At 53.9% G+C, this 119,475-nt stretch overlaps 6 protein-coding genes across 15 annotated transcripts; 1 reads left to right on the plus strand and 5 right to left on the minus strand.

Moving 5' to 3' along the window:
- On the minus strand, nucleotides 1,092-20,631 carry ARF3 (ADP-ribosylation factor 3). 2 transcript variants are annotated; one of them, XM_021090975.1, is made up of 5 exons: nucleotides 20,380-20,631; nucleotides 5,821-6,061; nucleotides 4,881-4,991; nucleotides 4,525-4,649; nucleotides 1,092-3,968 (listed from the first exon to the last, which is right to left on the minus strand). In XM_021090975.1, the coding sequence occupies exons 2-5, from the start codon at nucleotides 5,966-5,968 to the stop codon at nucleotides 3,807-3,809; spliced, it is 546 nt and encodes a 181-aa protein (XP_020946634.1). In that variant the 5' UTR covers nucleotides 5,969-6,061; nucleotides 20,380-20,631; the 3' UTR covers nucleotides 1,092-3,806.
- On the minus strand, nucleotides 24,992-41,543 carry WNT10B (Wnt family member 10B). 5 transcript variants are annotated; one of them, XM_021090859.1, is made up of 7 exons: nucleotides 39,306-41,543; nucleotides 31,740-31,839; nucleotides 30,879-31,478; nucleotides 29,845-29,965; nucleotides 29,457-29,719; nucleotides 27,361-27,734; nucleotides 24,992-26,192 (listed from the first exon to the last, which is right to left on the minus strand). In XM_021090859.1, exons 4-7 carry the CDS (start codon nucleotides 29,916-29,918, stop codon nucleotides 25,734-25,736), a joined length of 1,170 nt encoding a protein of 389 aa, XP_020946518.1. In that variant the 5' UTR covers nucleotides 29,919-29,965; nucleotides 30,879-31,478; nucleotides 31,740-31,839; nucleotides 39,306-41,543; the 3' UTR covers nucleotides 24,992-25,733.
- On the plus strand, nucleotides 38,222-42,622 carry WNT1 (Wnt family member 1). The gene is made up of 4 exons (XM_003126100.5): nucleotides 38,222-38,703; nucleotides 39,434-39,687; nucleotides 40,374-40,639; nucleotides 41,146-42,622. The coding sequence occupies exons 1-4, from the start codon at nucleotides 38,600-38,602 to the stop codon at nucleotides 41,632-41,634; spliced, it is 1,113 nt and encodes a 370-aa protein (XP_003126148.1). The 5' UTR covers nucleotides 38,222-38,599; the 3' UTR covers nucleotides 41,635-42,622.
- DDN (dendrin) lies at nucleotides 53,123-59,950 on the minus strand. 2 transcript variants are annotated; one of them, XM_021091592.1, is made up of 3 exons: nucleotides 58,918-59,950; nucleotides 57,018-57,089; nucleotides 53,123-56,610 (listed from the first exon to the last, which is right to left on the minus strand). In XM_021091592.1, exons 1-3 carry the CDS (start codon nucleotides 59,286-59,288, stop codon nucleotides 54,696-54,698), a joined length of 2,358 nt encoding a protein of 785 aa, XP_020947251.1. In that variant the 5' UTR covers nucleotides 59,289-59,950; the 3' UTR covers nucleotides 53,123-54,695. The 2 variants fall into 2 exon arrangements, with proteins under 2 accessions (XP_020947251.1, XP_003126149.1); XM_003126101.3 differs by lacking the exon at nucleotides 58,918-59,950 and having other exon boundaries at nucleotides 57,018-57,250.
- Nucleotides 60,666-77,291, minus strand: PRKAG1 (protein kinase AMP-activated non-catalytic subunit gamma 1). 4 transcript variants are annotated; one of them, XM_021091201.1, is made up of 13 exons: nucleotides 77,186-77,291; nucleotides 72,703-72,751; nucleotides 65,609-65,790; nucleotides 63,611-63,720; nucleotides 63,325-63,406; nucleotides 63,170-63,228; nucleotides 62,984-63,029; nucleotides 62,823-62,877; nucleotides 62,423-62,549; nucleotides 62,149-62,314; nucleotides 61,955-61,992; nucleotides 61,541-61,687; nucleotides 60,666-61,406 (listed from the first exon to the last, which is right to left on the minus strand). In XM_021091201.1, the coding sequence occupies exons 4-13, from the start codon at nucleotides 63,680-63,682 to the stop codon at nucleotides 61,302-61,304; spliced, it is 897 nt and encodes a 298-aa protein (XP_020946860.1). In that variant the 5' UTR covers nucleotides 63,683-63,720; nucleotides 65,609-65,790; nucleotides 72,703-72,751; nucleotides 77,186-77,291; the 3' UTR covers nucleotides 60,666-61,301.
- On the minus strand, nucleotides 77,442-119,237 carry KMT2D (lysine methyltransferase 2D). Its single transcript, XM_021091593.1, is given in 56 exon segments — nucleotides 77,442-80,362; nucleotides 80,500-80,608; nucleotides 80,722-80,795; nucleotides 81,024-81,309; nucleotides 83,283-83,413; nucleotides 83,517-83,653; nucleotides 85,071-86,066; nucleotides 86,069-86,210; nucleotides 86,356-86,483; nucleotides 86,563-86,695; nucleotides 87,663-87,793; nucleotides 87,893-88,068; nucleotides 88,241-88,316; nucleotides 88,923-89,082; nucleotides 89,240-89,407; nucleotides 89,532-89,672; nucleotides 89,807-92,692; nucleotides 92,793-93,025; nucleotides 93,139-93,205; nucleotides 93,311-93,395; nucleotides 93,542-93,665; nucleotides 95,320-97,214; nucleotides 97,440-97,576; nucleotides 97,657-97,836; nucleotides 97,943-99,754; nucleotides 99,893-99,943; nucleotides 100,158-100,231; nucleotides 100,329-100,570; nucleotides 100,801-100,885; nucleotides 101,000-101,137; nucleotides 101,323-101,433; nucleotides 101,623-101,688; nucleotides 101,888-102,035; nucleotides 102,119-102,249; nucleotides 102,478-102,582; nucleotides 102,672-102,791; nucleotides 103,003-103,224; nucleotides 103,875-103,922; nucleotides 104,019-104,128; nucleotides 104,225-104,389; nucleotides 104,543-104,724; nucleotides 105,887-105,991; nucleotides 106,504-106,614; nucleotides 106,959-107,072; nucleotides 107,540-108,648; nucleotides 108,736-110,490; nucleotides 110,629-110,778; nucleotides 110,983-111,136; nucleotides 111,279-111,393; nucleotides 111,493-111,658; nucleotides 111,987-112,149; nucleotides 112,325-112,434; nucleotides 112,560-112,783; nucleotides 112,960-113,086; nucleotides 113,346-113,431; nucleotides 117,647-119,237. Coding segments are annotated over 55 exon segments (16,950 nt in total). The 5' UTR covers nucleotides 113,395-113,431; nucleotides 117,647-119,237; the 3' UTR covers nucleotides 77,442-80,269.

A 119,475-nucleotide genomic window follows, 5' to 3' on the forward strand; every position in this document is an offset into this window, starting at 1 on the left:
ACCCCTTCCCCATAACATCAGGTTGGGAAGACCTCTGTTCTCAAAGCTTAAGAAAGTGGTAAGAGCAGGGAAGGCCTGTCTGGCTTACCCAGACCTCGTCCACCAAAGAAAGGGCAGCACCACCCTCTTCTCTGCCTGAGTAATAGCAAGAAAGGAACAGAGTAGTGGTGGGGGTGGGATGGGAGGACAGAGGCTGGTCTTTTTCCTCAAGACATCCGTGGAATATCTGGATGGGACTTGGCCTCCTGACAACAGGGAACCGCACACCTAAAGCAAAGGTGATGCAGGGCCGTGAGCTGTAAGGAGGATCAAGGTCCTTATACTTCTCAGGCCTTTCCCCTTCAGGCTTCCTCACTGTTAGAACTAGATGGGTGAGCAGACTCCAGTGGATAAGGGGACCCTGTTCCAACTAGGGGCACCTGATGGACAGGGCTGGGGAGATCTGAGTGGAGGCAGTGTGAGCACACCAAGTTCATAGCCTATAGCCACTGAAATCCCTAATGTCTACCAAAAGGTGATACACATGGCTAAGTGCGGGGTTAAACCCTTTAGAACTAGAAGGGCAAAGTCACTAAACCCTCACACTCTGACGCCCAACTCATTCAGGCTCCCTCTTGGGATCTGATGGGAAGAAGTAAGCAGTGTGGGGATGAGCCTAAGTTCCTCCCTAACCTCACTTTCCCCAATCAAGGGTACCCTTTAGGAGTTCCTGTCATGGCTCAGTGGTTAATGAATCCGCCTAGGATCCATGAGGTTGCGGGTTCGATCCCTGGCCTTGCTCAGTGGGTTAAGGATCCAGCGTTGCCGTGAGCTGTGGTGTAGGTCACAGACACGGCTCGGATCCTGCGTTGCTGTGGCTCTGGTGTAGGCTGGCAGCTACAGCTCCGATTAGACCCCTAGCCTGGGAACCTCCATATGCCGCGGGTACAGCCCCAGAAAATTAAAAAAAAAAAAAAAAAAAAAAAAAAGGGCACCCTTTACCCTTTTGCTGAGAGAAGGAGCAGTCTGCAGAGAGGGACCAGAAGCAACACTACCCTCACCATTAAACACTGTCCATTGGCTGCTGCACATCAAGGAGGAAGGTCTGCTCCAAAGCTGCATAAAACAAGTTTAATTTCCAACGAGGGTCACAGTCATCGCGTATCCCACATTTTGAGCAAGGAGAGAGAAGGTGAGTTATTAAACATATACAGTCTACATTCCAGAGGAGGAAAAAAGAAGAGAAAAACCAGTTCAGAACTGCAGTTACCACTACAACACCACAAACTTTTCGGGGGGGAATAGGGAAAATCCCCAGGGAGAAGAGAGGCTGGAACAAAGGAAAACATAAAATTAAACCGACCCGAGGAGAGGAGGGGAGGGAGTGGGCAGAAATGGAATGAGACACCCAATCCCAAAAGACCTTTCAGGGGAATGGGAATGTAGAAAGGACAGCCCTGCCCAAGGCCTAGCAGCCAGGGTCCTACCACGATCACTTACTGCCCCCTGCTGGACAGAGCCTCAAGCAGCACCAAGGCAACCTCCAAGGCTGCTTCCTAACATCCTCGGCCGGCTAGTCCCTGAAGCCCCCACACCAAGGTGGTGGTGGGCCTAAAATGAGAAAAGACCTATTTGGGACTGGCATCTAACTAAGGAGGGTCAGAGAGGGCGTGAGGCAGGAGAGGCCAAGTCCTCACCAACCACAAAGATACAGAGTGAGGGCTCCTTTGCAGGAAAGAATGAAGGAAAGGGGAAACAAACAGGCAACAGCAGCGAGAAAGTTGAGAAGGCAAAGGAGAGTTCCGGGAGGCAAGAGGCCACAGGGGCAGGAACAAAAAAAAAAAAACCTGATGAAATGAAGGCAAAGAAAAAGTGTGGAGGGAAGCATCTGTGGGGTCAGGGGAATGAATACGTGTTAAAAGGAAAGAGAAGCTCCAGCAGCCGCCCCCTCACCCCCACCCCACACCACACCCACACACACCCACACCCACACACACACACAGGCCTAGAGAGCAAGAGACCTGCATACACCCACTGCATCCTGGGTAAACACTACTAAGGAGCTGGCACTGAGGAGGACACCCCTGGAACCTTTCTTTCACGGTTCAGGCTGGAGTGAGGGAGGGGGTACTGATGGCCTGTGGTAGACAAAGGTGGCAGGAAGCCTGGCCCCATGGGGTGGGGCTTGGGACAGCCCTTCAGGGAAGGTCCCTCAGCCATGCTATGGGGGTTCTGGGCCCTGACCGTAGCAGAAAGGTTATGGGCGGCTGTCTTGGAGCTCAGGGCGCAGCCAGCACACACAGGAGCCCACAGAAAAGCCACGGCTTCACAGAAACCGCAGAAGTCAGGACCCAGGCCAGGACCTCAGGGACAAGCGCCTCCTGTAGCCAGAGACACAGTAGCAGCAGCTTCTGAACAACTACATCATGATGGAGGGAAGACTCTGAGCCTGCTGCATCCCACAGCACCAGCGACCACTTCAGAGCTCCATTTCCTCCATCCCAATGCCCAGATCCATTTACAGGAAGTGGGTGAAGAGGGCCGGGGAAACGGTTGGGACGGAAAAGGTAGGAACAGTAGGATGGTCTGAGGGTCTGGAAACAGAACAGACAATTTGCATCCTTCAACACATTCTGGAGTAGAAAGAACTGGAGAACAGGGGGATTGATATTGAGGTCTGCTATGTCACCCCCACTCCTCGCTCGCCAAGAAACCACCCAGCCAGCTTTGGCCAGGCTGGCAGAACTACTGGGGTGAGGAAACTTCTGACAGGACAGAAGAACCACCCGGCCCCAGGATCAGAAGACTGGGGGAGGGGACAGGAAGGCAGAAGCAGGACTGATCTGCACCTCACCTTCTCCTAATAACAAAAGGATGAAGATGGAAAACCTGAGGCCCTCTTCCCTGTGCTCTGGACCCCAAACACCCCACAGTCTTGCTGTCCCCACCTCCCACCTGAAGCTCCTGAGGAACAAATCTAAGGATGAGGGGGAGGATCAGCTGAACACTGTGAGCTGGTAAGACTGAGTGGGTTCCTCTCTCCTTCCCACTAACAAGGCAGGGCAGGATGGCATCTCCTTGGGAACACTCATCTAGAGAGAAATGCCACACACCCGCCCGTCCTAAGTGGGGTGGAGAGGGGGTAAAGGAAGATGGCAGCAGAAATTCATCATCCATCCTATCCTCCAGGAAAGCTGACCTGCAGACAGGAGAGGAACCAGTGCAGCCTGGGGCAGCCTTCCCTCCAGCGTGGCAGGGGCAGATGACAGCCAGAGTGGGCAGTGTCCTGGCTCTAAGCTCTGAGAGGCACTCCACCTCCTCCACCCCCTCCTCGGCCCCCATATATATCTCTCTATACAGGTATATACACGCGCACACATGCACGCACACAAAGAGAGGCCCGTGCAATTTCCATGTAGAACAGGGAGAGAGCGGCAAAAGGAAGGAAGACAGGGAGTGGGAGAGGGGCTCGTGGGGAGAAGGAAGGGACTCAGATGCCAAGAGCACGGCAACCGGAGCCAAAGGAAGCAAACGGAGAGAATACCCCACCCCACCTCCCGAACCCCAGAGCTTGAGGGGGGCCACCCCATGAAACCATAACAACCTTGTTTTTGTTTTAAATCCGGTAAATTGGAATGATTCATCATCAGGACAGCAACTGGGACTGGTCACGGATGGGGGGAGGGGAGGGCAGGGGAGGCAAGGCTCTCGTTGGGCATGCGGACATGATACCCAGGGCCTGGCCACGCTGGCAACAGGAAGGAAAGGGTAGGGCTGGGGCAGGGACAGTGGGGGGAGGGTGGTGGTCGGACAGGGCTGCCTGGCTCTCACTTCTTGTTTTTGAGCTGATTGGCCAGCCAGTCCAGGCCTTCGTACAGCCCGTCCCCACTGGTGGCACAGGTGGCCTGAATGTACCAGTTGCGGTGACGCAGGGAATGCAGGCCCAACTTGTCTGTGATCTCAGCAGCGTTCATAGCATTAGGCAAATCCTGGAGCACGAGGAAAACACAGAAAAAGGAGCCTCAGGATCTTTCAAAGGCTCTAAAAGAGCCACCCATCGACCAAAGGGATGTGTACCAGCACCCTCTCATCCTCCTTCGGTTAGGAACCCAGAGCAAGAGCCTCAAGGGCTACCTTGGATTTAATCACCCTACAACTCCAGATCCAATGCACTAAAGGTCATGCCACCGAGGAGCTGGAAACCAAATCCGGGGCTGGCAGGGAAGTGGAGAGGTGATTCAGACCGGGCAAACAAGCGGGTCTGTCCGACCACAGGAGCGAGGGCTGGGCCACTAAGGTGGACAATAGGGAAGATAAAACAGGGATTGGAGGTGAAGTACCTACCACACCAATCCCTCCCGATGGACATGTTGCTCATTAAAGCTGGGACAGGGACAGAAAAGGGGCCTACAGGAGCCAACTCATCTTGTTTCCTGCACTTTCAAAACTGAGAGCACAGTCACAGGGCTTTCCACACAGTAAGACCCTATGCTTTCCCCGGCCAGGCTGCCCTCTCTCAAACCCAGGGGTAGGGAGATGTCTCACCTGTTTGTTCGCAAAGACAAGGAGCACAGCATCCCGCAGCTCATCCTCTGCCAGCATCCTCATCAGCTCCTCCCGGGCCTCATTTACTCGCTCCCGATCATTGCTGTCGACCACAAATATCAACCCTGGGGAGGCAGAGCATGGGCTGCACAGAGACGAAAGATCAACTCCCCTCCCCCACCAGCAAAAGACAACACCCTCCTCACAGCCTCCAAATATTTGCTCCCTTTTCTCCCACGCTTAGGAGCTGCAGCAGGGTAAGAGTCAGCTGCTGATAACCAAAAACAAACAACAGCCACAATCTTCGCTCACACCCAACAGCCCATGCCAGTCCACGGGAAATTCACATGCCCTACCTTGAGTGTTCTGGAAGTAATGTCTCCAGAGAGGCCGAATCTTGTCCTGGCCACCCACATCCCAAACTGTGAAGCTAATGTTCTTGTACTCCACCGTCTCCACGTTGAACCCTTTGGAAAAAGCAGACAATGGTCACTTAGCCTGAAACCGCAGGCCTGCAAACAACGCCCTGGGGGGTTTGTTCCTGTTTCCCCAGCCACGGCCGGGGCCCTGCAAGGGAGAGAAAGCTAAGGCTGCCTCAGGCCTGGTGTGCCTTGGCTTAGGCATGTAAAGGTCCAAAAGAAAACCTGAGAGAAGTGGAAGATGACAAAGAGGGTCAGGCCAGGAAGGAAGTTCTCATCACCTGGGCAACGTGAGACAACCTTCCCGCCTCGTTCTCTCAGTCTCTGACTCTCCCTCCTGCAAAGAAATGACTCAGCCCCACTCCTGTACCTTGGCCACCAGAATCTGCCTCAGCTGAGACGTGGGGCCTGGGAGACAGAGTGAAGAACAGGAAGTGAGCCACAGTCCTAGAGCCCCCAACGCAGAACCAGCTGATGATGATGATCTGGAGCCCCCTCCACAGGGCAAATATTCTCCCTCCCACAGGCAGGTCTTAACTGGGATCAGGGCCACCAGGGATCTAAACTGAAACAATTCCAGGCCTCTGGCAGGAACATCAAAGCCCTTCACCTGCTTTTCAAAAAACAGAGAACAAACCAGCTCAGAGCCTGAGGGCCACTGTTGGGTGCCAGGCTGCGGAAGTTCCTGCATCAGGGAGGGCCAGGGTAGGTGGGCAAACGGCAGCCCCAGCACCTGCTGGTGAGCTAAATAACCACCCTCCCCGAACCCCACAAATTGCAGGGCCCTGCCTGGTGGCCAGGTGGGGGGATCTAGGAATAGGCCCCCGCTCTGGCTCAGCTGTTGGCCTGAAAGCCTACATCCGAGCCATGCCCTTACCAATGGTGGGGATGGTGGTGACGATCTCGCCCAGTTTCAGCTTGTACAGGATGGTGGTCTTCCCCGCGGCATCCAGACCCACCATCAGGATGCGCATCTCCTTCTTCCCAATCAGGCTCTTGAGGAGGTTTCCAAAGATATTACCCATGATCACAGCAGCTGCTTTCTGAGGACAGGCGGGTGCAAGGAGGGGCAGCGGCGGTCTGGTTTTGGTCTGGTCCCTGGTATGGAGGGCTTGATTCTAGGCAAAAAAAATGTCAACTCATTAGCACCATCTGCTTGTCAGGCTTTTGTATGAATGAGAGTTGCCAAAGTCATGGCTGGAGTTCACCCATGACAAACTGAGAGCCTGACGGTACTAAGGGTACTGTGAAGAGCAAGGCCCACTCAGACACATCCTGAGCCTTTGGGAGCAGAGACAAAGCAGTGCACGCTAAGGACCTCTGCTTCTGCCAGTGACTTTGAGGAGCTACTTCGCCTGTCCTTATCTGCACCTGTAAGCGGAGGGGGTGGAACAAGACGATTTCTAAAGTCCCTTCGGTCTCGACATCCACACTATACCCCAAGGCGTCGAGAGATCATTACTGCCGCTCCCTCCCCCCACCTTACCCTGAGACTTCTGGAAAGGGTGGGAGAGGAGGGAGTGGAATGAGGAGTGGCTCTTTGTGACTCCCAACAAGGTCCAGGCTTGCCAGGTTCCCAAGGTTTACGCTCTCTGCTCTAATCAAGAGACTGCTTCTTCCCTTCCTATACTTCCACACTTTCCTTCTACACATCAAAATTCATGAGGAGAAACTAAGAAAGCAACGCTCTTAAAAGAGGCTGAGGCTTTCCACTCTTTGAAATGCCAGCCTCTAAAATCATGCCCTGTTCATACAACACCGCACTGAGAGCTGGGAGGCGGCAGGGGGTGAGGCTACCCCTCATTCCTCACCCAGGTAGGTCCGAGGCTCGCCGTGGCCCATCCCAGGACAGCAGCTCCACAGGGTCACTTGTGCTGAGGCAGTCCTCTCACTCCCTGCTTCTCCTCTAACCCCTTCAGTCTAGTCTCCGCAGAGCAGCCAGACTAATGTGAAAGCCCAAATCAGGTCATGTGGCTCCTCTGTTCAAAACCCTCTTTTGGCTTCCTATCTCCCTTAGTAAAATCCAAAGTCCTACCATGGCCTACAAAGTCCTGCATGATTGGCATTCCTATTTCTGTCATCAGAAATATCCTACCACTCTCCCCTCGGCTTTCTCCACTCCAATTCCTCAATGCTTTGCTGCCTCAAAGCTTCTGTCTTTGCTATTCCCTCTGCCTGAAATGCTCCTCTCCCAAACAACCTTGCTCAAGCACCCCCTCACTTCCTTCAGGAGTCTGTTCAACTGTCATTGTATCAAAGAGGCCTTCCATAACCACCTATAACACACACACACACCACTCTCTACCCCATTTATCCCATTTCACTTTTCTGCACAGCATTTATCACCATTGCACACGTTGCAGATTTGTTCCTTGCTGTACTGTTTTTCTCCTCCCACTAGAATGTCAGCCCCTTATCTATTTTGTTCCTTGCTGTATTCCTGGTACTTGACTGGTGCCTGGCACATAGTAGCAGAATAACTGAACTAACTCTCAAGGTCTCTACTAACCTCACTGGCAGCTCACTCGGGTTAGACATTTCTGCCTGGTACATGATGAGCAAAATGAAGGGAGCAGCTAGAACACCACAAAAGTCCAAAATGCCTATCTGCCCACCCCACCCACCACCCCCAAAACAGAGAATCACCGAGTCATTCATTCCCTGTCTTCTTCCCTCCCTTCTCTATGGCTCAGGACAGCCACAGAAATGAATCTTTGAAATAACAATGAAACAGGGGATCAGAATCACTCATGCCAGCCAGTTCTCTGTGCCTGCGGGAGACATGCGTCAGTGGGCAGCTTATTCAGCAATCACCATATGCCAGCTGCTGGCACTCTCTATACAGTCTGAGAACCAGAGATGCACACACACACCCCAAACCCAGCAGGCGAAGGAACAGGTCAAGACAGAGTGCACCCAAACCCAAGAATGTGAAAGGTGGATAGGAGGAATCCTATTTACAAGGGGCCTGGTGGGAGTTTAGCTGTTTTTTCAAAAACTATTTCAGGCTGGTTTTTTTCCTACTCTCCTCAGTTTGCAGCAAATTCCAGACTAGTACAAAGGAGCCAGATCAACAGCCCCTGGAGACCAAAGTACTAGTTTGTCCAAAAAACAGAAACAACGAGTGCTTATGGAGTGTTTCATCTTCAAAGGCCGCCCCAGACATCCACTAATGAGCCAGGCGTGGTGCTCTGGGTAGTTCTGCAGATGAGCCCTGCCCCTGACCTAGAGGGCTCACACCCCAGGGGGAAGGCTGGGCTCAACTTCAGCCAAATCGCCCACTAGCCACTCTTCTTGCCCATCCTGCCTCAACCACCCAGGCAGACAGATTCCCGAGGATTCCTGAGGCAGGAGGGGACACCTGCCCAGCCGACAAGATGAGATCCCACTAAACTTGGTGATCTGTGGTAGTCAGACTTTTGGTTCTGCTGCCATCACTTCCAGAAATTTAAACTTTCCCCAGTCCTTCCTAGTTTTTAATCTTGGCTCTTGCTCAGGTGTCCTTTCCTTCAGCTCCAGATGATACTTTGCTTTAAAGCTTAGGTAACAGGCTTTGGCTCAGATTCTGAATTGAATTTATACTGCACGTTTATCTTGCTGTCCTTCATGACTGGAACTATCCCTGATCGGCAACTGTGAGTAGAGCAGTGGCTGAAGATGCCCTTGCCCCAGAACATGCATACACTGTCCTCTTAGTTTGCTTCTTTGCTAAGCTAAAGTCTTGGTTCAAAAGCTGATCCCAGTGTTACACTCATTTCTATTTCCTGGCATGCTACATAAAGGCCCCCGAATTACCCGAACCACTCAAGTGGCACTGACTTAAATTGTGGAGCTGCTTCTTCTAAGCCTGCGCATTTACGGCCTCCTCAATTTAGCTGTGTACTCACCATGGGCAAGGACTACGCCTTTTATTTATTTTGGATCTGTCCTCATTCCCACTGCCAAGCCCACTACAGGAGTTCAACCAAGCACATTGACAGACTTAAGCCTCATCTGAGGATGGCCTTATATCATTTCTTCTGACCTAGCAGTACTTGGTAGCTCTGTGTAATGCACAGATGGTTGCTTGAGTATCCTGTCAATTCTTGGCCATTTTCCACACATACTGACCCCAAGACTGGTTTGAGAAAGCCATGAAAGGGCTAGAAGACTAAAATTGGTGGAATTTCCTCTTGCCCCTTAATACACAATGGAGCTAATAGATAACTAATGAAATATCCAAGTACTCACCATGTGTCCCCACTGGCATCCCAGGGCCTTGAAATTAATGGACATTACAGCTCCTCTTTAATATAACCTAACCCTAATCCTAACTCAGAATAGCATTCCAAAGGGGATGTGGACAAGAAGTCTTGGCTTGTTCTGTCCTTGTCTGTTTCTACTCAGCACGCTGCCCTTATCACCGGGATGGTGAGAACTTTCTCCTTTGTGCCGCAAACACAAATCTTTGGCTATATAGCCAATTCTCAGTTTCACCATAATGCATTCCTAGAAAGAGCTCTGGGAAGCAGAATGGCAAACAAACAAACAAACAAACCCTGGATTGTTTCTCTATACCTACCATACAGCCTATAGTTATTCTTCTTTGCCACAAATGGCACTCTTGTGTCAACAGGGCAAAATGCCAGGAATCCATGGGCTGGTAGAAACAGGAAGTGGTTAAAACTGAAGGTGAGTGGCTCCAGATGAAAAATGAAATACAGTAAGAGTTCCCACTGTGGCACAGTGGGAACTGTGGCGTCTTGGGAGCACTGAGACGCAGGTTCGATCCTTGGCCCGGCACAGTGGGTTAAGGATCCGGTGTTACCGCAGCTGTGACCTAGGTCGCAACTGCGGCTTGGATCTGATCCCTGGCCTGGAAACTCTATGCCACGGGGCAGCCGAAAAAGGAAAAGAAAAAAAAAAAAGAATATATCTCAATATTCCATTTTACAGTTACAAACTTTGTTATCAGTGGTAAAAATAAGAATAGGAGCTCTAAAAGTGTGTTCTAGTACAATCTATGTGGGACATTGCAGGAATTCCATCCGGCACACTGATCAGCCTCACCTGAGGATGTCCACTGGCGACCATTTACCTCCTTCAACCCCTCCCCCCACCCCACCTCCCCACCCCCCGGGAGAGGCAGGTGGCTGCTGTCACTGATCGGTCAGGCATCATGACTTGAGGCATGCCTGCCTCACCCTCCAGGTGATTCTGAGACTCACCGCCTAGTCGGCCACACTAGCAAAAGCTAGATCATGAAGGGCCTTAAAGATCACTCCTCCTTCCTGCCTCAGGCCTGTGTCCTGAGAGATCTCTGAGGGGACTCCATGTCCAGAACATCCTCTGCAGACTGCACGGGTACAGGGAAAGGACGACCAGAGTCCCCCAAACCCTCTGCTGCCAGGCAGGGTGCATTAAAAGCAGCTTTATTCCCCGATAATTTTCAAATTGAGCTATCACTAATAGAGATGCTATTTTTAGCACAGCCAATGGAGCAGACCAAAAAATTTAAGGAAACCCAAGCAGGATCTGCCTGTATTTAGTTTCTTTAGCACAGCTGGCTTGTGACCTCTGTAAACTTTCCAAGTTTTTGTCTCAAGAGCACTGTAATCGGCACACAAGAACTCTGAGATCAGTATCTCAATGACTTCTATGGGACACAAAATTTCCCAAAGCCAAGAAACAGCTTCTGACGTCACTTTCCATCCATTCATTAGACACGTATTGAGTATACTGAACCAGGGATACAAAGGAAGAGAGTTTCTGCTTTCATGAAACTCAGTCAATGGGAGAAAAAGACGAGGAGACAGAGAATTACAAACAGTGAGAGGATAAGAGTGGATTAGCACACAATATTATGGGGACAGAAAGCTGGAGCAGCCAAGACTGGAGGGTAAAGGACAATTCTCAGACATTATTCTCAGGTCATACCTAAGCTGACTCTTAAAGGAAGAACAGGAAGCAATCAGAAAATACAGAACAGGGAAGGTGGGAGAGGGAACAGTGTGTGCGCAGGCACAAACACTTGAGTTAGAAAGAGCATTTATTAGCCAAAGCCAGGTGTAAATAGGAGGTCGTTTATGTGGATGCAGCATGATGAGTTAAAGGAAGGGATGAGGCTGAAGAAAGATGCAGAAGCTAGACTGAAGGGCTTAAAGATCATACTGAGTAACATGATCAGATAAGTGCTTTAGAAAGACTATTCTGATGGTAGTTTAGGGAATAAATTAAAAGGGAGAAAGACTCGAGGCAGAGAGACCACTTGGGAGGTACAGTAAGTAACGAAGACAAGAAATCACAAGTTCTGGAGTTCCCGTCGTGGCTCAGCAGAAACAAATCTGACTAGTATCCATGAAAACGCAGGTTTGATCCCTGGTCTTGCTCAGTGGGTTAAGGATCCAGCGTTGCCGTGATCTGTGGTATAGGTCACAGACACGTGACTCGGATCCCGCATTGCTGTGGCTGTGCTACAGACTGGCAGCTGTAGCTCCAATTTGACCCCTAGCCTGGGAACCTCCATATGCCACAAGGGCGGCCTTAAAAAGCAAAAAAAAAGAAAGAAAGAAAGAAAGAAATACAAGTACTGAAAGAGAGGTGGCAATAGAAAGGACAGGACAGATTTGAAACATCAAAATAGCAGAATGTACAGGATTTAATGACTGATTAAACAAAGGAAGAGGAGAAGAGTCAAAGATGATTCCCAGGTTTCTGGCCTGCATGATTCAGTGGCACTTCTTGAGACACAAAACACAAGAGGAACAGATCTAAGTTCCTTTTTTTCTTTCGGTCTTTTTAAGGCTGCACTTGCAGCATATGGAAGCTCCTAGGCTAGGGGGTCAAAATGGAGCTATAGCCGCTAGCCTATGCCACAGCCACAGATATAGCAACGCAGGATGAGAGGTACACCTGTGACCTACACCCTAGCTCACGGCAAAGCCAAATCCTTTTAATCCACAGAGCAAGGCTGGGGATCAAACCCAAGTCCTCATGGATACTAGCAGGGTTCATTACTGCTAAGCCACAAGGGGAACTCCTTTTTATTTTTTTAGTTTTTAAAATTTTTGGCCATGCCTGCAGTATACAGAAGTTCCCTGGCCATCGATCAAACTCACACCACAGCAGCAACCCAAACCACTGCAGTGACAACACTGGATCCTTAACCTGGTGCACCACCAAGAGAACTCCCAAGATGTTTGTTTTTAGATTAACACTGATTTTGAGGTGCTAAGGTATGAAGCTCAGGAGAAAAGCCTGATCTGAGTATTTGGAATTATCTGCAGAGATAGTAAGTGAAGCCACCAGAGGAACCAAGAGAATCCAGGATGGCAGCAGTTACTGGCTGCCTACCCCAACAGCCATCTTCCTTGTCTTTCTTCTAACGGAACCCTGAATTTGTTCTGATGTTGGCGTGGAGGGGGTATGAGCTACCCCTCCCCAGCCCTAGGGTATGAAAACTGATCAGCTGAAGGGATGTGGGCATTCCATTTTTCTTGCCAGTGACTGAGTCGCAAATGGTCAGGCATTAATTCCAGGCAACAAGATGTAAGGAAAGTCTGCTGGGAGTGTCTGGGAAAGTTTTCCTCAATCTTAAAAGAGAACATATGTCAACATTCTCTTGCCCAGCCTTTGGATGTTAATGTAGAAGGGTGAGATGCTATATGAAGAGACAGCTGTAAGAACACTAGGATGTCAGAGCAGAAAAATGGAGAAAATCTGGATCCTTAATAACACTGTTAAGCTGACAGATTAAAAAGATAATAATAAAAAGTATTCTTGGGAGTTCCCCTCGTGGTGCAGTGGTTAACGAATCCGATTAGGAACAATGAGGTTGCGGGTTCGGTCCCTGGCCTTGCTCAGTGGGTTAAGGATCTGGCGTTGCCCTGAGCTGTGGTGTAGGTTGCAGACGCAGCCCGGATCCCGAGTTGCTGTGGCTGTGGCGTAAGCCAGCGCTCTGATTCGACCCCCAGCCCGGGAACCTCCATATGCCGCAGGAGTGGCCCAAGAAATAGCAAAGACAAAAAAAAAAAAGTATTCTACCCTTGGACCTGCTTCTATCTGTGACAGAATATACATAACATAAAATTTACCATTTTAATTATTTATAAGTGTTCAGGTCATTGTCATTAAGTACCTTCATAGTGTTATGCAACCATCACCAGCATCCATCTCCAGAACTTTTTCATCTTCCCAAACTGAAACTCTGTACTCATTAAACAATAATCCCCTTACCCCCAGCTCCTAGAAACTACCATTCTACTTTTGTCTCTGAATTTCTAGATTTCTCATAAATGTGGAATCATACAATATTTGTCCTTTTGTGTCTGGCTTATTTCACCTAGACTTCTTGCTGTATGTTTAATGAATCCTTGTACTGTTTGAGCCACAGATGTGTTTTCTATCTTTTGCAACCGGTGCATCCTAATTGATACAGCTAGAGAGAGTGTGTAGAATGAGACAGGAGAAAAGGGCCAAAGGCAGAAACCTGGAGCACATCAACATTTAAAGCCATGGGCAAAAAAAAAAGAGGCCAGGAAAAAGAGCAGGAAGCAACCAAAAGGGCAGAAAGGAAATCGAGAGAGTGAGACATCACAGGCAATGAGGAAAGAACATTTTTTAAAAAAGGAAAGGAGGAGTTCCCGTCGTGGCGCAGTGGTTAACGAACCCGACTAGGAACCATGAGGTTGCGGGTTCGGTCCCTGCCCTTGCTCAGTGGGTTAATGATCCCGCATCCTGCGTTGCTGTGGCTCTGGTGTAGGCCAGTGGCTACAGCTCCGATTCAACCCCTAGCCTGGGAACCTCCATATGCCGCGGGAGCGGCCCAAGAAATGGCAAAAAGACAAAAAATAAATAAATAAAATTTAAAAAATAAATGAATAAATAACCACTAGAAATTATAAAAAAAAAAAAAAAAAGGAAAGGAGTTCTCCTGTGGCAGGTTAAAAATCAGTGTGGTCACTGCTGTGGCATGAGGTGGATCCCTGGCCCAGAGAACTTCCACACACTGCAGGTGCGACCAAAAAAAAAAGAAAAAGGAGGGTCAAAGGCTGGGCTGTAGAAACGCCATATTAAGATAAGGCCTGAAAGATACCTGTTGAACTTAGCTACTAGGCAATCAGTGATGACCTTCTGTTATAAATTTAACTAAAACTAGGCTCCACTTAATTAGCAGTGTTTAGGCCCAAGTCACAATCCTTATGCCAGTTTCCCTTCTAGTCCGAGAAGACGACTCCAGTACAAGATAACTTAGTGGAGGCCACAACATCAAGCGAAGAAGGCTTCTAAATAGCCTAGCAGAGATCCAAACACCTGGGAAGGGTATGGCTTTTCCCATGGACATCCCTCATCAAATGAGTCAGAACAGAGCATCTGGTCAGTTTCAGAATATATGACCTACCTAGACAAAACAGTGATGAGATTAAAAACGTAGTGTCATTTGTTTTCTTGGAACATTCTGTAGCACTGTCTTCTAACCAAAGCTTTCAGCTTGCCCTATGCTCAGAATCTGACCAGTTTACAACTGCTTCATCTCCTGATATTTGATGGCTGCTCCAATGCCCACATCTACAGCCTGAAATATCCAGAACACTGAACTTGCCTAATCACAAAATCACTGATTCCGTGAGTAATCAGCCCAAAGCCCTAGTAAACCTTTGCCCCAATCTGGTCCCACTGTGCAGGTCAAGATGGAGCTGCCAGTGAACAGATGAAACAGGAGGCCATGATTTGGACACGGCCACTCTTCACAGAGCAGCCTAAGGATACAGAGGACAGACAACTGCCTGCCCTGGGGGACAAGCACCATCTGTTATCCCCCAGCATCTCAAACACACTTCTACTCTAGCACTTACCATAGAAGGTTTTCTTCACCTTCGTGTGTTTTGCTTTCCAGAACTGGAACTTCCCAAAGAATGTGCCTTTAATGCAATACAGGTCAGCTACAGATACTGATCCCATCAATACTGGACGGCGAGGCAGGGCTTAGGGTGGCTGGAGTCCCTGGGACAGTCATCTCAGGTTGAAAGCAGCTATGCCTGTCTCACTATTACCATTTTCTCTGTATACTGTAGCGGGAAAAAGCTTGAGAAGTACTTCAACAGACTATCAGCCCCTTGCCAGGAGGGACCACGCCTCATTCATATTTCATGTTCCCAGCATCCAGCACCGTGACTGATCTGTAGCTCGTGACTGATATGCAGCTAGTAATTGATATGCCTGTTGTTGAGCATGAGTCGACGGATGATGGCAAACACTTGGAGTAGAGGAGGACAGGACTCTGTGGGTGATCTCCAATCCTTTTCCTGTATCTGACAAACTGGGAAGTGGCTCCCATGCTCTCAGAGCCCTAGAGTTCCTGGGATAGGACACAGAGGCTGCCTAGGGGAAAAGGAGAACTCCAGGAAAGACTCTAATTAGGCTCCACTACTCTCCACCACTACCAGAGCACATTCACTTTTATCCATTTTATGTATTAGACTTCAAAAAAGATTTTATGTAAAGTTTGACTGTTTTTTTAAGAAAAGTGGGGGAGGGGGACAAAACCCCTGCAACAGAGAGAAAACATTCTTCTGTATCCTAAACTATGGTGAAATTTAAACATTCAGGCTTGACACTATTGTGTTTAAGTTCATAAAGGACAGCTAATGGCAGACTCTCACCAGTTAATGGTGGAGCTAAAAGGTACCACGAGACCTGCCACACCTAGTCATCTCACCTTTCTTCAGGAATGTGGTGGTAAAAGTGGATCTCTGAAATCTCGAGCCCCTTCTTTTCTGGTCCATATGGTGTAGTAGATCCTTTGCAGAAATTCATGACAAATCTCTAAGAGCTTCATAAAATCTCTACCTCAGTCAGTTCTTTCTCAGATGACAATACAAAGCTTTTAAACATTTCTGGAACTTTTTCCAAATGCTCCCCATGTCCTTTCAATATCAAGAAGCTTGGGAGTTCCCATTGTGGCTCAGTGGTTAACAAATCTGACTTGGAACCATGAGGTTGTGGGTTCGATCCCTGGCCTCCCCGTTTAGTGGGTTAAAGGATCCAGTGTTGCCGTGAGCTGTAGTGTAGGTCGAAGATGCGGCTCGGATCCTACGTTGCTGTGGCTCTGGCGTAGGCTGTCGGCTACAGCTCTGAATAGACCCCTAGCCTGGGAGCCTCCAGATGCCACAGGTGCGGCCCTAGAAAAGACAAAAAAAAAAAAAAAAAAAAAAATCAAGAGGCTTCATTAACACTCTACCTATATTTGCAACAGATGTCATAAAAAGGATAGTAGACAGAAGTACAGATACCAGAACTCTGGACTTGAACACAGTATGTTCTCAAACAGAGGCAGACATTTAAAGGAGATATGACTAAGTGAAAAGACTGGCCCAGGAAATGGAGGATGCTGAAATACTGACTGAAATCTAAAATAAGGGGACCCAGGAATCAATTTTCTTTTTTTGTCTTTTTCTGGGCCCGTACCCTCGGCATATGAAGGCTCCCAGGCTAGGGGTCTAATCGGAGCGGTAGCCACAGACCGGCCGACACCAGAGCCACAGCAACACCAGATCCGAGCCACATCTGTGACCTAATACCACAGCTCAGGGCAACGCTGAATCCTTAACCCACTGAGCAAGGCCAGGGATCGAACCCGCAACCTCATGGCTCCTAGTTGGGTTTGTTAACCACTGAGCCACAATGGGAACTCGCTCTTTCTTTCTTTTTTTCTGGCCACGACTATAGCATATGGAAGTTCCCGGGCCAGGGATCAAACCTGTGCCACAGCAGCGACCCAAGCGGCTGCAGTGACAACACCAGATCCTTAACCTGCTGTGCCACAAGAGAACTCTGGGACCCACAAATCTAAATGCCCAACCTAGGTCGATCAGGGTGCTCTTTTTTAGAAGAGTCAACCGTTACTTCAGAGTCATTCTGATTTTTCTAACATGAATGCTATTCTTGAGCCCCCACAGCCTCACCCTACATCCAAGTTGCTGGTTCAGGGACCCTGCCTTGCTCCAGCTTTACCTCCCACTCAGGCAACAGGAGCTGCCTCTGTGAGGCTGATGCTGAAAAAAGATTTCATTGCTCATGAGCCTACGACTAACACAGAGAGTCACGGTAACAATCATCCTTCTACACAAGCACTTCAGGCGGCAAGTTGTTCTTTTGTAGACCTCCTCTTCTTCAAGGCAGCCCTGAGTGCTCATGTTATTATTGCTATTATGATGATTATTATTAATAGCAGTTGACATTTACTTGGGGCTTACTATGTACTTTGTATAATACTAAGTGTTTTACATGTATTGCCTCAGTTTTTTTTCTTTTTACCGCTGCACCTGCGGCATATGGAAGTTCCCAGGCTAGGAGGCCAATCGGAGCTGAAGCTGTAGGTCTACACCACAGCCACAGCAACACCTGATCCAAGTCACACCTGAGACCTACACCGAAGCTTGTGGCAACGCCGGATCCTTAACCCACTGAACGAGGCCAGGGATCAAACCTGCATCCTCATGGATGCTAGTCGGGTTCTTAACCCACTGAGCCACAACAGGAACTCCTGTATTATCTCATTTAATCTCAGGCCAACATTATCTCGCTCTTTACAGACAAAGAAAATGACGCAGAGAGGATAGATAATTTCGCTAAAATCATACAACTAGAAATTAGCAGAGGCAGGATTTGAACCTAATTTTGTCTGGTTCCAAGGTCCACACTTAATCAATTACCACACCATTTGAACCTAATTTTGTCTGGTTCCAAGGTCCACACTTAATCAATTACCACACCATTTTGCGTCTTAATTCACCTGCAACGAAATTGGTGAAGGGATTTATGCTGTACGCCTGAAACAAACACAATATTGTAAATCAATTATACCTCGAGTTGTTAAAGAACGGTGAGGCGAGCCAAACACAGTGATATGTTTCAAGTCTCAGGCCTCTTGGTCTCTGTTTCTAAAGGTATATGGGGAAGCAGATTCCACAATGTCCCTCAGTTACTGACTCAGCTTTAACAGTCCTAGTTTTAAAGGACTTCCTCCACGAACCAGCAACTCCCACCCACTGTCCTGAGTCCATTTCCTCTATTGTGACTCCAATGGAAAAGAGTAGCAGAGATGAACACACACAGTAAGACCTTTTGTGCACTTAAGACTTCACTTCCACTCCTGCCAACCTGCTGTCTGCCCTCCTTAACACTTGAATTCAGTTTAATAATAATGGCTACCATTCACTGGCACCTTGGACATACGCTGGCTCCTTTCTCCCTAATCACCAGGATCCCAATTTGTAGATGACACTCTGAAGGACTTAGATCTGATAGAGAGACTCCCTTGCCCACAATGGGGAAGCAGGATATCTGAGATTTCAGATAAATAATAACTCTGTGTTCTAATATTTTTTTTTTTTTGTCTTTTTGCCTTTTTCTAGGGCCGCACCTACAGCATATGGAGGTTCCCAGGCTAGGGGTCCAATTGGAACTGCAGCCACTGGCCTACACCACAGCCACAGCAACGTGGGACCCGAGCTGCGTCTGCGACCTACACCACAGCTCACGACAATGCAGAATCCTTAACCCACTGAGCAAGGCCAGGGATCGAACCCGCAACCTCATGGTTCCTAGTTGGATTCGTTAACCACTGTGCCACGACAGGAATTCCTAATATTTTTCTTTTTGCGTCTTCGCTTCATTATCCATGGTTGTTCTGGGCTTCTTAGGAAGATGGACAGACCAAGGACTCTAAATTACAAAAGCTAAGGACCTTTATGCCCTCATTCAGCTATCTTCGGGCACTCTCCCTGATGGCCAGGCCACCTCTTTCTCTTTCATTAAACTGTGGTCAGAAAACCTGAGTTTTACTCATTTACATCCTGAGTGCCTACTGTGCACAAGTAGTATGGGAAGTACAAAATGGCATCCAACTCCTACACTCAAAAAGCTTCTTCTCTTTGGAAAAGCAAGACATACTCAAAAGAATTTTGACTAAACAAGCTAATAACTCTATGCTAGGAGACCAGAGGCATGTGAATACGTGATACATAAGAACCCTTTCCAGCTGAATCAAAGGTCAATGATTCATTCTCTGAAAAGGTGAACTCAACGGATCAGCTTCTTTCTCAGAATGAGCTTTTAAAGACATGTTATTCAAACTCACGTCTAATGTACAATGACCAATTCACTGACCCATTCCAGTCATAGTAAGTGGAGACGCCTGCTCCAACAACAAGCTCCAGACAAAATGGCAGCAAAGATTGTCACCACCTGATAAGGGACAGGGAAGGAAATAGGCAGAGACTAGATTCTGTTCTGCTGCACTGACCCAAGCAATCAGACTCCTGCAGCAGATCTCCTATCAAATAAAACTTTCATGCCAAAGACCAGGGATGACCCAATCAACGGCGGCAGAGACAGGTTTTAAGTTACACTTCTCCCTCACCCGATGACCTCACTATTTCTTCTCACTCCTGACCACATACCACACTCCCCCTGGCCTGGCCAGAGGGAGACTGGCAGTAATACAACCCAGAAAGAAGGGAACTCCCCCAGACGAGGAGCTACCACTTTGCTCATCAAGTGGTTCGTTTTAACAGGGAATTCCACTCCCCCCCTTCCTCCCTCAAGCACTGGTGTAAGCAATGGCTCCATTTTCTGTTCCGGGAATCCTGGTACTTCCTAAAGAAAGAAAGCGGATTGGAAGACACAAACTCAGAGCCAGCGACAAGATGCTCCCTCCTCCTGTGAGACCGCCCCCGCTTCGCCTGGGGGAGGAAGGCACCACCTCTCTTCTCCAACCAAGATCAGATCCCCCTCCCCCTTCCCTGCCGCCTCCCCTCCTGCTCCTCACCTGCTGCCCTCTTCCCAACCTGCGGTTCCCAAGACCCGAAAGCACAATCTCTACCAGAACAGTGCCCCTGCGGTGCCCACGAGCCTGCGTTCCCGGCTAATCCCTAAACCCCCTATGCACCCCTGCCCCATGATGTGGGGGGAGGAGGTGTCACCATGGCAAGCTTCTCTCTGATCCATTACTAAGGTGGAGGAGGAGCGGGGGCAGGAAAAAAGCGACATTCTCTAGCCCTTTAATAGGAAAAGGATATAAAACAACCATCACCGCCCCCACGTCACCTCTCCCTGGACTGCTCTCCTCCCCCTCAGCCCCAACCCCTCAAAAGCCCACCTCCTGCAGGCGAGGGGAACCTAACTGCAGCCCAGGTCGCCCCCTTGTGCGAGACGGAGGACAAATCCGTGTGCGCCCCCCACCCCCACCCCAGCTCCGCGTCCTTCAAATGCGGGGGCAGGCGTGAGGATGGCCCAGCGGCCCCTCTCCGAGCTCTCGGGTGGGAAGGACCCCACCGTCCGATGCCAGGCACGGCCGTGCGAGCTTGGGGACGGGAGGGGGGGTTGCTCTATCCTCTCAGCCACCACCCCGAGCCTCTCCTCTACCCGGACCCGCCTTCTCTCCTCAGCCCCTCACCTGTTCCTGCTCGCAGCTCTGCCGCTGCGGCCGCCGCCTCCGCCCCCGCGGGTTCCGCTCGGCTCTCGCTCCACTCTCTCCGGCTCCCTCAGCCGATTTCAGCGCTGCTGCTCCCCTGGCCCCGCTCCCAGCTCCCTCCTTCCTTCCCACCACCTAGCACCGGAAGCCGCGACGGCGACAGGAGCTGTGCGCCGCACCCCCACCCCCAGGCCGGGATACTTCCCACCTCCCCGATCGCGCGAGAGTTGCGCGGCGGTGAGCGGCAGTTCTCGCGAGATCCATCACCATGGCAGCGGCTGCAGCAGTGGCAGCCGGGTGTTGGAGCTGGAGTCCGGGAGGGGGCCGAAATGGGGGCTGGAATCTGCGGGTGGAGGAGGCGGGAGCTACGGAATGGGGGTGAGGCAGTGGGGACAGAGGTGAGAATCCCAAGCCCCAGGGCGGTGCTTGGAATTTAAAGACGGGCCGGATAGTGGGTACACTGGAGACTGGGGCTCCTTGGAAGTCCGGAAGGAGCAGAGTATGATTGAACAGCCCTTGCTTTGGCCCTTACCCCTTCAGATTTCTGTATTTCTTAACCAGAGGTAGGTGCACGCCCTGAGAGCCCTCGCTGCACCAGTGTTGCTACTCACTACTAGCACTAGGTTACCCCGGGGTCAGAATCAAGAGATTTTTTACATTGGGAAGGAGGAGAGTGATGAATTTAAGAGATTGAAGGAAACAACTGGACGCTGGGCCAGTTGGGAAGCTGGAACTTGAATGACAGTTGAGGCGTCATATTCAGAGATGTGGTTTGAGGAAGTATTTCAGATGAATATGAGTTTTAACATTATAAGGATAGTGAGGGATCCTGCACCCACGTTTCTCTATTCCTGCCCACCCCCACTTTCCTCACACCATTTCTGCACCTGGTCTAGACATGCAAAGCTACCTTGGAACAGCTACAGCTGTGATACAAGAAGGGTACTAGTAATACTAAAGAACAGAAGAAGGTTCTTTTTTTTGGCGGGTATGGGGTACAGCACGTCCATGGCATGCAGAGGTTCCTGGCCCAAGAATTGAACCCAGGCCACGGCAGTAATCTGAGCCACAGCAGTGACCACACCGGGTCCTTAACCCCTGGAGCCACCAGGGAACTCCCAGAAGAAGGTTCTTGATGTGCCCTCTGTCCTCATTTACGGCAGTTCAGACCTTTCTCAGCTTACAACGGGGTTGCATCCCAATAAAACCCATCATAGATTGAAAATATCTTTAAGCTGAAAACGAATTTATGCCTAATCTACCAAACATCATAGCAGCCTAGCCTGCCTTAAACATGTTCAGAACACTTACGCTAGCCTATAGTTTGGAAGAACAATCTAACACAAAGCCTGTTTTGTAATAAAGTGTTGAATATCTTATGTAATCTGTTGAATACTAAAAGTGAAAAGCAGAATGGTTGTATGGGCACAGAATGGTTGTAAGTGTGTCAGTTCTTTACGCTTGTGACAGCATGGCCGACTGGGAGCTACAGCTCACTGCCACTGCCCAGCATCTCAAGAGAATATCCTACCGCATTTTGCTAGCCTGGGAAAAGATCAAAATGCAAGATTTAAATTATGGTTTCTACTCAATGCGTATCACTTTTGCATGATTGTAAAGTAAAAAAATTATAAGTTGAGCCATTGTAAGTTGGGACCATCTGTATATGGGAACACATGGCTCTTCCCTAAAGCTTGAGCCAAAATTGTTGCTTTTCTGGATTTTTTTTTTTTTTTTTTGCCTTGTTTCTTGTCTCCTTCCAAGAAGAACTAGACTGGTCGATAGCTAAACTATGTCTACCCCTTGTCCCCATGAATCCCTTGTGTATGCATTCGCCAGTCCCTTCCTCATATCCCACTTTCTTTTCTCTTGTATTTTAACCCGGAGAAGAACACAACCCTAGAATGCGACGCCAAGAAGACCTGAATTTAAAATACTGAAGGATGAGGCGGACAACAAAGAGCATGTTTGTGACAAAGAGAGCTGTATCTGTCCTGGGCTGTCGCCATTAAGGGCCTTTTCCCTCCTAAGCTCTGTGTTTTAAATGGCAGAAGACTCCTCCAGGGTGATTAGAGACTCCTAGAGTGGGCCCTTTGATACCTCCACATGCTTACTCTTTCCATCCCTTTCTCTAGAATCTTCTAGGCACACCCCACCAGATTATGCCCACACACTGATCACCAAAATGAAGGCTTTGCAACGGCCCTTGCTAGTGTCTCAGCAGTACCAGCATTGCCTTGTGGAACTCCAACAGGACGTGACACCTGTCAGTGTTCCTTCTGAAGACCTCAGATCTTCTCAAGGTTGGGTCCCAAGTGTGACGGAAGGATGGAATGGTAACGGTCGAATATGGTTAGCCGTCAGTACCATGGTATTTGAGTCAGAACTGATGAATGGAACCTGGAGAATCTCGAGGCCCTTCTGTCCCTGATTCTTTTGGAGTCTGGAGAGGAAAGTGTCTGTTGCAGCATTACTGGGTGCTTCCCACGGAGCAAACAGGAGCACAGACAGGAGGGGTGCTTCCCAACTGGCAATGAGCCAGCCACCCTCCAGCTTCCCTGCTACTTGAAAGGCTAAGGGGAGAAGAGCTGGGCCAGAGCTGAAGGAAGCCAAGAAGCCTGACTTACAGTTCCTCAGTCTTTCTCCCTCCCTCTGGCTGCCACTGGAGCTCAGTAAAAGCTGAAATTTTAGCCACCCGCTCTGTGGGTTGCACACTCCCACTCCCGTCACTGACCCCAGGCCTGGGCCTGAGCCCAGCGCGTGTGCCGGGAGCAGGGGTGGGGAGGGGGTGTTGGCCTTGCTGACAAAATCCATTTGGAATTTCTCAAGGTTGTGGTTTGGGGCTTAAGTTTGCCACAGAGTGTGTCTGACGAAAGAAGAGAGAAAGCTAGAAAGAGAGAGGGAGCCAGAGAGAGCAGAGAGGAAGGAAATGAGGGGAAAAACTGAGATATTCCTGCTGTGATTTCATTGGGGATTCTCCTACCTCCTCCTGAGTGTGAGAAATTCCCATTCTAGATATTCCTTTTCATTATTCTCTCTCATATCCCTTGTCTCCTCTAGCTGTATCCCTCTCTCTCCCACTAGCTTCTACACACACTGGGCTCAGTCAGAACCTAAGGTCCTGCCTCCATCAAATTGCCAAACCAAGAATTCTCAGTGCACAAGTGAGAATTCAGGACATAAAGTTTTGCCATGAAGTACTGCCCTAATCCAATACTCTTTCCTGTCCTTGCTCTCCTGATGCTACCATTATTTCACCTGATTTTGAGGGTAATTGGGGTAGCAGATATAGCTACTGCCTAGAAGAGTGAGAAGGAGTATTTCTACACCCACACCCACACCAAGGAGATGACCTGATAGGGTCAGCATTTTGCAACTCCATACATATTCTGTTGTTTACAAAGTTCTAAATTTGTGATGCATATGCCTTTTCTGAATTGAAAAATAATTATTTCTTTTCCAAGATCCTAGGCTAGGAATAGAAAGAAATTGGAGTTGAATAGAGGAAACTCTGTTTTCCCTAGTTATGGTTATCTCCTAAAAGATAAATTATTTCACTAAGAGTAAATGCAGGAGAACTCTGAATAAGGACAAAATACATTTGCAAATAATTCAATGGGAGATCATGCTGGTTTTGCTTGTTTTCAGAGCAAAAAGCTCCAGTTTTAGGCACAGGAATTCTTTTTTTTTTTTTTGTCTTTTCTAGGGCCGCACCCACGGCGTATGGAGGTTCCCAGGCTAGGGGTCTAATTGGAGCTATAGCTGCCAGCCTACACCACAGCCACAGCAATGCAGGATCCAAGCCACATCTGCAACCTACACCACAGCTCATGGCAACGCCAGATCTTTAACCCACTGAGCAAGGCCGGGAATCGAACCCGCAACCTCATGGTTCCTAATCGGATTCGTTAACCACTGCACCACGGCGGGAACTCCAGGAATTCTTTATATGTGTTTCCCATTATCTTCTATCTATCCCCAACTTCTCTGATTTGAGCCAGAGAGAAAAGCACTTGCTCTTTTGGGTCCAGGTTCAATGTTGAGACCTCTTCAGGACCTGAAAACCACAGACTAGAGATGACCTCATGATGTAGGGCAGGGGTCAAAACAGTCTGGTCTTGCAGTCCATTTTTGTGAATTAAGTTTTATTGGAGACATAGCCATGCCTATTTGTTTATGTATGGTCTACAGCTGCTTTTGATCTGCAGCAGCAGAGTTGAGTAATTATGGCAGAGCTGATTAGTTTCGACAAATCCTGAAAGTCTAATGTATCTGCTGGCAAGTCCTTTACAGGAAAAACAAACAAAAAAAAAAGTGAACCTCTGTTTTAGGCAAACACTGGAAGTGAGGCTCAGAGAGAGTAAGTAGGGCCTTTGCTTACATCTCTAGCTCCTCAACTTAAAGTCCCCTCGCCCCACTCCGATTTTTCACACTCAAAGTTGCCAACTAAGTCAACTGAAGACCATTTCAAATCCTTTGTAGAACCAGGTACGATGTTCACAAATAAAGTCATTGACTGTGGGAGGCTAGAAGTCACCTGGAAAAGAAGCCAGGATCAGGATTCCAAGTGCAGGCAGGAATATCACCATCTGCATTCACAGGTCCAGTAACTTAATTTATTTTTGTTACAAAACAAGAACTAAGAACAAGTCTCAGTACAATAAATTATCCATCCCCACCCCTCCTGCCGAAGAAAGAAAAAGAGGCTCAGAGACTCTTAGGTACAGCTCTTCCTTTGGAGGGTCCCCTTTAACATCTGAATGGGGGGGTACAGCTTCCCTAAGGGCCTGTACAGGAAACTTTCTGGGTTTTGGAGTGCCCTGCACTCTGCCCCTTCCCTAAGAAAAACCTCTCTGTCTCCCATTGCTCCCACTACTCTGCAGCCCAGGCTGCAGGAGAGGAGTTTGAAGATAGCAAATCGGAGTGAGTAGTCTCTGTCTGGATACAGGTCTTATGGCTCCACATGAAGCCTGGGGGCTATTTTCCTCAAAGGAAAAGAGTGGTCAAACTCTAGGGACCCCCCCCCAGCCAAAAGGAATATGAAGCAGAGTTAAAGGGACTCCAGGGTTGGGTAGAGAGGGGCCTTACGGTTCAGTTCAGCTTAGTCCATTCAGGTGTGTTAAGGAGCAGAAGAGAGTGACAGCTCCCCTCCAGGTCCTCCTTATTGTCGGGGAGAGGACACAGACTCCCCCTGACCCCCACCATCTCCAAAGCTGTTTCCAGGTCAGGTCAACACTTTGAGCTTCCAGAGGCCAAGATTGACCCGTGGACAGAAGTCAGAGCGAAAGGCTGCAAAGGTGCCCCTCCCTTTCCCCAGCCCTACCGCGGGGCTGACCTCACTTACACACATTGACCCACTCTGTGACCTTGCACTCATCACACAGCACGTAGCAGCACCAGTGGAAGCGGCAATGACAGCGCTCAACTCGTGTCTGCCGCAGCACGTTGTGCCCACGGCCACAGCACAGGCTGCCACAACCATCCAGCAGGCGGCTGGTCTTGTTGCAGGCCCGGCCCCGCGTGCCCGGGGAGCCCACGCTGGGGTCTCGCTCACAGAAGTCGGGAGACTTCTCAAAGTAGACCAGCTCTCCTGAAAGGCGCCGGGGACGAAGGCGGGGTTGGAAGGCTCCGGAGTTACGGTTGTGGGTATCAATGAAGATGGCCCGGCCCAGCCGCTCCCTCAAGGCTGTCCCCACGGCCCGGAACTCCGGGGCTGCCCTCCAGCACGTCTTGAACTGGCAGCTGCCTGACGTGCCATGGCACTTGCATTTCCGCTTCAGATTTTCAGTTACCACCTGGCGCATCAGAGGTGACGGGGAAGGCAGCAAGTGGACCAAGCACGGAGGCACAGGAGACAGGAGGGAACAGAGAGCACAGAGGGACAAACAGAAGCAAGAATGACAATGGAATATCAGAAGAAAAATGGTACTTCAAGACTGGCTAATAGCCTAACTCCCTCATTTTATGGCTGTAGAACTGAAACCAGAGCAGAGCGTAATTTGCCCATCTTCAACCACTAGCTGGTGACAGAGACAGCTGGTAACTAGCAGGCCACAGGACTCAGTTCTAGTTGTCCTGACTCCCAGTCCAGTGCTCTTTCCAGAAGGAGCACTGCTAAACTGAGAAGCCTAGCCCGGAGCACCCCTAAGTTCTATAGGGAAGGCAGCTACTATAATAGCTACTACCATGGAGTTCCCTGGTGGCTTAGTGGGTTAAGGATCTGGCATTGTCGCTTCCATGACGCAGGGCCGATAGGGAACTTCCGCATGCCTCAGTTGCAGCCAAAAAAGAAAAAAAAAAGAAAAGCTGCCATGTAGGAGTTCCCTTCCTGGCTCAGCAGTTAACGAACTCAGCAGTTAACGAACCCAACTAGGATCCATGAGGATGTGAGTTCAATCCTTGGCCTCCCTCAGTGGGTTAAAGATTGGGTGTTGCCATGAGCTGTGGTGTAGGTCACAGATGTGGCTCGGATCCCGAGTCGCTATGGCTGTGGCATAGGCCAGCGGCTACAGCTCCAATTCCACCCCTAGCCTGGGAACCTCCACATGCCGCAGGTACACCCCTAAAAAATAAAAAAATAAATTAAACGGAAAAAAAAAAGCTGCCACGTAATGAAAACCTGCCAAGGACTAGGCACTATGCCGGGTGCTCTATTTGCTGGCACACCCATTTTATTTATGTATTATTTACTTATTTATTTATGATAAGTAGATTTACTGAGAGATTGACAAAGTGTGGGCCGTCTCAGAAGACCTAGCTCATTCTTAACGACATTGTAAAGTAGGTATCATTAAACTTTTCACAGATGCAAAACTGAGGTTAAGTGACTTGCTCTGCTCCAGGCCACCGAGCTGGTGAGTGACAATCACCCACCCCATCTCATCCTTTTACTCTGCTGTGCCTCCCCAAATCTGGCCAGGCCTCAAAAGCTAGGGGGACCCAGGACAAGTCACACACACATACCTGACGCCCCACCCTGTTGTTGTGGATTCGCATTCGTGCCTGGATGTCCCGGGGAGCTTCCCTGGAATCCAAGAAATCCCGAGAGAACTTCTCTCCAAAGTCCATGTCATGGTTACAGCCACCCCATTCCCACGTGTCCTGGGGGCCGGGGCTGGGGCTTGAGCCAGGGCCTGGGCTGGGCAGGGAGTGGGGAAAACTCTTGCCTCGGGACAGTGCCTGCAGCTGTAGCAGTTTGGCCCTCAGCCGATCCTGCTCACCACTGCCCTTCCAGCCGCAGCCGCAGCTCACCAGCTTGCCCAGGCTGCAGGCGGTGGCTACCGCGTGCATGACCCCAGCAGCCAGCATGGAGAAGGAAAAAGCGCTCTCTCGGAAACCTGGGGATGAAAAGGAGGTGATGGTAGGGGAACGCCCTGGAGCCTGGACAGTAAGGAGGTCAAAAGTATTATACAGCCACCCTCCAATTCCAGAAAAGCCTGACTCCCGACCCTGCTGAGTACTTCGGGAGCAAGTTAAAGGAGAAGAAAGGGAACCAAATGCACAGAGCCTCAGTTTCCTCATCTAGGAAGGGAGCGATGGGCTGAGATGATCCCTCTTTAAGTCTGGGATTTCCAGATGTAGATAAAAGAGCTAGTCTAGAGGAAAAGACCCCTGGGGTTGGGAGATGACTAAGAGAGAGAGTCCCTGAGGTCTTTGAAGATGTGTTCACTGAGTTCTACATCTGAAAGCTTTAGAAATCCCCCAGCTCTGCAGGTGGGGTGGAAGCAGAGGCCTTTGGTTTTGCGTTTTGTCTTGTTTTGTTTTGTTGTAATTCAAGATTATTTTAATCAGTCTTTTAACCCACCTACCCAACATCCCAAAAGCGCTGGAGCTGTGCTTCCTCTTTCCAGTTTCTGGTTTTATATTTGCCCGTTACGACTGCCCTTCATGTTTATCCTAACCTGCTATTACTCTATAAAACGCTGGGAGGGAGAGAGAGGTGCGGGTGATTCTCCCTAAGGCCCTCTTAAAATGTTGGCTTCTTTGTTTTGCTTTGGGGGTCACAGAGGCTCAGGATGACAAGTCTTTCCCAGGCTTAGATAGTCATGCTTCTCATTTGGGCATCAAAGCCTTCCCCTACACCAGGCCCTCTGGAGAAGGGGGGCGGTGTCGCTCACTTCCTTTTAGGCAGGGGCTTTCTGGAGCCCTGAGAGGACGAGAGACAGCACCTCCTGAGGGGCCAGGCCTCTCCCATCCCAGGATGCAGGGCTCCTGGCCCAGCCTCCTGATCCCCCAACCCCAGCCCTCCAGGGGTGAAGCTGTTTGCACAAGTCTTGGGAATTCCCCCGCAGATGGCAGCTGCCTATTAACCCCGTAGTCCCCAAAGTATTGCCCCCACCTTTGAGCTGAGCCTGAGATGGGTGTTTATGCCTCTTGGGAGTAAACACAGGCATGGCCTACCAAGAGACAGGGACGCCTCCTAGACCCGGCCCCCAGACAAGCCTCCCCTCCCGGATCCGCAGTGACCTGTTCTCCACCCTTCCAGCCCTTCCTCACCTGCTCAGGTGAGAGCCACCTGGGGCCCCCACAGCACAGAGGAGGGGGATGCTCCCCGGCTTCAAAGCCATCAGGGTCTTTGTTCCCAGCTTCTGCTCCTGGGAACCCCAGTAATTAGGCGAGTAGGTTTAACCCTTAAACGGTTGGGGGCGTCACCCCACCCCCGCTGAGGCTCTGGGGACACCAGCCTGGGCTTGTTCCTTGGAGAGGGAGGGGCAGAAAATTGGGGGAGGGAAGGGGGGCATCTGAAGCTTCCAGGGCTGGGGGCATCTCTTGCTCACAGGTGTAGCCCAGATCGAGCCGAGCCGGGCTGAGGCAGGAAAGGGGGGCCCTGGGGTAGGGGAGCGGGGACTCGGCTGCCTTGCCGGCAGCGCGCAGGTGGAAGGCAGAAGCGCTGGGGCCCCAGACGGGCGGCCAGACCCAGCTCCGCGCGGCTGCGGGGGGAATTCCCGGAGATGCCCCTCCCGGAGTCGCGAGCTCGTCCCTTCCCGCCTCCGCTCGCCTCGGCCTGCCCCCCGCCCCCCAGCCCCGGCGGCGGCGCGGACCCGCCCGCTCAGGCTCACCGCGCTTGAGGATGGCGCTGTGGTGCGGCAGGCGGCCGCCGCCCTCGAGCGCGGAGCAGTTCCAGCGCTGGTCGCGCAGCTGGTGCTGACACTCGTGGACGGCGATGTGCAGGCCCTGAAGCGCAGACGCCGTCACGTCGGGGCTGCGCAGGCACAGGCCTAACTGCCGCTTGCTCAGGCCCGACAGCGTCAAGCAGACGGTGTTGGCGGTCAGCGGCGGCTCGCCGGGCAGCTTCAGGCCCAGAATCTCATTGCTTAGGGCCCTGGGGACGGACGGAGAAGTCATTTCAGGGTCTGGGGTCCAGGCCTCGCGCCCTCTCTGACTCCTCCCGCCCCGACTCTAGCTCTGGGCTTCCTCTCGTGGGCCGGGACACGTGGAACTGCTCACCGACTGCACAACGCCAGGAACAGGAGACCCGCGAGGCCCGAGGGCGGAGGCCGCGGCCCGGGCTCCTTCCGCATGTCGAATCCCGGGCCCGAAGGCCCCGGTTGGGCAGATCGATCAGGGCCTGCGGAACAGGGAGACAAGGAGGGCTCCGGAATAGGGTGGCTTGCATGGGCAACTGAAGGATGCCCAACTTCGGGCTCCTCACTCACCAGGGCCACCCCACCGACCCTTCTCATCCCCACCCCAAGCAAAACAATAAGGATCACCTCTTGATTCCAGAGCACCTGGGCCCTGGAGGAAGAGTCCCGGCCCAGAAGCTGGGACTTATGCCAGTGCCCTGGAGCCTGACCCAGCCAGACACAATGCCAGGCACAGACGCACACTCACCTGCAAAGAGATGCATAGACTCATCAACAGCTCTCCATTACCTTGCCCACCATTCCCTTTCCAAGGGTCCTAAGACTGGCCTCCCCCGGCCCAACACAGCTTCACGAGATCACAGGGCTAAGGGGCAGCATTGGGAGGGGGTCCAGCACCCATAGCCGGTAGGGTGGGGGAGGGTTGCCTCCAGCTGCCCTCCAGGGCCAGCGGCTTCTCTGAAAAGGGAGGAGGTATGGGCTCCCCACCCTGCTCTGCCCTCTTCCATCCCAGCAGGAAGTGAGGGGAAGCTCCAGGTGTGACAAAGGCAGGAAGGGGAGCTAGCTCCCTCCTGAAAGGGACTGTGGCACAAGATGAGTCCCTTTCTTGTCCGCTACCTTTCCTAACTACATGTCTCCCTCCTCCTAGCATAGCCCATCTGGTCCCGACCAGGTTCCCAGTCTCAGTGCCCAGTCCTTTGCTCTCAGTTCAGGGCCCTCCAAATCTGGGGCCACTCCTTTATTTGCTGTGTCCTTCTCTCTGGCAATATCCCTGGTTCTCTCTGCATCTCTGTGCCCCTGTGGGCGGATGCGTGTCTATCTGTCTGACTACCAGTGTGCCTGTCTCGTCCCCGTGCAGCGCCTCCCTGCCTTCCTTGCTCTCCCGGTTCCGATTACCTCCAGCTGCTCTGGCGCGGACTCCGCCACCGGCGCGGTTGGGTCGCCTGGGATCAGGCTGTTCAAACAGTGGGGAGACTGCGTCGGGTTCTGCCCCCTCGGCAGAGCCGCATTCTTCCAGGGCAGGGCCACTCCTCTTCGCCGCTTCCCCAGCGCCGCCGCGGCCGCCGGGAGGAAGGGAGGGAGGAAGGGACGGAGTGATCGAGAAAGCTAGCGAGCGGGCAGGCAAAGAACCGGGGGCTCCGGCTCTACCCGTGCCGAGCTCACCGGCGGCTCTGCCGCGGCTGACAGAGCTGCGGCCCCTCCCCGAGCCCGGGGCATCCCCACCCCCTCGCCTCGCACTTCCCCCCTCCTTGACCCGGGGAGCCCAGCCGCTCCCCCTCCCAGCGTACACACACACCCTCTCCCCCGACGCCTGGGTTCAGGCTTGGCCCCACTCAAGGGGGAGGTGGCCGGCGTTCCACTCACCTGCTCTGGGGTCCCCAAGGCTGCAAGGAGGAGGGTGCAGTGACCCAGACTGGGGAGCCAGGACCCTGGTCCCAAGTGGTCATTTCTCCTGGCTGCAGTTTCCCCACTGATAGCTGGATGGCTGGAAGGTGCCTTCGACAAGATGAAGATGGAGCTGAGAACGGACTTCCGATGCTGGACAGTCAGGCGTAGAGAGCCCTCCGGGAGAGCGCACTGCAGGGCAATGGGAGCCGGCAGGAGTAGCGCCCTTCTGGGTGGTTTGGCTTCCGCCCACTTCCGAACTCTATGCCTGCCCCTTGGGAGGGGTCAGCTCTGGTCTCAGAGTTTGGCCCTGGCAGAAGCTCGGGTAGCCCCAGGGATTTTCAGCCTGCCCTTACGCTTCCCTTGGCTTACAGGCATCCTTGCCAGCAGAGGTCTCCTGCCCTTCTGAGGATCCTGGGTCTGCACTCTGGGTGGCCCATATTGCGGCTCCTGACTCGAAGACTTGCTTCACCTGGAATGAGGAGGGCCTTGGGCACCCGAACTGAGCCCAGCTGCAGGACAGCCCGGGAAAGAGGCTGATCTTGAGTTGTGCAGACAGAGGCAAACCACCTTAGGGAGCTCCAGTGGCAGCGAAGGGGTTAGGCGCCACTGCACTCCTGCCTGACTCACCCTCCCAGCTCTAACCACTGTGGGCTATTTTTGCCAGAGAGGGGCCCCAGGCTTCCCAGCCGCCCCCCCCCCGCCCCTGCCAGACCGCAACCCAAGGCACGACTGGCCCCGCGCGCCCAAGGCTGGCACGTTGACTCAGAGACAGGCCCCCCAGGGAAGCAGAGCCACGGCGCTGAAACCCACAGCCACAGTCATCTCTTCCTTGGTAATGGCCATGCAGCTCTGCTGGGCAGCCGGCCTCCCGCGTGTGTGGCTGCAGGTCCTGCCCCGTGCTGCAGGGGGCACTGCAGTCTAGAGGGCAAAGCCATCTGAGAGAGATTAGTAACTTTCATCTGTTTATTTGAAAGGGATATTTATCCATCGCCTTAATGTGCCAGCCTCAAGCAGGCTGGGGAGGTGATAGGGCCATGGCTCCTGACACTGGACAGCTTCCCCACATCTAGGGGAGAGAGGAGTGGAAGAAGGAATCCTAAAGCTCCTGTCCTTCCTTCCTGTTTTGGGACCCAGAAGCAGACCAAGTGTGGCTTTTGAGGCCACCAGGATCTGCACCCAATCTCAGTAGCTTTTGTCCTGACACCTGGATTCAGAGATTCTCACCAGTGTCCTTGTCCTTCTCCCTGCATATCAGCCTGGGACTTTTCATAGGTCCCTGGAGGAGGGGGAAGAGGTTTCCTAGGCCCCTCTTCTCCCACGGGGCCCTCTTGGACATGTGTACTTCCTCATGTGTCTTCGAGGTCTCCCTCAGGTCTCAGATTGTTCCTTCTGATTCTACCCTTGTCAGGCTGCAATATAGTCAGGTGTCAAGGAAGGGCCAGGGTCAGAACTACTATCACCACAGATTCCAACTTCCTAGTGACCCCAGAGCTCTCCAAGCTGGCCCGACCCAAACCCAAGGGCCCCATACCCCTGTTCCCTCTCCCTGAAGAAGCCCGACTCTGAGACAGGAGGCCACAGGCAGGCAGACTGGGTGGCCTGAGCTGGCCCCCAGTGCCCTCAGCCCGACCGGCTGGACTTGAGCGCTGACCCACAGGCGGCTGGAGGGTGGTGGGGCAGGCGGGGCCTGGAGAGGGCTGCGGGTACACACCCATTGCCTAATACCCCAAGCACGCGGCCAGCTCCAGGAAAGGGGAGGGGCGGGAACCAGAGAGACCTTGACAAGGGTTGGGGCCGTGACAGCAGGGGGAAAGTGAGGGGCTGTCATTACTTCAGGGAGGGGATGGGAGCAAGCTGGTCCCCCTTCCCCCTCAACGGGAAGAGTAGGGGCTACCTTCCCATGATGAGGATGCAGGGTGTAGGGAGAGCAATCTGAGAGGAACACTGGGGCCCCATAGGGTGGGGGTCAAAGAAAAGAGTGGGGGCCCCTGGAGATTGGGGGATCAAGCAACTGAGGCGGAGGCTAAAGCTGAGTGCAGCCTCGAGAACCTCCTCCCCCTCCTCCCCCTGTGTTTGCCTTGGCCCGGGGTCCCGGGTGACTCATCTATTGCTGAGCCGCTGATAGGGGCGGCCAGGCCCGGGGAACCCAAATTATAGGCCCTGGAGGGATGGATGCGCCCGCGGCGGCGGTGAGCTCAGCTGCCGCTGCCCACCCTCCGCCTCTCACGCCTTCTGCTGCAGCACCACAGGCCACCACCCGGAGGCACCAAAGAGCTCGCGGCCCGACTCCGATGCTCTCAGGAACCCCCCCACATTCAGCAGTTGGCCCCAACAAATCTGTGGGATTATCCACAGCAGAACTTTGCTCCTTTCTCTACCAGAGGCTGACGCCGTCCAGCCTAAGGAGGTAGTGCCACCTGCTGGTGCTTCAAAGGAAGGTAGGCTACTCGGCCCACAAACTCTCAGCCCCGGTTCCCCTGACTCCTCCGCAGACCCCATCAAGGTAAAGCCTCTTTCCCCTCTGACAGCTCTCTCTCCTATTCCTATTTCAAGGGGGGTGGTTTGCTACTGATTTTCTACTTTAATCCTTTAAAGTTATCCATGGTCAAAAGTGATAGAAAAATCAAGCAGGGTAAAGAGAGCTAGGTGGTGAACTTCCATTTTCCATAGGGGGAGGAAAAGGGATGCGAAGGAGCAAACCCATGGCGATAGCCAAGGAAGGGCATTCCAGAAGATGGAAAAGCAGGTGCAAAGATCCTGAGACGTACACTCGGTACATTCAAGGAGTTAGCAAGGAGGCCAGTGTGGCTGGAGCGAGAGACCCAAGGAGGAGAGAGTGGCAGGCAACAGAGGTCACAGGGGGAGCAGGGTCAGATTATATAGGGCCTTGTAGGCAACATCTTCATTTTGCATGAGACAGGGAATCACTGGAAAATTCTGAGAATAAAATAAAATGATCTGACTTTGTTTTAGAAAGATGGCCTCTGTGTGGAAAACAGACTACAGGAGGGCAAGGATGCAGGCAGGGAGAGCCATTAGGAGGCTACTGCAGTAGTAGGGGAGAGAGGTGATGGTGACTCTGACCAGGGTTGTACAAGTGGAATGGTAAGAAGGGATCAGATTCTACGTATATTTTGAAAACATAGGGCAGGATTTTCAAAACTGACATAGCATAGGAGTTCCCATTGTGGGAACCCGACTAGTGTCCATGAGCATGTAGCTTCGATCCATGGCCTTGCTCAGTGGGTTAAGGATCCAGCATTGCCATGAGCTGTGGTGTACATCACAGATGCAGCTTGGATCTGATGTGGCTGTGGCTGTGGTGGAGGCCGGCAGCTGCAGCTCCGATTTGACCCCTTGCCTGGGAGCTTCCATATGCCACAGGCGAGGGCCTAAAAAAGAAAAAAAAAACTGACATGGAGTAAAAGAAAACAGATGAGTCAAGGATGGCTCTAAGATTCTTGTCCTAAGCAAATGAAAGGATGGAATTGCCATTTACCGAGATGGAGATGACTGGAAAAAAAGATCAAGTGCAAGGGAAGAATGAGGAGCTCGGTTTTGGACATGGTACATTTTGAGATGTTTATTCAAGTATTAGATGTGCAAGTCCAGGGTTCAGGGCCAGAGAAAGGGTTAGGGAGCATGAGACCAGATAGTTCACCAAAGGAATGAATGTAGACTGTGAAGAAGCCCCGGAATGAACTGGGGTGCATGCCAATGAGTCATGTCGAAATTGTGTACAAAGGTGGAGCCAGATAAAAACACTGAGGAGGTGAGCAGCCAGGGAGGTAGGAATGGCGTTCCAGAAATCCAGTAAGAACACTCCAAGGAGGGCATGTTCAACTTCGTCTGCTGTTTCTAAAACGTTTGTTAGAATGAGAACTGAGGAGTTCCCATCGGTTTGTTAGAATGAGAACTGAGGAGTTCCCATCGTGGCGCAGTGGTCAACGAATCCGACTAGGAACCATGAGGTTGCGGGTTCGGTCCCTGCCCTTGCTCAGTGGGTTAACGATCCAGCGTTGCCGTGAGCTGTGGTGTAGGTTGCAGACGCGGCTCGGATCCCGCATTGCTGTGGCTCTGGCGTAGGCCAGTGGCTACAGCTCCGATTCGACCCCTAGCCTGGGAACCTCCATATGCCGCGGGAGCGGCCCAAAGAAATAGCAAAAAGACAAAAAAAAAAAAAAAAAAAGAATGAGAACTGAGATTTGACTGCAGAGTGAAAGATAGGTCATGGATGACTGTGATAAGGAGATGTAGTAGCTTTAAAGTTGTGATGAGGGCGGTGTAAAGAGAATAAAAAAACAAAACTGGCACTGGTGATTAATCCAACCCTCTTGAATTTGCAGTAAAAGACAGAAGAGAAATGGGGCAATCTTGCCTGATAATATGAATTCAAAGAGAGTTTTTGGGGGGGTTTCCGATGGGAGACATTCCAGCAGATTTGCATGCAGAGGGGAATAGTCCAGTAGAGGAGTAAACTGATGATGCAGGAAAGAAAGAGAGAACAACTGACTGATACAGTGACGATTTGATCCGGATAGACATTTGGGCCAAGTCATACAGACTGCGACCAGTCCTAGAGCCCTCCCACTCCTCCACACTATTCCTGGTGGGTGGAATGGTGGAACAAAGGAAACTGAATCCTTCTTTCCTCTCTTCCTACCTCTGCTTGTCACCAGTGGCCACAGGCGGTACTGCCCTGACTTACTGCCCAACTCGCTCTGCCATGGGATTTTATCAACCCATCAAACCAAAAGATGTGACCAAGGGCCACAGTGGGAAGAAACTCCTAAGGGACAAAGGACAAACTGTCCATGGCATACTGTCTGTTTGCTTGAGTCATCCATACTGGGTGGCCTCTGCAGAGACTGCTGGCTTTTGGCCACGTGGAGGATGCTGGGCCAGTATACCTTGTCCCTCAGGGTCAACTCCCTGGAGGAGGGGCCAGGTACACTGGATGGGGCAAAGGCTCTGGGAAAGATATTCCCTCAAAAATAACCTCCATCAGGCTTCATTTGGGTTAATATGCATCTCATTTAAAATTCAAGTGCCTCAGGAAGATTAATGAAAGTTATCAGGCATTTATTCCTCAGAGAGATTTCCTTGCATTGGAGGGGAGGCCTGGTCACTTCTGGGACTGGAACTCTTTAGGATCTGGCCTGGGTACATTACTCAGTCAAAAAGCATCCTAGGGAGTTCCCTGGTGATCTAGCGGTTGGAACTCGGTGCTTTCACCGCCATGGCCCAGGTTCGACCCCTGGTCTGGGAACTGAGATTCCCACATCAAGGCCACAGCCAAAAAAAACCCCCAAAAAGCAAAACAAACAAACCAAAGCAAAACAAAACCACATCCTAAAGGCAGGAGAGAGGATTGAAAAAGAAGGCAGGGAGATCCTAAAGACCATTATCAATTTCAGGCGGCGCCCTCAGCCTCCTACTGCTGCACACTTACAAGCAGCAAGTAAGACAGAAAGAGCATGGGCTTTGAGTCAGAACAGTCTGGGTTTTAACCTGACTCCACCATTTATTCACTTATTAGCTGTGTGGCCCTTGGACAACCATCTAATCCAGTTTTTCCTCTGTAACATGGAGAAGGGGGTGAGACGTAAAGGAGAGCATCCTCCTTCTAGGGTCCACCTGCTTATGATGGTGGGGCAGGATAACCGGGCTGGCAGTGCCCCCTATGCCCCACAAAGGGAACAGCAGCCACTTTTTCAAAAGGAGGCCAAGGTGGCCTTGAAGCTGGGAACAGAAAGGTGTACAGAGGGCGAGATGCTCACAGGTGATCTAGGTATCTCAGCCTGGTGGCAGTGAAGAGAGACAGAGTCTGGGGGGAGAAGACAGAAACTTGGCAGGAAAATTGAAAAAGCAGCAGTCACTTGGAGGTACAAGGTCTCCATTCTGGGTTCAGTTTAGCCTGCAGCCCTGCTCTTCCCAGCCCGTCCATATGCACACCTGACTTCTCCTCCACTGTCCTTCATCTCTGAGCCCAGTCCTCAGAGACTCCCCCACTCCAGGCCTCATCCATCTAGGGACCGCCTTGGCTACAGGCTTAGCCCCCATCCAGCAGTGACACACAGGTTGACACACACCACAGGATGACACACCATAGGATGACGCAAGATACACAGGGTGACAGTGACACACATATACATATTTAATCTCCGACTTACCCACCCATCCACTCATCTCCACACACAATTCCAGACCTTCTGACCTGAGCTAAAGTCCAAGATTCTTGGGAAAGGTTCCTAACACCCTTCCTCAGAATGGGGAGTTTTTGTATATGAAGACACACACGAGTGTGTGCCCTCAGAACACACTCACGCACATACTTACACGCACACACACACAGACAGCCCCTTGTGCACTCCTTCTGGCCCATAAGCAGAAACTGCAGCTGCCTCAGGTCTCTCTCCAAGGTCGGGCTCTGTTTGGTCGGTTTCCCCCCACCCCACCCCCCACCCCCGCAACCCACCCCTGGGGTTTCCCTGACCGCAGCCCCACCCCCACCCCCAGTCTCCCCCTTTTCCTTCCCTGCCCAGCCGTCGAGGTTCCTGGGCGGGGAGGCTCCTGTGCCCCAGAACCACAGCTTTCCTTCTTCCACTCACAATGGGGGAGAGAAGGGACGCCGGCGGGGCCCGGGGTGACGTCGAGGACACAGCCCCGCGGCCGGGCAGCGAAGCGGGTGGTAGTTTGTACCCGCAGCACATTGTCGCCGCGCCCCCTGGTGGACGCTGGTCCCCGACGGGCTCCAGACGCGGAGAGGAGTGAGGCAGGCGCGCGCGTGGGAGGGCGTCCCAAGGGGAGGGGTCGGCGGCCAGTGCAGGCCCGGAGGCGGGAGCCACTGGGCAGGGGGCGGGGGTGAGCCCCGACGGCCAGCCCTTCAGCTCTCGGCTCAGACGGGCGGGAGCCACGGCCCCGCTCGCTGCCCATTGTCTGCGCCCCTGACCGGTGCGCCCTGGTGCCACAGTGCGGCCCGGCGGGGCAGCCTCCTATCGTCACTCCAGCCAGAGCCGCAACTATAAGAGGCGGTGCCGCTCGCCGTGGCTGCCTCAGCCCACCAGCTGGGACCGCGAGCCATGCAGCCCGTCGCCCGCCCCCAGGGCTGTTAGAGCCAGACTGCGAACTCTCGCCACTGCCGCCACCGCCGCGTCCTGTCCCACCGCCACGGGCAGCAGCCAAAGCCGCCCCAACTGCAGCACAGAGCGGGCAAGGCCGGGCAGGCCATGGGGCACTGGGCGCTGCTGCCTGGCTGGGTTTCTGCTACGCTGTTGCTGGCGCTGGCCGCTCTGCCTGCAGCCCTGGCCGCCAACAGCAGTGGCCGATGGTGGTAAGTGAGCTGGTGCGGGGTCGCCACTTGTCTCGGGGCACAGAGCCAGGGGCCAGCCCCATTCAGCTCCCACGCTCTGGGATCCGTCCGCAGACAGGCTCCCTCCAGCGCTCTGACTTCCCTTGAAGACACCGAGGGGCGCTCTGGAGCGCAGCTGCTCCAGAGAACCCAGCTCTGCCTAAATGGGGTGAATGGTTCGCCCGGTAGCACACGGTATTCCAGGCAGGGAGCCCACCCCCATCTAGCACCGCCCTTCTTCCATGAGCCCAAAACCAAGCCTCACGGCGGTGGTCACACCACAGGTTTCCCAGCCTTGGGAAGAGAAGGGGCAGGCATGAGCTCAGAAATGAGCCAAGAGGGTGGAACTCCCAGGCATTTCACGCCTTGGGTGGGCATGGACAGCAGGCCAGGATTTCCTCTGCCAGGCTGCCCAGAAGCAGGCTCTGAGAGCCAAGGTGAACATCTAGTCTCCCGGTTCCCCTGTTCCTCCGCTGTCCAGCCCCCAGGGAGCAGGGCGCCAAGCAGCCCTAAGACTCCTGGCAGCACCAGTCTGGGCGCCCAGTCCCTTCAAACTAGTGAGCCGGGGAGTGCAGAGTCATTACCTTAGTATTGATCTTCCACCGCTCTCGTCGGCAAATAGCCCCAGGAAGAGGACAGAGTAGGCGTGACCTTTCTGGTTAGGGTGCAGGTCCCCTTCCAGAGCTTGCGCTCCTATCATGCGTCTCACCAGGGGCATCGTGAACGTAGCCTCCTCAACGAACCTACTAACCGATTCCAAGAGTCTGCAACTGGTACTCGAGCCCAGCCTGCAGCTGCTGAGCCGCAAACAGCGGCGGCTGATCCGCCAGAACCCGGGGATCCTGCACAGTGTGAGCGGTGGGCTGCAGAGCGCTGTGCGAGAGTGCAAGTGGCAGTTCCGGAACCGCCGCTGGAATTGTCCCACGGCTTCAGGGCCCCACCTCTTCGGCAAGATCGTCAACCGAGGTGGGTACCCAGGAAGGCAACGCTTCCGGAACCAGAGGAACGCGGGGTCACCCCCAGGGCATGGGCGGGCAAGTGCAGGGAAGATGTCCGGGGAGCCTGCAGGGTCATAAGATCAGCCCTCCAAGAGCTTCATGACAACGCTAGCTCTGGGCCAAGGCTCCTTCTACCGGGCGCTTCCAAGCCGTGCACCGCGGGCACGAAGCTTACTTTTCTAAGCCACTGCCCCAGAAAAACGGAGTTCTGAGTCGTGGACTCCGCTAGCCACCGCTTTCCCCCAGCCCCTCTCAAAGGCGCCTGGGAAGCTGCTCTCTGCGGACGTGGGTCTTGCCTCCAGCCTAGCTTGCATCGCTGACGTGGGCCGAAAGTTTGGGTTGCGGAGAAGTCTTGGCGGTGCAGAACTCTTTCGCTCCCCTCTTTTTGCTTTTTCCTCTGGACCTGCCCCATTTCCACCTAGGAGCCAAAATGCGCCCTGAGTCTCAGTAACGCGGGAATTACCAGCGTGGACGTGGTTGCGTGCTCACGCACGTGCTTTCTCTGTGAGACCAGTTTACCCCACAGCTCAGGCGTCGGGCTCTCAGGACCCTAAGGAGTCCAGGGCGTGGGACTCAAGGGTCCCAAGCCTTCCAGTCAAGGTGCGGACTCTACCCTGCGTGTCCCCTTGCTGATCCCGCTCCCTTCCCCAACAGGCTGTCGGGAAACAGCATTTATCTTCGCCATCACCTCGGCCGGGGTCACCCATTCGGTGGCGCGCTCCTGCTCCGAGGGCTCCATCGAGTCCTGCACATGCGACTATAGGCGGCGCGGCCCTGGGGGCCCCGACTGGCACTGGGGGGGCTGCAGTGACAACATCGACTTCGGCCGCCTCTTTGGCCGGGAGTTTGTGGATTCCGGGGAGAAGGGGCGGGACCTGCGCTTCCTCATGAACCTTCACAACAACGAGGCAGGCCGCACGGTGAGCGGGATTCAGGGTCTGTCTCCGCATCCGCAGCGGAGAGGCAGGGATCTTGGAGTCCCTGCACAGAGGCTAACCTCGAACTTGGGAAGTTACGGTGGGTGATACGGCCAGGACTTAGGGTAAGGAAGCAGACGAGGGCACGGTGGGGGCGGAGCGGGGAGTAGAAGCAGAGGCTTGGAAGGACGCCAGAGAATGGAAGCGACAGTGACTGAGAGCGAAGAGGTTGGGAGTCACGCAACCCTTTGACTGTACTGCTTACAGCTCCTCCATTGTACAGGCTCCTCCACCGTACAGGAGGCAGAGCAGATTCTCCGGGTGGAGCAGAATTGGGCCTGATGTCCAAATCTCTGTGGGACGTTTCCCCGCTTCCCTTGCTCTGAGCTCGGCTAGGCCTGGGCCTTTGCTGAGGTCCCGACGATGTCCGGGAGGGGGCGGTATCCGGGAAGGTGGCTCTGGCTCTGACGGTGCCCCAAGACACCCTTTCTTCCCGTTTTTTCCTCCAGACCGTGTTCTCCGAGATGCGCCAGGAGTGCAAGTGCCACGGTATGTCCGGTTCGTGCACTGTGCGCACGTGCTGGATGCGGCTGCCCACGCTGCGCGCCGTCGGCGACGTGCTGCGCGACCGCTTCGACGGTGCCTCGCGCGTCCTCTACGGCAACCGCGGCAGCAACCGCGCCTCGCGAGCGGAACTGCTGCGCCTTGAGCCCGAGGACCCAGCGCACAAGCCTCCCTCCCCCCACGACCTTGTCTACTTCGAGAAATCGCCCAACTTCTGCACATACAGCGGGCGCCTGGGTACAGCGGGCACGGCGGGGCGCGCCTGCAACAGCTCGTCGCCCGCGCTGGACGGCTGCGAGCTGCTCTGCTGTGGCCGGGGCCACCGCACGCGCACGCAGCGCGTCACCGAGCGCTGCAACTGCACCTTCCACTGGTGCTGCCACGTCAGCTGCCGCAACTGCACGCACACGCGCGTACTGCACGAGTGCCTGTGAGGCGCTGCGCGGACTCGCCTTAGGAGCATTCTCCTCAAGCCCACCCCCAAACAGGTTCGCTGGCACATAAGACCTGGATCCGCACCCACCCAGTCGCTCCAGCCACACTCCGCGATTCCTATGTATCCGATCATTTCTCTCCCACCTCCTCCTACCTGGGGACTCCTGAAACCACTTGCCTGGGGCGGCATGAACCCTCTAGCCATCCTGATTGACCTGCCCCCGGACCTACCTCCCTCCCTCTCCGCGGGAGACCCCTTGTTGCACTGCCCCCCCCTACTTGGCCAGGAGGTGAGAGAAGGATTCGTCCCCTCCCCCATCAGAGTCAGCTCCTGACGTGTGGCTCTGCCTCCTCCAACGCGCCTCCTCCCTGCCTCTCCTCTCCTTTACCGCCTGTTTTCTCCTGGTCCCCACATGCCCGTCCATTCTCCTGCCAAGGGTGCAGACCCTAAACACACACCTGGGCATCAGGGCCTTTCTCCTCCCCACCTACAGCTGAATGGGGAGGTGCCAGGGCGAAAGAGCAGCTGTGGTGATGTGGAAAATGAGGTTGGGGGACCCAGCAGAAACATCCCCATTCTCCCAGCCTCTGTCGTGGAGCCACTGAACAGCTGCGAGCCTTGCCTCCCTCAGCCACCTCCTACCCCTTCCTGTCCTGCCTCCTCATCAGTGTGTAAATAATTTGCACTGAAACGTGGATACAAAGCCACGAGTTTGGTTGTTGTAAATAAAACTATTTATTGTGCTGGGTTCCAGCCTGGTTTGCAGAGACCACTCCCGCCCCAACCCAGTCCCTCTCCATTCTTCTCTCCTTTCGCCTCCAGCCTTTTCTGACCCCTCCCAATTTCTCCCCAATTTCTCCAAGATGCCTTTGCCTACCGGAATCAGTATTTCCTTCCACTGTAGCTATTAGTGGCTTCTCGCCCCCACCAATATAGTATCTTCCTCTGCAGAATAAAATCTCTATTTTTATCAGTGACTTGGTGGCTTTTCCTTGAATCCAGAACACACTATTGCTTACCTACTTTAAACAAATAGGATACAGAGTCCCTGGAAGAGGACTCCGAGAGTCTGTCCCATGGATGAGCCTAATGATGCCACTGGGGATCCAGGTCTCCAGAAGAACTCGGTCAGGAGCCAAAAGACCCCTCGAGGTTCTCCTTCCTATTTGAACACCCACTGGTTGTGTGAGATCGGGCAGGTCCATAACTGCCTCGGTTTCTTCCCTTGCTAAGTGGGAATTAATAAATAAGCAAACTTGGAACCTGCCTTTCCTATGTAGAAGAGTTGTTGTGAAAATTGCTACAACTGAGTGATAGCTATGATGGCGGTCTGAAAAGAAACCAAAGAAGAAAGAGAAACCCAAACAGAAAGGATGCTGCTGTTCCTGGGGTGGAGCTTTCGGTCCCTAAAGCCTCTCTGGGCCAGCCGTGGTCAGGGTGCTGGGCAATGGGGAAGCCACTCCCTTCCCCAAGACAAGGCTATGCCTTATTAGGACCCCAGCTTCCAAACCTTGGGCTCAGTGGGATCCAGGTAACAGTTAGTGGGCTCTATTCCTGGACCCAAAAGCTTAGAAACAATGATGGGGGAGAAGGAGCAGAAGCATTTGAATCCAAATAGAGGCTGGACTTAAACCCATGTAACCAAAAGGAAACCCAGGTGTGGTCCATAACCAAGTCTTTAAGCTAGCCATTCCCACACAGAGCCAGAGCGAGGATTCTGTTATACTCACAACACCGATACGATGATACCTCTGTGTTCACAGGGGAGAACTAATCCTGCCGACAGCCCTAAACCTACCTCTAACTCTAATCCTCTCCCTCGGTCTAGGTCTAACCTTAGCTTTCACCTAACTTCAGACAAACCCTAACCCCTTGCTAAGCTCTCATGCCTGTCCCTAATCCTAACACTCTCCCCCGGGGGGGGGGGGGGGGAGGACCCGAAGAGCAGGAGGAGCTAGGAAGCACCTCCCCACCCTTGCCCCAGGGTAGCAACTGACCCCAGCCTACAGGAGAATCTCCCCCCTCCCCAAGACCATTTTGCTGTTGTTGCGGCCTCCTACCTCTCCCCGGATGCGTGAACTCTGACCCCCGTTGGCCTTTGGGAAATGTGTGGGGGTAGGGGAGTGGAGCCAGGAGCAGCTGAACTCTGCAGCAACATCCCTTTCCCTGTCTCTCCATCCAACAAGCTAGCACCAGCTCAGCTCTGATGGGCAGCTGAGGGGGAGGAAGAGAAATCTTATTGATCTTGGGTAGAAGGCCCTGGGTTTCTGGCAAAGAACGCCCTTGCAAAGAAGGTCCAGTCTATAAACTAACGAGTTATTAGATTCCCCCAGCTCCCACTGCAAGAAGTTAATGGGCCACCAGAGGCAGGAGACAGAGTTTGGGCCTCTGCTGTAAAATACCCAGTTTCTGGGAGAAGCAGGAGGGTGGGGAGTCGAAGGGTTGGAAGCTATACCCAACCATTCTCACCTAAATGTCCCCAACCACTCTTGCCTAACTGTCCCCGACCACTCTCGCCTAACTCCTAACCCTAAGAACTAGAATCAATATCTGCTCTCTGGCCTGCAAGCTGGAGGGCTCAGGGCTGAGCTGACACAGGAGCCGGGAGAAGAGGAGCCATGAATCCTGTTCTGATTCAAAAAATCTGGTGCTGTCTCAGCCTCAGTTGCTTTGTGATTGGTCCTTCATTTTCTTCTGGAAGGTGATGAGGTTCAGATGAGATCCTGCACATTAAACCCCGGGTCGTCTGAACACTTGCTGACACCTCTTCTGTGCCAGGGATGTGCCAGATGCTGGGGATACAGTGATACGGGAGCCCCGGAGCCTGCTTGGGGAAGTTGACAGTCTGGCCAGGGAATCAAGCATATCAACAGACATTGTCAGGATAATGGGGGCCGTGCAGCAAAGGCTCAGTGAAGTGTAAAGCCCTCGGCACCTGCAGGAGGTTTAAGGCCAGAAGCCTATACTCAAGTCCTCAGCATGGAGGCCCTTTTCTTCCAAGCACTGGGACTTCAGGGGAGGGGGTAGGAAGGGCAAAATGGGGCTGGGCCCTCAAGGGGGCACGCAGTAAGAAAAAAATGGGGATTTACAAAGCGCTAAGTAAGTGTTAACTTTTATTGTCTTTGTGTGTGTGTGTGTGTGTGTGTTTAGGGCCTGCACCCGCAGCTTATGGAATTTCCCAGGCTAGGGGTCAAATCGAACCTGCAGCCACCAGCCTACACCACAGCCACAGCCACAGCAGCGTGGGATCTGAGCTGCATCTGTGACCTAACTACACTGCTTGTAGCAACGCTGGATCCTTTACCTGCTGAGCAGGGCCAGGGATGGAACCCACACCCTCATGGATGCTAGTCAGGTTTCGTTATCATTGTGCCACCACGGAAACTCGGGTGCTAATTATTTATTATGATCATCTGTGCCATCCTCACACTGGGCAAGTAAATCCTGGGCAGAAAAGCAGCCGGGGCTGGAGAGAGGCCTCACAAAGGTCCCAGGGCCCAGAGTGAACTTGGGGGGGTGGCCATAGGCTGGTGCTATCAGGAATGGACCTGATGCCCCAGCGCTGCCCTATCCACCCTGTCCATCTTCCTGCCCACCTTGATCTTCAGGTGGGACCTGAGACTATCAGGGACCCCAGACACACGGTTGGCTTCAATGAGGGAGGGAGACACTAGTCCCGAAATATCCTGGGGGGGAACGGAAAATCTGAGAGGACTGAACCTGCACTGTCCCCGGGGGGCCAGCAAGCCGGCACCACACACACCCTGCCACACGCACCCTGGAAAAACCCTGTCAGTGGGGCTGCAAATACCCCAGGGTCTAGCACCCCCACCCCCCACCCCCCCACCTCAGGCTGGCTCAGTCCTCCTCTCCAGGCCAGAGGGAGAAAAATAACAAAATGAGGAGAAAATAAGCTGTTTGGCTGTGGTGTGAGCAGGAATATCCATGCAGAGCTGCCCACCACTCAGCCTTACTCACTCTTTCCACACCCGGCCGGGGCGCCCAGCATGAGACAGACCACCCTCCTGCCCCCTCCCCCGTCTGGGCTAAAAGCAGACGCTGGTGAGCGAGCAGCAGGTTATAAATATGCCCAGGGAAACTGCCGCCAACTCGCTCCCTTGTCATCCCCTGGGAGGGGATAGGGTGGGGTGGCTCCTAGGGAGGAGCCAGGGCTGCCCTGTTCCCTGGGGCCCGGGAGGAAGTGGGGCTTCCAAGAGACTACTGCTTTTTTTTTTTTTTTTTTTTTTTTTGTCGTTTGCCCTTTGCAAAGGGCAGGAGCCACCGGCACTTGATTGTTCCTGGACCTTTGCTCATCTGCTCAGAGGCGGGGTTCCCATCCTCCCTGGGCCATGGCTAGAAGCTCAGAATGAAAGGGCCCAGGTCCACTTGCTCTGTGTCATGGTGCAGCCCAGCGCCACTTCTCCTCCTCCAGACACTCATTCACTCAACAGATTATTAACTGAGGGCCTGCGTGAATGCCAGGCCCTGTGCACAAGCTTCTCTGCCTGTACCGGACTATGCACGCGTGCGTGTGTTTGTGTGTCCGTGCACAGCAGCCCCTACCCCCATCACTCCCACCAGCTCCAGCTCCACCAATGGACTTCTTGGCGTTAATCTGGCAGCCTCATCAGGAAGGGCAAAGCTTCAGGCCCCTGGTTCTGCCTCAGAGTAGGTAGGGGTGGGGTGGGGAGGGGGCACACTGAGAACGGGCCCTAACATTCCTGTGCCCACCACCTCCCTGATAAGTGAGCGAATGAGGGGGTCCTTTCTCTCCCTGCTGCCCAAGCATCCTACCAATGCAGGTGCCATGCACGGAAGAAAGAGCTACTCTGTGGGATGCTGGGGGCACCTACTCAGGCTGCCAGAGCCTCCTGCCTGCCAGCCACTTGCCAGGTAGGCACGAAGCTGGGCAAGAGGGGGCAGTGCCACCCTGGGAAGCGCCCAGCTCTCCTCCCCCAGAGCTGAACCCCTCCCTTCCCTCTCCTCCCTATTAATCCTCGGAAGTGAAGGGGCCGTCCCTGGCGGCCCCTCAGCCCTATTGTGGCCCCTCGCCCTCCTCGGCTGGCGTCTAATTAACTCCTCCTGCCCCGGGTTTTGTGCGCCCCCCTTACCCCACCTTGTCGGCCCCGCCCCTCCGCTCGGCCCGCTCCCCCCCACGGACATTCCAGCCCGGCCGGGCTGGTGTGCCAGGGCAACCAGGGCCGGACCGGGGCCTAATCCCCCCGCCGCCCGGCCCGGCTAGGGGAGCCCCACTCACCTCCCCGCTCTCTGGGGGCTGCCCGGCTCTGCTGTGGCGGAGACACACAATCGGGACAAAGGCGCAGCCCCCAGGAGGCTAACTCAGCCTTCACGCCCAGGTTGTGCGGCATTTGGGGAGTTTAATGAATTGTCCATCACGCCTTTCAGGGCCCGCCCGTCAGCCTGGATTAATCTTCGGAGCCCTGGTGGGGTAGGAGACACTAAGCCTGTATTTATTACTCTCCCATTGTCACTAATTGAGGTAATTATCTGTGACTCTGGCCTGGCCAACAATGCGGCATTCACTCTCCCGGGACCTCGATGGGCCTGGCTCCCACTCTCAGCACCAACCCTCCCTCCTCTCCTCTCCCAAACCCGCCAAGGGCTAAGTTGAGCACTAGAGCATGATGGGAAAGAGGACAATGTCCCATAATGCTCCACCTCCCAACCAGTAAGGAGTTGCCTGCGGCTAGAAGATGGCCTGGTCCCTCCAAAGCAGGCGAGAAAAGAAGGCAGATTTGGCTGGCAGAGCCCTCCAGCCACAGACGGGCATGTTTCTGAGGTCTTTGGTTTTCTGGACTCTCCAACTCCTCATCTCTGGATTGGTGGAACCAGAGTCTCACAGGGCCCTTCTGTCCTTCTGACCTTCATGTCCCTGTAGCCTCCAGAGCTCTAGGGTATTGGGATGTTAACTCACCAGCTGTACTTTAGGGAGGTCCCTAATGCTACCAGGGCTGGCAGCGTAGTGGGGGATGATGGGGAGGTTGGGAGAAAGACTAGGTAAGGGCTCGTGAGAGAACTCAGTGGAAGCGCAAGAGGAGCCATCCCAGGAGGGAGCATGCAGGGCTCACACTAATGCGGCCACGCAATAAGCCTAGGGACAAACCCAGATTTTAAAGGGTGAGCAGTGCCCAAGAGTGGATTTCTCTTTTTTTTCTTTTTGGCTTTTTAGGGCAGCATCCACAGCATATGGAGTTTCCCAGGCTAGGGGTCTAATCAGAGCTACAGCTGCCAGCCTATATCACAGCCTCAGCAACACCAGATCCGAGCTGCATCTGCGACCTACACCACAGCTGACGGCAATGCCAGATCCTCAACCCGCTCGCTGAGTGAGGCCAGGGATTGAACCTGAAACCTTCATGGTTCATAGTCCGATTTGTTTCCACTGAGCCACGATGAGAACTCCCCAAGAGTGGATTTCACATGGAGATGCTTTCCCAGATCAAGGGGATTGCCCCTGGGGAACAGATGTGTGTGTGTGTGTGTGTGTGTGTGTGTGTGTGTGTAAAAGAAAGACAGTAAAGAAAGATTTGGACAGGATGGTGAGCTCCTTGAGGACAAGGACTGTATCTTGGTCTGGTCCAGCGGTTTTTCCAAGAGCCTAACATTGTACCTGGTACCTAGGAGATCCTGTCAAATGAAAGGATAGGTGAGGCACTATCATTGGGGTTGGGGTATGTCGATCCTTCTGTTTCATAGCTGCACGCAGACTCTTCATTCTGTCTCAGGAATTGCTGAAAGGAAGACCATCCTGGGACCGTTCTTGAATGGGCACTTCACCAGCTGCCAGCCTTAAGGATCTTAGCACAACTCAGTGCTGCAGTTGGAACGGCGCCACCTTGTGGTGTCTCTTGGGAGAGTTCCTGGAGAGACAACCCAGCAAAAAGAGGCAGGATCATCTCTCCCCAGAGGGGGTGGGGGTGGAGTGGGGTGGGGTGGGGGGATGGTCACACCAGGCAGCAGCCAACACTCCTCCTGCATATTGACCCTGAATTGCCATGCCAGCGTTCCAGTTTTATCACATGCTGAAAGCCTGCTTCGGGCCAAGTTTGCAGGTGACACAGAGCTAAATCACAGGTGCTACCCTTGAGCAGGTTACCAAGAAAGGCCAACAAAGGTCATGATCAAGCAGCAAAGAAACTAAGGCTATAGTCGTTGGGGAGGCAACTGCAGCTCAACAATTCTGCACCCCTCACCTCCCCTTCAACTTCACTAAAGCTCAAACCCTTCATCCTTGCTTCCAGAGACATTTCATAATTTGGCTCCCATACATCATTCCAGGATCCCATCCTTCTGCAACCTCTGCCTTCCCCAGGGCCTTTGTTCCTGATGAAAGCTGCATACCTTCCCACCTCTCTCCCATTGCCCACACCCTGGAATGCACTTCTTCCCCATCTCCCTCCGCCGAAATCCATCTCAAAGCTCTTCTAAGTTCCCCTGGCACAGTGGTCTTGCCTCCTGAAGAACCTTCTTGGCAGGGTTTTCATTAATAGCACATACTGGCTGTTCCATGGGTAGTTATCTGTATATTATTCATCTCCCTATTGGCTTCTAGCTATCTGAGGTCAAGGACTCTGTGTTTTGTTCATTTGGGCATCTCTTGCAGCACTGAACCAGGCACATCATATGCTCTTGTTAAGATAGAAGATGAACAGAGTTGCCCTGGTGACACAGCAAGTTAAGGATTTGGCATTGTCTCTGCAATGGCTCTGGCCATTGCTGTGCAGTGGGTTTGAATCCCTGCTGGGAAACTTCCACATGCCGTGAGTGTGGCCAAAAAGTAAAAAAAAAAAAAGTAGTAGATGGATGGATGGATGAATGAATGGATAGATGGATAAATGGATGGAAAGATGACAGCTGGGTTGGTGGATGAATGGATAAATGGGTGCGTGGGATGTATAGATGGATGGATGTGCACATGAATGAACAAAAGGATGGATGGATGCATGGGTGGATAAAGAAACTCTTCCATACCAGGACTTACAATAGGCTATGTTGTACCACCAGCTGCGGGGTGGGAGGCACCTGCCCCCTGCCGGAGCACAGGGAAGAGAGGACCCTGTCTAGGCTGAGCCTTCCTTCACTAACACATGCACTGTCAGCGACTTTTCTCCCAGAGGCCTGGGCGTATTGTGACTCCCCAAAGTCACAGTTTGGGAGCTGCTCCTTCCTTCATGCTCCCCTAGTCTCTCTGGAATGCCTTCAGCAACATGTGTTATATTGTACGGCCTGCACTGTGAGGACTCCGGGGGTTTCCTCTTCCACATCCCTTCCCCTAACTCACACACCCCTCAGATGGCGAGTTCCCTGAAGATAGGTAACATGACTCAGTCTCTTCCCTCAGGTCCCTAGGGCCTGGCATCAGGTCTAATGAGTGAGCCAACAAATGAATAACTGACTGAATGCCAACGTTTTCCCCGTGGATACATTTGGCACACTCCCTATGGACTCATGTTCAGCCTGGTCCTCTCCTCCTCATGCACACACACACACACACACACACACACACACACACACACACACACACTCTCCCGACTCTGAATCCCCTAAAGTCCCAGAGTCGTGGCCTGGTTCTTTGTTTCATTTACCCATTTGTGGCTAATGGAGGGATGCCCCAGGGCTCTCCTGAGAGTCTGAAGGAGGAGGGGGCTCTTAGTGCCCCTAAAGCCATGTTAACTGGGACCCACTCAGAAAGGGGCTTCCCGGAGCTCCTGTTGTGGCTCAGCGGTAATGAATCCGACTAGTACCCATGAAGACAGGGGTTCCATCCCTGGCCTCGTTCAGTGGGTTAGGGATCCAACATTGCCATGAGCTGTGGTGTAGGTTGCAGACATGGCTTGGATCCCGCGTTGCTGTGGCCTAGGCCAGCAGCTATAGTTCAGATTCAACCTGTAGCCTGGAATCTTCCACATGCTTCCATAAAAAGACCCAAAAGAAAGAACGGAGGGAGGGAGGGAGGAAGGAAAGAAGAAAGAAAGAAAGAAAGAAAGAAAGAAAGAAAGAAAGAAAGAAAGAAAGAAAGAAAGAAAGAAAAAGAAAGAAAGAAAGAGAGGAGGGAAGGAAGAAAGAGAGGAGGGAAGGAAGGAAGGAAGGAAGAGAAAGAAAGAAGGAAGGAAGAAAAGGGCTTCCCTGGGAAGAACCTAGCTATGGGGAAGGTAGGATTGCTCTGTGCTAACCTGAGGGCTGCTGTCCCAACCTGACCACACCCTCCAGCACTGCCAGCCCTACTCCTGACCTGTGAGGCTGTCCCAGGGTGGGGGGATGGTTGTGGCCTCTGGCTTGAGGCTGGCCGGCAGGCAGACACAGCCAGATTTAGAAGTCATTTTCACAGCAGGGAGCCTCCAGCCTCCCACCCACAGGGCCCTACAGGGCCAGTGAGAGATATGGCTCACCAAGGGCTGGCCCCCAGACCTGCAGGAGCTCCTCCTCCTCTTCTCTCTCCTTTTCTCCCGGATCTTTAGCAGCTGGTGTTGATTCCACCGTTAGGCAAGGATGGACGTTCTGGGGGAGGGGAGTGTTGCACTGACACCCTAACCACCTAGTGCTCCCAGTACACCATTCGTCCATTCAAGGGGCTCCTTCCACCCCAAGGATCCCCTCTCCTCTCAACCGGGCCTCTGATGCCTCTTCCTCCCCTTCCCCTATTTCTACTTCTCTCTTCCCCATCTCCTAACGGATCCCAACACTAATGAAATAGCCTTAGAGAGAAATAATAATCAGAGCTGAACACTTCTATATCCCTTACTATATGCCAGGCTTTGTTCAAAGCGCTTTATATACTGAATCATTTAATCCTCCTAACAAGCCTATGAAAAAAAGCACTATTAAGAACCCCACTTTATAACTGAAGATTCTAGGGCACAGAAGAGTTGAGTAACTTGCCCAAGGTCACACAGCTAGCATGAGGTAGAGGGAAGATTTAAACCCAGGCTGCCAGGTCCTGGAGTCCATCTTCTGAACACAACACTACCCTAGTTCTCTAACAATGACAGCAGTGTAGGGGAGCCCTTAGAAACTGGCCTCTGTGTGTTCAGCCTTAAAGAGGCCCAGACAGCTTAGTGGAGCCCACCCCCACGGGGCCAGCCCCTCCACCTTCCCATGCAGCTCATCTGTGCTGCCAGTTCCAGGGCCCTCTGGGCTGGGCTGCAGCAAAATCCAGGAAGATGGTCTCAGAGCTGTCCTGCTCTTTCTCAGCTTTCCTCCCAGCCTGAAGTCCACCCTCTTCCAGGCCCAGAGGTCCAAGGCACACGTCCCATCTGGACCAGGCTCACACCAGCCTGGCCTGTTTTCCCTCCTGCTTTCATCTTCAACAACTCCCCTGAATGTATCCTCAACTCCAGGTAAACCAGACCATTTGATAATTTCCTAAACATATCCTGTTTTCCCACATCTGTGCCTCTGTTTTTGCTGTTCCCTCTTCTTGGAGCTCCTTTCCCCAAATTCTATCACAGATACCACCTCCTCCATGAAGCCTTTCCTGATCTCATAAAATCCATACAATACGCCTTATTTGACTCCTAGTACTTATTTAAGGAGTGACTGCTCAATCTATAAACATTTGCCTGTTTTTATCTTCACCCCATTGTCAGGCAGGCCTTATCTCTTTCCAGGAGCCCAGCTCATTGCCCGGTTCCCCTCAGGTGCTCAGTAAAGGCTCCGGAGTTAGAATCGGTAGAAGAATTGTAGGTGGAAGGAAGACAGGATTCAGGAACCTTTGATCTCTGCCCAAGATGAACCTCACTTATTCTGCTTCCTCCAGCAAGAGTGAACTTGAAACCTGGTGGTATGGGTTCCAGACAGGTGTTGGAATGGACGGACCTTCCTCGGTGATTCTGCTGATTCTGACCAGTTCTCCATTTAGGTTCAAAACCCAGCGAGGACCCCCCCCCCCCACTCCGCCGAATCGAGGTCAGACAGCCGGCTTAGGGGCCAGTCCAGCGGTCGCCCCGCCCCGCCCCCTCCCGTCCTGCCCAGTCCCTCCGGGTGCGGGTGCGGGTGCAGAGTGACACTGAGATAATTGGAGACCAAAACCATAAGTGGTTTGAGAGCGGGGCTGGGGATCTGAACGCTGAGCCTGAGGTGTAGTTGGAGGGACTCAGTGGAGGTGGGAGGCAGAGGCGGGGCCGAGGGCGGGGCCAGGACTCGGCGACTGAGTCTGAGCGAAGCCCCCGCGCCCGCCGAGTCGGCGGCTAAATTTACCCAGGCTGACTCAGCCCTTGCCCGGAATGGGGGGTGGGGGGGAGTGCACCGGGGCAATGGGAAGAGCCAGCGGGGGTGGGGTGGGGTGGGGTGGGGTGGGGTGGGGGGCAAGGAAGGGAGAGTGTGGACTAGGGGAGACAGGGGTGGGCTGGGAGTTTCCATCAAAGAAATGAGTCTCCGCCACGGCCCACCGAGAGGGAAGGAGTGGAGGAGCCCTGGGGGAGGGACACTGTGGGGAGTGGGTCGGTAAAAGGAAGGAGATGCCAAGGTTGGACAAAGGGAAGCTTAGATTTATTGAGCGCCTACTGTGTACCAGGCACTGTGCAAGGCGCTTTACATACATTATCGCATTAAATCCTCACAACAACCCTGCGAGGTAGGTGTTTATCAACCCCCATTTGACAGATGAGGAAACTGAGGCTCAGGGAGGTGAAGCGATTTGGCCAAGTTCACATGGCTAGTAAATAGAGACAGAGGAGGTGTCCGAGATCGGAGAGAAAAAAAATACTTCAATGTCTGGGTCCCAAGCTGTTTAGCGAGGATGAGTACAAAGAGGGGCTCGGCGCGCTCCAGAGGTCTGCAAGGCCAGAAGCCTGCTCCCGATCTCGCCCGGCTGGAGTCGGCAAGGCGGGGGACCTGCGCGCAGTAACTAGGGATCCATTGATTAACTAACCGGCAGTGTCGGGGATGGAGGGACTCGCGGACTAGCTACCAGGGAAATCCGCGACCTGCGCGCGCCCCGTAGTGGCTACAGCGAGTATCACACCCCACACCTACAGGTTTTTTTGAGACCAGCCTCCCTCTTCCTTCCTGGGCTGGTTTCTGGAAGAGGCAGACATGCAAGAAATTCTCAGGGTTCTTTCAGACGGGTGATACCACCTGGGTGGGAACTCATGGTAACTATTCAGAGCATCACCAAGGAACATTGGGGAGGAGGAAAAGGGGAAGGCCTAAAGAGGTCCCAAGCTGATTCATTGGGTGCCTTCCCTCCCCAGCTCAGACCACCACAAGCCAGGGACAAGTGAGAAGGCCACCATCCTGCCCTGCCATAGGGATCCTTCACCTAAGCCTGAGATACTGGAATAGGAGCCCTTGTCCACTTACTCAGCTCTTTTGCAAACCCTGCATAGTCTCCTGAAGTGAGAATGAGTACAAGGTGACAATGAAGACACTCAGGGACCCTCAGACTCTTCACTTATTTCCAACTGTCCTTCCTGGTTTGTGACGGGGAGGATGAGATAGAAGCCTCCCCAAGACTCCAAAACATCAAGGATAGACCTTACAAGTCGCTCCATTTTACACATTACAGGGCCTAGAGAGGGGAAGTGATTTGCCTAAGGTCACCCAGCAAATCAGTGTCAGAGTTGGGATTGGAACCCAAGATTTGTGACACCGAAGTGAGCCCTCTTCCTGCTTTGCTAGTGGCTTCTGCCAAGAACACTTGCTCTTCTGCTAAGGGCCTCTCTGTCCCCTGGTCACCTCAGTCCAAAGCCTCTCCATCACTTTCTCCCTCCTGCCCAGAGGCCCTGCCCTGAAGTTGCCTGCCCTCCCATGACTATCCCATCCCTGCCCTCCTGCCTGATCCTGGCTAGGCCTCTCTGCTCAGCTCCACGCCTACAGCATCTGCCCCTGCTAAAGACCTTATCCGAGTGCCCTGAATGGAGCAGGCATTAAAGTCTACTGCTCACCCTCACCTCTTCTGAAAAAAAAATTATGCATTGCCATATGCTCCCTTTTCTTTTATCTGTGTGCCTTCTATTTCGAGTATGGGAACGGGTATAGGTAAGAGGTACAAGGAAGACTGAGAGGAAGAAAGGGGACACAAATACAATAAAGGGCCTCTCACTGTCGCTCTCTATTTCCCTGTGGGGTCCCCTTGTTATCCCCAGCCCCGAAGAGGACCTCCTCGGTTCGGCTGATGACATCTAGAATCCCTCTGACATTGTCACTCAGCTCTGCTGTCTTCCCGCCTTCCCGGGGCCCGGTCCGCTCACTCCGCCAGGAGGCGCCCGAGGCTTCTGTGTCGCTTCCATCAGAAGAGCCGCTATGGACGCTAAGCTCCGCAGCTTCGTCCGAGTCGGAGTCCGGGGCGGTGTGGCGGCGGATGCGGGACACGGCTTCCCGCAGGGCCCCGGCGTAGGGCCCCGGGGTCCGCGCCCAGCCCCGGCCAGCCCGCTGCGGGACGGCAGCCACTTCCTCCGAGCGCTCGGCACCGCCCGCGCCTCCCGAAGGTGCTGGGCCTAAGGCTGAGTGCTCTGGGCTACCTGGCTGCGTCGGGGGGTCCTGCAGGTTTACTTCGCCGACCGGGAGCCCTAAGATACGGGAGGCGCGCTCCTCCAATGAGGAGTCCGCGGGCTTCCCGCCCTCAGCTTCGAGCCCACGTCCCCCACCCGGCTGGTGTGAAGGGCGACTGCTTAAGGGCAGCTTCTGGCTAGGGGAGGGAAAGACCGTGGCCCCCTCGCCCTCCTCCTTATTGGACTTCGGTGGGCTGGGGGCGTCCTCCACAGCGCGCGGCACCCCTGCGGGCAAAAGCTGCACATGCTGGGTTCGAGGGGTGGGAACATACTGCGACCGTATCACTACGCAAGTGGCGTCAATGACAAAGACGCCTTCCCCACGAGCCCGGCCCCGGGAACTTCGGGGCAGGGTGTGGGGACGGCGGGTCGCCTTCCAGCCCTCCAAGGTCTCGGGTCCTGCCTCCTCTCTGTGGCCCAGGGACTCTCTCCATCCCGTGCCTCCTGGTGCCCAGGGTCTGGGGAGGGTCTGGCTGTGTCGGGGCAGCTGTTTTTTCACGGAGGGAATCCAGCATTTGGGGAGCCAGCTCTGTTCTCTACCTTCTCTCCCTTCCCCGGAGCCCGTGGGATGGGGCCTGGACCTGGGAGCCGGACGCGGGGGGCTGGGAGTCACAGTTGCAGACCCTGCAGGAAGTGTCTCCGCGCCTGGGCTCCCGGCAGCTTTGGCTTGGGGATGGCGGTCGCTACCACTCTTCAGGCCAGCAGCAGCCGGCCTCAGGCTTTTCTCCGCGGCCCCCTTACCGGACTCCAGCCTTGGCCTGCCTGTTCCACAGCCTGGGGATCCCCCCAGAAGACCCCGTCCCTGACGGAGACCCCAGGCTCCGAGGACGTCCCTGTAGATCCGAGGATCTAGCCTCTTCTTTGTGCACACTCCCTCGGTCCTGGCCGGAGCAGGGGCTGAAGAGGCGGGCGCCTGCGAGGGCTCGGCGCCTCGCTTAGTCCCCAGGGTCCTGTGGGGGCCTTCGTAAGAAGGTGGAGCCACGTAGGGTGGCGGCCGGTCCCAGCGGCGTCGCGGGGCCATCCCGGCAGCGCCTCTCAGCAGCAGGTGAGCCTCGTAGCTGGGGGGCCCTGGCCGCCTACCTCCCCAGGGCCCCGCCCACGCCGCCCCAGGGTTGCTCTGCGGTTGCGCAGACGGAGCGAATGGACGGGACGGGCGCCCCACTGACCCCAGGCGCTCGGGCCGTGAGGAAGCTGGGAGCCCCGCAAGTTGGGCCACCCGAGGGGCGTTCCGAGGCTCCGGGCGGGGCCGACCAGGGGGACTCCTTCGGGCCCCACCAGCCTTGCGCCTTTTTCGCTCGGTCTCCTTGGCCTCCCGCTCCTGCGACGCCGCTTTCCTTTTCTCTTGCTCCCGGGCTCGGGCCTCGGCCGGGGGCCCCGCCCGCCAGTTGGTCGCCTCCTGCAGCACCCTGGAGGCCCAGGGCCGGCGGGGCGGTGGCTCAGGGGATCCCGGGCGCGGCCCACACCTGGGACAATGAGCAGGAACCCAGGTGAGCAGTTTGTGGGGGAAGGGAGCCGAAGTCCGGGGAGCTGGGAGCACTGGAGACCACTTGGGGCCGCCCTGTGGAGGGGTGTGTGTGAGTGTGTGCGCGTGTGCACGTGCGAATATGTTAGGGCTGAAGTCGAGGCGGGACTCCTCGCCATCTCTCCGTGCACACTTTAGCAGCGTCTGCCCCATCTCACCTGCCCTCTCTCACGCCCGCTCCTGTCCCCCCAGATAAGCGGAATGAGTCAGGCCCCAGCCCTCGGGAGGGGGTGCGGGGAGGCGTGGGAAAGAGAAGGGGGAACAGCAGCGCTGGCTGGTGCCCGCGGGAAGGTCCGGACCCCAATCCCCGCCCCACCACTCTCTTCCCCTCACCCCTCCTTCACTCACGTGCGACTCTGGGGCCAGCGGGCCCAGTGGCTGGCTTGGAAGTCCATGAGCTGTCGAGGAGGGGCGCGGCGACTATAATGACAGGAAATAGTCTTCACTTCGATAACCAGCAGCTTAGATTTCTGCACCCAGAGGCAGCTGCTAGACTCCTCATCCTGAAGCTCCCGGGGGCTATCAGGCCCCTCGGAGAAGAGCTGACCATCCAGCATCCTGCCCCACCCCACCCCGGCCCCCCACCCTCCCACCCGCCCCAAAAGCCCCCTCCCAGCCCAGGGAGCCGGCGCCCACTGCAGAGCGGCGGGCCCAGCGACTGGGGACTATATATACCCAGGCACACGTGTGTGCCTGTCTGTGTGTGTGCGCGCGCGCATGTGACACAGCGCGCGGACGGCTCAGAGCTGCTACCTCCCCCACGTGCACGGCCGCCCCCTGGGGCCCGGGATTGGGCGCCCCTTCCCACTGCTCTAGTCCCCCAAACCTGATGGGACCTGCACAAGTGGGCAGGGGATTTCTTATTCTTGCCAAGCTGACAGTGCCCCCACCCCCGCCATTTCTTCAACCTTCCCGCCTCTTTAACCCTTCACTCTCCTGCTCGACAGGGTGCCTGACCAGCAGCGTTCTGCCCCTGACTTCCTGCCTCGGACTTTGCTTTCCCCACAGGGAGGTGAAGGGAATGGAACTCAAGGTCTCCGCCTGTCACTCTGCTGGTTTCCATGGGGTTGGGGTGCAGAAGGGGCTGGCCCATGGCTGGGGGGGGGCTATTTTTAGCGGCAGTGGCGTTCGGGTGCAGAGATGAGTAACCAGCTTCCTTGCGGTGGAGGGGAGGAGGCGGTGGCTTTCACGCAGCCTTTGTGCGACTCTGGGGGAGAGCTGCCTCCCCCAAGCTCAAAAAGGGTCACCCCCACACCCTTAACTCCTTACCCTCTCCGTGTTGTGCCCAGAGGTGCTGGTACAGCAGGACACAGGAGTGTGTCTTGGCCATCGAAGCTGCCTACACTCATTCTAAGATGTTTGTCCTTGGGAACCCATGGAGCCCTCTTTCTGAAGCAGGTTCTCTCCCCCAGTCTAGAAGCCAGGACTTGGTGGGGGGCGTACTATTCCTCACGGTGGACCAGGGCGCTTGTGCACTTGCGCCCTTTTAGAGGGGATGGAGGAGGAATGGCGAGCTCCCCTGGCAGAATTAATCCCCTAGCAACTGAAATGATAAAAGTGGCCCCTATCTCCCTGTGTAGAGCTCTCTGTCACCACTACCACAGTGCCAGGCTCACTCAACCCCCACCTGAAGTGATGCTCAAGATGATCACCTTTTAGGCTCATTCTGTCCGGGGGGTGGGGGGTTGTTGCTTACATCCACATGATCCCTCCCCCCAGGCCTCTACCAGGTGTCCCCTGATTCACCATGGTAATGTTAGTGGCAGCACAGCCCACGCCAACCCTTCCATGCAGAGACTTAGCAACCATGCCTGGCAACCATGGCAGCAGCTCCAGTGGAGAGGAGGGGTGCAGGGAGGTGGGAGAAAAGAGTGTGCATGGCAATGGTTCTCGAGGAAGAAGGGATAACTCGCCTCTCCCAAGACAAACAGGTAAGAATAGAAGGCTATGAGGCTCCCAAATTTTGTCCCTGGTCTTTCTTCCTGCTCCATCGTCAGACTCTAAGACCCGACTGGTTGCGTTTCAGGAGGGAGAAGCTGTTGGTCCCAATTTGTTTTCCACTGAAGTAACATGCAGCCCTTCAGCACAGACCCTTTTTTTTACAGTGATGAGCCAGGAGGGTAGATGTAGGCAGGACTGACTGAGACCCAAAGAAACAAAACCCAGACCTCCTGCTCCCTAACAAGGACACTCAGAGAGAACTCAAATATCCCCTATCCCATCCACTTGACCCCCCCTTTATACTTACCGGCTGCACCAGAGGCTCTTTGCTTGAAGATGCTTCCTTCCACCCAGGTCCCACCAGAGCCCTAAAGCTTTAAAAGTCCTTGCCTCCTCCCTAGACATGATGGAATGTGACATAAGGAGACATCTGTCCTTTCCATCGTGCACCCCTGCCCACACACACAAACATACCCTAATTCTAATAACTTGGAAGCCTCCCTCCCTCAAGTCTGGGAATGTGCTGAGAGCTGGGAAGGGCTGAATGCAGAAGCAGGGGCTTCTCCAAAGCCACAATGCAGCACTGAAAGCTGAGCTCTGATGAGCACCCTGATCTTTTCCCTGTGCTCTACCAGGAAGCTTGGTTTGGAGGAACCAGTATGGTGCGGCTGGGTTCATCAGAGTTCTTAGGCACAGTGTGGTTAGTGGCAAGGAGTTTCTTCAGATCTTGGCTAGGAAATGGTCTCATGCCCAGGAGACAGTGGTGAGAGAGTATCCAGAATTGGCTCATAACCAACAATGCAGCGGTCCTTTTGGTGCTTAGTGCTGACAACTCTTTTCCCCACACGGTTTCAGCACAGCGAAAGGGTCTGAGGGGGTGACCACGACCCACTCTCCAGCTCGTATCTCACCTTAGAAGAACGGAATTTGCGAGTTCAAAGCTCATCAAAATCCAAAGAGTCCGACGTTCCTTGACTAAGAAAAGCTGATGGTGGTGGCTGTCACTACCTAAAGGAGACCCTCAGTCTGTCTACTCTCTGGAGACCTAGCACTGTTACGGGATTTTCCTTGGGTCCCAGCTACCCCAGGCAGCGGGGGAACTGAGGTGATAAGGAGACTGCAGGGAATGGGGTGGGGAAGAGTTATGAGCAGGCATATGCATAGTTATGAGAACTAGAAAGGCGGTAAATCAAGTGTAAAAGGGCATGAGCTCTAAAGCAAGACTTTCAGCTCAAGTCCTAGTTTACTTTTTTCTTTTTTTTTTTATTTTCACAGATGTACCTGCGGCATGTGAAAGTTCCCAGGCTAGGTGTCAAATTGGAACTGCAGCTATAGTCCTACGCCACAGCCAAGGTGACACCGGATCTGAGCCACATCTGTAAGCTACGCTGCAGCTCATGGCAACTCTGGATCCTTAACCCACTGAACAAAGCCAGGGATTGAGCCACATGCTCACAGACACTATGTCGCTCTCTTAACCCACTGACCACAACAGGATGTCCTTTCAGCTCTATTTTTCACTACCTATGTGGCCTTGGGCTAGTTACTTAGCCTCTCTGTGCCTCAGTTAAAAAAAGGATCTGGGAATTCCCATCGTGGCTCAGTGGAAACAAATCTTACTAGTATCTATGAGGACACAGGTTTGATCCCTGGCCTTGCTCAGTGAATTAAGGATCCGGTGTTGCCATGAGCTGTGGTGTAGGTTGCAGACGTGGCTTAGATCTGGCATTGCTGCGGCTGTAGTGTAGGCTGGCAGTTGCAGCTCTGATTCAACCCCTAGGCTGAGAACTTCCATATGCCCTGGGTGTGGCCCTAAAAAGACAAAAAGAAAAGAAAAAAAAATCTGTAAAACTGAAATGGTATCTATTATTGTTCTGAGGATTAACTGAAATCATATATGTAAAGCACTGAGAATGGTGCCTGACGTAGTTTTATATGTGTACGTGCTTATGTGTATGCTATTATTATTGTTGACATTGATGAGCTGAAGAAGCCATATGAAGTAGGAAGGCTGGAGATGTAGTGTCTATAAACTGCAAAAATCAAACACTGCAATACCATGAAGAGACTCCTGTCATTTTAATTAGGTTTGCCACGAAAAGCAATAACCTCAGCTAACCACTGTGCCCTCCCCTCCACCTAACTCTCATCTCCCTTTATCTGCATACAGCACGGGAACCCAAAGGCCCTCTTCCCCATCAGCCTCCCAACTCCCATTATGGGAAGACAGCCCACTACATGGACTCAGCCTCCTCCATACAGCATGAAACAGGTTGAATAAAAATATCTTCATGAAGACGTTTGTTGTGCCTGTGACCTTAGGGTGGAGTCAGGGGCAGAGACAGAGGCAAAGGCTGGGTGAGGTCTGGGGATCTCTTAGAGATCAGAATTTGCCTGAGGAGCACAGAGCCCATAGTTCACCCAGAAAGGGGGCTACGTCTAAGAGGACAGGGGCTAGGATGGGCTAGGCTGAAAGTTTTCCTCAAGTGCGAGGATAAGGACAGCTAAAAATCCATTCTCCTTCCTTCCCCCACACCTCCCCTCGCTTCCACGTGGAAGGGTAGGGGGCTCGGGGCAGGGAACAGAGTCACAATTCTCTAAAGGTGTCATCTGTGGTTCCCAGCGCTTTGGGCAGGCAGTGAGCAGGCCTGTCCCCTGGTGCTGTCTGACACTGCCCCCCCCGCCCCCAGCTCAGGGCTTCTCTCCTCCTGTGAGCACCAGGGCCTGCAGGATGTCAGACAGCGATACAATTCCCTTGACCACGTCATTCTCATCCACCACTACAAGTCGGTGAACCTGCATGGAGCATTAAGGGAGAAAGGGCTGGTGAGTGCCCGCTTCAGTTAAGGTGAGCCCTTCAGCCCCTACCCTGAGTGCCAACCCAAAGCTGCTCCCCCAGCTCCTTCTGGGTTGCTGGCCCCCGTACACACCTCTGCTTCTACCAGCCTGTTGATGATGGTTTCCAGGGTCTCATGCAGGTAGCACTTGAGGACACCTTCAAAGTAATGTGATCGATGTTGCAGGGCTTTGGTCACAGATACATCTAGGTTGTTGTAGGTCTTTTCTGCTGCCAGGTTCTGTGAAGAGAGAGGAAGATTCATGCAGGGAAGCAAGGGAGCCAGCCGCCGAACCCTGAGCCCAACCAACCTCACCAGAGTGAGTTAGGGTAGTTGTCAGCCATGCCCACAAGCCACATCCAGCTCACTCAATTCCTTTTCAGATAGAATCTGAAAGCTTGGAAGCTTCTAAAACCCTTAGGTCCCAGAAGAGACTCTCTTCTTCTCCCTCTCCACATTCAACACCCCGCCCCCTTCCCTACCTCCCAGCCCCCCACAATCACTCACGATAACATCAAACTTGGAGTAGATGTCCACCACACGCCCTAGGGGGACAGAGGCAGCTCAGCAAGGAGGATTTGGCATCCAAGGCTCCCCCTGCCCGTAGAATCCCCCTCCGGGCTGAGCTGAGGGGCAGCAGATTTTCCCAGAGCCTCCCTGGCTCCCCTGGAGCTCTCCCTCTCCTCTGCCTAGTCTCTCACCTTTTTCATCCACCACTGGCAGGGCTGAGACTCGGTGCTGTACAAAGATGCCCAGAGCCACATAGACAGGGGTGGTAGTGCGGACCATAGCAATGTTGGCATAGGTGCCAATCTGTAGCTCTTCCAGAGACTTAGACATGAACTCGGGCTTGGGGAACTCAGTGATCTGAGGAAAGAACCATCACCTTGATTTTTTCCACGGCCCCCCACACCACCACTGGGTACTCCTCCAACCAGGATATGAGAAGGAAAAACTGGCCCGAGGAGCACTTACAAACAGCTTGAGGAACTTGAGGATGCGCTTGTGGGTGAGGATGTACAAGGTGTTCCCGGACTCTGGGTCAATAACTGGCAGCCTGTGGATCTTGTTTCGAATTAATGAAGAGACAGCATCAAACAAGCTGTGGGAAGGAAGGTGGGGGATAATGGTAAGTTCCACGGTGCTGGGCCTGAGGGTGGTTAAATAGCTCCTTAGAGGGTGTTGTTTATAAACAGAAAAAAATAGGTGGTTGGGGGGGAGGAGCAAGGTTCAGACCAGACCTAAAGAGTGTGTGAGTGTTTGGGAGGAGTGTCTTTTCTCTCATCTGCCCCTGGATCTTTGGGTGCCTAGGGCCTTAGCTATGCCGAGAGCAAGGTTCTTTCCCCTTCTGGACAAATGGGTAGCTGGAACTCACCTGGCATTAGGAGAAATGCAGACAAGCGGTTTAAAGGAGTCCTGTAGGTACACCTCTGAAGGGAAAGAGGAGGTTCACAAAATACCAGCTGAAAAACTGTTTCCCAGGAAACTCTTCATCCCTTCCCTTCACCCTTTCACAAGCCCCAGCTCTCTACATACCTCTCCAAGTTTCTATCTTGTGTTCTTCCAGCTCATAGATCTGTACCTGAAAGCAGAAGGAACAGAACTTGAGACTTGATCTCCCTGCTTCATCAACCCCTTGTAGTTTGCTTGGAAGAAAGGAAATGAGAATGAGCGACTCTGGGCAGGGAAAGTGCTTCTGGTCATTGGGTGAAGGTTCCTTACCAAGGCTGATTTATAGTAGCGGTGCAGGATATTGATGAAATCAGTGATGGTCAGCATGCCTAGAGGCCAAGACAAGAGCCCTCAGAACTGCCCAAAGTTTCTCTTCCAGCCCAGCGTAAGGTGCCAATAAAACTGTTTCAGAAACAGTGGCTTACCCACGAAACTTTGCTTCTTACTATCCCATAAAGGGGCAGCTCGGACACCATTAGTCACCAAAGCAAAGAAAGCTTTCTTCACCTGTAGCCAAATGAGTAATAAATACAATGGGAAGATCACAGGGAGGAATTAAAAAAAAAAAGACCCAGGGGTTGGGTATGCTGGGGAAAACATGAGTCTATCCCCAAGGAAGGACAAGCCCATTACCCTTGGGATGAGCTAGGATGAGAGGCAGTGAACGAGAGGCTCCCAGGAAAGCGGAAGGGAAAAGAGGACTTCACCCACCTGCAGGGAGGTATCAAATACAACCAATTTTGAGCTTGTGGGAATCAGGTCATAGCAGCGATGAGACTTCATGAAGGAAGTGTACACGCTATTGTTGGATTCTGGGGTGTCTGCATAAGGTGGGATAGTTAGTAGCTTCCTTCCATGCAACAATTCACAATTAAAAGAGGTGGAAAATAAAAGCATTGTAGTTGCTCAAATATTTACAGCGTGATTTTCTAAGACCCCCCATTCTATCTGTTTGGTTCCTATTGTTCCCACAAAACCTGGATAAACCCCTTGGAAAACATTTCATCCACCCCCCGCCCCCAGGTAGGACTATATATATATATATTTTTTTTTTCTTTCTTTTTAGGGCTGCACCTGCAGCATATGGAAGTTGGGGTCAAATTGGAGCTACAGCTGCCAGCCTATGCCACAGCCACCACAACTCGGGATCCAAGTCGCATCTGTGACCTATATCACAGCTCACGGCAATACCAGATCCCCACCCATTGAGCGAGGCCAGGGATTGAACCTGAGACCTCATGGATACTAGTCAGATTTGTTTCTGCTGCGCCACAACAGGGACTCCCAGGACTATGTTGCTCCTTAGGCAAAAGACGGCTGACTAAAACAGAGTCTATAATAGCTTTCATTAGTCTGTTTTAGTCTAAAAGTTTTTCCTCATCTTTAACTCAAGTTTGCCTTTTTATATATTTAGCACATTTTCACTTGTGCTCTTTTCTCTCCATTAAGACGTAATTAAGCTTCTTGTAATCCAAGCTTCTTAAAATTCTTCTAAGACTCACAGATGAGAAAGTCATGGTCCAAGTTGGGCCATTTCAGAACAACACTAAGTTAGAGCCCAGTTCTCAACCAACCTGGCCCCAAACATCCTGAGAGTCCATCCTGGGACAACCCCGTGAATCAAAAATTATCCCACCTACTCTAGACAAATGGGAGACCCTGGCTGTGTTTTTACCTTTCCATTTCTCCAATTTTTTTGGTTTGTTTGTTTGTTTTGGCTGTGCCCATGGCATATGGAAGTTCCTGGGACAGAGAATGAACCAGCGCCATAGCAGGGACCTGAGCCACTGCAGTGACAACACCAGATCCTGAACTGTGCCACAACAGAACTCCATTTCTGATTTTAATTGTTTGCTCTAAACTGAAGAAGCAACCCCCAAAATAACAGCCCAAATGTGCTACATAGTATGCTATGTGTACTTAAAAATATTATGCCCATTTAATCTGTAAGGAAAATAAATACTGTCCTCATTTTTCAGATGAGAAAACAGGTGGACAGCAGTGAAAAAACTGCCCAAGGTCATACCACTAGTAAGTAACAAGAAAGACTCAAACACAGATCTACCTAATTCCAATGTGCATGCTCTTAAATCCTATGCCAGTTGTTTTTAATTTTGAATTTTTTACCAAAGTTATACAGGTACACAGTTTAAAGATTCAAATAGTTCTATAAATTGTGCTAAGAAAAACTGCAATCCCTAGCACCCATTTCCCTGTACTACCCCTCCCCAGAGATGAGACCTCTTTCAGAAGATTATTTTGGTACTTATTTCTATGTCTACAAATAATATGCTTATATTGCTACTTTTTTCCCCCCAATTTCAGGCATTATCTGTCACCATGCAAAGAAGATGAGAATTTTCAATTCTCTTTCCTACCAGGACCTCATTATAAACATGCACCTCCCATCCCCTCATTCTTCCAGAACTGTAAGGTTGGCTACATCAGTACTGAAATAATTTGACTGATTATTCATTATTCAGAGCTAAGTCAAATAATAAACTCTGATTTTTTTTCTTTCACAACTTTTATTTCCTTGGAGCTAATAATTGTCTTTTTGTTTGCTTAACTTTCAATGTATAGTACTTATAACTAATTCAACTCCCAAACTCTTTACCAAATGTTTAAATCTCCTTTCAAGAAGTTCAGAAGCCTGAGACAGTCTATCAATTTAAACTACCCCAAGAAGTCTCTCTGGAGCCTTCTGACCTGCTCAAATCTGGGCTGGTTTGCCTGGTGTGCACTGCTGTCATCCTGAAATCTTCCTTCTTCACCATCCAAGGGACCCCTTTCACGTCTCTCCTGTATTGGCATTCGTGTGTCCTGTATCCCATGTTTTCATCTTTTTGATTACTCCCTTGTTTTGGTGGAGCACATCTTCCAGTAGCTTCCTGAGAAAGGGTGCATGGGAGGTAAATTTTTTGAGAACTTGCAGCCTGCAGATAGCTTTATTTTACCCCCATTTTTGATTTATACTTTGGCTGGATATAGAATTCTAGGTTGGAATGAATTTTCCTGCAGAATGTTGAAGGCACGGCTTCACTGCCTTCTAGCTTCTGGTGCCGTCCAGAGTCCAGAGCCCCAGGCAATTCTGATTCTTTGTATGTGACTTGTTTTCTCTTGGAAAATCAGCATCTTCTCTTTGTTTCCAGCATTCTGAAATCTTGTGACGACTGTGCTTTGGGTGGGTCAATTTCACCCATCGTGCTGAATAGTCAATGAATCCTTTCAACATGAAAACTAATGTTCTTCAGTTCCAGGAAATGTCCTTGAACTACTTCCTTGATTGTTTTCTTCCCTCTGCGTTGTCATTTTTCTCTTTCTGTAACTCCTATTATTTAGACATGGTACTTCCAAGACTGACCCTTTAAGATTTTTTGCTGTTGTTAAAATACAGTAGTTCCCCCTTATCCAAAGTTTCACTTTCCACTGTATCAGTTACCCGTGGTCAACTGTGGTCTGAATATTAAATGGAAAATTCCAGAAGTAAACATTTCATAAGTTTTAAATCATGTGGCATTCTGAAATCTCTTGCCTTCCAGCTCAGTTCCAGGCCTGGATGTCAATCATCTGTTTGTCCAGCACATCTCGCCCATCAGTCAATCAGTAGCCCTCTCAGTTATCAGCCTGACTTTGCTGTACTATAGTGCTTATGTTCAAGTAACCCTTATTACTTAATAGTGGCTGAAAAGCACAAGAACAGTGATGCTGGCAATTTGGATATGTAAAATAGAAGCCCTAAAGTGCTTCCTATACATGAAATGGTGAAAGTTTCATGTATAGGAAGAAAAAAAATATGTTGAGATTACTAAAATCTATGATAAGAATGAATAGTCTATGAAATTGTGAAAAATTAAAAAGGAATTCATGCTGGTTTTGCTTGTTGCATCTCCAATTGCAAAAGTTATGGGGTCAGTATGTGAAAAGTCAATATGGAAAATTAATGAATGGAAAAGGCATTAAATCTGTGTAAGATATTTAGAGGCAGACAGATGAACCATCCACATTCACATAACTCTTATTACAGTATATTTTTACGACTGTACTATTTTATTATCAATTATTGCTGTTAATCTGTTACTGTACTTAATTTGTAAATTAAACTTTCTTTTTTTTTCTGCTTTTCAAGGCTGTATCTGTGGCGTATGGAAGTTCCCAGGCTAGGTGTCGAATTGGAACTGCAGCCAGATCTGAGCTGCAAATGTGACCTACGGCACAGCTTGTGGCAACACTGGATCCTTAACCCACTGAGCGAGGCCAGGGATTGAACCCACATCCTTGTAGATACCAGTTGGGTTTGTATCCTGCTAAGCCACAATGGGAACTCCCTGTAAATTAAACTTTGTCATAGGTAGGTATGCATAGGAAAAAAAAATAACATATATAGGGTTTGATATTACCTGTGGTTTCAGCATCCACTGGGTGTCTAAGAAGGTATCTCCCAAGGATAAGAGGGTACCACTGTATCCTTTCTCTCCTATTTTCCTTTTCTTTGATTTTTTCCCACTTCCTTAATTTTTTTCTTTTTCACAATAGTTATCACTCGTATTAAATACAGTTCCTTGTGCTATACAGTAGGACCTGTTGTTTATCCATTTTATCTATAGTATAGTACAACAATAGTTTGTATCTGCTAATCCCATACTCCTAATTGATCCCTTCCCCCTTCCACCTTTGGTAACCATAAGTTTGTTTTCCATGCCTACGAGTCCTCTTCTGTGATTTTTAGTTCTACTTTACAGATTTCTTCAACTAGATTTTCCAAACCTCCTACTTAGTTTTAAATTTTTGCTATTGTATTTTTAATTTCCAAGAGTTCCTTTTTGTTTTCTGAAAATTCTTTTTCTTAAAAAAAACCCCTGCATCCTATACTTGTTTCATGGTGGAAATATATTCTTAATTTTAAAACTTTTCTTCTCTATACATTGACTTTTCCACTCTGTTGCTTTTGTTTTGTTGTTTTTCATTTGGGGGGCAGTCTGGATCACTTTTTTCACGTTAGAGGCTTTCGTCTGGCCATCCTTGCTTTAAAAGAGGATTCAGGAGTTCCCGTCGTGGCACAGCAGAAACGAATCCAACTAGGAACCATTAAGTTGCGGGTTTGATTCCTGGCCTTGCTCAGTGGGTTAAGCATCTGGCATTGCGGTGAGCTGTGGTGTAGGTGACAGACGTGGCTTGGATCTGGTGTTGCTGCGGCTGTGGTCTAGGTCAGCAGCTATAGCTCCTATTAGATCCCTAGCTTGAGAACCTCCATATGCTGCAGCTGCATCCCTAAAAAGCAAAAAATAAAATAAAATAAAATAAAAATAAAGGAGGATTCAAACCATATTTTAAGAGTAGAATCTTTGGCCCAGCACCGTGGGTTAAGGATCCAGGGTTGCTGCCTCTGCAGCTTAGTTCACAGCTCTACTCCGATCTGATCCCTGGCCAGGGAGCTCCATATGCCTTGGGAGCATATGCCCCCCCACAAAAAAAGAGTAGAATCTTTAAAGATTAGATGGTCTATGTGTGTAAAAGAGCCTTGATGACTGTGAATCACTTAGATAGTGAACACTTAATACTTACATTTATTTACTTTCGTCTTTTCTAGGGCCTCGCCCACAGCACATGGAGGTTCCCAGGCTAGTGGTCGTAACAGAGCCAGCCTACACCACAACCACAGCAACGCGGAATCCAAGCCGAATCCAAAACCTACACCACAGCTCAAGGCAACGCTGGGTCCTCAACCCACTGAGCGAGGCCAGGGATCGAACCCGCAACCTCATAGTTCCTAGTTGGAGTCATTAACAACTGAGCCACGATGGGAACTCCTCAATACTTATATTTTTAGGATTACTCATTCAATTCTGTGCTTGGAGGATGAAATCTTTTCTACCAGCATTCTGAAAACTGAATGGGGGGAAAGGACTGGGGCCTCAGTACCCAGTACAGTTCACCTCAGGCTCCTGATTTCTGCGCCGTACCTCAGCGTTCAGCTGGGCCCACGCCCCTCTCTGGACCTCCAGTCTTTGCCAAAGTTGGGATCAGGAGTTGCCCAGCGGCACTCAGTGGGGTAGGGAGTCTTGGGATCTGACTGCTTCTAAGACCTTCAAAGCTTCTGGGCTTTCTTCACTGCTAATTTATAACTCAGTTTTCTCAGGCCTGGTACCATATTTCCATCTGCTTTCTGGCTTCCAAAAATTTATTGCTATTATTTCTTTTCTTATTCTCCCTATTCTGGTGATTTTGTACCTTTTATTTTTTTTTAACTTTTTAGGGCTGCACCCTTAGCCTATGGAAACTCCCAGGCTACGGGTCTAATCGGAGCTACACCTGCCAGCCTACACCACAGTCACAGCAACACCAGATCCTACATATCTGCAACCTACACCACAGCTTATGGCAGAGCCGGATCCTTAACCCACCGAGTGAGGCCAGGGATTGAACCTGAGTCCTCATGGATACTAGTCAGATTTGTTTCTGCTGCACCATGACAGGAACTCTGGTTTTGTATCTTTAAAAAAAAATTCCTTTATGGTGTTGTTTGTTTGTTGGGGGGCTTCATTTTGGCCATGCCTATGGCATGAGGAGGTTCCCAGACCGTGGAATGAACCCATACCACAGCAGTAACCAGAGACACAACAGTGACAATGCCATATCCTTAACCAGGGAGCTCCCACCCTTTGTGGTGGTTTTAAGTGGTTTCTGTGAAGGAACAAAAGTAGATGCATGTATTCACCACAATGTTCACTGCAGCACTATTTATAACAGCCAAGATATGAAGGCAACCAAAATGTCCATCAACAGAGGACTGGATAAAGAAGATCTGATACCAGGAGTTCCTGTCGTGGCTCAGTGGTAACGAACCCGACTAGGATCCACGAGGACGAGGGTTCAATCCCTGGCCTCACTCAGTGGGTTAAGCATCTAGTGTTGCTGTGAGCTGTGGTGTAGGTTGCAGACGCGGCTCAGATCCTGCATTGCTGTGGCTGTGGTATAGGCAGGTAGCTACAGCTCTGATTCAACCCCTAGCCTGGGAACTTCCATATGCCATGGGTGCAGCCCCAAAAAAAAAAAAAAAAAAAAAAGATGTGATACATATATATAATGGAATACTACTTAGCCATCAAAAAGCATGACATAATACTAGCCACAGCAACATGGATGGCCTAGAAATTATCATACTAAGTGAAGTAAGTCAGAGAAAGATGAATATCATATGAGATCACTAATATGTGGAATCTAACAGAAATGATACAATAGAACTTACAAAACAGAAACAGACTCAAAGCCTTCAAAACCAAACTTATGTTTACCAAAGGGGAAACATGTCAAGGGGTAAATTACAGGGTCGGGATTGATATATACACACTATTATATGTGGAATAGACAGGTAACGGGGCCTAGTGCATAGCACAGGGAAATTTACTCAGTACTGTGTGGTAGCTTGTTTGGGAAAAGAATCTCAAAAGGAATGGATATATGTATAACTGATTAACTTTGTAAGTCAACTATATTTCAATAACATTTAAAAAAGAAACTATATTAAAAAAAAAAAGTAGATGAATGTATTCAATCCACCATCTTTTACTGGAAGACCATAGTTGTTTTTCAAATTTGAAAACTCAGACTCCCAAGAATGTAACACCAGTTTAAGGCATACTACAATGATAGTTAAATATTATCATCTTAGGCTACAGGCCTACAAACATATTTGACTTGGTTTTCCCAGTATTTTAAAAATTTAAATCAGGAGTTCCCTGGTGGCCTAGCAGTTAAGGATTTGGTGTTGTCACTGCTGTGGCTCAAGTTCAACCCCTGGCCCAGGAACTTCTGCATGCTGCGGGTGTGGCCAAAATAAATACAATACAATTAAATTAAAATATAATTTAAGGAGTTCCTGTTGTGGCTCAGTAGTTAACGAAACCCACCAGAATCCATGAGGTTGCGGGTTCGATCCCTGGCCTCGCTCAGTAGGTTAAGGATCCAGAATTGCCATGAGCTGTGGTGTAGATCACAGACGCGGCTCAGATCCCGCATTGCTGTGACTCTGGCGTAGGCTAGTGGCTATAGCTCCAATTAGACCCCTAGCTTGGGAACCCCCATATGTCATGCGTGCGGCTCAGGAAAACATTTTAAGTATATACATAAAATTTAAGTCAGTTGCCCAATTAAAAAAATCTGGAGATTTATATAAAAATCCAAATTCTCAGTTTCTTCTCAGAAAATCAGAAGATCTGACAAAACTAGGTCATGAATTCCTGAATAGCAGCAACTGACCAGACCTGGAGAGTTGCTGCCTTCTTTTTTTTTAGGGCCACACCTGTGGCATATGGAAGTTCCCAGGCTAGGGGTCAAATAGGAGCTACACCTGCTGGCCTATGCCACAGCCACAGCACCGCCAGATCTGAGCTGCATCTTCAACCTACACCACAGCTCACGGCAACACCAGATCCTTAACCCACTGAGCAAGGCCAGGGATCAAACCTGGGTCCTCATGATTCCTAGTCCAGTTCATTTACCACTGAGCCATGACAGGAACTCCGCTGCCTCCTCTTAGATGCCTTGAGATCTACAGGTTGTCAAAGTCATATGCAGCCCACATCCCTGCCTAATCTGCGTAGATAATTTGGGTTTCTTACTCCTGCCTCAGCTGGTGCTAATGCAAATGCACTCAGAAACATAAAATAAGCACTGATATCATGTGGCAGCATTCAATTATGAAGTCATCCAGGTAATTCAAAATACGATTATATTAACTTTTTTTGGATACCAACAGCATGAAAACAGAACATTTAAAAAGTCTTATGAAGAACTCATAGACCTTGAATAATATGTCCTAGGATCTCGTCCCATATTTCAATCCTCTGAGAAAGTGTGTACTCCTAATGCCATCAACATGTCCTAGGAAGACTAGGAGTGTTTCTGAGCAAAATCCTTTACCAGAGAGGCCTGCAATTTTTCTCCTTTATGACCTAGGGTTGTACCACTCCATTCTAACCATGTATTTGGGCAGATGCTGGAATCACCTTCTCCTGTGCCCTGGATTTTAGGGCTCAGTGCCTCTATTTCTAGATTAGTCCTATGCGTTTTCAAGTCCTTTCTATAATTTTTATGGATTTTAGGGCTCAGTGCCTCTATTTCTAGATTAGTCCTATGCGTTTTCAAGTCCTTTCTATAATAATACCCAGTGGTTTTAGTGAGATCACCGAATGATTAAATCTTGGCAGCATTGTTTCTGGGCTACTCAGAATAGACCAAGGACTTCTATTTTTTAATTAATTAATTTTTTACAGCTGCCCCTGCAGCATATGGAAGTTCCCAGGCTAGGGGGTTAAACTGGAGCTGCTGCTGAGACCTAAGCCACAGCCAAAGGGGATCTGCACCACAGGAGCAACCTACACCGTACCTTGCAGCGATGCTGAATCCTTACCCCGTGAGCAAGGCCAAGGATCGAATCCACATCCTCACAGAGACAATATTGGGTTCTCAACCTGGTGAGCCACAGTGGGCACTCCTACCAGGGATTCCTAAAACATGGTTAGCCTGCCCAGAGTTGCCTATGGAAGTTTTCTCTGTAATCTCAAAAGTTTCTCTCAAGTGGTCTGATAACTGAAGATAGTTAATCATCCTCACCCCGCCCAAGATTTATTCCTAGGTGATCTTGCCAAATCATTATTCCTGATTTCTGTGGTTTGGCACATTATCTGGCCCAGCTTCGATGTTTCCAGGGAAGATTCTGGGAGAAATTCAAAAGCCCTGCTGAAGACAAATTAGTATCAGACTATTTTTTTTTACTAGTTTCCTTTCATAAGTAAACCTACCTTGAGGATGCTCATTTTCCACAGCTGAGGAGCTATCTGAAGATGTGACCTGGAGAGACAGGAGAAACAAAGATTCAGCCTATCTTAGGTTCCATCCATCTGAGCCTAGCAATAGTAGGGGAAGGGCTGGTAAACTAATGACTTCCTTTAAAGCCATATACGGTCCTTCAGAAATATTATCACATTTAATCTTCATAACAGCCCTGAGGCAAATACTATTATTAGCCTTATTTTCAAAGATTAGGACACTGAGGTTCAAGAAAAATTAAGCAAACTGCCCAAGGTCACATGGCTGGTAAAGGGTGGGATGGGGATTTGAATACAGATTTATGTGATTCCAAAGTTCATACCTTTATATATTTTATATACTCTGCCTAATGAAACATTAGGTCATAAGAGCTGAGACTAGAAAATATGAGGTTAAAGTGAGCCCCTCAAGATTCTCACAGACCTGTTTTATAAAAAATATGCAAGTTAGAGAGACAGCACTGCTTCCCCCCAGTCACTAAGAATGGTTGTGGACCCCAGAGTCACTGACATACCCCTTTCCGTGAAAGCAGGCCACATCTGGGGAGGATCCCAGAAGCGGACTGTGAGAGTCAAAGTTTGACTAAGGGGTGAATGAGAAGGGTAATTTTTTTTTTTTTTTTTTTTTTTTTTTTGTCTTTTCTAGGGCCGCGCCCATGGCATATGGAGGCTCCCAGGCCAGGGGTCTAATCGGAGCTGTAGCCCCGGCCTATGCCAGAGCCAAAGCAACGCCAGATCCAAGGCTTGTCTGCGACTTACACCACAGCTCACGGCAACGCCGGATCCTTAACTCACTGAGCAAGGCCAGGGATCGAACCCGCAACCTCACGGTTCCTAGTTGGGTTTGTTAACCACTGTGCCACGATGGGAACTCCAGGATAAATGTTTTGAACATAGGGACCTGGGTCCTCTCAGCACCCTTGTGAGTCAAAGGCTGCTACAGCCCAGAGGATGCTGGTTTTTCAAGCTTCCTTGTTCATGACAGTCTGAGATGAGAGTGCTCTGAATACAGAGAAAGCTTCAGAACCATCTCTGTGCTCCCTCAAGTGGGCGCATTTGGAAATTTCATTGTTATCTGGGAATCCAGCAGAGATCATGATAATTTTCATCCATTAGAAACAACAGTTCTGGCTCTATTTGCTGTCTGGGTAATATCCCCAAACTGACTTAACCTCCACAGCTGCTGTAGTAACATGAAATTAAAGGCCTTGGCTTGAACCTGGGAGGCTGGCTGGTAAACAGGGTCAAGTTGGCAGGAAAGCCCTAAATTTCCCTTCTCTAACGGGCCAACGTGGGGGCAGGGGGATAATCTCCCTCTCTTCTCTCTGGGCTGCATATGACTATCAGCTTGGCCTGGCATTTTGGCAAAGCTACTGGAACAACAGCCTCATCGCTTATAAGTGGGAGAGAGGACTGTTTAGCAGTGAAGATACACACATGGTATAACACAGTCTCACAAAGACCTACACAAAGACACCGAAACAGCCACTTCTGTAGAAATTATGGTACCCACCATGATACTTATTTACTGCACTGTGCTACAGTTATTTTGTTATCTATCTGTCCAAACAGACTGTAAATTCCTGGAAGCCTAAAACTGTTTTCTGTTTCTTTGTATCTCTCCCTCATACCACCTAAAAAGGGGGTTTGCATGTAACTCCCAACTATTTGGTTTTTTAACTCTCAAATTGATAATGATGTACACTGATACGAACAGAGACCTAAGTTATATAGAGAGAAAGAAAAAGAGACATAGCTAAACAGAGACACAGATGCTACATAATAGAGTCTAATGCAATTGAATATGACTCCATCTTTCTGCCTGTTTCTTCACCCAGGATTTGGATAATTACATCCACTTTTTCTACATTTAATAACAGAAGGAACTTAAGACTACTACACTGCATAAACATAAAATATGATTACAAAGACATACCCTAAGGCTGAAACACAGATTCACAATTTCTGCCAAACTTCTCATCCACATTTCCAGTTGTTTGCTGGGCCATCACAGATGTCACAGAGACTCCTCAAGTGCTTCAATACCAAACAGAACAGCATCTGTCCCTCCAATCCTATTATTTTTACTGTGGTTCCCACCTTTGCTTTTGCATCGCTGTCTTCCCCAGTGCCTAGAACAGGAGGGTTGATTCCTCCGAGAAACAGCTATTCCAACATGTCTGCTTAGAATGACAGACCAGGGTCAACTTAAACTTGTCCTTAACATCTATGAGGTAAGCTGCTATGTTAGAAATGTCTCAAATCCATCTCTCTCCTTTCTACTTTCACAGCTTTAACTTAGCCCCCCCCCCACTTTTTTTCCCCCCGCCACTTTCAAAACATGTGAAAGTTCCCAGGCCAGGGATCAAACCTGTGCCACAGCAGTGACCTGAGCCACTGCAGTGACAATGTCAGATCCTTAACCTGCTTGTGCCACAAGGGAACTCCTAAGCTTAGCCTCGTACATGCCATTTCTATAGCATTCTCTAAACTGGTCTCCTTGCCCTAAATCTATTTCCTCTTAATTTGTCTTCCATGCTGGCACCCAGTTCTCTCCCCAAGTACCTCAGATTTGCAAGGGACTCTCATCTCCACCAACTAAGAACTCACTACTTTCTGAAGTAGCCCCATCCATTTACAGAAAGCCATTAGGGACATGCCTAAAGCATACTCACTACCTTGCTCATAAACCTTCCGTGGGTCCCCTTGTTACAAAACAAAAGTCAGGAGTTCCCGATGTGGCACAATGGGATCAGTGGCATCTTGGAAGCACCGGGAAGAAGGTTCAATCCCCAGCCCCCTACAGTGAGTTAAGGTCTGGCATTGCTGCATCTGTGGTTTAAGTCAGGTCTGTGGCTCAGATCTGATCCCTGGCCCAGGAACTCCAAATGCTGCAGGGTGGCCAAAATAAAAACAAAAACAAAATTCAAACTTAACATGGTATGCAATACCTTCAACCTGACCTCAGCCTACTTTTAGTCTTTTCTCCAACTGTGACCAAAATCCAAAACTCCAGCAACACCAAACCACTGGCTCACCCCCAATTAATCTCTACATACCCCAGTTTCTATGCCCTTGCTCACACTGTTCTCTCAACCTGCAATGCCCTCTCCTGGGTTCACAGTAATTTCTCCCTTCCCTATGCTTCCACAGTCCCCTTGTTTGCATCTTGATGATGGCACTGATTACAGTCTACCTGAAATAACAGCTGTCACTGCTTGCCCTCACTCCCACTCCAGTTAAGCTGAGCATTTTCAAAGCAGGGGTTTTCTTTCTCCTTCTTCTTAAAACAATTTCTATTCTAAGAACCTAAAGTATGAGGGCTAAATTAGAAAATCCATACAAGAATGCTCTGTAAACCATAATACATTTCCGAGTAAAAAATAATGTTATTTGAAATTTAGTGGAATCAGATCTTTTATTCTTGCTCAAAATGCTCTTAATTTGTAACTCCCTTGCCTGAGTGGCCAGTTGCAAATCGTAATTTACCACTTTGGTTTTGTTTCCTCTGTATAACCTAAGGGACATGACCCCTCTGCAGGTGGAGAAAAGGGTTACAGTAAGGAAATTAGCCTGGGCATGTAACTGATCCAAAGAAAAGTGAACCTGCAGCCCTCACACAACTACAGTAGCAGATGATCCAAACCAAGATGGGCATATCTGCCTGACAGAAGAGACATGGTTAAGCACTGTCGGAGAGGTAAGGGAATGGAAAAGGCTCCATCCAGAGTGCTAGACCAAGGGTCCTGAGAGTGAGGGTGGGTCCAAATAGGTCGAAGGCAACCTGCAGCAACTCTGGGAGGATGACACGGGCCTGCCACAATCCGTTAATGCCTGCTTGCCAAGAAGGAGCTATGACAACACATCTGCTTAGAATCGCAGAGCAGGGCATGACCTAAACTATTCCAGGGACACAGTGGCCTCTAACACTGAAAAGATTCCCTCCTTCAGGGAAACCCCACTTTTCAGTCTTATCAAGGGATGTGACGTCGCTGGACACCTCAAGGCGGTATAAAAGGCTTTCAGACGTCCCTCCTGCCAAGGATTCCACGAATCTCACTCAGACAACTGGGCACCAGGTGCTACCTGCAAGCGAGGGACCCTCTGAACCTCCTGCCTCACCCAGCAAAGCTGGATCACAACCCTTCTCTCTCAGGCAAACCTCTCAAGGGCTTGTGGTGCTAAAAGGAAAGGAGACCTGAGATCGCCAGGGTGCGTGTGGGTTCCAAGGAGGGAGCCGGGAGTCACTGCCCGCTCAGGCTAACAGTACCGCGGACGGAAGGCAGGCACTGACGCGGCCCAGTCCTAGGAGAGGAGAAGAAGCGGAGCAGCAGGGTCATGGAATAGGACAGACGCGGGGCTTCTCTTTTCCTGGGCACCAGCGCCGGCTTCCCTGTCCCCTTACTGGGGTCTTAGGCTCCACAGCGCCCCCCCACCGCCCTCCCGCGCTCCTCACCGTCTCCATTGCGAGACGCCGGCTGAGTTCGTTCGTTTTAGGAAGCTCGCCCGGGGCGGGGGGCGGAGAAGGCCCCGCCCCACGTCCGGTACCGCAAGGCCACTTCCGCTTACGTCGGGACACACGCAAGTCAAGAGCGGAAGGCGGGGAGCTTACCCTTCCGGCGTTGCTTAGCCTCAGAAACCGCCCTCCCCCGGTCCACACTGGGACCTCGCTGATCCCACCGACGGCGAGGGTGACGGGACGGAGCCGCTTGTATTTAAAATGTTCTTTTTTTTATTTGTCGTTTAAAAACAAACTTGGAAGAAGCAAAATCCAAAACTTGCCCTTTGCCTCTTGCAACATAAATTATGTACAGTTCAGAATGATCGCTGATACAAAACATGCCAAGGACAGGGGCGCTGGGGGTGGAGGGAGAGAGGGCGCTTTAAAAAAGGGAATCATTTCATCCGTTGTTACGAAGGACCAACCTTGCTGTACAGGATACACACAACACAAAATAAAGTCTTCACGGGATTCACACTTGTCAGAGATTTATTTTTTAAAAAGGGGGAGGGTCCTGGAGGTGAGGGGAGAAGACCGTAAAGGGGAAAAACTGAAAATTGAATATGTGCAAGTGTAAACCAACCCAAAATACAAACACGGGGGTGGGGGTGGGGGAGGGAATTCTGATGCAATTATACAGGCGGGGTACTTAAAAAAAAAAAAAAAAACCAACAACCAAAATTCCAACCTTGTAGCTTGGGTCTGAGTTAGTTTATATAAAAATTAAAAACTGTATAAGGTTTCTTCACTAAATTCTACAGGACTATCGGATACCTAGCATACGCTTACAAAGTCTGCCCCATCCCCTTTTCCCAATCCCAGGGCCCAAGCCCCAACCAGGGCCTGACTCACTGGAGCCAAATCTCCCCATCCCTGGAGCCTAGACCTTTTGCTCTTGGAAAAGGAACATCCAATGGCTTTGGGGTCAGCAGCCCAGTCTCCCCACTGTCTGATTTCATTACAGTGGTTTCTGTGGGGGTGGGGGTGGGGGTGGGGGTGGGATGTTATCCTCTTAAACATTTGCAGCTTGAAACAGTTGAGGAAGCAGCTTAAAAAAAAAAAAAAAATCTCCCTACCCCCATCAATCCGCAACCCCCCAAATTCAAAAACAAAACAAAAACAAACCTAAAATCACAACAGCGACCGTGCTCCCCCTCCAGCAGGCCTGCCCACACACCGCCACCAAGCCCACCCCTACACTCCAGATATTTGATTCTTGAAAATATTAATTACAAAATGCCCTTTGCCCACAGCCCCTAGGAGAGAACTGCATATAAGCTTCATCTTCATCCCCACGGCTCCCTACCAGAGAGGGGTCTGGGGCCGCATCTACCCCCGGACCTACCCCTACCCCCAGGAAGAGGTTCAACTGCAGCACAAGCTTGGGCAGAAAGGGGAAGGAAAGGGAGGCAGGGGAACCCATTACCCTCTGGCTCCCCCTGGGGCCAGCTCACTTTTGTGCGTTATAACATAGTCCAACTATACAAAAGGGGGTGGGAATCGCCCAGCCTCTACACCCCCACCTTACAGCAGTCACAGCCAGGGGGTGGGGAGGAGGGGGTGAGGAAAAGGGCGGTAGGTTGGGTAATGGAGGGGGCCCCCCCACAAGGGGAGCTCCATGTGTCCGCCCCACACCCCCCTACCATTTATAAACTGGTTTTGTAAAAAGAAAATAGATATATTTATATAGAATATATAAAGCACAAAAATTAGTAGTTTTACATTTGCTCTCCCCGGGGGTGGGGGGAGAGGGGAGGGTTCTCACCTCCAGCCGGCTCCCCCATGCCCCACAAGACTATGTACAATCCCATGTATAAATAGATAAATACCCCCCACCCTCCCCGCGCTGACACTAAGCTCCCCCACCCCCACATCACCACCCCTTCCCACCAGACCAGCAGCAGTTTGGTGACCAAGGGAAAGTGGGAGCTCCGGGCCACACCCTGCCTCACTGGGTATGGGCATGCCACTCAGGGATAGCCCTCACCCTACCACCCATCCACCCCGTCCAGGGGCTGGAGGGCAAATGGGCTCATGATGGGGCTGGGAAAACAGGAGGGGGATATCCTGGTCCTAGCTTTAGCACGCCCCTCCTGCCCCCATGTCCAGATGGAGAAGGAAGTCCTAGAGCAACTAGGGGCCAGTCATCCCCAATCTTCATCATCATTAGCCTCAACCACCATCCCATGCCCATAATTAAAAACAAAGAGGGATTTTTTGTTGTTGTTTTTTTTCTTCTTCCTCCTACCCCCCTTCCACCCACTCAGAAGAGGGCAGTGAGGTGGGGGAGAGGGTTGGGGCAGTAGGGGGCTTGGAGAGGGTCTCACATTTCAAAACAGCAAAAAATCCAACACTTAAATGAGGTAGGTGTGGGTGCGGGGTCTCCTTGCCCGGCTTGCCTGGCTTGCCCTCCTGGGCAGCTGGGCGCCTCTTTCCCGTTCATGTTGCATTTGTCAGAGTGGAAAACAAGGAAACACAACCCATAGAGAGACAGAGACACAAAGGAGAAGAGGGAGACAGAGACAGATTGAGAGGGAAGGGGATGGGGGTGAGGGTGGGGGCAGGACCCGGCAGGCAGGGCCAGGTGTGGGACCCGGCCTTTGGGATTGTCAAGCTTAGTCAAGTCTCTTTGCAGCCTTGAGTTGGGCCAGAGAGGTCGGTGGGAGCAGCAGGGCTGTGAGGCCCGGCCACACATCCTCCTCCCCCCTCCCTGCTGCCTCCCAGATGCTTCTGGGTAGTTCCCGGCCCATATCCCCCTCAAACCTGAGATGCCCAATGGCTGCTTCTGTCTGGCCCCTCCTGGAGCTGGGGGCAGAGATGCCAGCCTGGGGGCCGGTGGCGGGGAAGAGGGTCATCCCTGGTGCCCAGGGTGGGCTTGGCCTAGGGCCCTCCGCCCCAGCCTCCTGCTCCGGGGCTCCGGTCAGCCGGCAGCCCCAGCCCTGGGTCCTGGCTCTGGCTGCTACCTCTCTTCCCCCTCATCCCTTTCAGGGAAGAGGTTGGGGGTGGGGGGACTCCCCTGCCTGGTAGCCTCAACGCTTCTTAGTTCATCCATTTCCGACAATTCCAGGCTCCACAGTGGCAGGGGATCTTGTGCTGATCGTCCTCAAAATCAAACTGATAGTCATAGGTCAGCTGCAATGAGAAGAGGGCAGAATCAGGGCCCATCCCCCAGAGGAAGTGGGGGCGGGCAGTGGCCCTGGAATTGGACTGGGGGCGATGGCAGGGAAGAGGGAGCTGCTCTGTCGCTCGCTGAGGATGTTTCCTCCTACCTCCTCTCCTTTGGGGATTCGCCGGCTCGAGATGATGATGATTTTGTCCTCCTTGTCAAAGGTCACAACTTCTGCCACACAGTTAGGGGCACAGGAATGGTTAATGTACCTGGGCAGTGGAACAGGTCAGGAGTGGCAGGCAATTGAGTTGGATGACTCTGGCTCCTTGTTGGCCCACCCCCAGAGACCCCCTAAATCTCTCCTTACTCATGCCCCTCTCACCTGGCAGGGCCTCCGGTCAACGTAGCATCAATCACATGTTCATTGTTTATTCGAAACATGTAGATGCCTCGATTCTAGAAAGGCAGAGGTTGCAGAAGGAGCAAGAAGGTCAGAGAACAGCCGTGGTGGTGGTGGGCTCAGGTGGTGGACTTGGGCGGTGGGCTTCTCTTCATTTCTCCTGTCTCCTGCCTCTCCTCTCCTCTTTCCACAGCTCTGCACCAGCTCCTCTGGACCCAACCCCGCCCCTCACCCTTGGCTAAGTGTGGACCACGCACCCCGACGGCCCCTCTGCCAGCCCATACCTGCTCCTCATAGATCTTCTCCCGCCGGTTGGCCACCTCGTTGCGAATGATGGTGCCAATGTACTCGATGACCATTGTGTGCTTTTCTAGGTCCTTGGCTGCGTAGAGCCCCAGGCCCTGGATACGGGAGCGAGCCAGATACACATTGTTCTTCCACTCGGTGCGGAGCCGCCGATACTGAGATGACTTGGAGTGCACGAACTGCTTGCTGTACGGGGTGTTGGTCTCGCCTGTGAAGGTGCTCTGATAGGCCTTGGACATGCTGGTGCTGTTCAGAGTGTGGGGCCTGGGAGGTGATACAGTCCATGACAAGACAGCTCTCCCTCAGACCAGGCACACACCACCCACTTCCTCCCTGGGAGGTGCAACGCTCCAGTCTGGGGTGTGTGCTGCCTCGGGAATGGAGGAGAGGCATTGGGGCCTTGGCTTTGGAGAGGCAGCCACTAGCTACAGGGACCCTTCCAACACCCTGGGAGACAGAGAGAGCCCAGGATGGGGGGGGGCGGGGCATGGAGGGAGGGAAAAGGGCGCTGATTCCCCTACACTGAGCCCGCTCTCCCATCTCCCCTCTTTCTGCCACCCTCCTGCCACACTGGACCCAAGGCCAGGCTCCTCTGGGAGGTCTTCCCAGGCAGCCCAGGCCTGGAATTTAAGCTCATGATTTGTTCAAATATCTGAGTCCCACCTCCTCCTCGTGCTGGAAGCTCTGAAAATGGGGGCCATGTCTATGACATTGGGCTGGACTTGAATTAAAATCGGCTCTGGATTCACAGCCAAAAGGTGGTACCCTTGCCTTCCTTGCACTGTCCCTGTCTCTGATATAACATTGGGCTCCGTGCAGATGGCTCAGTGCAGGGGAATGACTGCTGCCTAGCAGGATGCCTTTTCACCACCCTAGGGCACCAGCCAAATTCTTGCCCATCCCAAAACAGTGGTTTTCAAACGTTTTTGATTCTCTTTCATATAGCAGAAATCTTTTTTTTTCCTTTAACGAAGCCTTACAGGAACTCCAATGTGTAAACTAGACAGAAATGGAACTCTTCTGGTTGAATCCAATTTGGGGAAGGGGGAGTTACGTATAGAGAGGGCCAAGTTCTGCCCACTCAGTTTATTTTATTTAGTTTTAGTTTTCTTTTTTAGGGCCGCACCTGCAGCACCTGGAGGTTCCCAGGCTAGGGGTCGAATTGGAGCTGTAGCCGCTCGCCTACACCATAGCCACAGATCTGAGCTGTATCTGCAGCCTACACCACAGCTCATGGCAATGCCGGATCCTTAACCCACTGAGCAAGGCCAGGGATCAAACCTGCGTCCTCATGGATTCGCTAGTCAGATTCGCTTCACTAAGCCATGACGGGAACTCCTGCCCACTCGGTTTATGTGTTCCAGGGCTTTCTGGAACACGCACAGTTTGAAGACCACTGCTGTAGAGCACCAAGGACTAGGAAAGAGTGGGGTAGAGTCTGACGCTCCACGACAGCCCCGAGGAGCAACCAAAGGCCTTCGAAAAAGCCCTCCTATCATGGCTTCTGCCTCCCTCTACCCGGGGACCAAGGTCAGGCTACTGTGGTACACAGAAAGCACAGTGAACCACAAGTCAAGATGCAAGACTCTGGTCCCAGCTGTGTGACCTTCGTCTAGTCACTTAACCTTTCTGGGTCTCGGTTTTCTCAGCTGTAAAATGGGGACCATACCACCTGCCCTACCTACCTCATAAGGTTGTTGTGAGGATCAAATGAGATAATGGATGTGAAAACGCTTTGAAAAAAAAAGTATAAAGTGCTATACGAATGTAAGGTTTTATTATTTTTCTACCATATTCCTAATTATTTATCTTTGACACCAACTCAGCCTGGGGAAGGGAAGGCGAACCGAACCTAGCACTCACGGGGTGTCAGTCTGAGGTTTGGGAGCATCACAGGCTCCCTGGAGGCAAAACAGGAGAGGAAGGTGGTGACCGGGTCCTTTACGCATTTTATAAAATGTCACCACTGTTTACCCAGAACCTCCCCGATGGCCAGTCCCAGGTGCCCAAGATAAGTCTGTCCCTAGATTGCAGGTCAACCCAGAACACCTGAGGAGGTCGGGTCGGAGGAAAGGGACACCCGAGTGCTACCTGGGCACCCTCTAATCAGGAGCCTAGAGTGAACCCCCGGTCTCTCCAAGGTAACTCTGATCTGTCCCCCAAGCACTCCTAATTGGCCAGAGGGCCCCTACCAACCCCCATCCCCACACCCCTTGGCCCCAGCCTCACAAGCTCACCGTTTGTAGTGTGTGAGAATTTTAGGCTCTGATCGGGCACAACCAGTGGGGTTGATCATGAGCGGTAGCTCCATCAGGGGGTGGCGTCCATAGCGGAATAAATAATTTTGACAGCTTTCCACTCCGGGCAGCTGTGGGCACAGGTCATGCTCGCTTTAGCCTGAGCACGTCTGGGGCAGGACCGACATCCCCGGTGCCCCCCCGGCCCCGGCCCCGGCCCTGGCCCCGCCTTACTGATTCAGCTATGCGCAGCACGGCGTGCACCGTCAGCCCAAAGAGCTCCTCGCCTTTCAGGTACTCGGGGAAGAGCCGCAGCATGTCGGCCTCTTTCCTCATGGCGGCCACAGGCTCGATGATGCGATTCCACACAGCTAAGAGGCAAGGAAACAGGACAGCCCTCAGAGGCAACTTCTGCTCGATGACCTCCACTCTAATCTCAATCCAAAGCTAGTTGTTTTCTGGAGCCTTGCCCACCTTGCTGTCAAGAGGGTGGGTGATGCTTCAGGACCCCCCCTCGGACTCCCAATCTCGGGCTCCCTCAACAAGCCAGGAGGCGTCCCACCCTGAAGTGGCAACAGCAAGCCTTGTGATGTGGCCTTGTGATGTGACACAGACACACGGGCCCAGAGCCCAGGATACGTGGCGGCACAGGCCCTGGGCTTTACTGAGAGCCAGAACAACAGGCATGTTTTATTGAGAAGACTTGGGTTCAGGTTCTAATACTGGCCATGTGGTCTTTTTTTTTTTTTTCCGCTTTTTAAGGCCACACCCGCAGCACATGGAGGTTCCCAGGCTAGGGGTCAAATCGGAGCTACAGCTGCCAGCCTACGCTAGAGCCACAGCAACACCAGATCTGAGCCGCATCTGCAACCTACACCACAGCTCACAACAATGCCGGATCCTTAACCCCCGAGCAAGGACAGGGATCGAACCCGCGACCTCATGGTTCCTAGTCAGATTCGTTTCTGCTGCACCACAACAGGAATTCCATGGGGTCTTTTTCTCTTTTTCTTCTTTTTACCGCTATACATGTGGCATATGGAAGTTCCCAGAATAGGGGTAGAACAGGTGCTGCAGCTGCCAGCCTAGAGCACAGCCACGGCAACACCTGACCCAAGCCACGTCTGCAACCTACGCCACAGCTCGCAGCAGTGCCGGATCCTTAACTCACTGAGCGAAGCCAGGGATAGAACCCACATCCTCAGAGAGACAGTATCAGGTTCTTAACCTGCTGAGCTACAATGGGAACTCCCGGTCGTGGGCTCTTAAGGCAAATACTTAAATCTCTCTACACAACTCAGTCTATAGACAAACCTGGCATAATAATAGCACTTACCTTGTAGGACTATGTGAATGAAATAACCTACATCCATCATTTAGCTTAGTTTGTGGCCCACGGTACGTGCTCACTACAGTGTAACTGTTATTTACTGTTATTTTTATCTTTAACACTCAAACTAAGATCCAAAGATTTTATCCAGGGAAAAGCAACCATAAGGAACTCAAGGCCAGGATCAGACTGGGGAGCTGGATGACAGGGTCTCAGGACTGTAGCCTTTAGTTCCAATGAGGTTAAGAAAAGGAGCTAGAAAATGCGTAGTCAGACAAGCAAAATACCTTCAGTTAAAAGGGAGATCTCTGGGGATCTTCAAGAGACCTCCAAGTGCCCAAAGTGGGAGCAATAAATCCCTCACGAGGAGCCTACAGATCTCTTTTCAACACTGCAAAGGAGATTCTGGGAGAACCTTGCCCAATTCCGTACTACTGCTTCCAGGGCCCCACGCTCACCCTGGGGAGAGGCGTCAGTGAAGACCAGGTCCTCCAGGCCCTGCTCCATGACTTTGATCATGAATTCCGGCCGGCCGTTGTTTTCGCCGATGGAGCAGCGGTAGCAGCAGCGGCGGTTGTTAGTGCGGAGGCTCCAGTAGATGCGCGTGGCCTCGTAGCCCACAGGATAGAGGGCGGTGGCACTGTGGAAGTCGGCCATCTGGTGGGGGAGCAGCTGTCCAATGGCGTGGAACACAAGGCCCCCCACACGGAACATGTGCAGCCGCTCTCCACGCTGGATGATGCTGGCGATTTGCTTAACCTCATCTCGCTCGATGTAGACCCGCCGGAAGACAGCAAAAGAGCTCAGCTCCTGCTCACACGGCCCCTTGATCTTATGCATCGGACAGAGCATGGTCTTGTCCTTGAAGAACATGCACTTGGCGCGGATGGCGCAGGCAAAATGGTAGACATTGGGGCAACGCATGCGATTGCAGCTGCTGGTGGCACCAGTGCGCTGGCACAGGGAGCACTTGGTGAGCAGTCCTCGGTGCAAGGCAACCTCCACGTTCATCAGCGCCCCGCCCTGGGTCTCATACACCTCTGTGGACCACAGGGCACAGTTGAGGTGCACCCACAGGTCCAGGTCCAGGTTCAGCAGGCGGGCTGGCCCGTCAGTGGCCCCATCCCCCTCCTCATGACAGAAGCAGCAGCGCCGCATGTCTCGAGGCACCTTGTCGGGTCGCAGGGCTGTGCCAAGCTGTTCCATAAACTCTGCCACTTCCCGCTCATCCTCCTGCCGCCCGCTGCCCTTCTGGATGGTGAGCAGCAGCCGGAGCCGCTTCCAGCGCACTCCCTTCCACTTTTTGAGGCGAGGGGGCCGAGAATCTTCGCCTTCTTCAGAAGGCCGGGCTCGGGGCTTGGGCCGGGCTGCTTCAGGGGACGAGGCCAGTGGCAGAGGCGAGGGAACGGGTGGCTCAGCTGGGGGTTCCGCTGGAAGTTCAACCAAGGGTTCGGCGGGGGGCTGGCAGGGGAGGGTGCCAAAGGGGAGGGGGGTGGGGAGGGTTCTTCGGGAGGCGGGGCCGAGAGCTGTCGCACGTCCAGGTTGGAGACGTTGTAGGTGTAGCTGTGTTGGGTGGGTGGCTCCGGGGCGGGGCTCTCCTATGGGAAGATGCCCCGGCCGGTTAGTGCCAGCTGCTCACTTAACTCGTCACCTCTCTCCTCCCACCCAGACTCCACCCGCCCCAAAGCCCTCGGCCTTTCTCTGTCCTGGCCAGATACCCACCCGTTTCTCCAAGAGACGCACCTGTTTGAGGAGACTCAAGATGTCTAACTGGCTCTTGAGGGTATAGCCAGGCAACACCGCATCAAACTGCTTCAGCCAATCGGGGCCAGCTTCTGGGCTCTTGCCTCCCAGGCCCTTTTCTTTCCCGCCTGCAGGAAGGAAGGGGTCAGAGCCTCCTAGCAGGAATCGTTCCCTGCAGGTCCCGAAGAGTTTGCCTGCCATACTCACCAGGGCCCTCGGCTTCCCCCTTCTTAGGCTCGATGCCCACCCGGGCAGGGCTCTCTGGGAACAGCACCTCATAGGAGTTGGGGATCTTCATGCTTAGCAGCTCTGCCACTGCCACCATCACACCATTCAGGTTCTGCCAGGACAGGAAAGGGGATGGGAGAGCCGTGTCGACAGTGTGTGTGGAGGGAGAACTACTACCAGCTCAGTGGGACAATGACACCCACAACCCAACTCCCCAAGCAGCCGGTCTGTCCAGCCCCTATGCCATCCGGCTCTTCTCATGCGTTTCCTTTACGGGCAGCCTCTTCCAAACTGCTGTGGCATTAACAGGAGCTCCCCAAAAAGAGACTTGTGTCAACTAAGTTTAGGAAATGACACACACTAGGTCCACTGCTTGGAAATTCACCCTACACATTAGCAAAATAAAAGGTCTGAAGAGTCTTGTAGTAAAGGTATCTGTTTCGTTATTTTAATTTGGGTTTCCAATTTTCTCTGACCACAAAACTCTAATAACAGTTTCAAAGGAACAGAATTCCACCCAATGTGACCGTGGACATACTGTTTTGTAGGACTTGTCACATCACACACACTTTTCTATTTGTTGACTTAAATGTCTTTACCACTGAACCGCTGAACTGTGAGCCCCCCACCCCCCGAGGGCAGGGACCCCTCAACACTTCATTTTCCCTAATCCCACAGTCTGGCTCAGGCTTGCCTACACAGTAGGTCCTCAATGCACAGTCTTTTTTTTTTTTTTGTCTTTTTGCCATTTCTAGGCCCACTCCTGTGGCATATGGAGGTTCCCAGGCTAGGGACTAAATCAGAGCTGTAGCCACCGGCCTACGCCAGAGCCACAGCAACACAGGATCCGAGCCGCGTCTGCAACCTACACCACAGCTCACGGCAACGCCAGATCCTTAACCCGCTGAGCAGGGCCAGAGATCGAACCCGCAACCTCATGGTTCCTAGTCGGATTCGTTAACCACTGCGCCACGACGGGAACTGCGGTCAATGCACAGTCTTGAATGACTGGATTTATCCAGACGCGCTCCTAGGACTGCCCTCTGACCAGCATCCACCTAGGCACCCCCAGGATATACCTTGGCCGCCGCAGCAGAAACCGTCAGCATGACTGAAACCTCGCTTCCTTTGCCCTTTTCCCAAGTTGTAGCAGGCAGCTTCCCAGGGGCCTCCAGATCCAGGGCCCCATAAGGTTTGCTCTCTGGGAAGACTGAGAGAGAGAGGGACGTGTGTGAGCTCCGGCCGCCTCTCTCCCCTGCCCCCAGTGACAATGCGGCCTGGCCCTCTCCGCACCCAGAGCAACCTCTACCTGGGATGCTGGCTCGAGGAATGATGGGGATGACGGGGGAGAGAGCACGCTCTTCCTGCTCCCATCGGCCTGAGCCCAGCTGAGGGAAACGAGGGGCCTCCTCTCCCAGGATGCTCTCGGGGGATGAAGCCGGCACAATGCTGTCAGGAGAATCGCTGTCTTCGTCACTCTCCATCCTGTGGGCCAAAAGGAGACCTTTGCTGCTACATCCCTGCAGAGGCCCCCTCCCAAGTCTAGAGATTAGCGCATGTCGCAGGCTTACGTGAAATCTGCCACTGGCCAAGGGGAAAATAAGGCAAGCGGTCCTGCACCCCAATTCCTCATCCCCATTACCAGCCCCTCTCGCACCTGACATCCTCAGTCTGATTGTGAGGGGGTGTAGGCAAGGCAGCCAGCAGGTCTAGACTCTTCACCTCTGAAGCATCTGAGGAGTGAGCAGAACAGTCAGGCTAAGGGTGGCCAGAGTGATGGAGCTTTCTCCCACGCGTTCCAGAACTAACTGGTACAAGATCTAGTTTAGCTGGCGTGACCACTGTCTACCTGCCCACCCATCCACCAGCTTGGGGCAGACGAGCTACATTTACTGAGCCTTTCTAAAGGTGTAACTCTTTAGGTATGGTCTACATCAGCTACCCCAGCAGGCGAGTATTCTCTTTTACAGTGAGAGAACTGAGACTCACACAAGTCAGTCAAGTTCCTTGGTCGCAGTAACACAGTGAAACGAATGCAGGAGCCAGAATTCAAATCCGGACCTGACTGCAGTTCGTAGCCACTGCAGTAAGCCGGCCATTCCTTACAAGCAAAAGCTTCATTAACACTCTCCCTGCCTTGGTGCCCCTGCTCTGGACTCCAGAGGCCTGTTCTCGCCTCCAACAAATCAGTCCTGAAGAGGCCCTTCCTCTCTCGGGTGCCTGGGCATATATGCACCCAGAGCAGCATGCGACCCACTCCTATCTTAAACTGGACCACAGGGGACTCCAGCCCCCAAGACCTCCCAGGGAAGGAGAAGCCCACTCCATCCTTGACCTACCCCTCAGTGTCCCTTCAGTGTCCCGGGCAGAGGCGGTCTCCTTGGGGTGCTCCCCCAGCTCTTCAGATGGAGTGACACCATTCACCATCTTCTGCTGCACCGATGGGGGTGGGGTGGGGGGCAGCGACGAGGGTGGTGTCGGCGGGTTACTCAGGTTATTCTGGGGGCGGGGTGGGGCGGTGTGTGCAAGATGGCATAGGGAGACTGACATATCTCCTGGCCCTACGCTACACCAACCATATCCTCGAGTTGGCCACCCCTACCTCCACCTCCCCAAGAACCTCATTGTCCCCAAAAGGTATTTCCAGTTTTCTGACCTTGGTGAGCAGCTGGGAGTAGTAGTCAGGGCCTGTGGGCAGCGCCCCACTTCCAAAGGCCCCCCTCAGCTGGCACTGCCCATTGATGGGGCAGCTGCTGCCAAAGGGAGCAAAGAGACTAAAATTGGCGGTGATGGTAGGCTCCGTGAGGGGCAGCAGGGACAGCTCCTAGGAGGGGCAAGACGACAAGGTTGGAGAGCGGCGGCGTGTATATCTCTGCCACTGCACAGCTGGGGGCCAGGCTGCCCCCTATCCTGGGATGGGACCAGGGGACTGGCGCCCGGGGGGTCACCTGTTTCAGCTGTTTCAGCAAGGCCTCGCTGGCCCTGACCCCGTCCTCCTTCCGCAGCTTCTTTCGGGAGCTCACCAACCTGTCGCTTGCCTTCTGTACCCGCTTGGGCTTCGGTGTCAAAGGCTTCCTTGCTGCCGTATCCTAAGCCGGACGAACCCACAGTGAAGGCTGCTGTCGTCCTCAAAGCCCTCGCCTCATTTCACCCAGACCTGCTCACGCTGCCCCCGGGGCTCCAGGCCCCACTCGGTCTGCTCCACTCCAGCTAGAGTACTCACCTCCCTGTTGCTGGGGGTACCCTGTAGTTTCTGCTCCAGCCCAGCCAGCTTGCTGTCAATGTGCCCGTTGATCTCAGCTCGCAGCCCCTCAGGCCCCCGCCCATTCTTTGTTCGTAGAAGCTTCTGCAAGAGCAGATGCCCAGCCTCTGAGCGGGGGCCTGCCAGCAGGAGGTGGTTGCTGGTACCTGGTGCCCCCATTGGCTCCCCGTTGGCTTCCCTCTTCACTGCCTGGGCTCCCAGGGCACATGGCTCTTCCCGAGGCTCCTGCTTGATGCTGAGATGGGGTTGTTCAGGCACTGCCTGCCCATTCACCTGCTCCAGATGCCCAGGTACCATGCTGCTTTGCTCCAGCTTCCGGGCTTCTGCTAGGTTGTCTGGGGGGTCCCAAGGTCCCAGCCCCTTGCCAAAAAAGGTATCTGCAAGCTGGGCAGCAGCAGGTGAGACCCTCCCAGGAGGCAGCTCTGAGGGCGGCCCCTGGGGTTTGGGGGTTCCTGGCTGGGCAGTGGGGAGCTGGGCCTCAGAGGGAAGCTGGGAGCTAGGGGACGGTAACCGTGAAGAAGGTCTCTTTGGCTCTTGGGGGCTGGATGGCGGAGGTGTGGGGTGGACAGGGCCAAGGACTGGTCCTGTGGATAAGGCTCCTTGTGGGGCGGGGAGCCGGGGTGGGCCCTGAGGTCGAAGTCCTGCCCCCAGCTCCTGGAGAGGGCCTGTCTGGGATCCAGGGAAGCCCCCAAGTTGGGGTTGGCGGCCCAGGAGGCCCTGGAGGGGAGAGGGCTGGGTCCCAGGCTCCTGGTAGGGTGGGGTCTGGCGTACTGCCTGATTCTGCTGTAGCTGCCGCTGCATGAGGAGTGCCTGGAGCTGCTGCTGCTGCTGAGGACTCAAGTGCCGCAGCTGCGGGTTTTTGGCCAGGACTCCTTGGAGCTGTGCTCGAAGCTGACCCACTGTAGGCATGACTCCAGCCCCAGGCAGGCCCTGCCCAGATTGGGGGACAGATCCTGGTTTGGCAGGCTGTGGCCCTGCATTATTTTGTATGGGCCGCTCTAGTCCAAGGGGCTGTTGGGAGCCCAGAAGGTTCTGGGTCATGGGCCCAGGCTGCTCCCCTAAGGAAACAGAGGACTGAGTCAGCAGATGAGGCATAGACGAGGCCTCAGAAGATGGGCCACCACCTGGCTGCCCATGGCTTCCCACACCCGCTGAGTGGAGCAGGTTAACTTGCTGCTGCTGTTGTCCTGGGAGCCTCAGAGGTGGCTGCACCTGCACAGAGTTGGGCTGCGGCTGGACCTGGGGTTGGACAAGTAGGAGCTGTGAGTCTCCGGAGAGTGAGGGCTTTACCTCCCCTGGTTCAGTGGCCACTGACTCCGGTACAGCTCCTATTGCTAATGGCCCTCCCTGCTGTGTGGAGGGCCCCTCAGTGCCCTCTGGAGGAAGAGCCGTCTCTACAATGCTTTGCTCCTTGCCCGTTAGGATGAGGGTTGGGCCCACGGCTCCGGGGCTGGAAAAGTGTTGCAAAGGCTTGGCTGGCATGCCAGGGCCAAGTGCAACCTGCTGCTGGGGCGGTGGCGGCTGCGGCGGCTGCTGTTGCTGCTGTTGCTGAGGAGACAGTAAAGTTCGACTCTGGCTCAAGAGGCCCATCTGCTGCTGTTGTTGTAGCTGTTGCTGCTGCTGTTGTTGTAACTGTTGCTGCTGCTGTTGTTGTAGCTGTTGCTGCTGCTGTTGTTGTAGCTGTTGCTGCTGCTGCTGTTGTAGCTGTTGCTGCTGCTGTTGCAGCTGCTGCTGCTGCTGCAGCTGTTGCTGCTGTAGCTGCTGCTGCTGCTGCTGTTGTAGCTGCTGCTGCTGTTGTAGCTGCTGCTGCTGCTGCTGGAGCTGCTGCTGCTGCTGCTGCTGGAGCTGCTGCTGTTGCTGCTGGAGCTGCTGCTGTTGCTGCTGCAAGGAGGCCATGGGCTGAGCACTCAACTTGGGCTGCCCGCTGTGTGGCATGAGACCCTGCTGAAGATGGGAAAGCCCTGCCATGGATCCCTGTTGTTGGTGCTGTTGGTGCTGCTGCTGCTGTTGCTGCTGGGCGGTGACCAGGCGGTGTCCCATAAGGCCTTGACCCTGCTGTGCCATCTGGGGGGAACTCAGCACCCGGGGCTGGGTCAGAAGCACCTGCCTGTGAGGGCCCTGGGGGCCCAAAGCTCCAGGGTGCTGTTGCTGCTGCTGCAACACTGCCACCTGCGCAGGGCCCAGCATGCCCTGGGGCCCCTGGGGTGGCTGGGGGGACAGCTGCTGGACCAAGAGGCCCTGATGGCTGCTGGGAGGCAGAAGCCCCTGGGGCTTCGGACCCAGGGCCTGGTTCGCCTGTACACCCTGGCCCTGCTGCTGTTGCTGCTGGATTGCCACTTGTCCTAGGAGATGCTGCTGCTGCTGCTGCTGCTGCTGCTGCTGTTGCTGCTGCTGCAGTTTCTGGGCAAGTTGCATGCGCTGCTGCTGTAGCTGCAGCTGCCTTTCCTGTAAAAGCCTCGAGTCAGGTCCTAGGCCTCGAAGAGCAAGGTTGCCAGGGAAAAAGCCCCCTGAGGGGCCAGCTAGGGCCCCAGCCCCACTAGAATGTTGCTGTTGCTGCTGTTGGGCCAGGGTGGTGTTGAGGAAGGGGCCACCAGGCTGTCCAGGTAATGCCATGCCCCCAGGGGGCAGGCGAAGACCTGCGGCTTGCCCACCCGGGGGCCCCTGCGGTGGCTGCAGCCCATGGCCAGGGAGCAGCTGACCAGGAAGCTTGGTGAGTAGCCGGGGACTCTGGGAAGGGCTGAGGGCCAGTACGGCTGAGTGCTGCTGCTGCTGTTGTTGCTGCTGCTGCTGCTGCTTATTCCGATATTCTGCCATGAGATTAGTGTGCTCCTTCTGCTGCTTCCGGACCTAACATGGGAGGGCCAGGGAGGTCAGCTTGGAGCCTGCGCACCCGTGCCATCCCTCTTCCCAGGCTCCTGGTTGCTAGGCTGAAGTCTGCTTTCCTCACCTGATCCAGCTGTTTCTGGATCTTGCTCTGCTGTTCCGTAACCAGCTTGAGCTTCTCAGCATCAGCCTCCGGGAACTCACGGCCAGCCTTTTTGGCAGTGCGCTGCTTGGCACACAGAGCCTTCCGGGACTTGCGGTGCACCCCGATCTGCTCCTCTAGCACCTTCAGTTGCATCTGTAGGAGCTGCTGCGTATGGAACAGCCACTCCTCATACTGCCGCTGGTCAGCCTCATCTGGGAAAGGAAGCAGGCGGGGGTCAGGGCCTGCAAAATGGTCATCCGAATCCCTCTTTCCCCATGTGCCCCAAGCCACTTCCTCACACCCTCTTCCCCATCCCCATACTCACTGATCACTCCCTGGGCAAAAGTGGGTGGGTTGGGACGCGGCTGGGAAGGGTCCCCGGCACTCCGCTCCTGTGGTGAGACAGACTACTTAAGGCTCACTGTTCTGTCCCAAGCCCTAAGAAGGGTAGCCCGATGGCACAGGACCCAAGTTCCTACTCCCACCTGACCATTTACCTGGCCACTCCCAGCTGCCACATGGTTCTGCAGATCGCTGCCGGGCCCCCCTGAGAGCCTCTGGGCCAGCAGGGACACTTGCTGCCTGGAGTCCACCAAAGCAAAGAGGATATGTTGGTGATGGGGAAAGTGAAAGGGCAAAGAGGTGGGGCAAGCCGGAAGAAGGATCAGGAAGAAGAGGGGAAGGACTGGAAAAGAAAACATCCAAACGTCCCATCCCACAAGTCTTACCTGTTCATACCAGGTGCCACTCCAATGCTACCCTGAGCCATCACCTTCTTGATGCCTTTCAAAGCCACCATCTTGGCCTTTGCAATGGGATCAATGATATCTTCCGCAGCAAATTTGTCCAGGTCTGGAGAGGCAAGAGCCAAGTGAGCTGGGCATTAAGATCAATGCCCCATTCTATGTCTGTAGTTCCTACACCTTGACCTCCACCAAGCCAAGCAGAACAATAGCATGGCATGGTGGAAAGACCACTGGATTAGGAGCCGGGCAAAAAAATAACGTTCTTGGAGTTCCCATTGTGGCTCAGTGGTTAACGAATCCGACTAGGAACCATGAGGTTGCGGGTTCAATCCCTGGCCTTGCTCAGTGGGTTGGGGATCCGGCATTGCTGTGAGCTGTGGTGTAGGCTGCAGACGCGGCTCGGATCCCACGTTGCTGTGGCTCTGGTGTAGGCTGGTGGCTACAGCTCCGACTCAGCCCCTAGCCTGGGAACCTCCACATGCGGTGGGAGTAGCCCTAGAAACGGCAAAAAGACAAAAAGCAAAAAAAAAAAAAAAAAAAAAAAACCAGTAACGTTCTTAGGGCAACTAAGCGTAGCCCAAGAACCCAAGATGTGGGCACTGCGCCAGAGCCCAATGGTAGAGCCATTTTAGGGCAAGCCTCACCTACAGACCACTCTCCTGCCTGTCCAGAATGCTGGGTAGAAAAAGGAACAGGAGTTCCTGTCGTGGCCCAGTGGAAACGAATCTAACTAGTACTCGATCCCTGACCTCGCTAGTGGGTTAAGGATCTGGTGTTGCCGGGAGCTGTGGTGTAGGTCTCAGATGCGGCTCAGAAACTTCATTGCTGTGGCTGTGGTGTAGGCCGGCAGGTGTAGCTCTGATCTGACCCCTAGCCTGGAAACCTCCACATGTCACAGGTGCGGCCCTAAAAAGAAAGACACACGTTCACACGTACACACACACAAAGGAACAAGCAGCCACCAAAAACTTCAATCTTCCTAAAATCCTGTACATTGTCTATTTCTCCCCTGTTCAGAAAACTTCTGACTCCCTACTTTGAAGAGAACTAACCAAACTCCCTCACTGATTATTCTGAGGCAGTAAAACAGTTAAGAGGATGTGAGGAACAGGGTTCAAATTCCTGCTGTTACTTGTGTGATTCTGGGGAAGTTACCTACCCTCCATGCTTGTTTCCTTTTCCATAATCAAAGAGAGTAACAGTCCCTATTCAATGAATCTGTTGCGATGATTAGACAATGAACGTAAAGCGCCCGGCACAGGGCTTGGCTATCATAATTTGAGGTCTTCTTCAGTCTGGGCCCTGGTACCTTCCCAAAGTTACGGGAGTGCCCACACACTTCCCACCACAAGGCCTGCTCCAGCCTACCACTCCACTCATTGTCTCCAAATACATCCCGTCGGCTTTCCTGCCACTGAGTCTCCCAAGTCTTTTCACCAACCCAACTGCTTTTTCTTGCACCGCTTTTCTCAAAGTCCTCATCTCTGGGTCTCACCACAGCTACAAACCCTCAGCTAATCAGGCTTCACGCATCCATTCCATTCATTCAAACAGCTGAATGCCTGCTACATGCCGGGCACTGTTCTCTGTTAACAGCTATGGTGCTTCTGCCTACAGCACTAGTACGGTACCCAGCAAAAGCTCTTTGCGTCCCATCTCCCTCAGCTAGGGAGTATCTTGGGTCTGCAACCTCGGTGAGCATCTAGTAGTAACACGGACCACCCCTGAGTAACTGAGCCAGTGCCTCCAGCTGAGGTTACCTGTATCCGGGAAGAAGCTGTTGGCCAGCTGCTGCTGCATCGCCAGCTGCTGCGGCTTCATGCACATGGAAGGTGGCATTGTACCCATGGGCTTTTGTGCCAGCACTGGCTGTGGGCTCTGTTGGGGCACCAAGCCTGCCTGTCCCCCATGCTGCCCACTTAGCATATGCCCTTGGTTGGACACCATGGCCATGGACGGGGCCAGGCGCTGCTGGAGGGCATGAGCTGGTGGCTGGGTGGGCATCAGTGGCTGGGCCAAGCCAGGCTGCCGGGAACCTCCAAGTCCCAGGGAAAGCTGCTGCTGCGGCCCAGCCAAACTGGGAGAAGAGCCCTCATGTGGCAAAGACACGGCCTGGGCAGGACCTGGGGTGGACAGTAGGGAATGCGGCTGCTGCTGCTGTTGCTGCTGCTGCTGCTGCTGTGGGGCAGGCTGCAGCTGTGCTGAAAGCTGCTGCTTCTTTTGCAGCTCCTTCTTCTCGTGTTCCAACAGGTCCTCAATGAGCAAGGGTAACTCGCTGGCTACTAGTGAGCTCTCCATCTTGTCCAGCTCGTCCCCAGATGCATGTCCGCCGGGCAAGGTCAGGGCCCCACTCTCTAGCTCAAACTTTTCCAGCAAGGAGGACCCTCCCGGGCCACTCAGTGGGCTGGGGGTCAGCAGGTGAGCTGGTGGTCCTCCTGCGGCCCTAAAGGGGACCTTCTCAGCTGTGTGCCCACTGCTGGAAAAAGGTCCCGTGCCCATCCGAGTGTCCTGGCTGCCCATCACACTCTGTCCTGCCTTCAGCCCCAGGCTTAGGGAAGTGGGGGCAGGTGCTGGCTCTACCTTGGGGGTGGTGATGGTGAACTGGCAAGGGGAAGGGTGGCGCCCACCCTCCTCCACCTTGGGCTTCACCTCAGGGAGCGCTGATGTCAGACGGGGCTCAGTGGGCTCAGCAGCCGGGGGAGGGCGCTCCTCAGGGCCCAAGGGTCCTGGCTCCACTCCCCGCAGCAGGGCCTCCCGCTCAGCCTTTTCATTGGCCGACTCCACCAGCCTCAGATGCTCGTTGAAGATGTCCTTCTTGTCCCCAGTGTCCAGTTCAGGGTCAGTATAGGCCAGCAGGTCAAACTCATCCCCGTTGAGCAGGTCATCCAGGTGGGGGTCGTTGGTCTCCAGATTTTCCAGGGTGCCCAGCTCATCGTCTCCCTTGGCCACATCCACACCCAGGCCCAGGTGAGCAAGCTCCTCGTCATCCTCCAGGGCCTTGTGGGCATCGAAGTCATCGTCCAGCTCAGGATCCTCACACGGTAACTTCCCAGCTTCCAGGGCCAGAGGAGGGGGGCGGCCCAGCTCAGTGCTGGATGGGGGCCGGCTGACTAGCTCCAAGCCAGCAGGCAGGTTGGGACCCTTGGTGTGGGGCGCTGGATGGAGGCTGTTGTTCAGTTCAGGGGCCGCTGGGGCTGGGGCTGAGGGTTTCTGTGGAGGAAGGCCTGGGACTGCTAGGCCACGAAGCCCTTCAGGGGCCAGTCGGTGGGAGTCCTCGCTTACAGGGTAAAAACGAGGTCTCTGAGGGGGGCCCTGACCAGGAAACGGAGCCCCCCCTGGTCCTAGTCCTTTCTGTACATTGTGCCGCAGCTCAATGAACTGGGCGGGACCAGGTGGACCAGGCACTGGCTCACCAGGGCCAGGCAGGCGGGTGGGAATTCCCGCCAAGGGGGAACCTAGGGCTTGGCGGCCCAGGTCAGGCCCAGGAGTTGACGGAAAGCGAGCAGACATGGCAAGTCGCATGGAAGTTGCTGCTGTTGCCTGTTGCTGCTGCTGCTGCCACAGTTGCTGTTGCTGCTGCTGCTGTTGTTGCAAGGGCAAGGGCCCAGGATAGGGCGCTCGTTGATAGAAAGCTTGGGAGCCCCCTACCAGTTGCCTGGAAGAATACAGAGTGGTCAGTAAGGTGAAACTAGGAAAAAAAAAAGAGGTAGAACACGGGCTGCCCTAAAGAAGGATGGAGTTAATGTGGTGAGCAGGAGGGAATGGGCAAGAAAAAACAAGACCCAAGAAGGATTAGAGACCCGAGAAGATCAGAGGCGCACACGATGGTGGGACAATCTGTTCCCTTGATTTCCCCCCAGGGACTCCCCCAGAGCCTCACCGGCTGTTCACATCCATAGAGGAAGGGGTGGCGGGAGGAGGTGGCCGGGAGAGTCGGTCATCACTGGGGAAAGCCCCTGGCCCCAGGATGGGGCCACCCAGCTTGTTTGGGGGTAGCCCCACGAGGCTGCTCTTGTCCTAGGAGAGACAGGGGTAGATGAAGCTGGGGCCACCTTCAGGAGAATCTTGGGTCCGCCATCCTGTGCCGCTCCACCTACCTGGGTCCCAGCAAAGGGGGTCTGGCCTCGACCCAACTGCTCAAAGGCAGGGCTGCCAGGCTCCGCACCCCAGCTGCCCGGGGGCCCCACTGCTCCAGCAGCTGCGGCAGTTTCCTTCTCCTGCCGAAGGGTGTTGCGCTGGATCTGCTGCCGAATCAGCAGCTCCCGTAGCCGCTGGCGCTGTGCAGAGGACAGAGAAGTGGGGTAAGTCCAAAGTGCTGGCACAAAAGCAGCAGAGTTCCGGGGGGGCGGGGGCGGGGGGCTTGGCTCCAGGATGTCAATTCACCTGTCGTTGCTTCTCCAGCTCTGTCTGGCTGAGGCCGGACATGCCTGGGTCCTGGGTCCCTGGAAGTTCAGGTGCCGCCAAAGAGCTGCCCATCCCAGCCCCTGGGTCTTCTCGCTTCTCAACAGGAGAGGTGATGCCTGCCCGCTGTGAGGCTCCATGGGACAGGTAGGGCAGGGATCCATCGGGTGCAGGTGGTGGTAAGACCGACGGGGGGCGTAGTGGGGACAGCCCATAGCCCTCTCCTGTGGACCCGCTGCTGGGCCCCAGAGGGCTGCCCGATGGGTGGAAGTTCCCCGTGGCTACTGCGTAGTTTGTGCTTTGAGGCTTGCCCAAGGTAGGGCCGGGCCCAAAATGGCTGTTGATCCCGTGGGGTGGAGGGAGACCAGGCTGAGGGACGGGGGGCTTTAGGGAAGGCTCCCCTACCGCCTGAGGGAAAGTGAAACGCATGGGAGAAGGGGTGCCCACAAATGCACCTGTCCCAGGGGACCGGGCAAAACTGGGGGGCTGCGCACTTGGAACCTTGGCATGGAGTTCGCCTGCCGGCCCCGAGGGCAGGGCTGCTGGGAAGCCCCCAGCCCCCAGCGGAGTGTGGGCTAGAGGCCCAGCCTTGAAGGCAACTTCAGGGGGCTGGGGGCGGGGCGGCTTATGCAATGGGGCAAACGGGTCCCGGGACTGAGGGCGTGAGGGTGGGCGGGAATAAGGGTCGGGGGACTGGAAGCGAGGGGTAACCGGGGATGGGCAGAAAGCCTCAGCAGACAGAGGACGGGGTGTCAAGGGGGACTGGGAGCTGGACTGGGACTGGGGACTGGCGGGCACTCGGGAGAAAGGGTCCGAGGGCAGTGAGCGAGGAGGCAGGGCACAGCAGCTCTCAGGGGGTGGGGGCTGGGGCCGAGGGGTCAGTGGGGGCTGGGCATAGGGGTCAGGGTAGGGGCCAGGGCGAAAGATGTCCGAGTGGCTGGGGGGAGAAGGGGCCAAAGCCTGGGCAGGGGGTGGCTCCTGGGGCCTTAGGCCCAAGCCCGGGCTCTGGGGCTCTACCTGAGATGCCCGAGGGGTCAGGGGGGCTTTGAAGACATCGGGTGCCTTTAACTCCAGGCCGCCCAGGTGGGGGCCTGAGGAGGGTGAGTCGACAAAGCCCAGGTTTGGGGGCCCGTAGCTAGGAGAGGATGCCCCAAGCTCTTCCTTCTTCACCTCCAGGGCCTTCCGAGACTCCCCGAAAGGTGGGGGCGACAGGAGGGGCTCCGAAGCCTTGCCTCCCCCTACCCCTGGGCTCTCAGGCACAGCCAGGTTGTCCAGTGAGGGGCATCGGGGTTTGAGGAAGGGGTCAGGCGTGGAAGGCTGGTGTCTGGGGGTGCCAGGCGGGGTAGTGTGGAACTCCCCTGGCTGGCCAGTCCCAGGACGAGATGCGGCGCCCAGCGTCGGGGGCTGCGTGGGGGCCCCGGTTGGACTGGGATAGGGAGGATAGGTGGGCGGTGCCGTGGGGAAGCTGGGCTCCAGAGCGTAGGCGGGGGCCAGTCCAAAGGGGTCCTGCGAAGGCACTTGGGCGGGCACCTGGGGTGGGAGCTTGAGGAAGAGCTCACCGGGCGAGTCGGGGCCGGGCACCGTGCCCGCCGGCGGCTTCAGGAACCCATCCGCAGAGGTAGACAAGCCGGCGGGGGGAGTGGGGCTGCCAATGAAAATGGTGGGGGCAGCAGCAGGAGGCGGACTGCCCAGTGCCCCTGGCTGCGGGGGAATGCGGAGATGTAGGGCCGGTCGGTCAGTCTTACGGGCCATGTCGCCCACCTTGGTCTGCTTGTTGATCTGGCTCTCAGCCTGCTACAGGGGGAGACCAGACACAGAGCAGTGAGGCTGCTGTGGGCAGGCCCTAGGTCCCCACCACCTCAGAGAGGCACCCCCCCCCCCCCCCGCCACTACAGGACTTGGATGGCACCGGCCAGCCTGGCTCCCACTCACCTTTTGCACCTTGTTGATGCGGTGAGCTGCCCGGTTATCTTTGGCCTTTTGCTGAGGAAGAGAGGATGTGGCCTCAGGCTACGACTCCGTCTCACGCCCAGCCCTCATCCCTCACACTGTCACCCACAGTCCCTACCCACCAGCTAATCCCTACTGGCCCAGCTGCCTTGCGAGTGGGAAATGGAAAGAGCCGAGGTGCGTTTCCCAAAGACACCCCCTTCACCTCGCTCCGCTCCCACACTGACCCGGGCTCCCTCTCTCTCACCAGGTAGGGAGCTTTATCAGCAGCTGGAACTTTTCTCCAGAGCTTCATGATTTGTTTGCAACGGCTAGACCAGTCTGGGGGCAGAGAGACCGTGTCAGAGGAGACTTGGCAGGCAACCCCCGCACCTGCCACGTGACCAGGCTGTCTCCCTTGCCCTCGCCCCATAGGTACCTGGGTAATCTTGCTTGAGATTGGGAAAGTTAATGTTGGCATAGAGCACAGGTGAGATGGTAGAGAGCTGGCCCAACTCCTCGTCCTTCTCCCAGCGCTGAAGACTCCGCTGGTTATAGGAGAGCCCGTCGCCCTCACCCTCTGTGGTGGGGGTGGTGGGGGTGGAGGGCGTGGTGCCCCCCGAGCCTGTCCAGGGGCTGTCTGGCTCACCGGGTTCCGGGCTAAAGAAGCCCCCGCGCTCCCTGGGGCGCAGGGGCAGAGAGTCACAGAGGGCAGGGGTGCCGAGCCCCACCCCAGACAAACTGCCCAGAGTCCCCAGGCTACTGCCTTGCCCCAGCAGAGGATGGCCACTAACAGAGGAGCAGAGGGATGTGTTGCTACAGCAGCACCCAGGAGGCCAAGGTCCCCTCCCTCAGCATGACCCCAGCTGCAAGGAAGGGATTGCCCCTGGAGATTAAGCATAAATACCAACCTAGAATCCAGGAATGGGGATTGACAGAGGCCCGGGTAGGAGTCCATTGGGCTGCTGGAGGGGAGATTGCCCAAAGGGAGTCCACCTACGAGGGGCACGGGATCAGAGAAAGGGAGCAAGAGGCCCATCCTAGGGGTGGGCTTGGCCATACCCACCCACCCCATCCCCAAACCACTCCAACCACCCGCATCCAGACAACCTTGAAGAAAGGGCCTCTGTAGCGGTGTACGGCTGCCGTCTAGGCCAGGGGTTCCACACCCCAGATGCTGCTCTCGTTCAGAACCCAGAACGTCCTTGAAAAGCTGCTGCAGGTCCTTGGATTCCATCTTGGGCAGCTCTGTAAGGGATTGATGAAGGATGCAGCTGAGCAAGACTGGGGAGTCGAAGGGACACCACGGGGCTAAAATGGTCATGAACGGGGAAGGTGCCCAGAGAAGCAGGAGGTGAGAATCCCACAGGTAGGACCCTCTCCTTCTCCCACAGAAGCCCCTTGTACACCGGGAACGCAGGTCACAGCCTCACCTTCGGTGGGAATCCTGTCTAAGTCAGAGCTAAGCATCCCTTCACCCGGGGTGCCTGGCTTCTCGGGGTCACTGGGCACTGGGGATGCCTTCACGCCCCCATCCTCAGGTCCTACAATTGCCAGGAGAAACCTATCAGTCAAAGGCAGCACGGAGGGACCACACTGGCCTCCTGAACCACAGAAGGGCACAGGACAGTTCGGTGCCCCTGAGCACAGACCGGCCCGGACGGTGCTCAGGGGCAGAACGGGCTGACAGAAGCAAAACAAAGACAGCAGCCAGTCCTCCCAGCAGCCCTCACCTGGCGTATCAGCCTTGCCCTCGGGGCCACGGGATTCTTCATCTGCAACATCTGGACCATCATCTCCTACGAGCAACAGTTCCCACTTCCATCAGAGATGCCCTGTATCTGACGCCCAGCACAGGCCCCCAGCTCCAAGGCCAGGGCCATTAGCCCACCCTCAACCCTTGGAGACCAGCCCATTTCCCACCAAATACTCTTACCAGCTTCTAAGCACAGAGGGAAGTTGGACCCCTTCAGACCACCTTACCCCCACAGGACTGACCTTTCTGTGAGGTCGGGAGCTCCTTCCTATCTGAGCCTCCATCCCCCTTGGCTTTGGGGCCTCCTAGTCCAAAGCCGGGCCGGCCTACCCCAACTGCAAAAAGGGCCCTCCGGCTCAGGTCCAGCAGCTCCTTCCCAAAGAAGGCTTCCTGTGGGAGGAGTCAGGGAGAAACCAGCTCCTTCCTGCCCTGCAGGCAGACACTGCCCTGGCCCCTCGGAGCCGAAGGCCCACCTGCAAGTAAGCAGGGAACATGTCCTCCAGTTTGCTCTTCTTGCGCCCTCGCCGCTGCTGCTTCTTCTTCTCATCCCCTTCAGCTAAGCTCTGGTCCACAGGGCCCTCTGCAGGCAGGTCAGCAGGTAGCACTGGGGACAGAACGGGAGGTGTCAGCCTCTCGGGCCTGCTGGGCACGCTGCTCCCAACTCGGCCTGGGAACGCTTTCTGCCTACTCTCTCCCCCAGTGCCAGCTGGGCCCTCTGCCCTCCTCACTCCCTGAGTGAGCTCCCCCGCCCCAGGCCTCCCTGGCAGTGTCCCAGAGGTCCTGTGAGTCCCCACCTTCTCCCAGGCCCCGCTGGAGCCCTCACCCGTCTCACCCTCGTCGGGCTGCCCATCCCCACTCAACACCTCCGCCTGTGCAGCAGGCCCCTTTTTCACACGTGTGTGGGATTTCCGCTGTCGCACCATGAAACCACCAATGCCTATAGGGAGGCAGAGCTGAGGCTGAGAGGCTGCCCAGGACCTGGCGAGCCGTCCCTCACCACCCCATCTCCGCATCCCAGGGCCTCACCAGGCCGATAGGGTTTGCGCTTGCGTTTCTTGCTCTCCTCGGTGTCCTCTTTGCCAGGCTCTCCATCAGGGCTGACGGGGCCCTCGAGCTTAATTTCGCATTCCATGTGCTCCACACCACCTGCACATGGGGACAGGAGAGGGAGAGGCAGGTCAGAGGCATGGACCCCTTTAACCCCGTCATCCTGCCACCTGAGAACAGAGAGCCATCTAGACAAGACCAATAGTGGCTTGAGGGTGACTGGGAGTGACAGCGCTGTCCCCACCCAACATTCAACTCTCACGGCCATGCTCCCACTACACTGACACTCCCGGAGATGCCCCAGCCTGACCTTCACCCTTGAGCAGCTCATCAGCGTCCAGGTCCCCATCCTTCTTATCATCAGGGCCAAGGGCATCTGAGGGTTCAGAACCCTCCAGCCCTGGCTCGCCTGGGAGGCCAGGCCGTCCTCGCCGCTGGCGCCGCTTGTGCAGGGGCGACATGGTCAGGTTGCGCAGCACAGCCATGCCTGTTTCTGTCAGCCACACACCCTCGAAGCGAAAGTACTGGGGCTCTGCACAAAGAGGAAGAGCATGGGACCCCTGATGGAGGCCCCAGGGAACCCGCGAGTCCAAGCTCTGGCCTAAGTCCCTAGCTGGGACAAAAGAGACACACTGAAGTTCAGACTGGGGTCTGCGGGCTGGAGAAGACAGATGACCAATGGGCACCGGCTGAGGCCCGCCCTCTCCACCAGGGACCCGGGGGATTCGGAGAGGCTGCTGCGGCAGAAGCCTGACTCCGCCTGTGATTAACCCTCGGCTCACGAGACAGGTTCTCTAGCTGGCCGGGGCCAAGAGAGCCCCTACTTGGCAAATGTCAGGTCACAGTGCCCCAGATGCCAGAAGCAGTGCCCACGGCACGATGGAGGAGGAATAGCCCCGGCCCCTTCACTAAGGACAAAGAGCTGTGTTCTGCGCTCTCTGGACCTGAGATCCCCGCAGAGCACAGGCCATGTTGCCTGGTGGACAGAGCTCCGCCTGGGAAACTGGAGGTCTTGCTTCTTGTCATAACTTCACCACTAACCCATGGGGTGACCTTGGGCAGGCTACACAACCCCCCTGGGTCTCAGTTCCCTCCTCTGGAAATGAGCTGATGAAGCTGGGCTGCAGCGGGACGAAGTGTCTAAGGTCTCCGGCTTTGGCGTTCAGAAGCCCGGTGACTCACCTGGCTCTTTCACCTTCATAGGCACCAACTCCGGAGGTGCAACAGGCGCTGTGGAGAGGACAAACCAAGGCAGCTGGAGGCCCTGTCCCAAAGCCAGGCACCCCTGCCCTGCCTCCTCCTCTCTCCCCAGCCCCTCGTACTCACCAGCAGGCTTTACCACGTAAGGCTGGCAGGAGACACAGTCAAAGCCTTCATCAGCCGCCTGTTCCACGTCATCCTCGGTGAAGAGGCTCTCACAGCCAGCGTGCATCCACCTGGGAGAAGGAGACGGAGCAGATAAACCAAGACAACGCAAGGCCGAGAACAGGGAAGAAGAGGGGGCCTATGCAGGAAGAAAGGGGTACCCTCACCGTTCACAGTGGCGGCACTGGATCAGGAGGTCCTCTTCCACGTACGGGGCGTGACAGATAGGGCAGGTCACCAGGCTGGCACAGGGCCCGCAGTGTGTGTAACTATTCTGCCACTCACAGTGGAAGCCAGGGGAGGCGGCCCCACACTGCATACAAGACACACACCTGGTGGCAGCGGAAAGACAGGCCCTCAGCACCTTACCTACCCAAGGCACCCAAACGTGCTGGCCCCTAAACCCAGCCTCTGCCATGTACTCAACACCACACCTGCTGTAACATTTCAGACCCAGGCCCCCCTGAAGATCCCGCTCTCCTTACCACTTGCACTTCCAGCCACCCTTGGGCACGGTGAGCAGTGGGGGATCCAGGCAGTACGTGTGGTAGCTAATGTCACAGTCATCACAGAGCAGCAGGCGGGAGGGGTCTGAGGCCTGGCCGCACACCTCACACACGATGCACTCCACACAACGCCAGCCCTTTAGCAGCATCACCTTGGTGATCTGGGGCAGGAGGTGGCAATTCCTCAGGGGGTGACGCAGAGGGCAGGACAGACCTCTCAGGGGAAGATGGGACTTACAAGGGGCGGGGGGCTGGAGGACCCCAGGACACAGGCCAGACCTCCACCTGAGCATAGGGAAGCTAGGCAGAGCACCTTCACCCCCAAAACAGTAGCTCTAAACTAAGGGCTTCTAGGGATCTCCCCTGATCAGCGAATAGCCTCACCTGGCCATTGCCTCGTTATCGTCTTTCACTAACTAAGTCTCCAAAAAGACCGAGAAGAGAATTGGGTCATATTTCCCTAGTTTTTCTTCAATATGTAGAACCTGCTACCGGTGCAAGTTAGTGAATGTTAGCAGTGGACAAGGTCTAAATTAACATTAATGAAAACGCCAAAATGACTGATCAGAGTTCCCATTGTGGCTCAGTGGGTTAAGGGCCTGACACTATCTCTGTGAGGCTGTGGGTTCGATCCCTGGCCTGGTTCAGTGGGATAAGGATCTGGTGTTGCCGTGGCTGGGGCCTATTCCAGCTCCAATTCAACCAAAAATAAAAACACACTGTTTTCTCTTTGTAGACATATGTTGTTTCGCCTATTTGTCTGTCTTTTTAGGCCGTACTTGCGGCACATGGAGGTTCCCAGACTAGGGGTCTAATTGGAGCTGTAGCTGCCAGCCTATGTCACACCCACAGCAATGCCAGATCCGAGCCGTGTCCGCGACCTGCACCACAGCTCAGGGCAACACTGGATCCTTAACCCACTGAGCGAGGCCAGGGATTGGACTTGCAACCTCATGGTTCCTAGTCAGATTCTTTTCCACTGCGCCATGACAGGAACTCCAGGACATATGTTTGATTCTGATTTTACATTTTTATATCCAAACCATATCAGTAAAGTTCTACCAGTAAAGTTTCTACCAGTAAAGTTCTCAATAGTTTGTACTACAGACTGAATTATACCAGTAAATCACCATCTACCACAAAGAAACTTGTAAAGCCCACTATGGTTTCCAGAGCACTTTTTCCCAAGATGAATTTGACAAACACTATGACTGATGAACAACTTCCACAACCAATGGCTGCTTTAAGGAGAATGGCCAGGACAGGGACCCAGGTAAGCAACAACCACCCCCCCCGCCAGGGCAAGGTGGGCCCTGCACTCACCTTGCTGTTGACACAGTAAGGGTGATAGCACTGAGAGCACTGGGAACAGGCAAGGAGGTGGCCCTCTGCCCCCCGGCCAAAGCTGCCACATACCACACACATGTCCTGGGGAAACACACACGGAAAGCCAGATGTCCAACCCAGTATCCTCAACACCACCCAGTCCCGGTAACAACACTCATCTGAGAGGAGGGAGGCAGAGAACCAAAAGCCTGTCCCCAGCCTTAGCACACGAGAGCCATCACAGGGCCCTGCTCCTGCCTAGCCTGCTCATCTTATCATACTTTGAGATGATACAACCTGACATGAGTAAAGGGAATGAGAAGTTTAAGACAGATGGGTAAAGACTTGTCAGGATGAGAGAATAACACCCGTGACAAAATTCCATGGCTTCAAGTCGACTCACGTTCCCTAGACTATAAGCATCGATAGGCAGAAACCATTTCTGCCTCTTTCACTGCTACATCCTTAGCCCCCAGGTCAGTGTCAAGTTCATTCTCTGATATCCCCAGAAGTAGGTCCCTGGTTCTCCCCATTTACCCTCCCACCAAAACACACACGTTCAGTCTGCAAGTTCTCACTGCTGAGGATGGGACGACACAAGTCAGGCACGGTACCTGCATCAGGACAAACTTGTCTGTGTTGGAGAAGAGAACCACAGTATTCTGCATGGTGTCATCATCATCCTCTTCTTCCTCCTTGCTGGGAGAGCTATCGATATCAGCAACCTTACAGGCAGAGAGGTGTGGAAAGTGAGGCAGCTACATCCACCCCAAGCAAGCTGCTTTCCTCTTTGGTGCTGGGGGAAGGCGACATAAACCCCCGGCCAAGATGAAGGCCAGGAGCCAGGACTAAGCAGGACACCCCAGCTCCCACACTGAGCCTCAGCCCGACATCAGATTTCAGAGAAGCCTGGGGGCCAGGAGGACAGAAGGAGGACGGACATAGGCAGACAGGCCCTGGGCTAGCAGGCGGGCAGGTGAGCGTGCAGGGGACCGGCAGGATGTAAAGGGCCTTCAGTCCTGAAGGGGCCAGCTGAAGCGTGTTTGGGGGAAGGGCGGCCTCTCCTTACTACCAGAGTCTCAATGGAAGAAGTAGTTGATTTGAGCCGGGCCCGTCCTCTCCCACGTCCTCCATGTGCTCCTCCACGTGGCCGGCGTCTTCCTGGGAAACTACTGCTGCGACCCTGCATGAGGGAAGAGGATAATTACAGGAGAAATCGGGGGCTGGGTTCACAGGCTTGCAGGGAAGAGACAAGACAAGGGGACAAAGCACAGCAGCTAACAAAGCCCAAGGGTCCCAGTCGGGGTCTGGGAAAAAGCCACGCTCTCGGACAGCAAGAGGTAGGTAGTTCCAGCCCAAACCACTCCCCCTCTTCCAAGAGTGGCCAAAGGGGTATAATGAAAAAAAATGCATTGGAATGAGAGACCTGAGCTTCTCGTCCCAATTCTAAGACTGAGTAACCATGAACCTAGGCAGGTCACCACCCCCTCTGGGGATCAGTACTCTCCTTAGTAAAATGAGAAGACGGACTCAAGGATCTCTGAGAGTCTAGGATTCAATAAGCCAGGTGGGAGGGTAGTAGTTACACAGAACCATGCCTCAAACAGTGGCATGACATGGAACACATCCAAGGGCTGGAGAGCCCCTCACCTGTTTGATGCGGGAACGAGCTGGAGAGCTGCGCCGCCTGCCCTTGTCCCCCTCGGCTTTGCCTCCTCCAACAGCAGTCCCAGCATCACACAAGAGCGAGTCATCAGTCTCTGGCAGCGAGTCGGTACAAAGCCGCAGGGAGCCCTCATCTCGGGCTGGACTTACGTCTGTAGATACCCCCAGCTCCATGGACAAGGAGCCACCCCCCTCAGGGTCGGGAGAACCCAGCAGGGGCTCTGAGCCAGGAAAACTGGCACTGGCATCGCCCTGGCTCAGATTGGAGATCTCATTAACGATGTCGGATTTGATGAGAATAGGGGGGGTAGGGGCCACTGGGGCACCTGGCTCCTCTTGCTCTTCACATGGTGAGCCCTGCCCCGCCTGCTTGCATTCTGGGCCATAGACCTCCATAGGGGTCACAGGGGCCAGCTCCTCGGGGTCCAGGAGCACAGGGGAACCCTTAAGTTCACTAGCCAAGCTGCCAGGGGTCTGGCCAGCCTCTGGCTGTGAACCAGGAGTGTCAGTCCCATCCAGAGGGGCCGTGTCTTCCCCCAGGCCAGAGAAGTCATCCAGGGCCGGGGCAGGGCTGGGAGCAGGGCAGGAAAGGTTCCCCAGGGGAGAGGGGAGAGGACTCGTAGGGCTGGGTTCCAAGGCCGGGCACTCAGGCTCCGGGGCTTTCTCCGTCTCCATCTCCTGTGACTCAGCCTCATCTGAGACCTCCACTACCTTCTGCATGGGACTCAGCGGGGAAGGAACGGATAGTGGCAGAGCAGGAGGAGAGCACTGGGAAGGAGGAGAGTTTGGAGGAGGCAGGGAATGCTGGAGGAGTGGAGAACGGTGAGGGGGCAGGGGCTCCATCAGGATGGGAGAGGTTGGGCCCATTGGGGAACCTGGAGATGGGGGAAGGATCATAGGGGGTACAGGCTCAGGGTCAGTGCAGTTAGCTTCCGGTGGAGGGCTGATGGGTGTCTCTAGGATGGGGGCAGCCAATGGTGACTCGGGGTCACTGTCCCCTTTGGCACCAAAGGGGTACTCTAACTCCCCCAAAGGAGACAGGGCTGGTGGGGCCACGGCTGTGATAATGGGCGAGAGCGGAGGAGGAAGCGGATCTGGAAGGAAAGGAGAGGCGCTTAGATTAGACGTGCCATAAAGAGGCAAGACTGTCCCAGAGTAGGAACGTACTAACATCCCCTTACCTGGTGGCATCCGCTGAGGTGACAAAGACGGCTCCCCAGATGGGGACAACGGCAGTTCCTCAGGCAGAGGGGACAGAGGTGGTTCCCCAGGCTCAGACAGGGCCGGCTCTCTAAGCAAGGGGGATAAGGGGGGCTCCCCAGGTGGGAGGAACAAGGGCAATTCCTCAGGTGCAGGGCATAGGCCTGGCTCCTCAGGGGGCTCTTCAGGCCGAGGGGACAGGCACGGTTCCTCAGGCCGGGGGGACAGGCGCGGTTCCTCAGGCCGGGGGGACAGGCGCGGTTCCTCAGGCCGGGGAGACAGGCGTGGTTCCTCAGGCCGGGGGGACAGGCGAGGCTCCTCAGAGCCGGGGGACAGGCGAGGCTCCTCAGGCCGGGGGGACAGATGAGGCTCCTCGGGCCGGGGGGACAGGCGCGGCTCCTCGGGCCGGGGGGACAGGTGGGGCTTCTCGGGCTGGGGGGACAGCTGAGGCCCCTCAGGTATGGGGGACAGGTGTGACTCCTCAGGCTGGGGGGATAGATGTGGATCCTCAGGCTGGGGAGAAAGATGCAGCTTCTCAGGTGCAGGGGACAGGCACGGCTCCTCAGGTGCAGGGGACAAGCGCGGCTCCTCAGGCGCAGGGGACAGGCGTGGCTCCCCAGGAGCAGGGGACAGACAGTGCTCCTCGGGCGCAGGAGACAGACAGGGCTCCTCAGGCGCAGGGGACAGGCGTGGCCCCTCAGGCGCAGGGGACAGACAGGGCTCCTCAGGCGCAGGGGACAGACGTGGCCCCTCGGGCGCAGGGGACAGACAGGGCTCCTCAGGTGCAGGGGACAGGCGTGGCCCCTCGGGCGCAGGGGACAGACAGGGCTCCTCAGGCCGGGGGCAGAGTTGAGGTTCTTCAGGCAGTGGTGATAGGGACGCCTCCTCCAGCGGTAGGGACATAAGCAAGTCCTCCGGTGGCGGGGAAGCAGGTTGGTCTTCAGGTGGTGGGGACGTGGGCGAGTCCTCAGGTGGGGGGGACAAGCGTGAAGCCTCAGGTGGAGGGGATGTGGGCGACTCCTCAGGTGGTGGGGACAGAGGAGATTCCTCAGGCGGTGGAGACAGGCGTGATACCTCAGGCAGGGGCGAGAGGCGTGATACCTCAGGCGGCGGGGACATAGGCGAGTCTTCAGGTGGTGGGGACATGGGTGAGTCCTCAGGCGGCGGGGACAGGCGTGACGCCTCAGGTGGTGGGGAGAGAGGAGACTCCTCAGGTGGAGGGGACAGGGGTGATTCTTCAAATGGTGGGAACAGACAAGATGCCTCAGGTGGTGGAGACATGGGTGACTCTTCAGGTGGAGGGGACATGGGTGACTCCTCAGGTGGTGGAGACAGGCGAGATGCTTCAGGTGGTGGGGAAGTAGGCAATTCCTCCGGTGGGGGGGACAGGGGAGATTCCTCAAGTGGTGGGGACAGAGGTGACGCTTCCGGTGGTGGGGACAAAGGTGTCTCAAGTGGGGGAGATGGTGGGGACTCTTCTGGTGGAGAGAAGGGTGACTCCTCCAGTGGAGAAAAAGGTGATGACTCGGGGGGCGGAGACAGAGGAGACTCCTCAGGTGGTGGAGAGAGGGGTGATTCCTCAGGCGGTGGGGACAGGCGTGATGCCTCAGGCGGCGGGGATGTGGGTGCTTCTTCAGGCGGTGGGGACAGGGGCGACTCCTCCGGTGGGGGCAGCAGTGGCATCTCCTCATTTAGGGGGGCCTCCAGCTGGGGCTCAAGTCGGGCCCCTGCTCTCCCTGCAGACACAACACACTATGCTCTACCTAGCTCAGCTGGCCTCCACAGAAAGCATGGGGTCTGGGGCAAAGCAGAGACTGGCCCTTGCCACAGGAACAGAAGGGGCTTGCTTGCAGGGGCGCTCAAACCCTACTCACCTAGTGGTTTGGCTTCACAGTGCAGGGGCCCCGGTTCCTTGGGTTGCATAGAGGTCACGTGCCCACCCTTTGGCTGCCCTTCGCATGCAACGTACAGAGCATCGGGCTCATCAGTGGGGGTATCGCCAGGCTCTGGGGGTGAGAATCTGCAGAGGGTACAGGGGAGCAGGCACCGTGGCTCTCGTCAGCTATCGACTCCTAGAGAGCACGCTGGGGCGAGGCACGAGTGCTACGGATGGTACCGCCCTGCTGAGGGCTCTCCTCCCCAAGTCAGCTTGCTTTTACACAACCCCGGCCAACCTCAGGACTTCTGCTCCCCCATCCCGATCTCTGTCAGGCCACAGCGCTCACCTGCACAGACAGGGGGATGCTGCTCAGCAACAGAACTGACAGGCTGTCCTCCCTGGGCTTTGTGACAGCGGTGACAGAGCGAGTAGTTCTCAAACCACTCAGAGTTGGGATTCAGCTCCGCTGAGCCTGCCCCACAGGCCCGGCACACCCGGCATGCCTAGAGGAAGGGAGCAGGCAGAACGGGCATCGGTGAGACAGGAGAGCCCGGAGAAGGGCACAGGATCCAGCAGAACAGAGAAACTTGGGATGCTGCAGGAGGAGGAACCGGGGAGAGTGAGGTGGGATCGCAGGACGCTCACCTTGCACTTCCAGGAGTGAGCAGGCAGTTCCTCCATAGGTGGTTTCAGGCAGAAGGTATGGTATCCTTTGTCACACGTCTCACAGACCAGCATCTTAGAGTCATTCCCGGGTTTCCTGCAGGGACACAGAGCACATAACAGGGTCCTCCCTGCCCTCATCTTCAACCGTAACCTGTGCTTCGCCTGAGGTTCGCTCCTGCCCTCCCACTCTTACCTGCAGGCTTGGCACACTTTGCACTCGGGGCACTGCCAGCCAGCACGCTTGCGGGCCGTCAGGGCAGTGTCCAGGCAGGCCCCGTGATAGTGATGCCCACAGCTGGTACAGAAGAACAGGTCACACAGTTCCCCTGGCCCCTCACATACTGCACAGCGAGCCTCCTCTGCAGTGGGAAGGGACAGAGGACACAGGTCAGCTATGGATTCCTTCCAGGACTCAGCACAGTGCTGTCTACATAACAGACATTCCATGGATACAGAATGAACAAAGAGCAGTTACCAAGTATCTCCCTAATACACGCCAGGTACTGCTCTAGGCCCTGCAAATGCCACGGTGAACAAGACAGGCAAAGCCCTGGCACTCACAAAGCCCGCATCTACTTTAGTGGCGCCAACTCAGAGCACAGACCTCTGAGTGCCCTGCAGAGTCCAAAAGCCCTAGGCCCGCCCGGCCCCTCGCTTGCCCCATGTCCAAAAGGGCAGGACCCTCACCCAGATGTGCGGCCCCCGCACTGTGCTCCGGGCATAGCAGCTGCAGTGTTTTCATGGATAAGAAGGAACCGCTGGCGGTCGCACAGGGGAAGTGGTAAAGACGTGGACATCCGGGAGAGCGGCAGGGGATGGAGGCACCGAGCCTGGTGCAGTGGGAGCAGCGCTGCCAGGGTAGACACAAAGCCTCAGTGCTAGCCGGCCGTCTCTGGAGCAACAGGTCAGGCACTAGCTCTGTCCCAGGTTGCCCCCTGCCCTTTACATTCCACCCCGATTCTCAGAAGCCCACCAGCCTTGCCCACCCTGCCTCTGCCTACACGACCCACTGGCCCCAGCCCCACCTGTGAGATCCCTGAGAAGATGGCCTTGTCCACACCACATAGTTCTGGGCCCTCCTGCCCCCATACGCCCGCCGACCACGCAGCACACCAATGGTGAGCCCAGCAGGACCCTTCAGAGGTGGAAAGAGGGGAACAGGAAGGAAAGCGTTAACAAGGACATGATTCCTGGTTCAGGACCACCCAGCCCCTACCCCCTTCCCTGCCCAAGTCTGCAACCCCACTTCCCTTCTCTTACCTCCAGGTTCTCCTAGGTGGGCAGGTGTCAGGCCCTCAGGGAAACCAATCTGTGATAAGTCCTCACTGGGCAGTGCTGCCTCATTGGGCCCTGGGTTCCCCCCAGGGGACACCACTGGACACCGGGGCCAGTCAAATGGCAACTCAAAGCGCCGTAGCTCCCGCTGCCCATGTAGACTGGGCTCCCCGCAGTTACAGAGAGCACAACGCCGCACTGGACCCCCACTGTGAACACACAAGCATCAGCACCATGCCAGCCCCTGCCCACAGGCACCCCTGATGCCCCCATGACTTGGCATGCCCACGCTTCCCAAACACTCATTTTCTTAAATCCTCCTCCTTGAAGCCCCTCAAATCAATGCTCATATGTCCTTATAGCCTCCTTTCTGCAAGCTAATTACCTGCAGTCCTGGGGAGGCTCCTGAAGCCTGGGACCCCCAGAACTGAGCACAGTGACCTCCCCCACATGTGGTTTGGGAAGGTCTGGCTCAGTGGCGCCTGACTCCTCGGAGGCTGCAGGTCCATCAGCTGAATAAACAGACAGAGAAGCATGCATAAGCCATTATCCTCTACTTGAGACTAGTCTACTCCTTAGGCCCATGAAATTATCCAAAACCCTTGGTGGGTCACAGTGATGACATTTCAACTTTTGTCCCAAGGAAAAAGTCCTTCAATTACCTGTCTATTAGACAGACTTAGCTCCTGTCCTTGTGCCAGGACCAGAATTCTAAGATGGCCTGGGAAGAACAGGAAGCTGCTAAGAAAACCCAGCATTTGCCCTACTCACCTGCCGGTTCTGAATCTTTATCCTCACCAGGCGGCTTCGGGCTGTCCATCCCTCTCTCCGACTGGGCAGGGCCCTCTCGGGGAGACCTGTCAGAGCCAACAGACAACTGTTTGTCTAGTCAGTCGCCCCACTAAACACTTTCCCCCAAATCCCAAGAAGGCAGCTGATGTTATCTAGACCCTACAGAAATCAAAGCAAAGCCATACCTACAAATTCTGGTACTAAGGGCAGGGGAGTCCTTCTCCCCCAACCCTTATCCCCCTGCCTACGTCCTCCTCAGATAAATACATACCTGATCCTCAGGAGATCCACTCCCCTTTCCCACTTCCCACCTCCTGTACATGAGTTCCCAGGACAATAGCATCCAACTAGAAGCACATATGACCTACATTTAGCCCCACCCTTTGCCTCATAACCGAGTTCTCGGCTTCTGGTAAGTACTATCCCGTGGACTTTTTCCTCATGTCTCAAGTTGGCTACCATCCTAGGTCTTCCAGAGACAACCCAGGGGTAGTCATAACCCACGAAGTCTGAGTCTAGCTGAAAGCCCTCCCCCAGAGACAAAGCCTGGGGTCTTGCAGCATGTAGAACACATTACTGGAACGAAAGCCCAGCTATGAATGGATCTCCCCCACTTCCACTGGTTTCGACCAGAACGTCTCAATCACAGCAGAAGAAACTCCCCAATTTCCACCCACCGCCCACCTAAATCCATCCCAGGCTCATCTCCTGGCCCCTGCCCTGACTGAGCTCAGGATCTCACCCAGCCTGAAGGCCTCAGGTCGTTGCCCTTAGCAACGCCAACTGCCCTTCCTCCTCAGATGTCCCTAGTAGTTAAACCGAAGTGGGCCTTAAGAGTTACTGAGCATGTGTAGCCAGGCCTGAGGCTAGGCATGCTGGGAGTTGTAGTCTCAGGAAGCCCTCTGCCTCTTGGAGTTCTAAACCGGGCAGGACACAGCAAAGTAGCTTCCTTCCTCTTCCGTCAAGCAGGGTTTCCACACACACTATGGGGGTGGGGGTGGGAGTAACGGTCCCCTCTTCTACCACACGCCTGCCTAGCCCAGAGCCGAATGAAACATACTGAAGTTATACCTAAGAAGGGTGAGACCCACACCTTTGGGTGTATTTTCCTAAACCTCAGAGGGAACTAAACACAGTGCAAAAAAGAGAGAGAGAGAAGAGTAAAGAATAAGAATTACCGAGCTGAGGAAGAGGAAAGGGGTCCTAGAGCAGAAGGGAGCAGGTGCCAACAGCTCTTAGTGGGAGGGCAGGGGCTTAAGCAGAGAAACAAAGTATAGTTTTCCTACAGAAGGTAGAGGAGAATCCCTAAAACAGAACTCTAAAATTAAAGGTTGAGAAATGTTTCTCTCACCTTTTCCACTCCTCCTGTTTAACCAGAGGGATCACAGTAAGGACAAGCCTCTCTTCTCAAACCAAATACCCCAGTCAGCCACTTGAGGTCGAGTGACCGGGGCAGAGGAGACAGTGGGGAACCCTCCAAGGTGCCCAGGATCCGTAAATCAATTACCTAAGAACCACATTATCAGTCCTCGTTCCCTGAGCTAACACTCCGTTTCCAGAGATGGGCAATGGGCTGGACATGTCACGGGAAGGGAAATTTTATGTGACTTTTTCCCCTCACCCTATTAGAGTCAACTAGACTGGTAAAGTGAAACATCAACTAAAAGCCTGTTACCTCTATTCCCAGATCATCTCTTTCCCAAACCTGCCACACGACCACACCTGAAAGGAACGCAGGGTGACCATCTGGCCGGCCTACAGAAAAGCTGCTCTGGAACTTCAAGGAGCCCCCCTAGAAGCCACCTATGGAAAGCAGGGGTTGGAGGTCAGGGCACCAGCCAGGCTCCTCTGCCTATTCAGTCATTCAAGGCTTGACCACACCCAGAAGGCTTCAAAGTTTCCTAAACGTGTGTGTGACTTTTGCCATACCTTACCACTACATGTCCCCGAGGTCTCCCGCCCATTGTGCTCTCAAAGTTGCAGCCAAAGGAGTCACACACAGCAAGAAATCAAAAGCAACAGTGATAGTACAGTGGGTGGGAGGAGGACTGCCTCACACAAGGCCAGAGGGACAAATTCCTCTGCCCTCCCCCGAGCGCAGCCCTCTCAAGCTGGTAATGCTGGCACTGCTTGGGAGGTACAGAAACCACCTTCGTCTAGCCTTGCGAGACAGTTACCAACATCCTCCAAAGCTGGAGCCTCATTCATGGGACCATGAATGAGAAGGTCAAGAAGCAAAGGGCTGGGGGTCCTCCAAGCTGTACCAAGAAGAATCTAGAGGCTCTTTCGAGAAGCCCCACTTCCTTACCCTGCAGTCTGGCACCTGCACCCCGATGCTGAGTCCCAGCTGTCAGGCCCATGAACAGATCCAAACAGATAAAGACCACAGGTTCCCTTGTCCCATCAGTCATAGCAAGAAACCACATATACACATCAAGGGTTTTTACCCTGGATCTAAACTGGCCTAAAGCCTGGCCAGGCTTCCTCTGGGGGAACCAGGGTCCCAGAGAACTACAGATCTAGGGAGTAAAACTGCATTGGGACCCCTTCACCCTAGGCCTGAGAGGCCCAAAACAGCAAGGAAAAAGGCAGGGATTAATCTCAAGGCACTCTCCTCCCTGCCTCCCCCCCAGCCCCAAAGCTTTAACTCCATTTTCCCAGCCAAAGGGGAAATGGAGGCTTGGAGAGGTGAAAGGCTGAAGCAGGCCCTTGAGTGAACAGCTCTTCTGAAGGACTCAGGACTTCCTGGTTCCCAGCCTGAGAATCAAACCACATCTCTCCCCACCCCCATTTTGGGCTGGCCCTTCAGGGAGGAATCCAAATGGCAACAGTGACCCTTCAGACCCTCCGGACTATCCCTGGGTCATTCTAGGGTCAACCACAGCTAACAAAGACAGGTCTCTCCTAAAGTTCTTCAGGGCCAGACAACAGGAGAAACCGTCCATAGGAAGCAAGGGCAGAGGGCATGGGTGACAGCTCGCCTCATTGCAGCACCCCTGTGCCACCTCTCACCTCAGGGCTCCCACCCAGAAATCTTTCAAGGGCAAACTCCTATTTTCTCCTTCCCAAGACCAAGCTCGAAGAGGTAGAGCTGATGTATGTTGGAGGGGGTAAAGTGAGGAAGCAAAATACACCAGCCAAATCCCTGCTGGGCAGCATGACAGCTGTGAGAGGGGCTGTCCCAGCCCAAGGCCCAGAGGCATGAGGCTCATTCTGCACCCTTCATGCAATCATATACACACCCCTTCTCCCCAACCTCTCCTGCCAGGGCCGAAAACACTGGCTTCAGCAGACACAGCTCTCTGATCAGGTCATTTCTCTTCCAGAGAGGTACAGGCCACTCTCTTCTGCAGGGCTGGGACGGGATCAGAGGGCCAGTTAATACTCCCTGATGGGAAAAGGTTGGAGAGGTCTGGGAGGGGCCTGCAGGACTGGCCAGGGACTTATGGGCCACCAGCTCCCCACACCAGGCCCAAAGAAAGAGGGAGACAAAAGCCATTTTTTGCAACCCACATTCGCAGGGAGCAAATCTCAACGGTCTCCTCTATAATCCCCTAGAGATTATGTCCATCCCGAGAGGAGGGGAGGCAAAGCAGCCTAAGACAGCACTAGGCCTCGCTGGGGTCACTTTGCCAGGCAGGGGTAGTTTAAAGTTGAATAGCAAGGCCAGAGCTGCCCCCAGCCCCGCCTCCTCCTTGCCCCAGCCACCCCCTTCATCGCACTAGTCAGTTTCCACACACTCTCCCCAGTGCACAGGGTATAAGGCCTAGTGAAGGATCTGGGGTTCCCTGAGTCTCCCAGAGACTGCTCTGGGTGTCCGGATGGGCAAGAACAACCTTAAAGTCCAAACTGGCAATAAGTCTGACCTGGCAGTGGCACCCTACCCCCGCTCCCAAGTTGTTCCATTCCCAAGGCCCACAAGGAACCCTGAAGGAGAAGCAGCTGACTGGGATTGGTGCTGGCATCAGGGCTTGGGTCCTAGTTTAGTAGAGCTCCCCCCAACACAAAAATAAACAGGCAGAGAGGCTTTCTGGCCAGGTTCCCAAACTCCCGTGGTTCCCCAAACCCCCAGTCTTTAAAGAGGCACACCCCAAGACACCAGGCCTCCGTTCTGCCCTGGCGACTGGCTCAGGTTCCCTTGACAGACCCTGCCAAAGGAACCCTCCTCAGCTCTGGCACCCCTTTCTCCAACCTACAGGCCAGCTCCGGCCAAGATAGTCCATCTGGCTATGCCCCCAGTCCAACCCATTCTGGGCCCTGGCCGGGCGGACTTCACTCACCTCTTCACAGGGCGATCCAGAAATCCTCATCCGAGAACATGGCCAGAGCCCGGGCCGCTCCCCGACCTCCAACCGCCAGAGCGATCACAGCCGCCCCCCGCACGGGGGGGCTTAGGGGGGCCAAGAACGGTAAATCCAGGTCGGAGTGGCCACCCTTCCCCCCCCAAAAAAAGCAAGAAGCCAAAGAGGGGTTCTCTGCCTCGGGTTCCAGCAGTTTAGGTTTCCATGGACAGCCCCAGGGCGGTGAATCCCGAGCGGACACAAAGAGAGCACCGGTGGCTTTGATCTTGGGCGAGCAGGCTCCGCATCCGCGTCGCCCGGCGGCCTTTCAGTCCTAGGGCCGGGCCAGCGCCCCGGCCGCCCGCGCCGGGCTCGGGCGGAACGTCGAGGCTCTCCAGATGGAACGTCGAGGCGCCTCCCCAGCAGCCCGGAAGGAATGCCGCGCCGGCCCGCGCCGGGCCCGGATGGAACGTGAGACCCTCGCAGGAGCGCCGAGCCCCTCTCTCCGCTCGGGCCGGCGCCCCGGGGCCGCGCGAGCTACGGCGACGCGGAGCCGGCGGGGCCGCGGGGCTGAACCTGACACACACCCAGCGCCGGGCTCCTCGACCCCGAACGCTCGCCCTCGGCGGCTTCGAGCACCCCACCTTCTTCTCCCCCCCGGGAAGGGAGGAGGGTAGGTGGGCGAGGAAGAGGAAGGGGCGGGCGGTGCGAGCCCTCTGCCCGCTCCCCTCCGGCCGCTCCAGGCCCTGCGCTCGCCTCCCTTTCCCTCTGGCCTCGGGAGCTGCCCCGCCCCCGGCCTGGCCGGCTCTGATCGGCGGCACCCCCTCGACCCCCGGCTGGCTGTGATCGCGGGGGGCCTAGAGGTGCATGGCCCAACCCCGGCTCCCGGCGCCGGGGGGTCAGGAAACTGAGCGGAAAGTGGGGAACGAGGCAGCCATTTGCAACCGGAGAGGAAAGTAGTGCAGCGCGGCGCCGCTCCGCCTCCCCCCCTCCGCCTCCTGTTCGGCCGGTAGGGTGGTTCCTGCGAAGGGGCTATTTCCTGGCCCGAGATCCCGGCAGCGGTCGTGGAGATTCAGGAAGCCTCCGGCGCGAGATCCTGGGGGCCCTTTTGCCTGGGGAACCCCACTTGAGAAGGGGGAGAAAGGAGAAGACGCGGCCCTATTTTGTGTTGGAGCGGAGCGGCGGAGGGATCCAGCCCTCTCGGAGGAAAGGCTGTGACTCTGCAGTTCTACGCACACGCTGAGGGATCCCTCCGCCAATGGTTAACCCCGACCGCGCCGGGCCGGCCGCTGTGCAGACACGTGGGAATGAAGCCCCCCTCCTCTTCGCCCCGGCCCTGGAACTGCCTCTTTTACCGCCCGGCTAGTGAAACTAGGGCTCTGGCCACTTTCTAATTCCGTTTTCCCGGAGTTTTCGGCCCCTGAGACTCCAACTGCCCCTTGCCTCGGCCAGGGGCAATCTTCCCCGGGAGGGGGATGGAAGAAGAGCCAGGAGATTGGCCGCTGCTCTGCATCCTGGGAACTGGAGTCCGCAAATGGAGAAAGTGAGGCACGGCGCCTGGCGCTGCAAAGGGTGGGTTCCTGCCACGTTCGGGGGCCCAAAGGAAAGCGGATCGAGTGCCTGGTCGTTCCTTCTGGCTCTCAAACCCTCTCGAGAGGAAAGAGGACTGTTAGTGCCCCCACAATCACCTCCCCCATCAAAACATAAATGTAGAGTTTCCCGGGTGCTCCTACTCGCACCTCTAGTCTTTCTCTCCGGATCTTCAGGGCCTATGTCCCCTTTTTTAGTAAACAGAGGAGATGTAACTTGGAGCCTTGCTGCTACCTGGC

Source organism: Sus scrofa, chromosome 5 (genome assembly GCF_000003025.6).
Source record: "Sus scrofa isolate TJ Tabasco breed Duroc chromosome 5, Sscrofa11.1, whole genome shotgun sequence".
NCBI lineage: Eukaryota > Metazoa > Chordata > Mammalia > Artiodactyla > Suidae > Sus > Sus scrofa.

Excerpts from the sequence above, each read along its gene's own strand:
- ARF3 (XM_021090975.1), bottom strand. The coding sequence starts at position 5,968 with ATGGGTAATATCTTTGGAAACCTCCTCAAGAGCCTGATTGGGAAGAAG. Across the intron at positions 4,650-4,880 it reads TTACTTCCAGAACACTCAAG|GGTTGATATTTGTGGTCGAC; the intron begins GTAGGGCATGTG and ends CTGCCTCCCCAG. Across the intron at positions 3,969-4,524 it reads TTGTCTTTGCGAACAAACAG|GATTTGCCTAATGCTATGAA; the intron begins GTGAGACATCTC and ends CTCGTGCTCCAG.
- WNT10B (XM_021090859.1), bottom strand. The coding sequence starts at position 29,918 with ATGCGGAAGGAGCCCGGGCCGCGGCCTCCGCCCTCGGGCCTCGCGGGT. Across the intron at positions 29,720-29,844 it reads TTCCTGGCGTTGTGCAGTCG|GGCCCTAAGCAATGAGATTC; the intron begins GTGAGCAGTTCC and ends GTCCGTCCCCAG. Across the intron at positions 26,193-27,360 it reads ACAACAGGGTGGGGCGTCAG|GTGGTAACTGAAAATCTGAA; the intron begins GTATGTGTGTGT and ends CTGATGCGCCAG.
- WNT1 (XM_003126100.5), top strand. The coding sequence starts at position 38,600 with ATGGGGCACTGGGCGCTGCTGCCTGGCTGGGTTTCTGCTACGCTGTTG. Across the intron at positions 38,704-39,433 it reads AACAGCAGTGGCCGATGGTG|GGGCATCGTGAACGTAGCCT; the intron begins GTAAGTGAGCTG and ends GCGTCTCACCAG. Across the intron at positions 39,688-40,373 it reads CGGCAAGATCGTCAACCGAG|GCTGTCGGGAAACAGCATTT; the intron begins GTGGGTACCCAG and ends CTTCCCCAACAG.
- DDN (XM_021091592.1), bottom strand. The coding sequence starts at position 59,288 with ATGAACCCAGCCGCACCATACTGGTTCCTCCAAACCAAGCTTCCTGGT. Across the intron at positions 57,090-58,917 it reads AAGAGCCTCTGGTGCAGCCG|TCGCCGCGCCCCTCCTCGAC; the intron begins GTAAGTATAAAG and ends CTGTCATTATAG. Across the intron at positions 56,611-57,017 it reads CGCTGGCCCCAGAGTCGCAC|GTGTGGGCCGCGCCCGGGAT; the intron begins GTGAGTGAAGGA and ends TCATTGTCCCAG.
- PRKAG1 (XM_021091201.1), bottom strand. The coding sequence starts at position 63,682 with ATGAAGTCTCATCGCTGCTATGACCTGATTCCCACAAGCTCAAAATTG. Across the intron at positions 62,315-62,422 it reads TCAAGTTCCTCAAGCTGTTT|ATCACTGAGTTCCCCAAGCC; the intron begins GTAAGTGCTCCT and ends TTCTTTCCTCAG. Across the intron at positions 61,407-61,540 it reads ACAGGCTGGTAGAAGCAGAG|GTTCACCGACTTGTAGTGGT; the intron begins GTGTGTACGGGG and ends TGCTCCATGCAG.